Below are 144,179 nucleotides of genomic sequence, written 5' to 3'. Positions count from 1 at the left end.
TTATGCTACCGACCTATCTTTCCTATAAGGTCATTGTTGTGTTTCTTTCTGAAGTTGTTGGCAAAAGTTGTATGTGTGTATCCATGGGAAGTGATACATGATTCTTGCCAGACCAGAGAAGAGAAGCGATATCTGTAGAGTGTAAGTGCAGAAGGTGAAGAGAAGCTAAAGCAGATCTGCATTAGCATTGAGTGTTGTTCTCAGATCATTGTAAAACCTGTTGATCTTTAATCACCTCAATAGTTGGAAAAATACCTTAACAGGGTAGCTCTAACCAGCTTATTGAAAATCCTTTAACAGGGTGACTCAAATTCATTAAGTTCTTTAAATCCTCTAACAAGGTAACCTTTAACAAGGTTTAACCCTTAACTGAGTGATCCCTAGCAGGATCGGTTCCTAGCAGAACATGTAAGAAGTCTTTAACCAGACTAGGTTCCTAACAAAGAGAACTTCTAAAGAGTTCAAAATAGCTTGTGGGTATTCATCCCCACCGTGGTTTTTCCCAATTGGGTTTCCACGTGAAAAAAATCTCTGTGTTATGTGTGATTATTTTCATGTGATGGTTTAAGTGGTCTGTGTCTGATAGTAAATCATACTGAACTAGCTATTGTATTTCTGATGACTTGCTTCCTATTAATTCATAAGGGTGAAATGGAAGTGTAGTACTAGGATTGTATGAGAAGACAAGTGTTAACCGGTTTATGTTCTTCCTAGCTATTCTGGGTTTTGCCGGTTGTACTCTTTTGAGGACCAGTATTATTGTTTGTCTGTCAATGCACAGTGTCTGTTGACTAACCGGTTGAAGGAAAGTTTTCTTGTCTATACTGATTCACCCCCCCCCTCTCCGTACCAATTTGGTACTCACCAATCATCATTAATCTATCAGCCTTCTTGCATGTGTAGGCCCCTATTGTATCAGTAATATTCACTTATTGGGCAGTAAGCGAATATTGTGGGTCACAAATCCCACCAAGGTTTTTCCCACACCAAGTTTCCTTGCTAAAAATATTGTGTTATGGTGTGATTTTTATGTTTTGTTTATTTTTCATTTTTACTGCATTAATTTTGGTTTGTCGGTACACTGTTTTGGAATGCAATTCATTTAATAATCATTTTTACTGCATTAATTCTGGTTTGTCAGTACACTATTTTGGAATGCAATTCATTTAATAAGTTCAAAAATTTAATATATCAGTTAGATACTGATTCACCCCCCCTCTCAATATCTTTGGGAACCCTAACATAGGGTACCAGCCCAAGGGGCACCAACCCCTAATTTACGACACCAACCCAAGGAGCTACAACCCCTAATTTAGGGCACCAACACAAGGACCTACAACCTTGGCACCGAGCTCCAACTCAGTGATATACAATGAATGTACTCATTTACAAAAGTTATAGTCTTGTTACAAAAGAAACTTTGTAACTCTCTAATAAATATCTTCATTGGTTCCTCTATCCAATACTTTGTTGGTTCTTTGCTCACCCTCTCAATGCTGCAACCTTACTCTCTATTACACCTTGCTCTTTGTTGGATGCTTGTCGGTTCAACCTCTTCTTCTTCACTGCCAGTTCTACTGACTATCGATACTACTCTGTACCATTTCTTCTCTCTGGTACACTGTTGCTCTCCAGTAGTATACTTCAATCAGTCAGATGTCCACTGTTTGACAACTGTCAGTTCTCAGCTTACCAGTTCTCTACAATTTGATGAAACTCTTCTCTACCATTTTGGTCACTACTTGTTGCCTTAGTATTGCTGGTTGAACTCTTCAACCTTTCTCTTTTTCACACCCAGTCTCTCCTTTGATACTCATTGAGAACTTGACCTATTTCTTCTCACCCATAGAAACACTCTCATTCAATGACAATACCCTCTCATGTAGCAACAACCCTCATCTATTTTGGCTTGCATATTTATAAACTGGTTTTCTCTCCAAAAGCTAATTCAAATTTTAGGCAGTTAGGGTTTCTTCATTGACCTTGAGGAAAACCAAATCCAATTAGATCTCATTCAATTTGATATCCTTGAATGATCAACAATAACACACCAATCAATCTTGCCAATCACGTGACTTCCAATACATGTTTGCCAAGTTTAGCAAACACAACTTCTTCTTTGGTCTACACATGTCAAGTACCTATGAAGCGATCATGTAGATAGCTTCACTTACCCTGATCAACACATAGATACTTGAACTTGATCATGAAGTCATCCAATTAGATCTCTATCCTTTGATTAGTCTCGAGCCACACTCTTCTATTCCTCGACCCATGAAACATGCTATCGACATAAATGTGGACCTGTCACCATCTACCTCACCACCTGACACTTCACCAACTCAACATGCCGACCTATACATGAATGCCACCTCAACACCATGTTGTATCTATGTCAATGTCCATCACAACAAAAACCTCTGTATTAGCTTGGATAGATTCATTGACCAACTCCATTACTAAGTTCATCTACAGGTTCCCTAACCTTGTTGGTATCTCACACTTTGTCGACTAACCTTCATGTTTGCACTTTGTTGTTCTACCAATGGAACACTTTAAAGGGCCACTAGACATGCCTATCCATAGCATGCTCTTCTTCATTAGGTAGGGGCACATCACTTAGCCTCTTTTCTCTCTTACCATTTCTCATACTTACCAATAGGCACCCTTGATGATATCATGTCTATTGGCAAATGCACACTCAAATGAGAAATTGTAGGTGATTGAAGGTATTGTCATTGATGGCAACCTTCCAATCATGTGATACCAATAGATAGACTCTACATTGACAGACTCTACACTGGCACACAGAACACCGACACTGAAAAGAAGAATACCGACACCCTAACCAACAACAATTTTGTATTAATATATTTTGTAATTAATTGTAAAATATTTTGTAAAGCCGACATGGCGGATTCTAATATGACTCATATATGTATGAGATCATTGTAGATCATCAAAATGAGAATAAGTAGAGGTATGATGTGAAATATGATGTAAAGGTAGTAGACCTAATATGTGAATTCTTAGATAAGGGTTTATGTATGTAGCAAAGCTTAAACCGGTACTGAATCTGGCATAGCAGATGCTAATTTGAAGTAGTACAAGACATTGGATTAGTTTAATCCATTTTTGTAAGTCAATGTGACTTCCTTTGTAATTGAGCTGTGAGATCCTTTGTAATTGAGCAGTGAGCTCTAGGAACTTGGCCTTCCTACATGTGCAGGCCCATATTGTAAGAGTAATATTCCCTTATTGGCCAGTAAGAAAATATTGTGGGTCACAAATCCCACTGAGGTTTTTCCCACACCGGGTTTCCTCGTTAAAACTTTGTGTTATGGTGTGCTTTTCATATTGTGGTTCTTGTTCTTATTTTCTACATTATTTCTGCTTTATCGGTACACAGTCTTAATATGTTTTTAATGTTATAAGTTAAGAAATTCCTATTACCGGTCAGATACTGATTCACCCCCCCCCCCCCCCCCCCCCTTAGTATCTTTGGGAATCCTAACAATTGGTATCAAAGCCTGGTCCTCTATTTTCAAAAGCCTAACAACTTGAGGAAGATCTTGACACTGGCAGAGATGGAAAACTTGACAAAACAATTAGAAACAACTCTTTCAGACTATGATGCAAAAAAGGTGAATTTTTCAAGAGACTCTTCATCTAACTGAAGGAAAATCCTTGAGGGTTTAGCAACATAATGAAATACGTGCTATTATTCCCTCTGTTGATGGTGAGAAGTTGAAATTACTTCTATACCGGCATATGAGTTAAGTTGTGACTTAACCGTTGAGCATTAAATGTGGTAGTTGGAGAAAATAAGATTATAAAGAAAGTATTTTGGCTCATTTTTCATTCACTGAGAATTCAAATCTTTGAGAGCATGAAAATCTCGAGCGAAGGCATTCTTAGCGAAGAAGTGAAGCAGTTCATCAAAGCATCCATCCAAAAGGCAGATTGAGGTATTTATAGATATGGCTTCTTCATCCTCTCCAAAATTTATTGCAAACCCTACTATTATTGAGGTTGTTAAGCACCCTAGAGCCGTATTCAAACTGGTTCTTGAAATTGTGAAGAAAGATGATAGCATAGGTGCATTTTCTCAAATTCCTAAGGGAGTAGTATATGTTGAAGACCCTAGGATGTACATACATTGTCATATAGAGGAATCAGGTGATGATGAGATAAAAAATATGTATAGGACTGTGATTTGTGATGAGTCTAGAAATATCAAGCCAGAACATAAGATAGTGGAAACCCTAGGTTTTACTGAAATCCTTAGTGTCTCAGATTTTCCCAAGGATATTATAAGGATTGTGTTAAGCAGGGTTCATGGTGAATTCTTCTGGTTGGATTCAATCCATAAAATCACAAAGGAAGCCATCAAGGCTATAATAGGGTTACCTTCCACCAGTAGCTGTCTTGATAAAAAAAAGAAGGTCTCAAATGACACAGTGATAAACCTAACCGATGCAACTTTCGACAAAAGGTCTCTAAGGGTAAACGATGTAAATGACATCAATTGCAGATTTATCAGTATGATCTTAGGTTATAAAGCTACACATGCAAATAGGTTGAACTCAATTTCTAGCCTATGCATTAAAAGTGCCTATGATATGGTTAATGATAATGCAAGAATAGATGTATGTGAATGGCTCAAAGATGAATTGATAGACAATCTGGGGAAAATTAAAAGAGATAAGAAAGGAAAATTCAGATTTGGAAATTTTCTTGTTTGTCTAATGTTATACATAACTAAACAAGTACCCAGTATTAGTCCAAAAGATTTTGGTTTTGACATGCTAGTAGGAAAACAACTATTGGATATATTGAGCAACATGGGAGAAAAAAGGGAGAATAACTTAAATGAACATTTTCAAGCATTAAAGGCTCGAATGAAAACCAGAGTAAGACTGTCACAAGCTATTGTGGACAAATATCAGAAAGAAATCTGTTTTGTAATCAAGAAAGATGAAATCTGGATGGAGGCAATTGTCCCTAGAACTATCTGGGTAACTGAAATGGGCTATGAGATAGATGACAACATTATTGAAACTTATGCAAAAGCCCTCCTTGAAGCACCCAAAGAACCTAGTGAGGAAGTTTTTGGAAATGCTAAAACAATAGAAAGTGGAATTTAGTCTAGGAAAAGGGTTAAGAAGGTCGAGGAAATAGTAAGAAAAGGAACCCAACAGGCTAAGGAAATTAAGGAAGATGTTTTGAAGCAAACTGGTATAAGTGAAAGTGAGTTGGAAACACTTCAACCGGAAACTCATCTTTCACCGGTTGGAACTTCTTCTGAGAGTGACATACCAACAGTATTTAAAAGGGTAGAAAGGAAAAGAAAACCCTCACCGGTACCCTCACCTTTACCAAAGAGAACCAGACAAAAACAATAGGCAGTTAGGCCTCCAATAAAGAAAATGACTCCTAAGAAAAAGAAGGTAAAATGGAATATTGCTCCATTGGATAAACTCTTGAGTGAAATCATAGAGGATGGTAAGCTGAAGAAGATCAACAAAATATACAATACACTATCAGTTGATGATAAGGAAAGCATAGAGAACAGTGTAATCTTACACTTAGATATTTATAAGAACTTTTTGATGGAAGTTGTTGATGAAATACCAAATGATCTATATAGGAGATTAGAAGCTAGAAGGCTAGCAATCGTTGAGCTGGACAAGAAAATTAAGATTGAAAAACTACTTTTAGTACATCCAGACAACTCAACTGATGAAATAGATAAACTTATCCGTGAAGAAAACTAGACAATATTCTCTACTGCTCACCGACATGTAGCACTAATGGCAGGAACAGTAAAAGAAGTCTCTGAAGAAACAACTGATGCATGGGATATATTCTTTGTGGAAAAAGAAAAATAGGAAGAACTACTCAAACCAAAGGCTATTAAAGTATATCAAAAGGACATGGATAAAGGAAAAGGTAAGGTAGGTGGTCCTCCAAGCCTTAAAATAACTAATAATGTACCCCCACCTCCTTTAGATACTCCACTGGTAGATACTACTGACAATCAACTAACCACAGAGAGTATGGAGACTCCATTAGAGGATACAAATCATGAGTCTGAAGTTTTGTACACTATGAATATAGATACTCAAGAAGGAAATGTTGTGGTTGACAGAGAAACCACTGAGGGCAAGAGGAAAGATGTGACTACTGAGTCACCGACTGTAGAAGTTGAGATAAGCATTGAAAAACCTACACCTACAGAGCAACTGACAAAGGATACCACTAAGAAACTGGTAGATATAACTAAAAACCATCAGAAGAACTGACTAAGGAAAGTATAGAGGTACAAACTGAGACTACATCTAAGCAACTGATAGTTGAAAGCTCAGAGAAACCTTCTGAGACACAGATAGAGAAATCAAAACCGGTACAGGTTGAAGCACAGGTTCAGATAGAGATAGTGCCACCGGCCCAAACTAAAAAGCCTAAACCTTTGTTTGTAGCAATGTAAACACAGACTAACCTACCAAAGGTCGAATCAAGCAAGGTGATTACCACCACTGGTAGCATGGCTATTGTGAAGGTATTTGGACAAACATCTGGTACATCTATGCTAGAATTTAGACCTACAAATGTAATAGAGGTCTTATTGGATTCAATAAAGAAGATCATAGAATGTAATGAACAAGCCTATAAGGCTATTGATGACACAATTCCCATTCTTAAATTGATAGCACCAAAGTGCATTGTAGATAACAAAGATTCTTTAGGTCAACTAGACACATTGTCTAAGTTCATCACCGGCAACATATTGACTGTTGATCAAATAAATGAGGATACATTTAAAGAGAGAATGATTAAAGAAAAAGAGAAATTCTTTAAGGAAATTGTGAAGAAAAATAAGGAGAAAATGGATACCCTATTACCAAAACTTGGAGAGATAATTTTTGAGTTCAAGAAACTGTATAGAGATTCTTGTAAAACAAACATTCTAACAGAGGATCTTGACAAGGAAATCAGCAAAACACAAGATAAGATAAACAATATTGCCGACAATCTAATAGGTACATCGGATTCATTTTTTGAGATAGAGAAGAGGATTGCAAAGAAAGAAGAGAAAATCAAGTAGTTAGAAAAGGATAAAGTAAAGGACTTAAAATGTAGACTTGGTCCAAAACTAGATTCCCTCATTTCTTTGAGAAAAGAAAAATCTGAGGCTCTAGTTCTCGGACTGAACACATCGGAAGAGAAAATGCACATACTCACTGGTACAATGTAGAGATCTCAAGAGGCAATAAAAGACAACAAAACATTCAGTAATGGTTTAAATTCAATTTTGATAGACATTTTTCATATTGTAACCCACTGGTTACAATAATCCAGGCAGGACTCCACTGACAGTGAATCACAACCTTTGTCATTGATGTCAAAGGGGGAGTAGTGTGATGAGAAAAAAATATGAAAAAAAATGGTCAGAAGGAAGTAGAGATTATCTGCTCAGGGGGAGCACACATTTTTGGACATAGTTTTTTTTAGAAAGATTTTTGGACTTCAGTTTTTGGATACATTCTTGAATTTTTCTCATGAGTGTTGCCATCAATGCCAAAGGCAGAGATTGTTGGAAAATACACACTCCAATGATAAATTGTAGGTGATTAAAGGTATTTTCATTGATGGAAACCTTGCAATCATGTGATACTGGTAGACAGACTCTACACCGACACACAAAACACCGACACCGAAAAGAAGAATACCGACACCCTGGCCGACAACAATTTTGTATTAATATATTTTGTAATTAATTGTAAAATATTTTGTAAAGCTAACATGACAGATTGTAATATGACTCATATATGTATGAGATCATTGTAGATCATCAAAATGAGAAGAAGTAGAGGTATGATGCGAAATATGATGTAAAGGTAGCAGACCTAATATGTGAATTATTGGATAAGGGTTTATGTATGTAGCGGAGCTTAAACCGATACTGAATCTGGCATAGCAGATGCTAATCTGAAGCAGTACAAGACATTGGATTAGTTTAATCCATTTTTGTAAGTCAGTGTGACTTCCTTTGTAATTGAGCAGTGAGCTCTAGGCACTTGGCCTTCCTGCACGTGCAGGCCCCTGTTGTAAGAGTAATATTCCCTTATTGGCCAATAAGTGAATATTGTGGGTCACAAATCTCACCGAGGTTTTTCACACACTGAGTTTCCTCATTAAAACTTTGTGTTCTGGTGTGCTTTTCATGTTGTGGTTCTTGTTCTTATTTGCTACAATATTTCTTCTTTACTGGTACACAATCTTAATATATTTTTCATGTTTATAAGTTAAGAAATTCCTATTACTGGGCAGATACTGATTCACCCCCACTCTCAGTATCTTTAGGAATCCTAACAATGTCATCAACCTTTAGCTGATTTCTTCTGAGGCATCTGCATACCTGTTGCACTCTCTCTCTGTAGCTGATGTTATGCCTTTCTCTATCATCAGTCCAACCATCATCTCAGCCAGTTTGTCAAGGTGACAAAATCATCACTTCTTTACTCGTCCTCTGTCCTAGTAACTCATCATATCTTCCAGGCTGATCTGATACACATCCCCAATTTCATGTACTTGAGGCATCTTAGTGTTTCACCTATTCATTTGGTTTGAGCCTTACCTTCCTTCTACTCTTCTCTCTTATCTTGGTGGACGATGATGCCTTCCATGCATACTAGGAGATAAGCTCCACTTACTGGTGGGAGAAGATCCTTGTCATCTACATCTTGCAATGCACCAGTATGGCTTCCCTATTTGAGAAACATATCTTCAAACAATCACATGTGATCCAATTGGGGCACAATCATTGTTAGTCATATCTCCAAATGGTGACTACATCTTCATCCGGTGGGAGTCTTGTTGTTTCTCATCCACACTGTATATTGGTGACTTGTACATTCTTCTCCTCCAGTGTTGATGTGATTTAGGTAACATGCCCCCTCTTCCTCATAATCAACCAACTAGCATCTTTCTGTATTATAGATGTTATCATTTACTCATTGTAATATCATATTGGTCTCCTTTCCATATCTTCCACACAATTCAAACACTAACTTGTGTATTGGTGACTCCAATGGTCATTGTACTGAATGACATTCTCTCCCTTACTGGTGATCCGCAATACTAGGTGATATCAATTGACATCACATTCGATATGCAACAATGACAGTCCTAGACATACATCTCTTATACCTATAGCCATCCTATACCAGTTGACATCAATGACAATAGAATACCAACAATCTCACCCTTTGGCATTGATGTCAACACATCTAGTATCTGACATACTACATATTCTCTCATCCTTTTTGTGATCCATGGATTCTCACACATGTAGTATGCAGTATACTATAGAATCTTTCTCCCCCTTTGTGTGATCTATGGATTCTCACACATGTAGTATGTAGTATACTATATAATCTTTCCCCCCCTTTGACAACAATGGAAAAGGTCACTGTCAGGGTTTTACTCCTTGTGTCTACCGGGCACTGAGAAATATTTCTCCTCCTTTTTGCTCTACCAGATGCATCTTCTCCTTTGATCATCATACCTTACATCCTCTCAATCTCACAACATTTGATATGGAGGGCTCGATCATAAACTGACACCAATTGAGCATACTAAACTGATACTAATTGGTAAAGCACTCAATTGTTGAAGGATGTGTCAGTGAATAATGCTTACCTACTGGTCAAACTGCATCATCTCCATTTTGATTCCAAATTTCCTTAGAATTAAGTGTGATTGTACTATGAATACAACCAACCAAATCGAAAAGTAGATACCCTTAATCATGAAATTCTCTTGGGTATTCCTATGACAGTTTCCATCATCTGTAGTCAGTGTGATCTACACACCCACAAGTTCAAGTATGCTAGTTCTGCATCATGAGCACTTGAACTCCCCTTGATTCATACATCTCAAGTTCTTATTCCTATCAAGTTCAAAATCGGGGCACCAATATTCACCATATACCGGTTGAGCTATGCAAATGTAATAATCTAATGATCTTTTAGCTCTATTGTATCTACTACAGCCTATGACATGATCCAAAATATACACAATTCCATACAATGTCACTATCATGCTATAAATCAAATTGGTTAGCCCAAATATATGCATGCCTACATGATCAATAACCAAGCCAACATATGCCATTAAGGTCTTTATCAAAACCACCTAAGACATAAACTCCTCATTCCATGCTACCAGGGCTAATGCAATAATCTCTAACCCCATTGTCTTACATGACTTGCAAGTACCTATTAGCATTTATACAAGTAACATCCTACACATACCTATTTCTTGTACCGGTCCAGCATTACTACTAGAGAACCTTCCTATAACTCATGTGATCTTGTGTCAATATGCATCTGATACTTGCAATTAATTTTCCATTCATTGACACATGCAATAGTGATCCATCTTTCATCTGTAGGTGTGTAGCCAAGGCAACCACTACACACACTTATCTTCTCATTTCCTTCTTTCATATCAACAACAACTTGTTCTTCCATTTGTTCTCTTCCACTAAGGGGGTGAATGATAAGATTAGTGTACTACCCCCCATAAGGTCTTGCATAACCTTTAGGCCTTAGGAGATATTACTTGTTCATTGAATGCATACTATCGGTCCATGGTTTCATCTTCTTGCTTCTTCATCCATTCCTAATTAACATCATTCTTCTCCCCATTTTAAGTCTTGGGAGAAGGTCTTACCTTCATTTGTTGAAAGGTTCTTACATTTACGGATCATGCATCATAACCAAAAGTAGTGCTATAGTACCACACAAAATCCATGTCAATCTCATAATTGGGGAACCTTCTAGCATACTGATTAGACCATCTTCTTTTGGTCATGTTGTTGTGACCAACAACCAATACTAGTGGACCTCTTGATCCTACAGAGATATGTCTCCTTTGATTCCATGTAGGTATTTGACCTCCATATGCTCTGTATCCATTTCTCCTTGGAGCATAGTTGCCATATCGGCTTCCATATGATTGCAAGCCCATCTTCCTGCATTCAGACTCTCCATGGCCAAATCCATTGCAGTTATAACAAACCATATTTGCATGACTAGGAGAAGAATTATGCATGTATCTACTCCTTGATAAATTTTGCTCATATGCATGATATCTATGAGGTCCTAGATTATTCCTTCTAGATCCCTTTCTACATTCTTCTTCCCTATGGCCATGACCATTACATGTAAAGCAATATCTTGAGAAGGGAGGTTTATAACTTACATACTTATTCTGCCATGCATGGGGAGATCTTATCGGTCTGGTATTTCCATTTATGCCTCTCTAGGGATGGATCTTGAATTTTCCATGCTCTAGAGCTCTTCCATCAGATCTATTCTTTTCCCATAGTTGCTTTGTCTTGTAGGTGGCAACATTTCCTTTTCCTCTACTGATTAAAGGTCTTCTTTGTTGTCTTCTCATGGTATTGCTACTGGTGAAGCTATCTTATCCCATCTTCCCTTTTCCTTTGGAATCTGTATTGTTCCTTCTTATTGCAACACTGGTCTTCATCCTTGTCTGCTAGTGTTCACCGGTTGTGGTTAGATCAACCTTCTTTCGGGGAGGATTTCTAACTGAGAAGGTTTGTACCTTGTTTTCTCCATTAGAGGAGACAAACATGATGCCATTGTGGGGGACATTCTTGTTGGTGGAGAATTCATCGACACCACTTCCTATTCCTTCAGTGTTCTTGGCATGCTTTTGCTTTTTCAACATTTTGTCCAAGGCATCACTACTGCCATCAAACTTGATTCTTAGCTTGAGATCATCCTGACATTTCTCAAGGTCCATTTGGATAATCTCCATTTCTTCGGCCAGCTACAAATATTCTTTATCTTTTACCTCTAGCTCATATGCTAGATCTTTACACTGACATTCCTTGGTGTCTCCTTGTTGAGTCTTCAACTCTGAGATGCATTTATAAGAAACTTCAAGGCATTTGATCAACCAGTTCTACTCTACAACTGTAGCATTCTTGAATGACTTGTATTCATTTATCATTCAAGCTAAGTTCTTCAATTGCATTTACAAGTTCTCCTTCAAGATCAACTTCTACCTCATCTTCTTCTTCATCTTCACTGTCACTACCAAACACATCTTGCCAGTAGGAGTGATCTACATGATCATTCTCAGATGTATGCTTCTCATCCTCCGATTCTTGAGCCATAAAGAGGGGGCTTCCTTCTTCATCATTGTTGTGTCTTCTTACAAATATGTCTTCATCATCTATAGATACATGATATGCATTTCTCATCCTATCTTCACAAACTGGTTTTGCAGTGGTAGGCTCATTTCCATAGAGCTTCTTCAATCTGTCCCATAGGCTTTTTTCCAATTTGCATTTGTCCACCTATGAGGAAATATCATCTGATAACCTATTAATGTTTGTAGCTTGAGTCGAATGATCATTTAGAATACATATAATATATGTTGATTAATAATAATATATTATTATGTTATATTATTATATTATTATTAATCATATAAAATTTAATATTCAAAATTAATCTATTATATTATTCTAAATTAATAATTGATTGATGAAACATTATAATATTGATTAAATTATTATAATCAAGGGAGAGACATGTCCATTCAAGGACATGCCTCTCCAAAGGAATATATATAATATAATGTTATTCAATTTGAGAAGACATAGAATTCCAAGAATGCAAGTATCAGATTGAATCAGATATATACATTAAAATACATCCAATAAAACCTGGGAAAATCAACATGGTATCAACGTTCAGGCCTGTGAAGTTTAATTTGGAGGTTGGAGAATTCAGTTTTTTTAGAAATTTCAGTCTGAAATATGCCATTGCATGGCCCTTGGTTGGCCTAAAAATGAGGACTATAATATATGGATGGAAAGATCTCTATTTTCGAGTTTTCAAATATGTTTATTTCATCAATTTTTATTCAGTTTTGTGCAAGATATGATGACTTTGGTGCAGGTCACTTGAAACCCTACCTAGGGTTAGTAGTTTTGGGGAAAATGTCATAACTTTTGTTTTAACCATTGGATCTGGCTATAACTTTGAGGAAATGTTTGTAATTAGATTTTATAACATCTCAACAAAGAGATTGTTGGATAAAATTGGTAAATTGCAAAAGTTATTAATGACTGTGTGTGGCATATCAAAATGAAAGTGTTGATCAAAATTATGAAAATGTTCTACATCATTCAAAGTGAATTATGATGAGAGATGATTCATGCGTGATATTTCTTATATGGGCTCACCTTATGAAAGTAAATGTTTTAAACTTAAGATAAGTATTTCATGTTTTATTAAGGCACATGAATTATTGAGTTTGTAATTTATGCTATAATATTGGCTAGTAAAATCTTGTATGCTTCTATCATTGGTATTTCTGTTCGAGATAATTTAGTTTATGAGCTATTTGTAATCTCTCTCTGACATACCTTCATGATGAAAGCACAATAAAATTGAATTAAAGGGAGAAATAAATTGATGCTTATAAACAAATTGATTATTGAGACCAGATTCAGAGGGAGTCTCACATTTCATCAGAAGCAACCTTAGACAAGGAGGTCAGAAGGTTGATATTAGATTCAGAGGGAGTCTAATATTTCATCAGAAGTAACCTTAGACAAGGAGGTCAGATGGTTGATATCAGATTCAGAGGGAGTCTAACATTTCATTAGAAGCAACCTTAGACAAGGAGGTCAGAAGGTTGATATCAGATTCAGAGGGAGTCTAATATTTCATCAGAAGTAACCTTAGACAAGGAGGTCAGATGGTTGATATCAGATTCAGAGGGAGTCTAACATTTCATTAGAAGCAACCTTAGACAAGGAGGTTAGAAGGTTGATATCAGAGGGAGCCACACCATCATGAAAATATGCTTAATGCATTATTCTCTGTGAGAGATAAGTTTGAGGAGCAAGCCCTTGTTAATACACTCTTCTCTGTGAGGGAGAAGTTTGAGGTGAAGGCCCTTGTTCCACCCTTTGGGAGTAGTCATGGTGAACGTCATGATGAGATGAAAACATCACATTGAGCAACTCTGTGATGGGCACTTGTGTTCATACTTCATATGCATTCTCATACATGGGAGTAACCATGATGGATGTCATCATGTTGAGTACCGCGATGAATCGTGTTCCACTCTCTAGGAGTAGCCATGGTGGATGTCATTTCATGACTATATTATTAACAAGGATTCCTCCCTAGCTAAGAGGGAGCATTGATGTTGTAGTGGTCACCCTTGTGAAGAGACAAATGGTGTCATTGAGGACTAACCCCTTGTGAAAGGGTGCCTCCCTCATATATATAGAAGATGCAAACTCATTCTTTGATCCATTCAATTTATGTGAAGAGCAGTTTATATATTAGTTAGAGTAGATCGATCCTCTGAAGAAGGCCAATTAGATTTGCTCTTGTGAAATTTACTTCAAGGAGTGAAGCAACATATTTTGGGCCCATATCTTGCATTATTGCTAGACATATTTGATATATAAAGAAGACATTTTATGCTGGGTACTTCTCCCTCAAGTAGGGGGGTTTTCCCTTGGAGATCAAACTACAAATATTCTGACCAAAAACCTCTTTCAAAGTGAAGGTTGATCACTTCAGAAAAGGTTTAGGTATGATAGAAAGGTAATTTGCTTTGCAATTTGTATTTGCATGTTTAATGTGTAAACTTCTTTGTCATGACAGGACATTTTTGGATTTTATCCCCTAGGTTGATATCTAAGAGGTGACGATCTCTCAAGATAATGAACACTTGTATGGAGACATTATAAGGTGACGATCTTATAATGTCCAAACCAGTTATCATGGTGGATCTCTGGTGAATTATGGATGAAGCCATGATTGTGTTGTGGTAAAACATTCATATGAAATGTTAATGTACATACCACAACTTGGATAAGATGAGAATTTAAATCTTTCTCATATGATTATCCTTAAGTATTGCGTGTTTAGGCAATACTGATATCGCATGCTCAGGTGATATCCTATCATCACAAGATTGACGTGATGGACATTTGTATCATGTGTCTAGGTGATACTTCATATCATGTATTTAGGTGATACTTCATATCATGTATTTAGGTGATATAACATTTGTATAAAATGTTAGTGCACTTATCACAACTAGGATAAGGTGAGAAATTAAGCTTTCTCATATGATTATCCTTAAGTATTGCGTGTAGGCAATACTGATATCACATGCTTAGGTGATATCCTATCAATTGCAAGATTGATGTGATGAACTTCAGGATCACGTGTTTAGGTGATACTACATACCGAATGATTAGATGGTATGATTCTCATGAATGACTAAAATGATCACTATCTATTAAATTATGATGCTTGAATATATTGTCTACATTCATCTTACCTAGCTAAGAGGGAGTGTTAATGCATAATAGCTTCAGTAAGATAAATGATTGAATGAGAGATAAATGAAGTCTCTCATTCAATAATTTATCATATTGATAACTATGATAAAACCATCAAGCAATTGAATCATCCTTGATAGTCATTCTATATTTGCATATGACCAAACTATTGATTAAATCATACTATGCATCTTTCTCATGTTCATCTATCTAATGGATCTTGTATCTAGATGAATATTGATCTAACATAATGATGACTCCGATTAATATATATTATCGGATTTCATTAGATCGGGTTGCATATCGGGTAGTGTTATGTTAGTCACCGATAGTTATTGGTGTGTTAGTCTACACCGATAGTTATCGGTTGTCAAGGCTAACACATCGATAACTATCGGCTGTTAGCATTGACAACAAACAATTGAGGCAATCCACGTAAGAGCTTTTGGATAGAATCGCCGACTAAGGCAATCCATGTGAGAGCTCATGGATAGAATCGCCGACTGAGGAAATCCACGTAAGAGCTTGTGGATAGAATCACCGATTGAGGCAATCCACGTGAGAGCTCATGGATAGAATCACCGACTGAGGCAATCCACACAAGAGCTTGTGGATGGAATCACCGACAAAGGCAATCCACACAAGAGATTGTGAATAGAATCACCGATGGAGGCAAATTCACACCTTGAGACTATGGTCCCCTATGATGAGCATCATATGGTTGATGCAAATTCTCCCAATATCATGAGATGATATTTTTGAGTTAGGGTGAATATCACGTGCCTTGATATTCTTGTTTATACCATACTTCCTGATATCATAGTGAGATAATATTTTTTCTATTCCATAATTAATCTAGACTTAATGCATTTGCATTGATTTTATCTTCCCTAGCTAAGAGGGAGTGTTTTGTGTATCTATGGTGAGGGCCATAAGTGTTGACATGGGAGATCACTACGCATTTTGTCTGATCATCCTCCCTAGCTAAGAGGGAGTGTTAATGTTTGTAGCTTGAGTTGAATGATCATTTAGAATACATAGAATATATGTTGATTAATAATAATATATTATTATGTTATATTATTATATTATTATTAATCATATAAAATTTAATATTCAATATTAATCTATTATATTATTCTAAACTAATAATTGATTGATGAAACATTATAATATTGATTAAATTATTATAATTAAAGGAGAGACATGTCAGTTCAAGGACATGCCTCTCCAAAGGAATATATATAGTATAATGTTATTCAATTTGAGAAGACATAGAATTCCAAGAATGCAAGTATCAGATTGAATCAGATATATACATTAAAATACATCCAATAAAACTTGGGAAAATCAACATAACCCACATAGTATAGACTTTATTGCTACATCATTGCACTAGTTTCTTAATTTTGTATCTAAGTCTGTGGGAGGACTGACTTTACTAGGGCAACCATTAACAACAGACATCCATACATTATACCCTAGAGAGGATAAGTAGACTTCCATTCTACAACTCCAAATGGAATAGTTTGAACCATCAAATACCAGAGTTGGGATTGACACTAAACAAACCATTGTCTCCTTGAGCCAGAATATACCCAAGCTAGAGAAAGCTTATCAATCAGCAACCTAGGATCTGATACCAATTGATAGACACAATGTACCACTGAGAGGGGGTGAATCAGAGGTTCTCAAAATTTTCCCTTTAACTATCCTATGTGAGTATACCGGTTAACTGATCTAACATAGGGCTAACTTACTGATTATATGGGAGACTAACACAAATTTACTCACACATGAAAGGTACATAACATAATACCAACATATATGAGGAAAACCCAAGATGGGAAAAACCTCTGGGAGAAATGTTGTTGGAGTCTACTACTCCAATCCAGCCTCATAGTGAATCTCCGATTACAATGTTTAGGACACCAACCAAAGGAGCACAAACCTTTGATTTAGGGCACCAACCCAAGGAGCACCAACCCCTGATTTAGGGTACCAACCCAAGGAAATACAACCCCTGATTTAGGGAAGCAACCCAAAGAGCTACAACCCCTGCATCGAGCTCCAACTCAGTGATCTATACTGAATATTTTCATTTAAAAAAGTTATAGTCTTATTACAAAAGAAATTTTGTAACTCTTTAACAAATATCTTCACTAGTTCCTCTATCCAATACTCTTCCAGTTCTCTACTCACCCTCTTAATGCTGCAACCTTACTCTCTACTGGATGCTTGCTAGTTTAGCATCTTCTTCTTCACTGCTGGTTCTACTTATTGCCAATACTACTCTCTACTAGTTCTGCTCTCTACTATAATGCTTCTCTCCACTAGTCTACTTCACTCAGTCAGATGTCCACTATTTGATAGCTACCAGTTCTTAGCTTACTGGTTCTCTGCAATTTGGTGCAACTCTTCTCTATCGTTTTGGTCACTACCGGTTGCCTCATAGTTGCTAGTTGAATTCTTCAACCTTGCTCTTTCTCTCACACCTAGTCTCTCCTTTGATACTCATTGAGCACTTGACTGATTTATTCTCACCTATAGTAACACTCTCTTATTCAGCGGCAATACCCTCTCATGTAGCAACAACCCTAATCAATTTTGGCTTGCAAATTTATAAACTGGTTTTCCCGCCAAAATCCAATTCAAATTTTAAGCGGTTATGGTTTCTTCATTGACCCTGAGGCAGACCAAGTACAATCAAATCTCATTCAATCCAATCTCCTTGATTGATGAACAATAACACACCAATCAATCTTGCCAATCACATGACTTCCAATACACGTTTGCCAAGTTTAGCAAACATGACTTCTTCTTCAGTCTGCACATGTTAAGTACCTATGAAGCGATCATGTAGATAGCTTCACTCACCCTGATAAAAACCTAGATACTTGACCTCGATCATGAAGTCATCCAATCAGATCCCTGTCCTCTGATTAGTCTCTGACCACACACTTCTATTCCTCGACCCATGAAACATGCTATCAACATAAATGTGGACCTGTTACCATCTACCTTGCCACCTGACACTTCACCAACTCAACATGCCAACCTATACATGAATGCCACCTCAATACCATGTGGTATATATGTCGATGTCCATCACAACAAAGACCTCTATGTCGGCCTGGATATATTCATTGACCAACTCCATTACAGGGTTCATCTACTGGTTCCCTAACCCTGTTGTTATCTCACACTTTTCCGGCTAACCTTCATGTCTGCACTTTGCTGTTCTACCGGTGGAACACCTTAACCGGTCACCAGACATGCCTATCCATAGCATGCTCTTCTTCATCAGGTAGGGGCACATCACTTAGCCTCTTTTCTCTCTTACTAGTTCTCATACTTACCAGTAGGCACCCTTGATGATATCATGTCATCAACCTTTAGGTGATTTCTTCTGAGGCATTTGCATACCTGTTGCACTCTCTTTGCAGTTGATTTTATGCCTTTCTCTATCAACAATCCAACCATCATCTCAAATGGTTTGTCAAGGTGACAAACTCATCACTTCTTTACTCTTCCTCTGTCCTAGTAACTCATCATATCTTCTAGGTTGATCTGGTACACATCCATGATTTCATGTATGCAAGGCATCTTAGTGTTTCACCTATTCATCTGGTATGAGCCTTCAATCACCTACCTTCTACTCTTCTCTCTTCTGTGCTAATTTATGATGCCTTCCATGCATACTACATTATCATCCAACTAAGTCCAGTCATGTGATGTGAACAACAACTATCAATTACCCATTCATCCTTGTCTTCAATTTTAGTAGCAAGGGCCTTTTCTTTAGGTTTCTTCCCTTCCGGTACCTGATCATCTTCCTTAATAGAAAATATCGTCCATTCCTTTCCATTGTCAAAACCACTAGCAGAATCTTGTGTCGGTTCATCATTAGAATTAGTCACACCTTCCTCATCAACAATATAGCATGATTTGTCTTTGTTCCTCTTGTACTTATGTTTGTTCTAGTAATCAAAATTAGGCTTAAAAGATCTTCTAGCCCTTTCCTCAAATCTTGAATTCCTTTAAGGACATCTAGATGAAAAAAGACCTATCTTATTACATGTAAAACATTTAAAAGGTGATTTTCCTTCATAATTACTTCATGTCGGTCCTTTAGGTACTCTTCTAGAAAATAGGGCTTCAAGTTGCTCAAATTCTTCATCTTATCTCTTCATATCATCCAATTCTTTTGCATACAAAGCTTTCCAATATTGCTTGTCGGTTGATGATGTAGATGCATGAAAAGAGGTTCAAACTTCACAACTCCAAAAGGTCCAAATTCTTCAAGCTCAAAAGCAGATAATTTCCCAACCAAAGTATCTCGATTAATAGTAGTGTTAGCCATAGTTTTCAACCATTAATTGTAGTAGACTTTATCTTATAAGCTAGTGGAAAACCTCTCAAAACTTTAGAAACTATTTCATCTTTGCTCACAATCCACCACAACATTGAATTTCCATAACAATCTCATTAACTCTTTCCATAAAAGTAGTAATCCTTTCATCTTATTCCAAATTCAAATTCTCATATCTCACTCAGTAACCATAAAGTTTTGCAATTTTAACACTAGGGTCACTTTCATTTAGAGTCTCCAATTTTTCTTGTATAGCCTTTGCAGTTGTTTTGTCAATTAGTCCAATTATTTTCTGATCAGAGAGTGCACACAAAAGTGCTTCTCTAGCTCTACAATCACTCTCAATCTCCTTATCTAGGCCTATTGGTCGAGGATTGTCAGAAGCCAGATTATAAGGCATAACCCCAATTTCTATGATATCCCAAATCTCCTTTCCAATATATCTTAGATGAGTCTCCATCCAAATCTTCCATACACTATTATTTGTTCCATCAAGCCTAGGAATTTCTCTTCGGAAAATAGCTGCAGATGTGCATGATGAACTTCAACTGTTAGATGCCATAGAATCTTCCACAACCAATTAAGCTTCTACAGAGAGGACAAGGCTCTGATACCAATTGTTAGACAATTCAAATAACCGGAAGACAACTAAGAGGAGGGGGGTGAATCAGTTGTCAACAAATTATCAGAACCTTAAGTAATTAAAACTTTAATACTGGAACCCAAAAGAATAATACCAGAATGCATAAACCAATTAAGCATAAACAACAATCAAAGAATAAGTACCATCTACATGACACCAAGATTTGTACATGGAAAACCTAGTAAAGGGAAAAACCACAGTGGGAAGCCTATCCATAGTCAGATAATACTTCTACAACAAGTATGTGATTACAATTGAGGGGCCTACACTTGCAAGAAGGCCAACAACCTAGAGCACACTGCTCATCACAAAAGGAGTTTCACAGACTACATAGAAATCTGGACTACAATTTGGAGAAGTGTTTAAACTACAAAGATAACATCTCCTATGCCTAAGTACAATTCCAGCTAATCTCTATATCGGAGGACTAAATCCACTTACATAAAACCAACTTGATCACCAATGATCGACCAAATCCTCTACCTGAATGATAATTACATTATTCGCATAGATAATCTCATAATACCATCACCCATATATGATCTACAATGAGATCTTACATCTATATATACAAACCCTCGACCGCAAATAATAAGGTCAGCCACTATACAATAAAACAATTACATAATTAGAAAATATGTTGGCCAGAGACCAAACAAATAATATTCAGCCCATAAGACATCCCAGAAATGTATCAAGAAGTCCAACCCACACATTACATTAAGTCGGTCCATAACCTAGATAAATTGAGACCCAATTTAGGTCACATACGCTAAAGAAATGATCCCAATCAGCCAAGCCTCAAACACAATCACCATTAGCATCCTGATACTTCACTAGAATCTGCACCAACACCACTTATGCATATCACTAAAGAACTTCAACAATGTGCTTCTAGTGAAACCCTCGCTGGAACAACAAACCAAGCTTGCCAGCATACAGGAAAGCATCCAATCACCAAATCAAGACCAAATGACTGAGCATGAATCAAAGTAGCATGAATAAGCCAATTCCATAAGCTAAACATACTGGAGCATACTGAATCATCATGATCTACTCCAACCAGAAACTAAACAGCCTACTGGGATCAGAAAGATACCGGTAAAGAAACCAAAATAGCCAGTGTTGACATCAATGGCAAAACATCAATGCAACACATAATCAATTCCACCAAATTCCCAACAAACTTGTCATTTTTATCACCTTGCGCTTCATTTCCCCTCATTTTCTAGTACCTAATTGGTCAGCTAGGGCGCTAGCGCCCAGTGCCCCGGTCCTCCCAATGAGGACCTATTTTGAGGTCCCTTAATAGTTATAACATTTTAGTGAGGACCTAGATCTCGTGTTGACTCATGTTGGAAAATTAAGTTTTTTTATTTTATGGGTAGGTATAAAATGAGGTTTGCCCCTCTCATTTTAAACATACACACACATTAATTCAATTCAATATCATGAAATAAAGCATTCAAGTTCAAGTGAGCAAGAAATCAGTCTTCTTTCAAGCATTGGAGTAGAGATAAGGTCAAGATTCTAGCATTGGAGCTGACATTCATGTTCTATGTTATTGAAGACTTCATAGAACCCTAATTCTATGTGGAGACAAACAAAACTTCACAAGGAGGTATATTATCAGTGTTTCAATCATTATTCAACATGTCCTTAGAAATGAGAAAATTTCCATTATTGCAACTCAATCATATTTCATTTCTATTTCATGGTTAATTCAAAAACCAGGGTTTGACCTAAGGCAAAACCCCATTCCCAACCTATTTCCCTTCTCTAGTGCACACATGAATAGGTATAGAGATGTGATCTTCAAAATTGGTTTTATTTATAGTGATGAATTGATCCCCTAATCATGTATGAAAAGTGTGGAGGACCAGAGCAACCACCATCCTAGTCCCGACAAATCAGGAGCTGCTTACAGGAACATATTGAATACATTTAAATTCCTCAAATACTAGTTTGTGGCTTTATCTGATGACTGTAGCTCACTATTAATGCATTTTTACATAAATTCCAACACATTTACTCTAATCTTCATTTTCACAATTCAATTTAAAAGAGGGTAGTCAATTCAAATCCAGTAAATCCAATAGAATTGTTATCTCTTATCCTTGTTGATTTGTGACTAGATCCATTGGGTTTATCCCTCTTTAATGTAATTGGTCTCTAAGTAAAAATTATTTATTTTCATATATCTAATTGTGGAAACCCTAATTTTTCACCATTGTAGTTAGATTAGTTGAGATAAAATTTAGTTTTAGAATTTTTCTGTGTTAAATTTGTAGAATATTGATCCACCCCCCTCAGTATTCCACTCTATTCAACATCCTTGTCCTCAAGCTATTGGATGTGGGCAACAATTATTTCTTCAGAATTAGGATGCAATTCTGAGTGGTTCCTTGAAGTTTTACTAGAAAATTGTTGGAGATAGGTTCTTAGGGCGACATTGTCCTCCAATTTTTTCCTTTGCAAAAGATGGATCTATAGGACTTTATATGTTATTCTCAAATCTATAACCATGTCTTCTGAATCTACCACCTGCACATAGAAGAAGAGAAATTGTGCTTTTGATATGGGTTTGCCTCTAAGGTCAAACTCTAGGTTTGGAATTAACCCTATAATTGAATTGAAATTGAAATATAATTGAAGTGCAAAGTGTGCCTTTGAAAAGATTAGAGGTTATATTTGAACTTAAATACTAAAATTGAAATGTGATACCTTGATGAGTATTTCTTTGAAGTCTTTATGCAAAGGTTGATGTTGTCATGTAGGAATGTCTTCATGGTAACTTGATCTTGGATGCCATCTTGAATACTTGACCTCTCCTCTACTATCTTGATAATAATTGATTACTTGCTCCATTGAATTTGAATAATTGAAGGGAGAGATGTAATATGGATGATGGAATTGTTTCAATTGAGGGGGGAAGTCTTACTTTTATACCTCAACTCATGAAGAGTGTGTGAAATTTTGAAGTAGGTCAACATGAGAAGGGAATTTTTGCCCTATTTTTTTACCATTGGAGGGTCCAAAATTTGGCCCCTTTAAGATATGCAAGGGTTCCATTCTCCAAGGACAAGGATGCCTAGGTTATCCTTGTCTAACCTATTAGGCCTAAACAACAGACCATTAAACTAGATGCTAGGTGAAGATTGAAATTTGAAGCTTTGGTGAGTAGAATCAAACATGGTGAAAGCATGAAAGGCTAGAATGCTAAAGTGAGGCCTAAGTGAGTATGAAATTTTATAGGGATACAATTTATGAGACTATAGAGGTGCATAAATTTCACAATGTTAAACAAAGACAATCATCATTTAGTTATATAACTAAACAATATTTCTCTCCATTTATTACTATTTGTAACATGATTTTACTTTTGATTTAATATTACCTGATTGAATCAAACTACTCCAACAAATTAAAAAACTAATTCAAATTAATTATTCTTAATTAATTAATTTAATTAATTAACTTAAATGATTTTCCTAATACCAAATCAATCTAAATTTAGTTTCGAAAGATTTAATAGTACTCATTAACACATCTTCAACACATAAGATTAACACGCATACATTATTGTAGATGGTTACAAACTTTAATGAAAGTGCTATTAATTTCATTTTTCTATACAATTTTGGTAGCATATATCAATAAAATCTTTGAGATAACTCAGAGTTTAGAAATTTAAAACTCTAGCAAAAGAGATCTTCCACAATGATAAATTGCATTAGCCAAATCTCGGCTATTGTCTCTAACCTTGAAGGAATAATTTTTTCCCCACTAAACTTACAAGAAAGAGAATATCAACTACTCTCCACATAGAACTCCATTCCATTGTACATTTTACTCTTTTAATCCTTAATTAAGAAGGACAAGAACACAACCCTCATTCCCTTGTAATGACAAATCTACGTATAGTACAATAAAAAATATCACTTACAACAAAACATTCAAAGTCAAACCGTCAATTTACAATAATCAATAACAATTAGATCTAAGCATATAAATAAAAAATTATGTAACTAATTGTTTATGGTGAAAATGGATACAACAATATTGAAAGACTAAATGAATGAATTCAACCACAAAACCCTAACCTAACAACAACAAAGATCCACCATAACATATGAAGATTACCTAAGACAATGCAAATCAAATGAAATCATAAAGATTATACCATCACATGTCCAATAGGGTTTGAATCTCCATTCTTCCTATCTCCATTGATCTTGTTTGATATATTTGCTCTCAGATTTTATGTATGCACAAGAGCTCAACAAAGAACGAAAATGTGGTTGCAAGTAGGCTTGATCGCATTTGAAAGTTTGAATGCTAGGAGTAGTCGGGTAGTCAATTGATCGGGGGGGTTGATAATGAAGAAATAATCTCCTTATATAGAAGACACTATAAGAAATGGAGGGATAAGATTAAGAGGTGTAAAAGATAAATGGTCGTCTATGATTAGAGGGTAGGTAGAGGAAATAATAAAATAATGAGAGGGTAGGTAGTGTAGGAATAAAGAGATGAATGACATGTGTCATAGGTAGAAAAGGCTAATGAATTAATTAAATAAATAAAGATTCATTTAATTAATAGGGGAAGTGGGATCAATTAAATAAATAAAAGTATTTATTTAATTTAGGAAAAGGATAATTTAAATAAATAAATGTATTTATTTAAATGAGAAATAAGGCTAGAAGAGGATAAATGAATTAATTAATTAAATAAAGATTCATTTAATTAATAGAAGAATTAGGATAAAATAATTAAATAAATAAAGATATTTATTTAATTAGACATGACAATTTTAGGTGTCTACATTTTGCCCCTCTTTGAGACAATGCAACTTGTTGCATTGTTTCAAAGAAGATAATATAAACTGATACAAAGTTGCCCCAAGATGGGAATGATATGCCCCCTCGAGAGATTGGATGAAAATGTCTGAAAAGATCGCAGACAATCTCTCGATAAGAAAGAAAGGCTAGAATGGATTGATCGAATAGGATAGAGTGACAGAGTCATGGGATAATGAAGGCTGACACGGGAGACTAGGGCTAGGGCTAGGGCTAGGGCTAGGGCAGTCTATAAGATAGACCATGAGGGGAAAACATCCTCATTGTCATCCACACATCCAAGGATCAGAGTGTAGAGAGAGAATAGAGCAGAAATAGTCAGTAGTGATGGCATTAATGCATAGATTTGATCGCGTTTGCCAATTTCAGAGGCCAGCAGATGCAGGAGAGCTAGTAAGTATCGCAAAACCTCTTTGTACTTTGTTGCAATAAATGTTGTCATTAATGCATGCTAGGTAGCGCAATAAATGCATTCTAGAATATGTCAAACAAGGTCAAAAAATGCTGAGGCGCGTCTGTACTGGTGCCAGGCACGTCTAGGTTAGCTAGGCGTGTCTGTGTTTGTGCCAGGCGCGTCTATGCAGGAAAAGGCATCTATGTCAAATGCGAGCACATCTGTGTTGTTTAGGCACATTTGTGCTATGTGGGCATGTCTGTGCAGAGAAGATGCATTTATGTAGTATTCAAGCGCGTTTATGTCTTCTAGGCCAAATCGGCAGTTCTATGATGAACATACATTGATGATTGGATAAGTTGCAGAGAGGATACACTCAAGAAGGTCCTCTAAGGAGGATTAGGATAGCAGATAGGGCTAGGATTGACAATTCTGTGATAGAACATATGTTGCCAATTAGGAAACTACTCAAGAGGATACACTTGAGTAGAGGCCCTAGGATAAGATAGATTGAGGCACTTTGTGATGAACAAGTAGTACCAAGACATAGTACTTTGTGATGAATAGGGAGTACTAATATGAGTAGCACTTTGTGATGAACAGGGAGTGCAATTATGAGAAGCACTTTGTGATGAACAGGGAGTGAAAAACACGTAGTACTTTGTGATGAACAGGGATTACCACTAGGATAAACAACAACACTTTGTGATGAATAGTGAGTGTCACTAGGATAGAGTGCCATATGATAGATATAAGCACTAGGAAAAATAAGCAGCATTTTATGATTAACAGTGAATGCCACTTTTGTTAGGATTTCCACAGATACTGAGAGGGGGGGGTGAATCAGTATCTAACCGGTATATTAAATTTCTTAACTTAAAACATGTAGAACATTTTAGAACTATGTACCGGTAAACAAGAAGTAATGCAATAAATAGAGATAAAAGCAACCACATGAAAAACACACCATAACACAAATATTTAACGAGGAAAACTAGTGTGGGAAAAACCTCGATGGGATTTGTGACCCACAATATTCACTTACTGGCCAATAAGAGAATATTACTGCTACAAGTGGCGCCTGCACATGGAGGAAGGCCAAGTGCCTAGAGCTCACTGCTCAAAAACAGAATGGGAAGTCTCACTGACTTACTAAATGGATTATATAAATCCAGTGTCTTGTACTGCTTTAGAATAGCATCTATAATGCCAGATCCAGTACCGGTTTCTGCTCTGCTTCTTACATAAACCCTTAACCTATAATTTGCATAATAGGCCTGCCTTACGAGTCATTTTACAATGTTGCCAAGTCGGCTTATAAAGATTTTACAATAATAAACAAAATATATTACAACAAAAATCCTGTTGGCCTCTGGGTTGGTATGCTTCCTTTCACTACCTGTGTCGGTGGTCTGAGTGCCAGTGTAGAGTCTGATCTTGCTAGTTCCGGTGGAATGTCTTGCTGGTGGTGTGAGTGCTGGTGTAGAGTCATAGGATTGTAAGGTTGCCATCAATGACAAAACCTTCAATCACCTACAATGTCTCATTCGAGTGTGCATATGCCAACAATCTCCCCCTTTGGTATTGATGGCAACACTCATGAGAAAATTTCAAAAGTGTATCCAAAACTGTAATCCAAAAATTGTTTCCAAAAATGTGTACCAAAAATATATGAGCTCCCCCTGAGTAGATAAGTCTTTTGCTGATTATTTTCTCATACTACCACTCCCCCTTTGGCATCAATGACAAAGGTTGTCAAGGTGTCAATAGAGTTGTAGTTTTCTGTCTCAACCTTGTAACTGGGTGGTTACGATTTGAAAAAGATCCGCCAAAACCAAATTTACGCTTTCCATAAACTTCTTACTGTCTTTTATTACTGCCTTTTTTCTTTGAACTGTACTAGTGAGGTGCTGCATATGCTTTGCCGGTGTTTTTTGTCCTTGTACTAATGCCTCAGATATTTCCTTCCTCAAGGATGCTAGATAGTCCAGTCTTGGACTTAGTCTTAGTCTCAGATTCTTGGCCTTGTTTATTATTCTCTCATTTTCTCTTTCTAACTTAAGTAATTCTTCCTCAAAACCTGTTATATTTTGTTCAAAAACTGATAATGTATCAGGTGAGTTGACAAAATTGTTAGCAAGTTTATTGATTTCATCTTGTACCTTTCTCATTTTCTTATCTATGTCAACTATTAGAAAGTTTGTCTTGCAAATGTCTCTATATAGAGTTTTAAATTCCTTCAATGAGTTGCATAGTTTTGGTAGAAGTGTGTCAAATTCCCTAGTACACTTCTTTATTTGATCCTCAAAGAATTTTTTGTTTTTCAATTTCTAATTTCTCTTTGAATGCATCTTCCTTTATTTGCTCAACTGTCACTATGTTGTCAGTAATATACTTTGACAAAGTGTCAAGTTGACTCAAAGAATCCTTATTATCTATATTGTAGTTTGGAGCTATCATCTTCAAAATTGGGATTGTGTCATCTATAGCTCTATATGCCTGTGAACTACAATATGTTATTCTCTTAATGGAGTCCAAAAGAACTTCAGTTACATTTGCTGATTTGTAACCTACTGAGGAGGAACCAACATTCTAAATTCTACCGGTGGAGGAAGTAACCATGCTTGTAGTGGGTCAGTCTGTGTTTCCATTTCCTTAAGCAAGGGTTTTTGTTTCTATCCTATTGCCGGTGGCATTGTTTCCATATGAACCTGTTCTTGTTCTAGAGCCTATTGCTCAGCTTGTGTCTCTATTTGTGTCTCTGCCTATTGATCTGTTTGTGTGTCTGTTTGTTGATCTGTTTGTTGCCTTGTGTTATCATCTGCTGGTTTTTCTTGTGTGTTATCAGTTTGATCAGTTACCTGCGGCTCACTAGCCATGTCAGTCTTACCGGTTGTGTCTTTATCTACCACAATGTTTACCTTTTGAGTATCAACATCCACTATGAAAAGTACCTTTGAATTAGGATTAGTATCCTCTTGTGATACATCCATACTATCATCTGCCGGTTGGTCTTCAGTTTTTTGTACCGGTAGAGTATCTTGAGGTGGTGGGGGTAAATTGTCGGTTATCTTTAAGCTTGGGGGACCACCAACCTTGCCTTTACCCTTATCTTTGTCCTTTTGATAGACTTTGATAGGCTTGGGGTTCTTGTACTCTTCCTGCTTTTCCTTCTCCATAAGGAATATATCCCATCCATTTTCTGTTTCTTCTGCAATATCATTTACTCTTCCTGCCATTAGTGCAATATGCTGGTGTGCAATAGAGAATACTGATCGGTTGGCCTCTGCAATTAGATCATCTATTTCTTTTGGAGAGTTCACTGGGTAGACAACAAGTAATTTTTCAATTTTGATTTTCTTGTCAAGCTCTACCACAACTTGTCTTCTTTCTTCTAGTCTCTTGAATAATTCATTTGGTAGCTCATCTACCACTTGCATTAAGAACTTCTTATAGATATCTAGGTGTAAAATGACAATATTTTCAACTTGCTCTTTCTCATCTGCTGATAGTGTATCATATAATTTTTCTATGTTCTTGAGTTTTCCTTCTTCTATGATCTCATCTAATAGTCTGTCAATTGGAGCAATATTTAGTTGAGTCCTTTTCTTCTTAGGTGTTAGCTTTTTCTTTGGGGTTGTCTTCTTGATCGGAGACCTCATTGCCTGTTGTTTTTGTCTAGTTCTTCTAGGCAAGGGTGTGGATGTTGGTGAAGGATCCCTTTTCCTTACAAATCTTTTAAATGTTGTTGGCATGTCATTCTCTGAAGAAGTTGCTACCGGTGATAGGTGAGTTTCAGGCTATAATGGTAAGATTTTCTTGAAGTGCCTGAATAATTTCTTGAGCTACCTTTAGATCATCTTCAAGTTTGATATTTTTCAATTTTTCTGTATCAAAATCTGAGAGAGCTGCTTCGAATTGCTTCATCAAATTTTCCATGTCTACTAGTGTCAAGATCTTCCTCAAGCTGTTAGGCTTCTGAAAATAGAGGACCAAGCTTTGATACCAATTAATCATCTCCATAGCATGCCATCCTGATCTGTTAATGCGCTCAAAAGTGCTTCTCTTGCTTTGCAATCATTTTCCTCATCTTTAGTCAAGTTAGGTGATGAATAGTGAGTGTCACTAGGATAGAGTGCCATATGATAGATATAAGCACTAGGAAAAATAAGCAACATTTTGTGATTAACAGTGAATGCCACTTTAACTGACACAACTGATTTGTTTGACTCTAGGAGTACCTACCTATGCTGGAGTCATGGGAGAGATTCCCATCGACTTAGAGCTTACAACCGGAGCTAACATTTGAGGATAGAGCAACTATTAAGGTTATGGGCTTGTAACATATTCTGTATGTGCCTGTGTTTCAAGCAAACATGGGGTTGCTGACTACGCTGGCTGAGAGATGGCACTCAGAGACTTGCAGTTTTCATTTGCCGATGGGTGAGATGACAGTCACCTTAGAGGATATTTATAGGATTCTAAGGATACTGATCAATGGAGAGTTAGTACCCTATAATCGAGATAGATATAGGGATGCACTGAGATGAGTCTTTTAGGATTCAGGACTAGAGATGAGGGCTAGACACGTGGCTTGGGATACCATGACACAAAAAGGATTGGCACTACCAGCGGTGCTGGCAGGAGTGAGGGGAGAGGAGAGGAGGAGGATGAGATACTATCCTTGAGGGAGCTCTACCAGGGATAGGAAGATGAGATCCAGGATCTCGAGTGGGAGAGGGATCATCTATTCAATGCTATATAGAGGCTGAGACAACATTAAGGGCAGGGAGGCAGGCGTCGAGTGGTGGGGTCATGAGTCCTCCACCACCACTAGACAGAGGGGACAAGAGAGATGATCATGGGGCGGGTCCTTCTAGGGCTCAGACTCTATCGAGGCCAGCCAGCTCCTAGGGAGGGAGTTCATCATAGCCTTAGAGGGCTCCCTATGTATCAATTTTGTACCATTTTGTATGATGACACCTTCGGGTGAATGTAGCCATATGATTTTGACATCATTGTATCATGACACTTATGATAGCACTGAACCATAATGTTGTCTAAGTCTGTTGAAAGATTTGATTTGTTGAAGCCCATTGTTGCTATTGTGTGTCATCTGAAACTGATTGAATCCATGAAACTGATACTTTATTGCGAAGAAGATGGAACTTTATTGCGGATTGGTGATGCAAATGCTACTTTATTGTGGATTGTGCACGGATAGACTGAAGAAAGCTGGAAGAAACTATACTCCTCAAAAGATGTGATGCTTTTAGTTCCACACCCATCACTAGACTTAGGATTAGCCTTACCCATAGATAGGATCTGATTTATTATGGATGGAAAGGGGTGAAAAGGGAGGTTTATTATGAATGGCTAACCAATCTTAGGTAGATCAATAACAGGCCATGATGGGAATGGATAAGTTTATTATGGATGGATAGGTTGTGAGTGTGTGAAAAGTGAAAGACAAGATTGAATCCTGAAGGATGAAGGAGCAATGTCTCTACACATGGCGCCGGTGACCCAGTTTTCACCATGGTACTTGCCCAGGGCACCATTGAAGTGGTTTTTACTGTTGGACGAAATGTTTTTGTTTTTCAATTTTTTTTATTTTTTTTGTATTTTTGAATTAGGATACTCTGAAGAGCTATGTGTAAAACTTGCGAAGGTGCATGTTGTTGATAGGATCCTCCAAAGGTTTGCCCTCTGTGGTTGAGAACTGATATGCACCAGATCCATAGGTTGCTGTGATGATGTAAGGACCAAGCCAAGTTGGTTCAAACTTGCCCTTCTTCTCTCTGTCTTGCTGATTTTTAGGATTTTCTCTAGGAACCAAGGCACCCACCTCAAATGTGTGAGGCTTAACCTTATGATTGTAACTGCAACATTCCTTGACTGAATGATGTGTAGTTTGAGCGACTATCTTCCTTGATAAAGGAATTGAAATAGAATTACTAGTATGTGAACTATGTAGGCCCATATGCGTGTCCCCTGAAGAAGTTTGGGCATCCATGATAACAAAGTCCTTCGAGGAAGCTCCATTAAAGGTCCATGATGTATCGCCAGAAGGGAAAGGATGTGTGAAATAAGTGGATGAGTTATGAAGGCTTATGATTGCGAAAAGAAGTGAAAGTAGGATAGCATGATGGAGACTTAGGATCAACAAGTATGCTTTTTGATTTAAAATTGTAGAACTTTTGGCCCCAATTATTTTGATATTAGGGGAGATCAACTCTTGCTCTTTTTCTTTCATGGGATTTTTATCTTTGACCTTGATTTTTTTAGACTCCAATAGATTTTGATTTTGATTTGGACTAAAGGACTTCTCTTTATTTTTGAATTTTAGTTTTTTCTTTTCAAAGTTTGATTTGTGATCCCTAATGAGTAAGGGATTTTGTGATTCTTGTTGATCCAAGTCTAGGAGTGGAGTGAAAATGGAATGAGTAGGTGAAATGGTAAGGCTATGTGATTTCTCAAGAGGGTTGGTGATACACTCAATAGATTCTTTGTTGGAATCACTCTTAGGACTATTGATATCAAGAGTTGCTTGCACCACTAGAGGAGATTTGCATTCAGACTTAGTAGCCACAACACTAGGTGGTTCACACCCAATTCCTTTCAAATTATTTATAAATTGTTCATGTCGACTGAATACCTTAGGAGATAGTGGGAGTTGATCAACATGAAAGATATACTCACTGCATCCCAGGTCTTTAACTTGATCTTTTCTTTGATCTCTGCTTGTTTTGATGTAGAAGCTTTCAATGATTCTGGATCCACATATGTTGATGAAGGAATAGCTTCTCGATTGACTGAGATTGTTATTTCTAATCTAGGTCGCAAATTGTTGTAATAAATGAATGGATTTGGGTTAGCTTTGACGGTCACTGCAACTCCATTGTGTGGAAACTTGACACATTGATGATATGTAGATGGGACTGCGCTCATCTCATGAATCCATGGACATCCTAGCAATATGTTGTATGTGAGATCCAGGTCTAGGACTTGACAAACCACATCTTTTGTAACTGGCCCAACTCCGAGAGGTAAATTGATTGTTCCTTTGGATGAATGTTCTTCATCATCATATGCCTTGATGGTAATTTTGTTTGTAGCATTCACGACTTTATCAGAATATCCCAATTGTTTAATAGTGCTCAATGTACAAATGTTTAGACCTGCTCCTCCATCTATCAGGACTCATTTTATTTGACGTTTGTGTGGGAAGGCTTCAATGTGTAAAGGTGCATTATGTGGTTGACTTACAGAGGCGTCATCAGCTTCTGTGAATGTAAGGGAGTGTGGAACATAAAGGTATCCCACCATGGCTTGAAACTGGTCCACGTTTAGATCAGTAGGGACAAAAGTGTCTCTCAAGATTTTGTCAAGAATGGATTTATGTGCGGGGGATATACGTAAAAGCTCGAGGATGGAGATAAGCGTGGGTGTCTTCCCTAACTATTCTACAAGGTCATACTCAGGTTTGGTTGATGAGGAAGTGGTGTTTTTAGCTGGAGCACCTTGCAAAGTGAATTTACCTTGACAAGTTGTAACATTACATTCAAAGGTAGGTTCGGGAGAAGATCCAATGCATTTTAGGACAATCTTGGGTCTTTGGGAAAAATTCTCAGGTGTTTTGTCCTTGATGATAATGGTAGAGACATAATTATCCATTGAAATGTGATTGATAGTTGAATCATAGTTATAGGATGCTCTGGCATAGTTGGTCTGCTCATCTGTGGCTTTAGCTTTTCCCTTGTCATGTTTTGAAAATGGTTCTTTTAACATCTCATGTTCTTGATTGGATGAGTGTCCTTCAATCTCAATGTCACCTCTATCAATAAGATCTTGTATGATGTTCTTCAATTGATGACAATTTCCTATTTTATGGCCCTTGCTCTTGTGATATTCACAGTATTCATCATCATTACACCAATTTGGTTTAACCTTTGGCTCATATGGAGGCAAATGTGGAATTTTTATTATTTTGTTTGCCACTAGCTTCTTGAAAGCTGAATCAAGTGGTTCTCCCAATGGGGTGTACTTCCTTCGTGATTTTGAAGTTGTTTGAGTATTCACTTGATTGTTTGTAGAGCTTGACCCTGAAAAAATGATTTTGGGTTGTACTATATTGTCATCCACAACACCATCATTGACTGTGTTCTTGTTTTTATTCCAAAATCTTGGCTTGTCTTTTCCTTTAAAGTCCTATTTGTTTTCTTTGAATATTTTGATGATGCCTTGTTCAATTATGACCTTTTCTGTTGCTAAGCCTTTTTCAATGACATCCTTGAAGGTGGACAAACAAGCTTTTCTTAGGTCATAACCAATGTCTTTGTTAACATTCTGAGTGAACATTTCTACCATTTGTTTCTGTGGAATTTCACAAGAGCATCTGTTGGCTAGATTTCTCCATCTTTGTAAAATTGATGAAAAAGATTCTCCATCCTTTTGCTTGGTGTTGCACAAGGTAGTGAGTGATATGTTTGTCTCTATGTTTTATGAGAAATGTTGGATAAACACCTCTGCTAAGTCACCCCATGACTTAACTTTAGGTGGAAGTTGGGAGAATCATTCCATAGCTTGATCTCCTAAGCTTTGTGGGAATAATCTCATCAAATATGTCTCTTCTGATGCTACCTCAATGAAAGCTATGAAAAATTATCTTATATGTGCCTTAGGATCTCCTTTGCCTCTATACTTATCAAACTTAGGTGTCACAAAGTGTGTAGAAAATGGAGGCATTGGAATGCTTTTGTCAAATGGATAGGGACATATGTCTCTCATTGTGTAAGTTGGCTTCGGTGTATTTATGTCCTCCATTTTCTTTTGTAAGTCCTTGATTTGTTGTTCCAAATTGTTCTTAGGTGGAGACGGACTTCTTGGACCATACCCCATGCCTGAACCACCGGTTGGAGGAGGAGCATACTGCATATATGGATGATATTGATCATACACATGTTCATATGGAGGAGGTCTATAATGATGTTGTGTATATGGACCACTTGGTATAGAGTCATGATGAGGAATGGAATATCTATTTTGTCCATGTATAGCATACTCTACAGACATGTCATGAGTTTGTTCTAGTGTGTTGCCCCCAAATTTAACGTGGGGTTTCCTTGTGTCCAAATTTTGATCATGCCTTTGGATATCCAATTGATTTGGTGGAAGGTCCTTAGCATTGGCATGTGATTGAGTATATTTTTCTACATAAGACTTCCATAATGGTCTGCGAAGGTGAGTATCATATGCTTGACCATGTGTATGTGGGACCTCAGGTTTTTGAAACAAAGATGATGGTGAATCAGGCACAAGATGTGGTCCTCTATTGCCTCCACTATTAGGCCTCCTTTGATCCATGTTGAGGTGAGGTTGTTGCAAAGGTCAATTTTCCATTATTTGAGACATGTCAAAGTCATGAGGGATCTTGGCTCCACTTTGTGCCATCACTTTTAAGAAGTATTGTCTATCTCTCCTCATTATTTCCTCAACCAATCTATTGAAATGGGGATCCATAATGGAGTCTTCAACTTCTTCTTAATGTACTAAAATGTTGTCCATATTGTCATTGTGTGTATCATTGTTGTTTGTAGTGTCCATGTTCTCAACATTTGGAATGTTTCTGTAGGCATCCATGCCAGGTAATGTAGTATGATTAGAATTGAAAAAGATATTATTGTCATACTCATAGGAACTCATGTTTGTGGACTCTTGAGCCTCTTTAGCTTCTCTCCTAGATTTTTGGGAACGGGTTTCAACCATGAACTAGGTATTGACCAAGATGTTTGAGACTAGATGAAAATGGAAAGAGTATGGAAGACCTAGAGTTGGATGGAATGTAAATGAATCTGAGGTGTACTTGCAATATCCAAAGTGTAAGACCAAGTATGTATGTAGTAGAGTAGGTGTGGCTTCCAAAGAGATGATAGTTTCTCTCGATGAGGTAAGTTGACCTTGACTCTAAATAAGACCAAATGAGACCCAAAGGTTATAGACCTTGATGAGGGACCACTTAGCAAAATGTTGTTGTATGTAATGTGTTGACAAAGTATGATGAGGACAAGCAAGTGACCCTTTGACTCAAGTTTAAAAAAAATTGAATGTAATGCAATGAGTAAAGCAATGATGGACTTTGTGAGACCCAAAGACAGGTTGAATGCTAGATGAAAACCCAGAGAAATAACTTAGGAAGCTCAAGAATTCTAAAACTAATTGCTCTTGTTTGTTGGACTGTAAATTTTTCCAATTTGTGAAGTTGTTGTTGTGACCAAATCTGAATTTTTGTTTGTTTTTCATGAAAGGAGGACACAATGTTGATGAGGACTCAATGTTTGCAAGTGTTTAGACTCAAAAATGACTCAAAGAAAAGTGTGTTGTTTGATGTAAAAATGTTTTGCATACACTTGAAGACACAATGTTTTGATGTTTGATCTTGAATGTTTGATAGTTCAAAATAAGACAAGCACAATTCTTATGGTTGGCCAAGACAATAGTTGTTGATCCCACATGGGGCTATGCTATTCATAGCAGATACTTAGATGCTTGACCCCACTGGCTCCACCCTCAACACTCACTTCTCGGGGAAGCTAAGCACCAGTCCCCATGAAAACTCCCCATGGTGAACTTTGTATCTCTACTAAGAACCATATGTGTGTGGGTCGCTCCAAAGGTCTGACCTCTTGCCCCAACAACTAGAAGGATTTTGGCTTCTAAAACAAAAAGGTGCTAGTAAGGGCATCTACTCGTGTGGCCGTACATGCGACACTTTCAGCTCTGTAAATACAGAAGGCTCCCAGTTGGTAGGGGTTACGCCCTACAAATGATCAAATAAATTTGATCAAACAGGTTTATGGGCAGACATAGTGTCAGTATGAACTAATCAGCACATGTTATCCATAGTTTTCACCATGAATACAGTTGTTTATAGTGGTTTGGAAGAGGTGGGTTTTCCTCGCTACCACTTGGGTCATTCTCTCCTCACTAGTAGTCCTAATGACTACACGGGAGACAGGCCCTCTAAAGATGAAACAAAAAGAGCATATTGCCCAAGACACAAAGGACACTGGTTCAATTTTAGTGCACCAATTGAAGTGTTTGCTAATCTATGAAAATAAGGCACATAATGAAAGATCAAAAACCCTTGCCAAGGTCCTGCAACAAAGATCTATTAGTAGTTTGGATTGTTTCAAATGATCACCCCTTCCTACAAGCACACAAATTAGGTAAATTTTAGATCCAAAAGACTTTGTGAAATAGGGGCCTTCAACAATGCGTTTTTTTGACCAATTCAAAGATTTGATTCATCACAAAAAAAGACTACCTATAAAATTTCAAGAAATTTTTAGAAATGTAAGAAAATCCAAAAAATTTGCTAATTTTCTCCAAAAATTATTTTTTTATGAAAAATCATAAAAAATTCATATAAAATGCAAAATGGATCCAAAAAATCTGAAATTTTTATTGGACACTCTTAATGACCTTCCAAACCTGCATAAAAAAATTCCTGCAAACTTTCCAAGTAGTTTGTGAGATATGAGCAAAATAATTTAAAACCCTAATTTTGAAAGATCTGATTTTTTAGGAATGATTTTGTATCAAATTTAAAATCACAAAGAACAGATCATGTGTATAATTTAGAGATATTTCCAAAAATGTAAGAAAATCTAAAAAATTTGCTAATTTTCTTTCAAAATTAATTTTTTATGAAAAATCATACAAAATTCATATAAAATGCAAAGTTGATCCAAAAAATCTGAAATTTTTACTGAACACCTCTGATAAGTTTGTCAGATCTGATCAAAATAATGAAAAACCCTAATTTTTAAAGATCCAATTTTTAGGGAAACATTTTGCATCAAAATTAACATCACAAAGAACAAATCATGTGTATACATAAGAGATATTTCCAAAAATATAAGAAAATCTGAAAAATTCGCTAATTTGCTCTCAAAATTAATTTTTTATGAAAAATCATAAAAAAATCGTGGAAAATGCAAATGTGCTCCAAAAATTCTGAATTTTGGATTGAGATCTCTTAATGGTGTCCTCAACCTAAAAACAACATTTGGTGCAAAAATTCTCAGCCGTTTGTGAGATCAGATCAAATCTCTCCAAGATCTTGATTTTGTGTCCAAAACACTAGCTGCACAAGGTTATTCTCCAAATTGTTTTACAAAACAACAATATAGGGTTAGAAAACCTACAAAAAACACATATCTAACAAAAATCCATGTCCCACCAGGTGTGCCAAAATGTTTATGGTGAAATGGATACAACAATATTGAAAGACTAAATGAATTCAACCACAAAACCCTAACCTAGCAACAACAAAGATCCACCATAACATATGAAGATTACCTAAGACAATGCAAATCAAATGAAATCACAAAGATTATACCATCACATGTCCAATAGGGTTTGAATCTTCATTCTTCCTATCTCCATTGATCTTGCTTGATATATTTGCTCTTAGATTTTATGTGTGCACAAGAGCTCAACAAAGAACGGAAATGTGGTTGCAAGTAGGCTTGATCGCATATGAAAGTTCGAATGCTAGGAGTAGTCGGGTAGTCAACTGATCGGGGGGGGGGGGGGGTTGATAATGAAGAAAGCATCTCCTTATATAGAAGATACTATAAGAAATGGAGGGATAAGTTTAAGAGGTGTAAAAGATAAATGGTCGGCTAAGATTAGAGGGTAGGTAGAGGAAATAATAAAATAATGAGAGGGTAGGTAGTGTAGGAATAAAGAGATGAATGACATGTGTCATAGGTAGAAAAGGCTAATGAATTAATTAAATAAATAAAGATTCATTTAATTAATAGAAGAAGTGGGATCAATTAAATAAATAAAAGTATTTATTTAATTTAGGAAAAGGATAATTTAAATAAATAAATGTATTTATTTAAATGAGAAATAAGGCTAGAAGAGGATAAATGAAATAATTAAATAAATAAAGATTCATTTAATTAATAGAAGAATTAGGATAAAATAATTAAATAAATAAAGATATTTATTTAATTAGACATGACAATTTTAGGTGTCTACACTAACAGGTCAATTTTATCAAAAGATTTAGGGTTTTGTGAAGTATACTTCTAACTTTATCTAACTTAAGTGCATGCATAAATGATATATTTTAGAAATGATTGCAAATATGAATTAATTAAATGCATAAAATTTAGATTTGCAAATGCAAATCAGAATTAATGCAAGCACTATGTTAGGTTCACAAAAATGTAATGTTGGAAAATAGGGTTCACAAGTTTATGTATACAAACTAGGAATTAGACCTATTTTCGTAACGATTACATTTGAGAAGAGGAATGAATCCATTTGTTCCAATCACAAATATGAGAAAAGGACTGAGCACAAGGTGGATTCAAGTCTCCTTGATTTAGCTGAAAATGAACTATGAAAAAATGTATATTGAATGTATTATCTAGGGCTAAAGGTTTAAAATTGATGGTAATCAACACGCATAGACATACTTATATCAGATATGCAAACACAAAGTATAGATTTGGAAAGAAGCAAAGAGGAACCTATGTTTGAAATTTGAGCTCAAATGTGCAGGACAATGGTGCTTAGGGAATCCTTGTCCTTAAGTTGTTGGATATGGACAACAGTTATTGTTTCAGAATCAAGATGCAGTTCTGAGTGATTCCTTGAAGTTTTGCTAGAAATTTGTCAGACATAGGTGCTTAGGGTGATTTTGTCCTCCACTTTTTACCTCTGCAAAAGATGGATCTGTAGGTCTCTATATGTTCTTCCCAATTTATAACCATGTCTACCAAATCTGCCATCTACACACAAAAGAAGAGAAATTACGCTACTAATAGGGGTTTGGCTAGGTCAAACCTTGATTTGAAATTAACTCTATAATTGAATTGAAGTGCAAAGTGCACCTTTGAAAAGATCAGAGGCTATATTTGAATTGAAATCCCAAAATTGGAATGTGATACCTCGATTAGTCTTGCTTTGAAGTCTTCAAGCAAAGTTTGATGTTGTCATGTAGGAATGTCTTCATGGTAACTTGATTGTGGATGCCATCTTGAGTACTTGAAATGAGAATACTTGACCTCTCCTTCACTATCTTGATAATACTTGATTAGTTGCTCACTTGAATTGGAATAATTGAGTGGAGAGGCGTAATATGGATGATGGATTTGTCTCAATTGAGGGTGTAAGGCTTTCTTATGTACCTCACCTCATGAAGCATGTGTGAAATTTTGAAGCAGTTCGACATGAGAAGGGAATTATCTCCCATATTTTTTGACTGTTGGAGGGTCCAAAATTGGGCCCCTTTAAGCTACACAAGGACGCCTACAATGCCATTGTCCAAGGAAAAGGGTGCATAGGTTGTCCTTGTCCAACCTATTAGGGCTAAACAAAGGACCATTGAACCAAGTGCTAGGTGAAGATTGAAATCCGAAGTCCGTGTGAGTAGAATGAAACATGGTGAAAGCATGAAAGGCTAGAATGCTAAAGTGAGGCCTAAGTGAGTATGAAATTGTATAAGGATACAATTTACAAACACTACAAAGGAGCATAGATTTCACAATGTTAAACAAAAGGCAATCATCTTTTAGTTATATAACTAAACAATCTTTCTCTACATTTATTACTATTTATAACATGATTATACTTCTAATATAATATTATTTGATCAAATCAATACTATTTCAACAACTCACGTAACTAATTCAAATAAATTAATTTTTAATTACTTAATTTAATTAATAAACCTAAATCATTTTCCTAATACCAAATCAATTTACTAAAAATTGGTTTCCAAAGATTTAATATTACCCATCAACACATCTTCAACACATAATCTACATAATCTTGATTATAACACACATTATTGTAGATGGTTACAAACTTTAATGGAAGTGCTATTGATTTCATTTCGCTATACAATTGTAGCGGCATATATCCATAAAATCTTTGAGATAACTCGGAGTTTAGAAATTTGAAACTCTAGTAAAAGAGAACTTCCAAGATGATAAGTTGCATTAGCCAAATCCTAGCTCGTCTCTAATCTTGGAGGAATAAGTTTTTCCCCACTTAACTTACAAGGAAAAGAATATCAAATACTCTCCACATAAACCTCCATTCCATTGTACAATTTACCCTTTTGACTCTTATTTAACAAGGACAAGAACACAGCTCTCATTCCCCTATAATGGCAGATCTATGTAGGGTACAATAAAACATGTAAGTTACAGCAAAACATTCAAAGCCAAACTCTCAATTAACTAGTGAACTGGGATTTTTGTCCATCCATCCTCATGACCATACCAAGCTCCATGAATGAATTTCATCATCTCAATGCTTTCCCTCTGGTCCCATAATGGTTAGGTTGCTGCTGACTTCTTTGTACCTTCTGGGCATTATTTATTTTCTTTTGCTGCTTAATCTCAGAAACATAAGATTCATCATCATCATCAGAAGATTGATCTTGTTGAAGCAAATCATCATCATATCTGGCACTCTCTAATTTAACAAAATTAACATCTCTGCTCCTCCTTTCCCCTCTCAGCATGTCTGCAACTTCCCTCATGTTAGGCCTGTCCTCTGGTGAATTTTGAGCACATCTGGTTGCTACATAAATAGCTCTTTTGAGCTGTGTCTCTTCAAACTTACCCTGAAGTCTAGGATCCACCAATTCACTGTACCTTTCCTTGTGCACCAATGGAGAAGCCCATTCAATTATCGTTCTCTTGACTCCTCCAGGGAGCTTCTCTATTGGTTTCCTTCCACTTATAATTTCAAGAAGCAAAATACCGAAGCTGTAAACATCACAACTCTCAGAGACCTTACCCCACATGGCATATTCTGGTGCAAGATACCCCAGGGTCCCCTTAACTCTTGTAGTAAGATGACTAACCCCATCAGGGATCAGCTTTGCAAATCCAAAATCTGCAACTTGGGCATCATAATTGGAGTCTAACAGTACATTGCTTGCTTTGATATCTCTATGGATTATATGAGGAGTAGCTTCATGGTGCAGATACCTGATATTCAAGAAATACACATATTCATCAATTATACAGTTTTGAGCCGATTTAAACATGGGCTTCTAAATATTTTCCTTTATACTTGGAACTTTTACCAGTAGATCAATGTAAAAATGTGGTAAAAGCAAAACACTCTATTTATTCTACTCCTAGAATACATCAATGCAAAATCCATGAATACAAAATCCTTTTATTATATTAATGCAAAAATGGCCATTCTTTCCTGCTACCCTACTCTTAAAGGTGATTCAATATATTTCATTAAAATTGCAGAGATTCATAAATCGAATTTTTTATGGAAGATTATCACTTACACAAGGCCTTCAGCAGATCCTAGAGCTATGTTCATTCTTCTTTGCCAGTTCAGTTCAACATCGGCTGCAAGCTGGCCGTGAAGATGTGAAAGCAGACTAAGATTTGGCATGTAGTCATAAACTATGAGACGTTCATCCCCACCTGCACAATATCCCCTAAGCCCCAATAGGTTTTTGTGCCTCACTCTACCCAGAATCTCCACCTCTACAGCAAACTCCATCTCTGCTTTCGAGTTCATTGATTTTAGCTTCTTGACTGCAATCTGCACAGCCGAAAATCAGATTCAGTATTGACTACCAAACTAAACTCTTTATTTGAGGTTCATTCTAAGAGCGAGCAAATACCAGTGCCCAAGGGCCAAGTGCTAAAGTAGTAGTAAGCCTAAACTGATAATGTATATGTATATAACATGTTAATGATATCAGATTTTTATAATTCATAATTTGATTTATTTTTTAGATTTCTGAATTACACTGTGTATTAACTTTTGAATCAATGTTTCGGATCACATTCTTTTTTTCAGATCACAGTATCATTCATCATAGTAATATCAGAAAACTAAGACAGACACAAAATATTAAAAAATCTTGTAGGTACACTGGTCAGACTCCAGATTTGAACTGTAAATTGGAGGCAAAAGGACAGGATACAGGGGAATAGGTCCAATGAAATATAGTTTCTGAAAACTAAAGTCAGTCTTCCTTGGGCAAATGGTTTAGATCCGCCATTATCAACCAAATATTAAAAGCTTTAAATTTTAGATTTGTTTCCATGAATTGAGCACCCTGTGAACTGAGAATGCCTTAATTGCTACGGGTTGTAATAAAATAAAAAAATCTAAATTGGGTCATCAAATATACAAAGATCACACCCACTATTACGTAGAAGTTTTTAACATACCTCTATGATCAACAAGCTTAAGCATTAACAGGGCATACGGTCAACTAGAAATTAAATCACTGGTTTCCGCTTTAGAAGTAAAATGATTAAAACCTGATATTTTGACATTGATTTATCAGCTAGTTACCTGAGAGATCTGGACCAGGATGGATCTACAACAAAATTATTGGTGAATTGACAGGATTCAAATAAATTATATATAAGATGAAATCCACTCATGGGTTGTGGGAATGGATTATTTTTAATGGAGGTTTTATATCATTCTATGCAATAAAGGAGGAGGTTGAAACCTTTTCGATGTTCTCTTCCCCTGAGAGTCAAGACTGAGGTGTCTATTTGAAAAATTGACATAATCCTGATCTCATTTATTATAGTGTTGACATCTTGAACTCGTCAAAACTTGATCTTTAATAGACTCATTCAAACTGATGAATAGACCAAAAACCCATTGACAGAACCAGTTTTCATATTCAATATATCAAGAAGTAAAAGCATGATTTAAAAAAAAATCTATAAATCCAATGTAAAATAATTAATCTTTTTAAACAGCAGTATCTGTTCAATCAAATCACCAAATAATTTGATTGTTATAGAAATACTCTGTGTTCTTCAATGTTACGAAGCTTTACAAAGGGAAGAAATACCTCTAAACCATCGTGTGTCCGGCCCCAGTATACACTGCCAAACCCCCCTTCTCCAAGCTTATTTTCCTCGCTAAAATTAGCAGTGGCAATCTGGAGCTCTTTTAGAGTGAAAATCCTCCATGGCTTTACGCTCCCACTGTATCTTCTGCATCAAAACAAAGATCGGATTGTTTTCTTAAGCCACACAGAGAAAACAAAACCACGTTGAAAAACACAGAGTTATGCCATGGTTGAGATATCTTACAAAGACTTGTCACGCGGTCCTCCACAGCAACATTTGAAGAAAGCCATCGATGTAATGTAATCGATAACTGAATTCAAAAATCTGCTGTCCAATCGTTTTGCTTGAAGAGATATCAAATTATAAGAAAATTCCTTTCAAGCTCTAAATTTTCCTTGCAAGATGTTAAGAACAAAGGTGTTTTGCAATTCGATGATATCAGTAAATCTTCATCATATTCATCATCGCTAAGCTTGTTTGCAATTCAAACCAAGATACCGAACGGAGTTGAGATTGAGGTGGATGTTTATTAAAATTGCAGACCGTCCTCGGCCGGCTGATTAAATAAATAATACTTAGCGGGGTGAGAATAATTCGAAGGGCGTATTTCACGGCGGGCGGGATCGCGAGAGTTTGGAAGCATTATGTTGTCCTTACTTCCATCGCCGATGGCATTAAATAAAATATGCCAATAAAAACACGAGTGTGGAAAAAAAATTGAATAGGTAATGGGTTGAACTTATTGAAGGCCAATTGCAAATTAATATTTTTAAGTTATTTTATTATGAGATTTTCTTTTTAAAGCAAAACAAGAAGTTTATGTTTTTGTTTGTAATGTTGAGATTTATATACTTATATCTATTTTCTCACCTATATCTATTTTGAGTTAATTTTGAGTCTCGTTTGAAAGAATGAATTTATATAATTATATTTTGACAAATGAAAAAATCTTGCATAAAATTAGACTCATTTTTTAAGCTTTGACTTACCTTCATTTATATTTAGGCTTATTTTTCAATCTTTGACTTACTTCATTCATATGCATTCTCATGCATTTGACTTTATCTCATCCATTCTTATACACACTTTTATTCACTTTACATTTATTGTGTTTCTCATATTTGAACATCCATTATCTACACTAGAATTACGTCTTCCTTATCTTAGGTAAATCTAAATCCTAAAAATTCAAGAGTGATCTCAAACTCATGGATTTAAGGAGCTCAAAATAAAAAAATATATTTTTTAAAATTTGTTGAATCCTACCCTTATTATTAGTTCTAGCAAAATCGCCTTATGTTTTGTATGATTATTACTAGCTAGTGGCATTTCAAATCATTCAATGCACATTTATTTATAATCTAGTAATCATACATAAAATATTATGTATTAGAGAGATGAATCATTATAGGAAATAGACTTGGGTAAAAGCAAGTTGGGTCCACATATAGGGAAAGTGTTGGGAAAAAAAAATCCTAACAAGAATGCTTTAGTATCAAAGATTCGTGTCTAAAGTCAAAATGAGTACTAGTTACAGTTCAGGATCTCGACCTGATGATACTTGTTTACAAAATGGATACCCATTTCCTAAAAGTATTTAATTTTTAAAAAATGACTACAAGTTCATTTTTTCTTAGGAGAATCAACAAACATCGACGACAAATAGTTGTTAATATGTGGCGACTGATCATGCAACTACTGTACACTCATTAAAAAAAAATATATTGAAAAAACCCTAAAAAGGTCGACTTTGTATTTTGCCCTAAAAACTACATGTTATAAGCAACTGGAATGTAAAAGATATTATAATGGTGTTGCACTAATTTATTGGATAATAAGAAAAGATCAGATGGTTGTGTTCTGTGGATGTAGCCCATCTTGGGTGAACCATGTTAAATCTCTGTGTTATTTGTGTTGTGCATTTTTTCTTCATCTTTTGCGTATTTGAATCTGCATATAAATTTTAATTTGTATTTACTTTTGATATGCCAAAACCCTAACAATTGGTATCAAACCCATGTATTTTTGTAAATCGGCAGGGACTTTTAGATTTGCGTGGGAGAAATGGAAGAAACCAAATTCAAGGTCAAGAAGGTCAACAGCTAAAATTATTAGTTATGGAAAATGCACATGGAGAATTACCTATATCAAAAGGATCTGTTTGAAGGAAAGACAAAGAAACCCTCCACGATGTCAGATGAAGACTGGGAGATTTTAGATAGAAAATCATTGGGGACCATTCGGTTGTGCCTTGCACCATTTATAGGATTCAATATATCAAAAGAAACAATGATTGAAGCCTTGATGCAAGCATTGACTAAATTGTATGAGAAACCTCAGCTTCGAATAAGGTATTTCTTATGAAGCGTTTGTGTAGATGTCTAAAATTAATTAAATTAAATATTTAATTAATTTAAGCCCTTCTACATAGTTAATTTATTTGATTATGTTTTTCTTTATTCCTCTTAAAATTAATTAAATTAAATTTAATTAATTTTATCACTATATTCCAATTATTAATTTGCCAATAAATTAATTATTTCCCTATTCTTCCAAAGTCATCGAAATCATTATTTCTTCTAATTTCCACTTAGTTAATTAATTCCAATTAATTAACCTAACCAAGGTGATTCCTTTAAATCACTTATTTTAATCCTCATCTAGTAGGTAATTAATTCTTCTATAATCACGTTGATCATTATCCCTCAATTTTATATTCCTCAACTCACTCTCTCCTCATGTCGCATCCTCCTAACTTTCCCACTTGCATTCTAATCCCTCACTAACCCACCTAATCACTCCTCTTAATCTTTTGCACATTCCTAATCACCAAGATTAGGAACAAGTCAACCATTTGCCATAAATAAATTTCCTCTCTCACCTTCAAAACCTTAAATGTACTAACTTTGGTCATGTCATTTGAAGGATTTCAAATCTTTTGTATGTCCCCATTCCTTCTCTTCCCTATAAATTTTTAATTACTTTATAGTTTTATCCTTCGCACACATCCCTTATTTTGGAATTTTAAATTCCTCTCTCCTTTCTCTAAGGAATTTTATATTCCTTTTTTCTTGCCCAATGTAATTGGGAATCTCTTCCCCATGTACCTTGTAAGATGTGGAGACAAGAAATGCCTTTATGAAAAATCTCTCAAACCCCACACCAATTCCTCTCAATCCTCTCCCACCTTCTTTCAATCCCCATCCTCCATTTCAAATAAATCTTGGCCCTTCATTTGGATCTCCTAAAATCTATAAATTGAAGTGTCCTCCTCTCATTTCCACATCCATATTTTGTGTAAGTTTATGGTGTCCACTTGAGCTCTCAAATCACATCCATAACACCCTCATTATGCACAAATCACCCCACACTTAGCCAAATAATCTCATCAATATATCCATCCCACATACCTTTGTTGTGTAGTGGAGAGAAATCCACATCCTTTTGAGGGGCCAATCCAATCAAGTGAGGAAGGGGCACATTCTTCACTTCACCAAAGGCTCATTCCAAGGAACAAAAGGAAGTTTTAGGTATAATCGTTCTTTTTATGCATTTGAATGATTCATTTATATTTTTTTAGTTTATGCACTAACCATTATCACACTCAAAACTTTTCTCTTGGTTCATTTTGGCATACCCAGTGAGATCCATGTCCCTAGAATTTAACAAATTTTGGCTTGTTTTTAGCATTTTTCTTGTATGTCTGCGGAATGACGTGTTTGTCTGCACTTCGGCCTCTCCATGTTTGGTTTTAGCATTTGCGCTTTCACAGGTTGGTGTCTCCATTCAAATTCAAAATTTTCCCACTAACTTTGTCTCGTCGGAATTTATTTCAACATCTTTGTAGTCTAGATTGGTGTCTTTATTTTTATATGCTTTCTCTAATTTTAACTGCATAAAATCCAAAAAAAGCCTTATATAAACTAAAAAATCACCAAAAAAATCAGTTAGTTGTTTTTACTTTTCTTGTATTTAGCTAAATATTTTGAATTATAACATTTAAATCTGTTCTTTTAGGCTAATTAGATGATTTTTTTTAGGAATTGTGCTTCAGCTTTGTAGACGTCAATGTCTGTGCTATAGAATGATGTTTCTTCCTGTCTTCTTTTCTCATCCTCTGTACAATTTTGAATTTTTGAATCTTCTGCTTATAGTTTTTGGCAACAAGCCTACTTCGGCATTTATGGAGTTGTCACCATTTGCGCTTGGTACTTCGATGTCTCCACAGAAATAAAAATCCCATGAAGTTTCAAATTTAAATTTTAAATTTTCTTGCATTTCTCTCAGGTTTTCTATGTCTAGGTCGTAAATCAACGTTTGTGCATACCTTAGCATCTACACAGACATTGGCATTTGTGCTTGTCTTTCAGCATCTTCATTGTAAGAAGACACATTCAATTACTAATTTGCAACATTTTCCCATCTGTCCAAAATTTTAATCAGACTACTAACACTTTTTTACAGCACGTTCCTTGAAGATCACCATTTTTCACTAGCTTAGTTTTTTTTTTTTTGTATCATTAGATTAGAAAATCTTTTATTTGGGGTTAAAAGGAACCTTTATTTTTCATGATTGGTGCACTTGTAGACATGTAGGGTGGACCCACTGTTACACCAAGTATCCTCTCCCCTCGCCTTCGTGGACCTTGGGTGAAGAGAAAGGTGATTGACAACGCCTGATTTTTCCTTTTTTTGTAGAGAATTGCCTCTTGGCGGCCTCATCACTCCAAGGGAGTAGTTCGAAATTGGGACACGTTGGGGATATCATTTGTCTCGACAGGATCTCAAGCAGTTTTTTTGAGCCACTATATAAATATACTAGTTAGGAAACTGAAATGTTGAGTAAATTCAATGTATGTGGAGGCCTTCTTTGCACCAATAAGCTCAACTAAAACCTTAAGTGAATTTATTTGAGGATTCGATGTTGGATCGAAACCCCTCAAAACATTACTAGACACCATGTTTTAATAGCCCAAAATCCCTACATTTCATGGTTTAGGGTGTGTGGATCGTACCTCTTAGATACCCCTCATCTACCTATATTCAAGATGAGATAGGAATCCCTCAGTTAAAAGTTCTTTAGATCTTCAGGGTAAGAGAATCTAGTATGCCCGAGAAGTGAGTGTTGTGGTGGGGGAGCCAGTGCTACCAAAATCTCTATTTGTCCACTTGTTTGAGGTATTCTATTGATATGGGGGCCCCATTGAATGGTTTTGACTTCTACCCTAGGTTGTATGTCTTTCACATGTCTTCATTGTGCAAACTAGTAAATTTTATGCTATCATGCTAATCAAGGTCCTCCTCACTTTCACGCTTATTACAAAGCATTACGTTGGCCAAGTGTTTGTCACTATTTGATTTATCTTGCCAAGAGTAGACATAGTCCAACATTTTTCAAATTTGATTCAACATTTGACCAAATTCACTCATGCACCATAAAATCAAGTCGCTCAAGCATCCCAAAAAGTCCATTTACCATCAAGTCAAGAAGAAGAAGCCTGGCTATAAGCAAATCCTCAAGTACCACAGATTTTTGTACATCAACCACAAGCTCTTGTCATAACATTGTACCTTCTTACATCACTTCCATGATTATCTTCATGGTTACAACAATGAGTTTGATGAGGAGCCTTTGAGAACTTGTGCTTTCAATCAAAGATCATAATTATCCCAAAGCATCAATAGGAGTGGTCACATCCCTTTGTCTAACTTATCTGTACCCAAAATCACTTATTGATTCATCTCCCATCCAAGGTAACCTTTATTGCATTCCCTTTCTTCAATCTATCCTTTCTTTCATAATCATTGTCATCTTTCATCTTTAAGGACTTAGCACATCAATCATCAACCTTAATCCAATCAATCAATCAATTAACCTCCCAATCTAAGGTTAGTGCTTTCCAAAAGTCTAACTTAGACCTTTTATCATTAAGAAAATTCACAATTGGCCTTGTGCTTGAGAAAGAATCTATCTCAAGTAAATTTCTTGATTGATCCTCATCATTTGGGTTGATCAAAACCCTAATCCTTTGCCCTATTTTCTTAGGAACGAAGTCTATTGTAAGAAGAAAAGGCTTGATCTAATCTTAATCTAAGGTCTGAGTTTGGCCTAGCTTGGTTGTTACCTTGCTTTATGGCCTACATGCTATCGATGTCCTAATCCAAGGGCTAAGATATCATCTAATCTAGCTCATCCTAATCCAAGGACTATCCAAATCCAATCCAAATCAAATCAAATCCAATTTTTTTGTCCTTTTCATCATTTCCAATTTATTCCAAAGTCCATTGTTCTCATTTTATCATTGAGGTTACCCGTGCATACTCTTGACTCCCTCATAGAAAGCAAAGATGGCTACCGAGGGTAATGACATGCCTGAGACTAGTCACCTCTTTTATCAAGATCCACAACATGAGGAACAACTCGTTGATAAACCTGAGCATTCCCCACATTTACAATCCTTCATGGACGATCCTTACAATCAAGAGATGATGGAAAGATTTTTTAAAACCAATCTTAATGGGGTTGTAGCTCAACTCATTATTCAAGGGGCATGTTTGCCCCTTGATTTTGATTGATCTATCCTTGACAAGCCATTGAAAGGTGACCTCACAGGCTGCACTGTTCACGATGCTCTTCTTCATCCACCACCTGCGACTTCTATACCTGAAATTCTCTACCTTCGACTTCTATCCCAGTAAGTACTTCTAATCCTCCAAGATCATTTGCACCTCTTCATAATTTCAGAAATTACATCAATGCTAGCTTGCCTCCTATCAACACCATCTCTATGTCACACCCCCCGGTGGCTTTGCAACCTCCCATTTCTTCCTATCAATATATTAGTGGTGGTATCCTATCCATATTCAATCAAGTCCTAGGGTCTAACACGGTTCACTACATCCTTGATGTCCACAATTAGCAACTTAACCTCATGAAGGAAATTCAGGCAATGAAAGATCTTATAAAAAATTTAAAGGATGGGACTAATAAGAGACCTTATACTTTCTAAGAAATGTTTCCTTTTCTGTATGATCGTTCTATTTTAGTTTCTTCGTACCCTCTTGGTTTTGAAATGCCTAAGTTTGAAAAGTACAAGGGAAAATGTGACCTGAGGGACCACATTCATGAGTTCTATATCCTTTGTCAAGAGGTCTCCTACAATGATGTCTACCTTAGAAGAATTTCCCCTAAGAGTCCTAGTGGAGAGTCCCTTTCTTATTTTTTCACCCTACCCCATGGCTCCATCAAATCATTCCTGGACCTTGTAGGGAAGTCTGTATCCCATTATGCATACAACATTGAGAATGTTGTTTCCATGGCAACACAAAGTAGAGGCCCAGAGAAATCTTTGCCAAATTCCTCCAAAGATGGTGACATCTCATTAAAATGATTTCATGAGACATACTAGAGTCATACCAAATTGAAATATTTCAACATAACCTGGTACTTAAAATATCTCTTCCCTTGACTTGTCAATGCTTGGACACATTTGAGAAAATCACTAAGAAAGGTCTAGCCTTAGAGTGAGTCCTCTTAGATGAAGGAAAGTTGAAACCTTATCAAAAGTCTAACCAAGGTTCTTCCTCATATAATAACAAGCCCATATACTGGTCCAAAAACAAAAATATTGTCAATGATGGAGTTATCGATGTCATGCATGTTCAAACTGTGACTGTCCCCTCCAAACCTACCACCACCAATAATCCTTTTAACATTAAATATAATCCTGACAACCAATCCCAGTCTCACAACAATGTCTCCATGTAAGGTCGACCTCCTCATTCCAGTAATTAATCCCAGTGTGAGTACACCCTACTCGTTAAGCCCATCGAGGTCATCTTCAAAAAACTTGTCAAGGTTGGTGCTATTATTTTTCCAATGATTCCCCCTTTTGATGCAAATCAATCAAAACCTCAGTGGTATAATGAGAAATAATATTGTGACCTAATCGACAAGGGTGATGTTGAGGTTGCAACCACTAAACCTCGTAATTCAAATGATAAACTTAAAATGTACTAGGATCACTTTTCCCGACATGGTAAGGACAAAGATTCATCATCTCATGAAGTACATTATAATTACACCAATTATGTCTCCATATTTGACTCCTTGGTATGCCATATAGAGCTCGTTGATACCCACATTAATACCATTACAATCCAAGGAGGTGATGACCCTCTTGCTTCTCATAGACCTAGGGTAACCATTCAAGGTGTCCCTCCACCACAATCATCAAGATGACCCTCCCAAGATAAGGTAGTCATTCAAGATGCCTCACCTTCCGCTTCATATCCCCATAATGACTGTAACGTCACTACCCACAGAGGGAGAGTAACCATTCAGGGAGATCCTATTGGATATTGTTGGTCATTGATGCTGCTAGGATATCTTGTTGTCATTGATGTCAACATATTCTTGTGTATTTCTCCTGTGTGTGCAGATTGGGAAGATCTTATGATTCGGTTTGCAGTGTTAATTTGTCGATCACTGTTTTGCAAAGTTCGGTATTTTCTCAGGTATATTCTGGTGTAATCAGAGCTTGTGCTGAGATTTTGGGATATTGTTTAGGATGGTCTTGTGTATCATCACTTCAGATGGATCATGATTTGGTGCTCTGAAAGTTATCTTTCTTTGTGATAGTTGCTGATTGGTTGTGTTCTTAAGCTTTCAAATGTTGACAGATGAAGATTTGATAAGTGGTCTTGGTGAAGCTATTACTGATGATTCTAACATGATTTCTTGTTTTTCCTAGTTATGTCCTATTTTTTTTTGGTGATCCACATTGATCATTGTGTGAGATTTTAGTGGTTTCTATTAACCATTGATGATTTTCATGTTATGCGGTTATCTTGATGTTGTAGCATGTTGCGGTTGATCTTGGCATGATTTCTAGTGGATTTGTGTATTTTGGAATTTGATTTTGGTCCATGCTATGCTATGAAAATAATTATATTGGTCCGGTGGTCAATCTTTGTATCATGTGATGTAATTTTACAATTGAGGGTTGAGGGTTTAGCCAACCTTGTTAGCAAGGTTGATGAATTGTATATATAGGTGATATATTCATGTAATTTAGGTACCGATGTCGTGTTTGCATTATTAGAGAGTGGTTTATGTGCGAACAAGAGATTTATCCTTTGGTGAAGTGTTGCACAGAGATTGGTGTTGCAGAGCAGACACTTGTGCTTAAAGAGAACTGTAATCAGACATTCGGAGATGTTTTTCTTTCAGTTCATTTCTTCCGGATTGTAGTCCAAATCTTATTGTAAGTTAGTGATAATTATCTAAGGGTTGTAGCCTTCTAGGACATTATATTTGAGTAGTAAGCTCCCGACAGTATGCCTGAATGCATGTGCATTCCCTATTGTAATATTTTCACATACTACTGTAGGGTATCATCTTACTGTAGGTAGGTTCCCATCATAGTTTTTCCCTTAACCGGGTTTTCCACGTCAAAATCTTGGTGTTGTGTTTTGTGCTTTCAATTTTCTTATCTTTCTTAATACTTTTGTTTATCAGATCTATTTTTATACTTAAATTTGTTAATCCAATGAAGACTATTTCACCCCTCCCTCTCAGTCTTCCTTCTTGGTTGCTTCTAACAATTGGTATCAGATCTAGATCCTCTAGTAGAAGATTAACTGCTTGAGGAGATCTGGGATGGAAGCTCAAGGTATTATCTTTAAGAAGGACATTCTGAGGTTTGATGGAAGTGTTGGGATCTAAGAACATTGAGAGGGGGGGGGGGTGAATTAGTGTTCTTCCAGAATGAACATTTTTTAACTTTCTAGACCATGCATATATATACCGGTAAACAAATAAGCATATAACAAGAAGCAATTAAACCATCCACATAAAGGAACACCATAACACACAAAATTTATACATGGAAAACCTCAATAAGGAAAAACCATGGTGGGATTTGTGACCTACAATATCAGTTCACTAGCCATCTGAAAAGATATTACATATAATAGGGGCTTGCATTTGTAGGAAGGCACACTGCCTAGAGCATACTGCTCATCACTAAAGAGCCTCACTAACTACAAGCTTTTTGCCAAAGTAAATTACTGAAAATGAACTCAAGAATGCATCTGCTATGCCAAATAGAGTTCTGGTTCTCGTTCTGCTCTGTACCGGTTCATAAACTCTGAACTGCTACCAGTATCTCTTCTCCTCCAAGAATTCTTTCCAATCTATCTACAAATCATTGCATGATATAACATTCACATACAAAATTATCTTCATACATATATTTCACATTGTATAGTTCTGCTATAATATCCTATATCCACACATATCATATGTCTTTTTTTTATAAATAACCTAGTAGACTGACCTATATACCTATTACAAATGATATGACTTATGTTGGATTATAATACATTTACAAAAATATTCAATGTCGACCTTGACAATAATAATTACAAAATGATTTAAGTAAATCCTCCTTGATGTCGGCTTCCAAAGAAGTATTGATGCCGATGCCGGTGTAGCCCTGAATGCTCCAAACTCGGTATCTGTTGGTATATGCTTCCTAGTCCTGGTTTATGAATTCCATCATATCTTGTTGCCATCAATGACAACAAAATAAATCCAATGAGTGTCAATTGCCAACAATCTCCCCCTTTGGAATTGATGGCAACACTCATGTGAAAAATGGATTCCCTATAGATATGCTCCCCCTGAGTAATACACTCCATTTGAAATATGTTTTCTTGATATTTTTTCACATATGAACATACTCACCCTTTGACATTAATGCCAAATACTGGTGAAAGAATTGAAAGAATAAAAGAATATTGTTATTTTCAATGGAGCTTAGTCATCTTTAGGATTTCTGGGTATGTCTTTTGTAATAACTGAAGATATGTATCCCAGCCAGATTTGAAAGTATCAAAAATAGATGCAAGTCCACTTAGTAAGTGGGCAAGTGTTTCTTTCTCTTGGATATCTATCGGTGTGGGTTTAGCTATCATATCCATGCACTCTTTCTTGTGAACACTCGATGAATCTAGTCTAGGACTTACCAATCCTCTTATATTTCTTACTCTTCTCAAGATTTTATCTCTCTCCTTCTCAAAAGTAAAAGTTTGGATTTCCAAGGATAAAATTTTTCCATCAGCAGATGTGGTTAGTGTAGTCAATCCATCAAAAGAGCTAGCAATTTTAGCCATCTTATCATATAACTCCTTCAATCTTCTATCTACATTAGCTCTAAGACTTTCTATGTTACAAGACACTCTATAGATATTTGTACATTGTTTTAAACAAACCTCAATAGGGATAAGTTTGTCTTCAATTTTCTTCTTCCCTGTTTCTATAAGTTGATCAAAATTTGTTCTTTTTGTTGCTGCGAAATTGTCCAAAGCCTGTCGGTCTTCTATCAGCCTCAGAGATTGAAAATTGTTGGATATGTGCTCTGTTAGATTCTTGAGCCTACCAGAAGGGCTTGCTCCATCTTCAATCTGATAGTCAGGTAAAAATTTGTTCAACATAGATACTGATTGATCAATTAATCCTTTATCTACAGTACCTTCTTTTAGTAATTTCTGAGTAGCCATAATCATTGATTTAGTTGGACTCAACTCAGAGACTGATTTCTTCTCATCTAGAGAAGTGTCAATTGCCAAAACATTTGTCAGGGAATCAGTTTTACCTTCTAGTATGGACTCAGTGACTTTTACCTTATCCATCTCAACCTCTATTGCACTGGTGGCTTCACCACTTGGTGTAGTGTCAGTTACTACCGGTGGAGTATTATCCACAGAATTCCAGTGTCTTGTACATTGCCTTGCTAAAAAATGGTCTATGTCGGTACAAAATATACACTCTCCTTAGCTACCGATTGTGTTTGAGTATCTATAGTTACAGCTAGTTGTGTCAAAACTGGAGTTGAACTATCCAAAATACATTTCCCTTTTGATTTGTCAGGAATGGTGGAAGTTGCTGCCTTTGCAAATTCTTCTTGAGATGTGAGAAAGTTTGGGTTTTTATGAAATAATTTGGTCTATCCCTTACTTGTCTCATTTACCACCTCATTTACTCTCCCCATCATAAGGCTTATCTATCAGGATTTACTACTGAAGATTGTCCTATTTGCAATGTCAATACATTTTTTCATTTTCGCATTATTTACAGTACCACACAATTCCAAAAGTGCAACTTCTTTGATCTCCCTATCCCTCTTGACAATGTCAAGTCTCCTAGCCTCAAGTGTATTATACAAGGATAATGGTATCTCCTTCAAAATTTCAATTAAAGCTTTCTTATAGATGCCTATATACAACAAAATAGCCTCTTCTAATTCATTTTTCTTATTCTCTTCTAAATCTTCATAATACTGATATTTTTTTCAATATTCCATCTTTTGTAATTTCATCAATAAGCTCAGCATAGGTCATTGTGGTCGTACCGGTTCCAATATCATCACTCTTCTTCTTTTTGCTTGAGGTTGTCGGTGTGACTGGTTTCCTCTTTTGCATAGGCTTCCTTTTCAGTGGGGGAGGTGTAGTACACTTAGTTGCCTTTCTAACAAGTCTCCTCCTAGGCTCTGCCTTCTTTTTCTCTACTGATGGATTTACCACATTCCTCCTTTGTACCCTTCTGAAAGCCAAAGGTTCATTATCCTCAGGATCAGTCTAAAGTGATAGGGGAAATGTGAACTTGTGGCTTCTTCACTTCCATAGTACCAACCTTTGCCGGTTTGGCAGCCTGTTTTGATTTGGAACCCAGTTGAGTGTCTATCTTATACATCACATCTTGTACATATGCAAACATCTTTTCTATTTTCTTCTCTCTCCTCTTCCTGTTAAAATTGGTTTTCACTTCAAGAGCCTTCTCTCCTGTTGTACCAAAATGTCCCGTCTTATCATCTAATGGGGCATCTAACAACATCTTTGCATAGAGTTCAAAAATGCTATCATCCACCTCATATCCAAGCTTAGTAATCCAGATTTGCCTAGGTTCAATTGCTTCCATAAGAGATTCATCCATTTTTACCATGAAATAGATATAGTGGAATACTTCTCCACAATGTTATGTGAAATTATCTCCCTTTCCATCATGTTTTCTTGAAAATTATTAAAATACCCCCAAAGTTTCTCATCTCTGTTGGTACCAAGACTGGTGATAGCTTCCTTGATTTGCATACCTAACGGTATGTCATGATCCCAATGCTTCTTCCCAAGACCGGGTAGCTCATTTAGGAAGTAAAGTATTAAACAAACAATCAAGTTTCTATATCTAAAAGTATCTTTCTTGATTCCTTTGATCTTTCCAAGGTTTAACATCAACTCACTCCTCATCTACTTAAATTAATTATACTTCACATTATTCCTCAACATCTGATATGCAACATGAATGAATGAACTAGCAATAGAATTCAATCGGTTGGATTGAGTTACCTTGTAACCTATGATCATGCTTGCAAGCTTTACATTCGTGTTGGTGATTGTGCTTATCCTCATTGATCTGCTATCAGGTGTAGCACCGGTGAGTTTTTTGACCTGTGTGTTGGAAATTTTCTTGCCAGGTTCTTGTTCGACCCTGGGTAAGCCAGTGACAACTTGAATTGCCTCCTTCATGATCATGTAAGGCCTATCTAGCCAAATAAACTTATTTTGAACCCTGCTCAAAACATATCTAATCACCTCATCTTTGAATTTCGGTATGTACAGAATACCGGTTAACCCTAGATCCTCAATTGCTTTGAATTACGATTTGATGGTTCCAGAGTCTCCCAGTATCACGGATTGATACATTCTTTTGATGTCTCTGGTGCCCAAGTCCTCAAGGGTGTAGTGAATGTATGCCATCACATCTTCAACATACATTACGTCATCAAGAACCCTAGAAATTGCTCCCGCAGAGTCTTCCTTTTTAGCAATTTTGGGAACCTCCTTAAATACTGGACTTAACCTATCCTTGACTTCAACAATGGTGGGATTTACAATAAAAGTAGGAGCTGAAGATCCAGATGCCATGTCAAAAAATACCTGAAAGTGAATGCTAGTGGAATATTGATAACTGCTCAAAAGATTTTCACAATGCTTCTGCTCGCTCTTGACTCACCTTTGCTTTTCTCTAAATGCTTGAATGCTTGGTGAGTGAAAATAAATTCACTTACCCTCTTTTATCAGAAAAAAAACCCTAAATTTTTATAATAAATGCTTCACCAACAACCCTACGGATGTTGGTTTCATAGTTATGTGCTAGGTGAACCTTCATCGATGATGAACACAATTCTCCAAATCTCTATCCAGATCTTCTTAGATCTCTTCCGAGGAAATATGCAAAATTTAGCAATGACTTTGCCAACCCCTAAGGATTATGCCTCAGTTACTAGTGGAATTTCTTGTCGATGGAGGAAAACTCTATTCTACCGGTGGAGTTACCGATATAGATCCATCTCCACTTGGTTCTTCATATTTCCTAACCCATTTCTTGGTGTGATCTTGTTGTATTTCATCTACCTTTTGATTTCCTTTCTCATTATCTTTATCATTATTAACCGATTGAGTCTTGTTTCTGCAATACTTAGCAATATGAACTATTTTGTTGCATGCATAACATGTAACATTGTTCTTTTGAATTTCTTTGACATATCTATTATCATTTCTTGACCTACGATGATTAGCAAAATATCCAAACTTTCCACATGCATGACATTTAACATTCATTCTACAATCATCTGATCTATGACCATATTTCTTGCAGTTTGTGTATTGACTGGGAACAGAATTGTAGTTTTGATTTGCTTTATTTCTACATTGTTTAGCCATATGCCCAAATTTATTACAAATAAAACATCTACCATTGAATTTATAAGCATCAAAATGTCTTACCGGTTTCCTCCATTCTGATGAGTTCTGCATATCGATTGTCTAATCTTCATTTGCAGTACCGGAGCATTCACCTTGTACAAATCCTAGTCCTCTAGAATCATCAATCTATCTTTATCTTTTCAATAAGTCATCCAACTATGCAACACTGATCCTAAAATTTTCTTTATACTCACTTACAATAGTCAGATCCTCTCTCAGAGTGGTTACTTGTCTTTCAAGTTCTTTTTCATTGTTCTGAGAGTGTGCCAAATCAGTTCTCAACAAATTATTCTCATGAGTCAATTTGCCACATTCATCAAATTTGTTCTTTAGAGATACAACAAGATTATCTTCCTTCTTCTTTCTATCCTCAATATTTTTTGATGACCTCATAGTCAAATCTTGCATTTCATTCTCCATGAGCATGTTTGCTTGACTTAGTTTCTGACATTGCTCCTTAAGAGCATTTTTCTCCTTATCATTTAGTTGTTGCAGAAGTTTTTTTCTCTTGGCTTGGGAAGATGATAACATTCGTTGTAGGATAAGAATGAATTCATTTGCACAATTCGATTCTTCTTGCAATTTCAAGTTATTCATCCTTTCACCATCATAATCCTCAAGAGCCATCTCAAGTTGCTTCTCCATAGCCATGTTCAAAGATTCTAGTTTTAGGATCTTCCTCAAGCTGTTAAACTTCTTCCGAGGAACCAGGCTCTGATACCAATTGTTGGGTTCCAAGAACACTAAGAGGGGAGGATGAATCAGTGTTTTACCAAAATGAACAATTTTTAACTTTCTAGACCATGCATATATATATCGGTAAACAAATAAGCATATAACAAGAAGCAAATAAACCATCCACATAAATGAACACCATAACACACAAAATTTATACTTGGAAAACCTCAATGAGGAAAAACCACGATGGGATTTGTGACCCACAATATCAGTTCATTGGACATATGAAAAGATATTACATATAATAGGGGCCTGCACTTGCAGGAAGGCACATTTCCTAGAGCATACTGCTCATCACTAAAGAGCCTCACTAACTACAAACTTTCTACCAAAGTAAATTACTGAAAATGAACTCAAGAATGCATCTACTATGCCAAATAGAGTTCCAGTTCTGGTTCTGCTTTGTACCAGTTCATAAACTCTGAACTGCTACCAGTATCTCTTCTCCTCTGAGAATACTTTCTAAGCTATCTACAAATCATTGCATGATATAAAATTCGCATACAAAATCATCTTCATACATATATTTTGCATCATATAGTTCTGCTAGAATGTCCTATATCCACACATATCATACGTCATTTTTTTTAAAAATAACCTAGCAGACTAACCTATATACCTATTACAAATGATATGCCTTATGTCGGCTTACAATACATTTACAAAAATATTCAATGTTAGCCTTGACAATAATAAGTACAAAATTATTTAAGTAAATCCTCCTTGATGTTGGCTTCCAAAGAGGTATTGATGTCAGTGCTAGTGTAGCCTTGAATGCTCCAAAGCTGGTATCTACTGGCATATGCTTCCTAGTGTCAATTTATGAATTTCATCATATCTTATTGCCATAAATGACAACAAAATGAATCCAATGAGTGTCAATTGCCAACAGGAAGTAACTATGCTATATGGAAGAACTAGATGGACATGCACTTGAAATATCTTGGAGAGGATTATTAGAAGATTACAAAGAATGCCTATTTTATTCCTTCGAATGGACCAACTATACTTGATGAGATGAAGGAAGCTGAACATAATATTTGAGAAAAGGAAGCATTGCTTAGTGCCCTGACGGATTCTAAGATGATAAATGTAATGGAAATTCAGACCGCACATGAGATCTGGGAGAAGCTTGTGATCCTGTATGAAGGTGATAAATAGGTGAAAGTTTCTAAGTTGTAGAATTTGAAAGTAAAACATGAGACATTGAAGATGGGAGATGATGATAACATACACTCTTTCATGGCTAAGGTGATTGATCTTGTCCTAGGTATTAGATGTGCTGGTGGAACCATTGAGGAAGATGAAATTGTTGCTAAGGTGATCAGATCCTTGCTTCCTACTTATAAACATAAGGTTGCTGCTATTGATGAGATCCAGAGTGTGACTATAGTGACAAGAGATATACTAGCTGGAAATATTGTTGCATTTGAGTTGAGCGAATTTAGAGAATCACATGGAAAGTATGAGACAATATTTAGCGCATTTGCATCTATATCCGAAGAGAAGAAGTATGATCCTGATGAGTGAAAAATATCTAGATATGAAAAAGAGAGAAGAGAGATGGAAGAGAAAGAAAGAGAGCTAGATGAGCTTGAAGAACTAATTTCCTAGAGATTGCCTAAAGGAGCTGGTAAGTATGATGAAAATTTGCCTTTGAAATGTTTCTATTGTAATAAGATAGGACATTTTTCTTCTAGATGCCTGGAGAGAATGGCTAAGTATGACATGCATGATAATTTTAATAAGCAAGATAAAAATGATAGATATGAAAAGCTTGAGAAGTATGATACGCCCTAGAAGCCTAATCGAAAGTTTAGGAATCAGAAGAACTACTATTATGCTATTCATGAGGGTGTTACAAATGAAGAAATAGAAGGAGATGAAGTTGTGTTTATTGTCATTAAAGAAGATAGACTTGTACCCATTGATTCCACTAGTTGTACTATTTAGGAGAAATCTTTTGCTGCTAAGGTTGAAGAGAAAGATGAATGGGTAATAGACAGTGGTTGTTCACATCATATGATCAGTGATAAAAGAAAATTTATGAGGATGGAAAGGTATTAGGGTGGAATAGTTAGAATTGGAGATGACAAAGCCTGTGTGATCCATGAGAGGGGTTCTATTTCTTTTGATGGTAAGAATAACATTGATGATGTCTTGTATGTTAAAGGTTTGAAGCATAATATTTTGAGTGTTGGATAGATGGTTGATAAAGGTTATCATCTACAATTCAAGGATGGAAAATGAAACATCCTAAATGCCTCTGGTATAGAGATTGCATCTAAAACTACGACTGAAGGTAACATTTTTCATTTGAATGTTGCTGAGAAAATTTGTTTGATTGCTTAGATTGATGAGAGTTGGTTGTGACATAGGAGAATGTGTCATGTGAATTTTGATTCAATGATCAAGATCTGTTCTACAAAAGTTGTTAGAGATCTGCCTAAGATTGCTAAGCCTGCTAATCTAGTATGTAAGGAATGTTAGTTGGGTAAGAAAACAAGGATTTCTTTCAAGAGAAAATAGTATATATCGGATGGACTGCTAGATCTTGTGCATATTGACCTATGTGGAAATACGAATGTTTTTGATTAAGGAAAATCAGGTTTTAAGGGACCCAAAACCTGCTTACATAATGAGGAGATAAGTGAAAGAGAAACTAGAAAGAACAGAACAAAGATAGAAAGGCTGCAAAACAACAATAGAAAAAATAGCTACCAAGGTAAAGAACAACATAAGGCCAGCGAGAAACTGGCAACCTAAAACCAGATTACATATCAAATGAAAATCTTTATAGACTCTTCCGCATCCTTAACCAGCATCATCATTGCATTAGCTGCCTCTTTCAGATATTTGTTTTCTTGCATCTAATGGGTGTCTTTGGTCTTCAACTTTAGCTCACTGGTAGTTTGCCTAGTTCTATGTCTGGAGGAGTGTAGAATAGAACTAGAGGCCGACTCGTCATCAATGATCATCGTATCTTTATTCTACTTATTCTTCTTCTGACAAGAAACCAAAGTGTGCTATACTCAAAGATACCATTGCTAAATAGGAAATAAGGACAATCACAAAATCCTTAACTATCTAAGCAATTCAAACATAAAACCAATGAAATAATGCAATTAAGAAATAGGAATTAAAATCATTTAATAAAACTCCCTATCCCAAGATGGCATATCACTTCCATTGCTCTTCTCCTCTTCGTGGTATGATGGCTCTCAGATATTGCACTGGTAACCTACAAGTGACACAAAGATTCAAAGTTCGTGATTCAGAGTAAAGATCGAGGAGGATTGAAAATGGAGATTGGATGCTCAATTTATAGAAAATTGGAGAAGATTGATTGAAAGGTGGAACAGATTGATCAAGAGGTGTGAACTGAGGTGAGCTCAAATGCAAGTTGATAGTTGAACTGCTGATTGTAGGAGTGAAACTCAATAGATTGAATAGATCAATTGAGTCAACTGATTGAGAAAAAGCTGACTGAAGGAAGAAAAAGGATGATTGGTGGAAATAAAGAAGATGACACAGAGAGCTTAATTTAGAAAAAGCTAACTGAAAGATGGAAATAGAAGTTGAAGAGATAAATGATTTAATTAATTAATTGATTGAATTAATTAATTTAGCATGTGCTTGTATTTAGATTTAGATTATTAATTTAATATTTGCATGAGATATTATTCAAATAATTGAATTTATTAATTCAATTTAGCATTTGAATATATTTAGAGCTTAACTTTGATTTTCAATTTGGTTTTTGAAATCATGCACATGTATTTGAATTTGGAAGAAATTAGAAGAATATGAAATTAAATGAAATTAGAATTTGGGGATTTGGAAGGGGAAGAATTAATTAGTTAATTAAATAATTTAAAGAAACTATTTAATTATGTAGAAATGGAATTTAATTAAATAATAAAGATTATTTAATTTAAAGGAATTAAATCACAATTAATTAAATAATAAATATTTAATTAATATTTAGAAGAGGGTCGAATGATTAGATGATTAGAGATGGAAATTGAATAATTAGTAATTTATTTAAATAATAAAGATTATTTAAATAGGGGAATTAATCATAATTAATTAAATAATAAATATTTAATTAACATTAGAAAATGATTAAAATGATTAAATGATGATAGAAATAGAAGATAGAATAATTAGTAAGATAATAAAGAAATATGAAATTAGAAGAATTTAGAAGAATAAGTTAATTGACTTAATTAAATAATTAAGATTATTTAATCAATTAGAGGAATAATTAGTACATGATCAATGAGACATTTTTAGGTGTCTACACAAAGCATTCATGTTTTGAGAAGACACCTTCAACACCGTCAGACTATTATCAGATCAATTTTTGTAATCCGGTTGTTTATCAGATCATTATCAACCTCTCCCTTTTCTTTGATGATTCTCACCACATCTTCAAGATGCTTAAAACCTCCCTTAATCATATCTTTTTCCGGCTAGTCTGGAATTTCTTCTTCATCCTCTGCCTCACTAGTATCCTCCACAACATCCTCTTTACCTTTAGTGTTGGTATCCTTAATAAAGTTCTCAATTTTATAATCCAGGTCTCTATGTTTATTCTGAATACTGGAGATATTATCAATCACCCTTTTCTGAAAATTGAACATTTCCAAGGTACTATTTTTGGCAGCATTCAGAATGAAATCTGAATTCTCCATAACCGGAGTAGAGCCCACAAACCTAGAGTTTCCCTCCTCCATGTTGTGCTGATAATCATTCCTACTATCTGAGACATAAGGGTTATTCTTCGCTTCTAGCTCTTCAACATCCTCTTTTCTCTACTCATCCCCTTCCTCGCCCTCCACCTCCTTCTCCTGCTCATTCTCTATCTCTTCATCTACCTCCTTCCCCTTTTCCTCCTTAGAATCAACATTCTCTTATGTGTCTTCTTTATCTTCATCACTAACCCTCAATTTCTTATCCAGAGGAAGATTAGAAGAATCTTCATCAGAATCAGAGCCATCATGACCCTCAGAAATGTGGGCATTCTCCACAAAGGGTCTTCCCTATTAGCCCTAGCTTTACCTTTTAAATACTCATAAATTAACAAAATAAGGCCTTCGTGAGAAATGGGGTAGGATTTAGGTTTCTTTGCATGGTCAACCAGGCTATCGTTAAGGGAAGAAGCTAAATAGAAGGGAAACAAAATCTTCGAGCCATGGCGAAAATGGTTAAGGATGACAAAATGGTAATCGTAAACCTACGAAAACCTTCCATCAACCGTAAGGTATTCCATTAAAAATTTCAACATTTTCTACCAGAAAGATTTTACCTGGTGAGGGAGGTAGTAGGACACATTGTCCTTCTTAGTGAGTTGAGCCCTTTCTTCTTAATTTTTAGGGAAATTCTTGGTAGCTTCCACCGAGAACTTACAGTCTCTGTAAAATTTGATGCCTTCCTTCTGCAATCCTGTAACCTCCACCACCAAATCTTCATCTAGCTTCCATGTCTAGCCAAATAGAGTAACTTTATTATTGTTCCATCCCTTGGAAAAACCATGTGACACAGACTTCTTAATCCCATGCACTTTCTCCATGTAATTAGTGAATCCATATCTGTGCAACCTTCGCCATATTTTCCTTCTTCTTTTCCAGTTATCATAGTTGGAAGGCTCATTACGATTAAGATTTCCCCCCATAATGTAATGGCTATTCAAGTCAAAACCCTCAATAGAGCACAAAATAACCAAATGTTGAAGAAACAAGACACTGGAATCAAAAAACAAGGTGATTTTCTTGTTATTCGAATAGTCTTTTAAAACATTCAATATAAACCAACACTTAATATGATTAGGCCCGTCACACCCGTGCTCACTATCACAATTCCTTAAATAGGTAATCAACTGACACTCCACATCACTCCAATATCTATCATTGAGATCCGAACCCAGAAAGGTAATAATGAAATTAACATGTACCATGGACTCTATCAAAAAATAATTTCTCATGGACCATTCTTACATGAAACTTCTCCGATATACTTAATATCCTCCTCTAAAAAGACCCCCTCATTAGCTAATAAATCAACTACCTTGTTACCTTCTCTAAGGGTATGGGTAATAGTCACACTATCATAGGCATCTAACAATTTTTTAGCATTATCAATGATATTATGAATGTTCCAAGAGGGGGAACTAATAACTTTGATAGCCTGAATAATATTGAGAGAGTCCCCTTCCAGCCATATTTTTTTTAAATTAAAACTCTGAGCAAGCTGGAGACATTTTAATATTGCCAGAGCTTCTGCCACATGATGGTTTTTGTTGGTGTAAATAAATATTCATTATGGATATTATTACACTTTACCTAAGTTAACTTAGGATATTGCATCTCTTCGTAGTTTGGATTTGAGACACTTAGGGAAGTGTGCACATAGGGATAGAGCTTGTAGGAGGAATTCCACCTTTTGTGGTCTTATTTTGCTGTTACACTCCACATTCAGTGGGTCATCCACCTCTTGTGGAATATTATATTATTTCCCCTACCTACTCCTAGTATTTCTTACCTACCCTTGTTTCTCATTAAGCCACATGTCATGATTGTGTGCTCGTACATCCATATGGTCTTGCCTATATAAGCAGACCTATATTCATTGTATTGGTCAATCAAGTTGATCATTTTCATATTGATGAGAATACAGTTTGTTCTTGTCATTCTTTTGTCTCTGTTTTAATTCTTTTTCATTGTGACCTTGATCTTGGCAAAATCTCACATGGTATCAGAGCCATTGGGGCTTCATTGATTGGTTTTTGGAGACGTCGTGGAAGGCTTCTATTTTCGGATCTGAGGGACTACATTTTTTGGAGGCATCTTAGAGTGTTTTCAACCTCACCATTGCGTCCAGGAGGCCGTTTCCATAAAAATCGAGTATAAATTCGACTTATTTTAGGATTTTTTTTCGAAAAAAAAAATAAAAAATTCTGAAAAATTATTTTCCAGTTTGAAATTTTTTTTTTTTTAAAATAATTTGAAAATTATTTTTGGGATCCGTACCTTCTACCCAGTCAGTAGCACTCAGTCAGCACCCAGTCAGCACCCAGTCGGTGCCTAGTTAGCACCCAATCGGCACCTAGTCAGCATTTTCTTTGGAAATTTTTAGACCCCTCTCCGTTGAGCAGTTTGGATTTTTGGGTCAACTTTGGAGGCCCATAACTTGTTCAATTTTGCTGCTTTTTGGGTGCAATTTTTTTTGATTTGGGATAATTTTTCATGCTCTTCACAATAGTGTGGTTATGTTCTAGTGTTGGTGCACAATTTTTTTGTAATTTTCAGATTCTCTTAGCTGTACCTATCTAATCCTCAATTCTGCAACTTCAAAAGCCTCGTTTGAGCTCATACGACCTCCTTTTTAGGTGCCTTTTTTTGAAAGTGCATGTTTTTTCATCTAATTTCATAATCTATGATCAGATTTTAGAGATTTTAAGTAGATATTGTACTTTCAGATATTGGTCTTATTTGGCCTATTTGGTACTTGTAAATTGCTTTGATCTTAGTTTAGATCTCTTGCACTATTATTTTGAGTCTCTTTTGGCCCTATTGAGGCAATTGTAAAATTGAAATCAGAAGTCCACTTTGTCATTTTTTGCAAGTGGCCCATTGTACAGGCACTAAGTATAAAGTGCCAAAACATCACTTTTGGGGGGTTCTTTGATTGAGTGAATTTGGGGGGGTGTCTTGTGTGATTGTGCCTCTTGTTCCTTGTGCTCTTTCATTTTTATTGCAATGAGTCCTCATAAATTTCCACCTTTAATTTCACATAATTATGCATCATGGAAAATTAAAGTATGGAGCAAATTAATGGAAAAAGGTCTCACGCATTACATAGATGGAACAATAGCAACACCACCTGATCCTAAGGCTGATCCTAATGCTCAATTAGAATGGCTCACTAATAATTGCATGGCTCTTGGAACTTTGCGCAAGTATGTATTAGATGACCTCATCTTTCATATTGAAAAGTGTACTACAATCAAAGATGCTTGGGATATGTTTTAGAAATTGTATGGTCAAGTTGATGAAATCAGAGGTTATAAGATTGACAATGAGCTCACCAACTTGGATCCCAAGAGTTTTGATACAATCCAAGATTATGTCACCAAAGCAAATGAGCTAAGAGCAAAGCTTAAGGATTGTGGAATTAACAAAAAGGATGCTCAGTTGATATTCAACTTGTTGGACAAGCTTGCACCAGAATATGCAGCATTTGTGTCTAGCTTCCAAACTCATCGTTTGACAATGGGGAGTTCCTATGTTATGCCTTCATTTGATGCTTTCATAGAAATGTTGATATTGGAACAATCTAAGTTGTTGAACATGGGGCTTCTCAAGTCTTCAAAGTCCAAGGCTTTGGTGGCTAATCAAGGGAATCAAGGAAGTCAAGGCAAAGATTCCAACAAGAAGAAGAAGCAATCTATTTCACAGCCACAACAGGAAAAAGGAAAATCATCCTCTCCATCACAAGGCGATTTTTCATCCTCTTCCAAGAAGGGGACACCACCTAAGAAGGATAAGCCAACTTGTGCATATTGCAAGAAGTATGGTCATGATGAGTATCGATGCCACACAAAGCAAGCTGATGAGTTAACTAATCTTCTTAAGAAAAACAACATCAACTTGCCATCTGCCTATACAAAGAAGGATTCATCTCCTTCCTCTTCCTCACAGTCTAAGGGAAAAGGGCAAGCATTTGTGGCTACAACAAGTTCTTCATAGCAATGGATACTTGACTCAGGTGCCTCATATCACATAGGTTCTACAAAGGAGCAGTTTTCTTCATTGGAGCCATCTAAGGTACTTCACATTTACATAGGTGATGATACACAAGTACAGGTTGAAGGGAAAGGTTCAGTTGACATGGATGATGGAACATTTAAGAATGTTCTCTATGTTCCTAACTTGTCTACCAACCTTTTCTCTATCTACCAAATCACTCACTATGGGAATGGGAAAAAGGTTGAGTTTACACTAGATTCAGTTGTGGTAAAGGAACTTGATGATGATGCCTTGGTAGCAGTGGGACAAGTCAATGACAACTCAAGGCTTTATTCATTCTCCCACTTTGTGCCAAATTCACCTTCTAGGGCCTTGCTTACTCATTCAAATTCAGAAAGTAAGCTATGGCATGAGCAGTTTGGTCACCTCAACTACCGCTATCTTTAGCAGCTCAGCACTAAAGACATGGTCACAAGTCTACCTTGAATCAGTTTTTTAGAGGGTGTATGTTCAGGTTGTTCCATGGGCAAGCATCCTGAGGAAAAGTTTGATAAGGGGAAAGCTTGGAGAGCTTTAGAAGTTCTTCAACTTGTTCATAGCGATGTAGCAGGTCCATTTCTAGCACCTTCATTTAGTAAGGCCTGCTATGTCCTCACCTTCATTGATGACTACTCCCGCTTAACTTGGGTCTACTTTCTTATTCATAAGAGTGAAGTATTTGACAGATTTCAGGACTTCAAGACTCATGTGGAGAAGCAATCCAGGAAAGTGGTGAAGATTCTTTGTACAGATAATGGAAGGGAATATGTGAACAAGAGACTTGAGGATTTTTGTACGTCTAAGGGGAGTCATCTTTAGCATTCTATAGCATACACTCCATAGCAAAATGGAGTTGCAGAACGCAAGAATAGAACTCTCAAAGAAATGGCTAGTTGTATGATTCATGCACGTTCTCTTGATCCCTCTTTTTGGGCCGAGGCTATCAGTTGTGCCACACACATCCAGAATCAGGTTCCTCACAAAACTTTGCAAGGTATTACTCCTTTTGAAGCTTGGGCTAGTAGGAAACCGATTGTGAGACATTTCAGAGTCTTTGGGTGTCCAACATGGGTTCGCATACCTCCGCAGAAACGCAAGGCATTGGAACCACAGAGTCGACCTTGCATATTTGTTGGATATCTCGAGGGTGTTAAGGCATATAGATTGATGGATTCTGAGACACATGAGGTGTTCATTGAGAGGAGTGTTCACTTTGAGGAAATCTCTCCTAGCTTAGCCTCTCTACCTCCTCCACCGTACTCCATTATGGATAGTGATGTTAGTGATTTAGATGATGAGACTCCTTCAACTCTGAATCATAGGGTTACACCTCTGTAGGGTCCACTTGCAGTTGAGGAGCCTTGTTCTCTACCTCCACCTAGACCTTGTTGGGCTCGACAGACACTTGAGTCCATGGGTTCTCTTGTTGGGGATCCTTTAGATACACGGAGAACTCGATCATAGCATCAGGATCTTCCACATGCATTCATTGATACCACTTCTGATCCGCAGACATTTCGGTAAGCATCATGGGTTCCTGAGTGGGACCAAGCTAGGGAGGAAGAGTATAGTTCTTTGATGAGGAACAACACATGGGATTTAGTCCATCTCCCTAAGGGGAGAAAGATGGTTTGATGTAAGTGGATCTATCAAACCAAGTTTGTAGCGGATGGTAGTGTCGAAAGGTTTCTCCCAAGTAGTAGGTGTTGACTATACTGAGACCTTTGCACCCATAGCCAAGATGAACTCCATTCACTTGACACTTGCTATTGTTGCAGCTCATGGTTGGGATGTACATTAGATGGATGTGAAGAGTTCTTTTCTTCATGGTGACCTTGATGAGGAGATTTATATGGAGCAGCCATAGGGTTTCATCCAAGATACTTCCTTGGTTTGTAGACTAAGGAAATCTCTCTATGGCCTTAAGTAGGCCCCAAGGGTTTGGTATGCCAAGATGGATTCCTTTCTTCTCTCAGCAGGGTTCACCAGGTGTCATTCTGATCCAAATGTCTATATTTTGTGACAGGATGACTCTCACTTGATACTTGTGCTCTATGTTGATGATTTGATCATTACAGGGAGTACCACATCCATCATTAGCAGGGTCAAATCTTCTTTGCATGACAAATTTGCTATGACTGACTTGGGTCTTTTGCACTACTTTCTTGGGATAGATATTTCACAGTCACCTTCTGGGATTACACTATCACAACCCAAGTATGCTCTTGATCTACTTGCATGCTTTCATATGGCTGATTGTAAGCTTGCACCAACTCCCTTTCTTTTAGGAGTCAAGCTTGAGGTTCAGTGTTCTTCTCCACCAGTTGATGCCACTTTGTATCGTCAGCTTGTGGGTAGTCTCATCTACTTGAACCATACATGCCCTGATATTTCATTTGTAGTTGGCATGGTTTCCCACTTCATGCAGGAACCACATGAGCTTCATTGGAAATCTACCAAATGCATCCTTCATTACATCCAGGGTACACATCACTATGGGATTCACTATGTAGCAGGCACAGAACTTCGTTTGGTTGGTTACACAGACTTCGATTGGGCTGGCAATCTTGATGATCGTAAGTCTACTTCTGGTTACAATTTTCACCATGGTTCAAGCTCCATTTGTTGGCAGAGCAAGAAGAAACATGCTATTGCTCTCTCTTTGACTAAGGCTGAGTATCGAGGTGTTGTTAATGCAGCGACTGAGACCATTTGGCTCTAGCAGATTCTCACAAAGTTTGGGTTCGCCACTCCACGGTTGACAGTTCTACATAATGACAATCAGAGTGCTATTGCAATCTTGAAGAACCCGATCTAGCACCAATGGACCAAACACATCAAGATTCATATGCACTATATCTGAAAGCTCATTCAGGAGCAGGTCATTGATTTGCAGTATTGTCCTACAATGGAGCAAGTTGCTAACATATTCACCAAACCTTTCACTGAGAGTAAGTTCCAGCAGTTGTGAGCTCTCTTGGGGGTGTAGGATGTGTCATTAGGGGGGGTCAGCTGACTTCTCCTTCCTCTCTTATGGGGGGGACTTTTTCCTCTTTGAGGTTTTGTCCATCTTCTTTGAGAGTCTTTTGTACATTCATCTCTCTTTTAGGGGGGAGTTTTTTCCCACTAGGTTTTCTCCCTTTCTCCGTTTGTGAGAGATTGCATTGCATAGTTTTTCTTGCATTTGCATATTGTACATGGGTACCTATCATGGCCTAGTAGCTGGGACCCATCTTGCATTGTTGACTTAAGTCTTCATTCCCCTAAGTTGCACTTAAGGGGGGGTGTTGATGTAAATAAATATTCATTATGGATATTATTACACTTTACTTAAGTTAACTTAGGATAATGCATCTCTTCATAGTTTGGATTTGAGACACTTAGGGAAGTGTGCACATAGGGATAGAGCTTGTAGGAGAAATTCCACCTTTTGTGGTCTTATTTTGCTGTTACACTCCACATTCGGTGGGTCATCCACCTCTTGTGGAATATTATATTATTTCTCCTACCTACTCCTAGTATTTCTTACCTACCCTTGTTTCTCATTGAGCCACATGTCATGATTCTGTGCTTGTACATCCATATGGTCTTTCCTATATAAGCAGGCCTATATTCATTGTATTGGTCAATCCAGTTGATCATTTTCATATTGATGAGAATATAGTTTGTTCTTGTCATTCTTTTTTCTCTATTTTAATACTTTTCATTGTGCCCTTGATCTTGGCAAAATCTCACAGTTTTGAACTCCAAAGGGAGAGGCCATTGCAGCAACACAAAAACCATAAGAATTTCTGATGGCTCCTCCCCGTCCAGCCTTCCCAGGATTACCTTTACCTGCACCATCAAAGTTCACCTTAACCCAATCATAAAAAGAGAACCTCCAAATAACATTGTCTCTCCTTCTCTTCATATCAGATTTACAGACCTTATATGTCAACTTCCATTGAGTAAGGATTCTTTTCTCATTATCAGTCATGTTAAAATAGCTACACTGCGTGTTGTTTTTGTGAATGGTATTGATGTTTTCTTTAATAGCCCTGCAAATATTTTCAAAAACCACATGAGAAGAACACTTAGCCTCCCTAAAAAATTCTATTGTTTCTTTCCTTCCAGATATGCCAACAGGTCATAGGAAGGACAAAGGACCAAAGGATCTTAATGAGAGGAAGTTTTGTAGGGAAGATCCATCGCAAGATGACTTCCTTAAGACTATTATGCATAACCCAGTCAACATTCCATTGCATCCAAACTTTAATCCACATTTCCTAGGTAAAAGAACAATGAATAAACAAATGATCCACAAATTCAGCCTCTTTCTAACATAACTCACACCTATTAGGAAGAATGAATCCTCTTTGAGATAGGTTATCAATGGTAAGAATCTTGTTGTGAGTTGCAAGCCAAAAGACATGTTAAATTTAGGAATGAGGAATCTATTCCAAATTATAGTCCATATTGGGTTGCAGGCCCGAGTAGCAATTTTTTTATAAGCAGAGGCAATAGTAAAATTACCCCTAGGATTTCTCTTCCATGGGAACACATCATTAGAATCTTTGCTAATAGAAAAGGACAACAAATCATGTTGGAGCAATGAAAAATCCAGCATAAACTACATCAAGTCTGACCCATTTATTCTCCTTCCAATAATTGCAAACCATAGAACCATATCTCCTTTTACATTCTTCAATGAATTGGCTATAATCCTGGTTAAAAAGAGGTTCACCTTTAATCCAGACATCCTCCCAAAACCTAATTTTATCACCTTTGCCAAGGACCCATCTAGGTCCAGCTTTAGCAACTTTTATAGATTTGATCATACTATTCCATATAAGAGAACCAACAAGGATATCTTCAGAATAAAGAAGAGAATGAATTCGATGGTTATGTATATATTTATCAAACCACACCCTACTCCAATCTTTCTTAATACCAAAAGCCCTCCAAATATGTTTAGCAAGCAAGGTTTTGTTCAAAGTTTTGAGAGCTTTAATACCTAATCCCCCATTGCTCTTAGGATTAAAGACTTTATCCTAGGCAACCAACGCTATCCTTTTCTTATCTTCTACACCCGACCAAAGAAATCTTTTATGAATTCTTTCTAAAGCTTCAACAAATTTAATCAGTATACTAAACAAGCTTAGAGCATAAACAAGAAGATTCTAAAGAGTAGCTTGAAGAAGTTGAAGCTTACCAGCCTAAGATAGCATAGATCCTTTCCAACCTGCCAATTTTTTGTCGAGTTTATCAATTAAAGAATTCTAGAAAGAGTTTGGAGGACGCAAGCCAAGAGGGAGACCCAAATAAGTAGAGGGGAGTATCTCCACCTTACAACCAATAATATTGGCAATCCTCTACTGCCTCAATAATGGGGTATTGATGAAGTAAATAGCAGATTTCTCCTAATTAACCTGTTGTCCAGTAGCCAAGGAATAAGATCTGATAGCACCTTTGAAGGCAGCAACTTCACTAACAGAAGAATATCCAACAAAATTGTATCATCAACAAACTGTTGATGTGTACATGAGACATTAGTAGAAGAGGGTTGCAACCCTTTGATGATTTTATTCATTTTCAACTTTTGAATTAGTCTGCTCAAACATTCCACCAAACTAGTGAAAAGAATAGGTGAAATAGGGTCTCCTTGCCTAAGACCCCTAGAAGATTTAAAAAATATAGCCGGAGATCCATTAATAAGAATAGAAAAATTTGGAGTAGATATCAATTCTCTAGTAATTTTAATGACCTTCTCATCAAATGTTAGAAGTGTGCAGGGTGATAGATATTTTATCCTGGTAATTGATGATTATTCCAGGATTATGTGGATTGTCTTTTTAAAGGAGAAATCATAAGTGTTGGAAAAATTCAAGATATTCAAAGCTAAGGGTGAGATTGAGTCTAGTTTAAAGGTAAAATGTCCAAGATTTGATAGAGGTGGATAATTATATTCTGGTGAGTTCAATTCATTCTGTGAGAAGCAAGAGATTAGAAGGAAGTTATATGCTCCTAGAACCCCTCAACAAAATGGAGTTTTTAAAAAGAAGAACAAAGCTATCTTGGATGTTGCAAAGACTATTCTAATTGAGAGAAATGTTTCAAAGATCTACTGGAGAGAAGCTATTAGCATTGCTATTTACACATTCAACAAAGCTCACATCAAAGGTGATACCTGTAAGACCCCTTATGAACTATGGTTTGGTAATGTTCCTACTATGAGATATTTCAAAGTATTTGGTAGTAAATGTTATATCAAGAGAGATGAGGATATAGGAAAGTTTGATGCTAGAAGTGATGAAGGAATTTTCTTGGGATATTATATAAAGAGAAAAGCCTACCGATGCTACAATAAGAGTCTGGGAAAGATAGTGGAAGGTGCAAATGTGAAGGTGGATGAGAACTTTAGGAAATATATCAGAGCATGTGGTTATGATGATGGACAACATGTTATTTTATCTCCTATTCAGAGTGAAGAGCCTAAGCAGAATGTTTAGGTAGAGACAGTTAACCCAAATGTTGTTGCCGCCGATGAAGAGGTACAGGAACCTAATAATCAAAACAATCAGAAGACTCTGAGGTATGTAAGACTAAATCATTCTGAAAATCAGATTATTGGTGATAAAAATAAAGGTGTAATTACTAGAAGAAGGTTAGTTGCTAAAGAAGTATGTTTGATTTCTAAAGTTGAACCTAAAGATGTTGTCGAAGATTATAAAGATGAAAGTTGGATGAGAGCTATGGAAGAAGAGTTAGATCAGATTGAAAAGAATAATACATGGGAACTTGTGCTCAGACCTAAGGATAAGAATGTTATTGGTACTAAATGGGTATTCAAAAACAAATTGAATGAAGCTGGTGAAATTGTCAGAAATAAAGAGCTAGATGGGTTTGTAAAGGATATTCTCAAAATGAAGAAATTGATTATGAGGAGACTTTTGTTGTGGTGGTTAGACTTGAAGTTGTTAGACTATTGCTTGCATATGGTGCTTATAAGTATTTAAAGGTATATCAGATGGATGTCAAATCTGCCTTTTTGAATGGTGAGCTAGAGGAAGAAGTCTACATTGAGAAACTTGATGGATTTTCATTGTCAGGTGATGGGGACATGGTATGTAAGTTGAAGAAATCCTTCTACGGATTTAAGAAATCCCCTAGAGCCTGGTATGCTAGATTAGATAAATATTTATTAAAATTGGGGTTTACTAAAGGTGTTGCTGACAGTAATCTATATTTTAAGATAGAAAATGATAACATCCTGATTGTTGAAGTTTTTGTTGATGATATTATCTTTGGACGTGATGATGACTTGAGCATGAAGTTTTTCCGTGATATGTAGAAATAATTTGAGATGTCTATGATTGATGAGATGAAATTTTGCTTAAGTTTGCAGATTTCATAGAGTGGAAAATGTATATTCATATATTAAACTAAGCATGTGAAGGAATTGCTAAAGAAGTTTGGGTTAGATGACTCCAAACTGGTTGGAACTCCTATGGTGACTGGTAGTAAATTATCTAAGAATGATGAATCTTTGAAAGATAATCAAAGTTTGTACAAATATATGGTTGGTGGGCTTCTATATCTTACTCATATTAGGCTGGACATTATGCATGTTGTGTGCATTGCTGCTAGATATCAAGCCGATCTGAAAGAGTGTCATGTCATTGCTATGAAGAGGATATTTAGATACCTGAGGGAATTGTGGATTATGGTCTGTGGTATTTGAGGAATGATGATTTCAAGCTATGTGTCTACACTGATGTTGATTGGTCTAGTGATGTTGATGATTGGAAGAGAACTACCTATGGAGAATTCTTTTTGGGTAAGAAATTAGTTTTATGGGCCATTAAGAAACTAGATTCAATATCCTTATCTACTATTGAAGCTGAGTACATTGTTGCTACTAGTAATTGCACTCAGGTAGCTTGGATGAAGCAAATGTTGAAAGATATCAAAGTTATCTATGATGAGCCTACTATTATATACTATGATAATTCCAGTGCTATTAACATGCAAAGAATTTGGTGCAACATTCAAATACTAAGCATGTGTCAATCAAATGTTATTACTTGAGAGAGCAAGTCAATGAAGAGAAGGTGAAGCTTGAGTATGTATCTACAAAGGAACAAATAGCTTATATTTTCACTAAGCCTTTGCCTACAAATACATTTGTCTATTTGAGAGACAAGCTAGGGGTCTCTACCCCTCCTGATGAGAACTAGATGCATTGAATTGCATCAATTCGATGGAATTCACAGTCTTGTCCTTTTATCTGGATTGGTGAGTTGGTGTTGCTCCTCTGGTGGAGTAGTATGTGTTTAAGGTGGAGAGATTCCTATGATTCCTATTTATGTATTGGGGGAGAGACAATTTGGTTTTTTGTTTTCAGATATTTGGCATTGCTATCAAAGGGGGAGAGAGATCATGTAAAAAACTTCTTTATATGTCTTGATTTTAGGGGGAGTTCGCTAGAGATATCTTCTTTCTTTACATCGATTGTTTTTCACATTCATATGTTGCCATCAATGCCAAAGGGGGAGATTGTTGGATATTGTTGGTTATTGATGTTGCTAGGATATGTTTTTGTCATTGATGTCAACATATTCATGTATATTACTCCAGTGTGTGCATATTGGGAAGATCTTATGATCCGGTTTGCAGTGTTGATTTGTTGATCACTGTTTTGCAGAGTTCGATATTTCCTTCGGTATATCTTGGTGTGATCAGATCTTGTGCTGAGATTTTGGGATATTGTTTGGGATGGTCTTGTGTATCTTCATTTCAGATGGATAATGATTTGGTTCTCCACAAGTTATCTTTCTTCGTGATAGTTGCTGATTGGTTGTGTTCTTGAGCTTTCAGATGTTGACATATGAAGATTTGATAAGTGGTATTGGTGCAGTTGTTACTGATGATTCTAACATGCTTGCTAGTGTTTCCTAGTCATGTCCTATTTGTTTTGGTGATCCACATTGATCTTTGTGTGATATTTTGGTGGTTTCTATGATTTGGTCATTTATTTCGTGATGCACTTTTCTTGATGGTGTAGCGTGTTGCGGTTGATCTTGGGGTATGTGAAGGATCATGGTGTGCCAAAACAAGCCCTTAAGTGGCAATGAAATTTCATAAAATCAGAGTTATGCAACTTGACATGAAAACTTGAATAAGTTGTGAACATTATTTTTAAAATATGTAAGAAGAGAATCTATGGAAAATTGAATGTAGTTTCTAAAACACTAGTTGTTTTTTGGAAAAAAAAATCCTATGTGATGAAAATTTTTAATTTCAATGCAGTGGTACTATAATTTTAGGAAAAAGATAAGAAGTAGGCGTATGTATGACCACCCTAATCACAATCAAATCATAATATATTTTTATAAAATTTATAATATAAGTATTAGACTCATGTCTCGGTGTGACACATATTTTTTTATAAAGTAAATAATTATTTATGAATTTTTTAGTACAACTTTTCAAAAATTAAGAAACTCCTACGTCTGACCACCTTAACTTGGTCACAACCTTATGAAGTTCAATTTTTTTTAATTTTTCCCTATAGTAGATGAAGCATAGGATGTGATGCATGTTTCAGATTCAAAAAATGTTATACTGTTTGAAAGTTATGTGCGTTTTTCAATCAGTCTATCAATCAAGACTTTTGTCAGAATTCAATTAGAAAATAAATAATAATTATTTATTAAAGTCAAAATAAGAAAAGACTTATATTGTTGGAAATTTGAGAATGTCCTTAAAAACCCCTTTTAGTTTTATCAAATTTGCCTATAAAAAAAGTCATCAACCACTAGTGTAAAGTCTGGAAAATCAAGGAATATTGAAAACCACGTTTTTTCAGTTGACTTTCCAGGCTTGTCACTTCCAAGCCAAATCCCAAAACATTCCCGAGCCAAAATTTCAAATTTCAAATTTGTACAACAAAAATTGGATATTCGGTATAATCAGATATCTGTTTTTAATAAGTAAATTCAATAACTAAATTTGTAAATAATTAATCTATTGTTTATTAATATATAATATATTAATATACAATATATTAATTTATAAATAAATTAGTATATGATATTAGGGAGAGGGAGAGGGGGGAGTGGGAGAGAGAGAGAGAGAGAGAGAGAGAGAGAGAGAGAGAGAGAGAGAGAGAGAGAGAGAGATTAGGGGAGAGGGAGAGAGAGGGAAGGATGGGGAGAGAGAGAGGGGAGAGAGAGGGGGAAGGGAAGGAGAGAGATTAGGGTAGAGGGAGGGAGAGGGGAGAGAGAGGGGAGAGAGAGAGAGAGAGAGATTAGGGTAGAGGGAGGGAGAGGGAAGGATGGGGAGAGAGGGGAGAGAGATTAGGGGAGAGAGAGAGAGAGAGAGAGAGAGAGGTGTAGGGCACCTATCACTCCATGATAATTTTGGATTGTTCTTCAGTCTTTTATGCTATCTTGCATGTTGTAATAAATGGACCTACCATTTGGGACTTAGTGAAGTCATGGTTGAGTTGTCCAAGCTTTTGTTGTGTCTAAAATGTGGTCATCCTAGAAAGATGTAATGTTGATGTTGTTCATATGTGCACTAATATAAGAATAGAGTCATCATGTAATAAGGGTGCAAGGTATTATTTTAGGTCTTCTAGAATGCATAGAGGGCCTTTGGAGCCTTGAGTACACTTGAGTGCAAGTTTGCATCCTAAGAACCAAAAGATGTAAAAAGTGCTAAGCAACATTTGCAATATTGCAAAAGTTGCACTTTTTATTGTGGGTGGTGAAGAAGTTGGTTCTAAGAAATTGAATCATAATGTTATAAGACAAAGACAATGTCATTGTACATGTGGGAGGAATTGGAATGCAAAGCAAGTTTTGGTTGTAAGGAAAAATCCTTGTTTTACACCGTTTTCATTATTTTTCTTTATTTTTGTTGTGCTATATAGTCCAGTACGGACTTGTCAGAGGATTGTACTTGAAAGGCATGAAGGATTGGTGAATATACTTTCCAACAAGATAGATTATCAAGTTTGATTGTGTCTGGTTGCAGAGATTCAAACCATTCTCTATGACTAGGTGCAAAACCCTTGTAAGCTAGGATCTAAGTAAGAAATGGCTCTAGCCCAAGCATCCACTGATGGCAGTAGCCGAAATCTAGTAGAATGCTATGTTAGGGTATGAAAATATGTTTAGTGTAGGTGTTTTGATTTTGCAGACCTTTGTGGTGATTTTACAATGATACCCTAGGATCACAGCTAGGAGTTGGTGAGACTAGGACAACAAAAGATGTGCGTTTTTAGAGCACACATGGATTGGTAGAGCCAAAGTTGACACATTATTGGAGACCTCTTGAATACCCTTAAATAATACATGATTAGTTTGTGTAGAGGTTTTAACTAGTGAAGCTTCCTAAGGTCAAGTTTGCAAGTCACCCGAGTAGGCCTAAAACCCTTGAAAATAGGACAGTTCTAGAAATCCCATATGTACAGAGAACCCAGATACCATTTTGTAATATTGTATGTAACTCTGCAAAGGGTACTCATAAATGTAATTTATTTGTGGCCTTGTGTGGGTAGATGTGAAACTAAGCTCTGAAAACCATAATAGGAGGGCTAATTGAATTAGGCTTGTTTGGAGCCCAGTATAGCCAAGGTGACCAAACCATTAGAAGACACCTAAGACACTATGTCAATTAATTTTTCCCTCATGGAACAAGTCTAAGAATTAAGATCCTTTGTAGAGGTTGTTGGAGCACTAGGAAGTTGTGTTAGGGATTGAGGTGGAATCCTCAATAGGAAGTATTGATTGTTAAAGATCAATGGCTATACCTTGGAGGAAAGAAAGAGAGGATTAGTCCTTGGGGTTATAACTAGTAGAACCCTTTCCGAGTACCAAGTACCACGAGATGGGCTTGAGGAGTTAGAGGGTTGGAGAAGAGCAACAAAGACAACTAGGTGATTTGGAGAAACTCCAAGAATCTCTGCATCAGAAGGTATCAGAGCCATTCTTTGAAAAATTGGTGTATGTCAGACTATGAGGAATCAGAAGCAAGTTCAATGCCTCCAAAGGCAATGACTCAAGAAGCCATCTGGCAGATGGTGACAAAGATGCTAGAAGGATTGAAAGATCAGGAAGAAACTAAAGGGACCTGAGATGTTAAGAAGGAGAAGGGGATGGTTAAGATAGAATGGGGAGATCAGACATATGAAGAAGTGGAATATGGGGAGGACCAGACAATAGTAGCAATGCCTCAAGACCAAAAACTATTCTTGGATGTAGTCAAATCCATCTCCAAGGATAATTTGGATGGATTACCCACCTATAGAGGAAATGTCAATGGAGAGGAGTTATTATATTGGATATAAGCATTGAATAATCATTTTGATTATAAGGAGGTACTAGAGGAGAAAAGAGTAAATTAGCCAAGTCAAGATTGAGAGGATCAACCTTGGTTTGGTAGAATATGATGCAAGAAGAAAGAGTACACGTAGGTAAGAAAAAGATAACTTCATGGGAGCGTATGAAGATAAGGATGAAAGCTCAGTTCCTACCAAGGGATTATGAAGTTCAAATTCACAAGAGACTACAAAATTTGAAACAAAGGGAACTAGATGTCAATGCATACACTGAGGAATTCCACAAACTAAGTTTGAGGGTTAGGAAATAGGAGAATAAAGTGGAGAAATTGGAAAGATACATGAATGGTCTTAGGAAAAACATACAAGATGAAATAAGAATCCTCACACCAGACACTGTTCACAAGTGTTTTTCAGTTGACATTAAGAGCAAAGGAAAATATCAAAAGGAGAAGTGAGAAAAATTAGAAGCATAGAGGTGGTAAGAACTTCAGGGGTAGAGGAACCTTTGGCAGAGGAAAAAGTGCTTCAAGAAATGAAGAGCATCAAAACCAAGAAGGAAGTGGGAACTCTCAAAGAGGGACATATAGAGGATCCTTTAGAGGGAGAAGAAAATTTAGAGGCAGGTTTGGAAGCTCAGGGAGAGGAAATATAGTCTTCACTGGTAGCTGTTACCACTACAATCAAGTTGGAAATACCATGAGTAGGTGTCCGAGAAAAGATTCAGGTTCCTCAAGTTCATACATGAGTGAGAGAAGGACTCAGTTATTGCAAGAGGAGGATACTCAAAGTGTGACCTCTCCAATCAGCAAGGCAGGTCCAATGATAGATGGGGAAAATTTGATGATGAGAAGAAAAATGATAAAGATACCCCAAGCTCAAGAGCCACCATAGAGGAAAATTCTATTTAGGACCACTTGTAAGTCACATGGAAAAATTTGTAAGGTGATTGTGGATTCGAGTTCCACAAAGAATATTGTCCCAGTCGAAATGGCGGATAAGCTCAAACTAAAAAGATTGCCTCATCTCACTCCCTATAAGGTATCATAGCTCAACTGGGGTCAACATGTCTTAGTTGATGAATAAGCATGGTTGGACTTTGAAATTGGTGAATACAAAGACAAACTTCTATGCAACATATTGTCTATGGATTCTTGTCATCTTCTTTTGGGCCATCCATGGCAATATTATGTGAAAGCATGTCATGATGGAGAAAATAATAGTTACCTTATCACTAAGAATGGTAGGAATTATCAAATGGATCCATTACCTGATCCAAAGCAGGAAAAAAAAGTAGGGTAAAGTGTTATGTTACTGAGTGGCAAAGAGTTCCTTAAAGTGTTAAAACAAGAAGGTAATCAGGGCTATGCTACAGTGTTAAAGCCTAAAGATTAAGCTAAGGCAGATCCAATGAGTGAAGTGTCTCAAGAAGTGCAATGTTTACTGAAGAAATATGTAGAAGTTATAGGAGATGATATGCCTAATTCTTTGTCTCCAATGAGGGATGTTAATCACCAAATAGATTTGATACTAGGGGCAAATTTGTCTAACAAAGCTGCTTATAAAATGAAACCTAGCCAAAATGAGGAGATTGCCAAACAAGTGAAAGAACTCTTAGATAAAGGGTTTATTAAAAAGAGTTTGAGTCCTTGTGCTATTCCCACTATTCTAGTGCCTAAAAATGGAGGAAAATGGAGGATGTTCATTGACTCAAGACCAATTAATAAGATCACCATAAGATACTAGTTTCCCATGCTGAGGATAGAGGACCTATTGGACAATCTAGGTGGAGCATGCTACTTCACAAAGGTGGACTTGAGGTCTGGTTATCATTAGATAATAATCAGACCTGGTGATGAATGTAAGACAATATTTAGAACTAATTCAGGCCTATATGAGTGGTTGGTGATGCCTTTTGGCCTCACCTATGCACCTAGTATATTTCAAAGGCTCATGAATGAAGTCTTGGTAGATTTTATTAGCAAATTTGTTATTGTGTATCTTGATGACATTTTGGTGTTGAATAGGTCCAAGGAGGAACACCTTCAACATGTGAAGATGGTCTTGAAGAAGTTGAAGGAGGCTCAACTCAAAATCAACCTTGAAAAATGTGAGTTCTTGAAAACAAAGTTAGTTTACCTTGGTTTTGTCATTTCACAAGGTAGTTTAAAGATGGATCCAAGTAAAGTAGAGGCAATAATTCATTGGCCTATACCTAGAAGCATAAGTGATAGAATTTTTCATGGAATGACATATTTTTATAGGAAGTTTATGAGAAACTTTAGTCATGTTTGTGCTCCTATCCTTAACACCATTAAAGGAGGGATTAAATGTCAATTTAAGTGAACAAAGGAAGCCAATAAGGGATTTGAATTGTTGAAATCTAAGATAGCAGAGTTGCCCACCCTTAGATTGCCTGATTTTAGTTAGTTGTTTATAGTAGAGTGTGATGCTAGCCAAAGGGCAATAGGGGCCTTTTTGAGTCAAAAAGGTCATCCTATAGCATTCTCTTAAAAGAAATTGAATCAAGCCAAGAAAAGATACTCCACATATGATTTAGACTTGTATGCCATGGTGCAAGCATTGAAGAAGTGGCATCATTACTTGCTACCCAAAGAGTTTGTAGTTTATACTAACAACCATGCCCTTAGTTTCCTTAATGGGCAAGAGAAATTGAATCCACCTAAAGTGGGTTGAATACTTACAATCCTACACCTTCACTATCAATCACAAAAAGGGCACTACAAACAAGGTAGGTAATGCATTAAGTAGGAGAGTCATGACTATGTAGGAGATAAAATTGCAAACTATGGGATTGACTGAGTTTAAAGACCTCTACAAGGATGATAAAGACTTTGCCGAGATATATGTTGTTTGTTCTGATTTTTCTAACACCTATTTTTTTTCTTATTCAGAGTATATGATACAAGAGGTTTTTTTGTTCAAGGGACACCTTCTTTGCAATCCCCAATGTTCTATGAGACAAAACATTATTCAAGAAAAGCACCAAGGAGGTCTAGGAGGTCATTTTAGCATAGATAAAACTATGGAGCAGGTTAGTAGGTTTTACCATTGGCCCAAGTTGCAATCAATAGTGAGAAGGTTTGTAGAACAATGTTCAATTTTCCAAAGAGAAAAAGGTTCATCAAGTAATGCAGGTCTGTACCAACCTTTGGTAAGACCTCAGAGGCCTTGGGAATGTTTAAGCATGGGTTTTATGTTAGGCTTACCAATAAATCGAAGGGGGTTTGACAATGTGTATGTAGTGGTTGATAGGTTCAACAAGATGACACATTTTATACCTTGCAAAAGCATCAATTATGCCACCTACATCGCATGACTTTTCTTCAAAGAGATAGTTAGAATTCATGGCCTTCCAATCAACATAGTCAGTGATAGGGATGTAAAGTTCTTAAGCCACTTTTGGAGAATACTATAGAGAAAGTTGGGCACAAAATTATGTTTTTTTATCTTCCTACCATCCTCAATCTGATGGTCAAATAGAGGTAGTAAACAGATCCTTGGGTAATATACTAAGATGTCTCACCAAACAGCATGGGCGGACTTGGGATTTGGTAATCGGCTAGGCATAATATGCATACAATGAGTCAGTTAACCAAAGTACAGGTAAAAGTCCCTTTGAAATAGTGTATATTTTTCATCCTAGGGGCATACTAGAGCTTAGGGATCTCAGTTATATGACACACAAGAGTGCACAAGGAGAATTTTGTAGAAGGGATCATAGAAGTTCATGATAAGGTAGGACAGACCTTACAACCAAAGTCCAAGCAACATAAGATGAATGCTGATAAAACAAGAAGGAATGTGCAATTTAAGATTGGATATTTGGTCCTACCATACCTAAGGAAAGAGAGACTTCCAAAAGCACAGCCTAGTAAGCTATTGATGAAGAAGATTGGGCCTTTCAAGATGGTGCATAAATATGGTCAGAATGCATATGAAATTGAACTCCCTCACACCTTGGGTATTTATCCTATCTTTAATGTATGTGATCTCTATCCATACAAAGGAGAATCACAAACACATCAGTTGGACACTTCACCCTAAGGTACTGAAGATTGGGTGAGAGATTTGCCACCAAACCAACCAGTCAAGTTGGAAAGTATCTTGGACACCAAGGTAATAAAGAAGACAAGGAAAGGTGTATACAAGAATTATCTTCTAAAGTGGGTAGGGTTACCTGAATTAGATGCTATGTGGATGTCATAATCAAATATACTTCAGCATGGTGTGGAAATTGCATACCTCTTAACTCAAGGGACTTGAATTCTTTGTCCCAGGGGAGTATGGTGCAGGGCACCTATCACTCCATGCTAATTTTGGTTTTTTCTTTAGTCTTTTATGTTATCTTGCATGTTGTAATAAGTGGACCAACCATTTGGGACTTAATGAAGTCATGGTTGAGTTGTCCAAGCTTTTGTTGTGTTCAGGATGTGGTCATCCTAGAAAGATGTAATGTTGATTTTTTTCACAGGTCCACTACTCTAAGAACATAGTCATCATGTAATAAGGGTGCAAGGTATTGTTTTAGGTCTCATAGAATGCATAGAGGGCCTTTGGAGCCTTTGAGTACACTTGAGTGCAAGTTTGCATCCTAAGAACCAAAAGATGTAAAAAGTGCTAAGCAACATTTGCAATAAATTGCAAAAGTTGCACTTTTTGTTGTGGGTGGTGAAGAAGTTGGTTGTAATAAAATTAATCATGATGTTATAAGCCAAAGACAACATCATTGTACATGTGGAAGGAATTGGAATGCAAAGCAAGTTTTGGTTGTAAGGAAAAAACCTTGTTCTACACTATTTTCATTGTTTTTCTTTGTTTTTATTGTGGTGTACAGTCTAGTATGGACTTGTCAGAGGATTTTACTTGTAGGGAATGAAGGATTGGTGAATCTAATTTCCAAAAAGGTAGATTAGTAAGTTTGATTGTGTCTGGTTGCAAAGATTCAAACCATTCTCTTTGACTAGGTGCAAAACCCTTCTAAGCTAGGGTTTACAAAAAAATGGTTCTAGCCTGAGCATCCACTGATGGTACTGATTGAAATCCACTGGAATTATAGGTTAGGGTCTTTAAATATGTTTAGTGTAGGTGTTCTAGTATTGCAAACCTTTGTGGTGATTTTACAATGACACCCTAGGCTCACAGCTAGGAGTTGGTGAGACTAGAATAGCAGAAGATGTGCGTTTTCAAAGCACACATGGATTGGTAGAGCCAAATTTGACACAAGGTTGGAGACTTATTTTAATTCCCTTATATAATTCCCTTAGATACCATTTTTTAATATTGTATGTAACTCTTAAAAGGGTACTCATAAATGTAATTTATTTGTGGCCTTGTGTGGGTAGATGTGAAACTAAGCCCTAAAAACTGTAATAGGAGGGCTAAATGAATTAGGCTTGTTTGGAGCCCGGTATAGCCAAGGTAACCTGGAAAAGGATTGACGAAGGGTTTAAAGGTGAAAAAACCATTAGAAGACACCCAAGACACCATTTCAATTCATTTTACCCTCATGGAATAGGTCTGAGAATCCTCAATAGGAAGTGTTGATTGTTAAAGATTAGTGGCTATACCTTGGAGACAAGACAAAGAGGATTAGGCCTTGGGGGTCTAACTATCAGAACCCTTACTAAGTACCACTAGATGGGCTTGAGGAGTTAGAGGGTTGGAGAAGAGAAATAAAGACAACTAGCTAATTTGGAGCAACTCCAAGAATCTCTGAATCAGGGAGAGAGATAGAGAGTGGGGTGGGGGGAAGGGAGAGAAAGACATGGGAGAGGGGAGAGAGAGAGAGAGAGAGAGAGAGAGAGAGAGTGAGAGAGTGAGAGAGAGAAAGGGTCATATTGTATCCTGTGACCCATTCGAACACCATATGACCCCTTAGGTGTCAAATTTTTGTAAGAAATATTGGCACTTCTTTTTATATTGTAATAATGGTTCATCTTGCCACCTTATGACACACTATGACCCCTTATGACACCATATGGTGTCCTTAGAGCTCATATCATGTCTTAAGGGGTCATGGGATGCCATATGACCCCTAAGGACAACACATGACCCCTTATGACACCATATTAGGTTGTTATGGATCCTGTGGTGTCCTAAGAGGTCATATTGTGTCTTACGACCCCTTACAACACCAAATTGTGTTGTTCTGGGTCATATTATGTCCTAAGGGATCATATTATGTCATATAACCCCTTTAAGACACTATATGACCCCTTAAGACACAATATGACCCTTTACGACTCTATACGGTGTTGTTATGGGTCATATGACCCCTTATGACACCATATGGTGTTGTTTAGGGGTCATATGGTGTCCTAAGGGGTCATGGGATACCATATGACCCCTAAGGACAATATATGAGCCCTTAGGACACCATATTGGGTTGTTATGGGTCCTACGGTGTCCTAAGGGGTCATATTATGTCTTATGACCCCTTAGGACACCATATAACCCCTTAAGACACCAAATTGTGTTGTTATGGGTCATATTGTGTCATATGACCCCTTTAAGACACCATATGACCCCTTAGGACAAAATATAACTCTTTACAACCATACAATGTTATTTATAGGTCATATGACCCCTTATGACACCATATGGTGTCGGTAGGGGTCATATGGTGCCCCAAGGGATAATGGGATACCATATGACCCCTAAGGACAACATAAGATCCCTTCGGATACCATATTGGGTTGTGATGGGTCTTATGGTGTCCTCAGAGGTCATATTGCGTCCTATGACCCCTTAGGACACCATATGACCCCTTACGACACACAAATTATGTCGTCATGGGTCATATTATGTTGTAAGGGTTCATATTGTGTCATATGACCCCTTGAAGACACCATATGATCCCTTAGGACATAATATGACCCTTTATGATACTATACTGTGTCATTATGGGGCATATGACCCCTTATGACACCATACGGTGGTTTTAGGGGTCATATGGTGTCCTAAGGGGTCATGGGATACCATATGACCCCTAAGGACAACATATGAGCCCTTAGGACACCATATTGGGTTGTTATGGGTCCTATGGTGTCCTAAGGGGTCATATTGTGTCTTACGACCCCTTAGGACACCATATAACCCCTTAAGACATCAAATTGTGTCGTTATGGGTCATATTATTTTATATGACCCCTTTAAGACACCATATGACCCCTTAGGACACAATATAACCCTTTACGACTATACAATGTTATTTATAGGTCATATGACCCCTTATGACACCATATGGTGTCGATAGGGGTCATATGGTGTCCCAAGGGATAATGGGACACCATATGACCCCTAAGGACAACATAAGATCCCTTCGGATACCATATTGGGTCATGATGGGTCTTATGGTGTCCTCAGGGGTCATATTATGTCCTACAGCCCCTTAGGACACCATATGACCCCTTACGACATGAAATTGTGTTGTCATGGGTCATATTATGTCGTAAGGGTTCATATTGTGTCATATGACCCCTTGAAGACACTATATTCTCCCTTAGGACATAATATGACCTTTTATGATTCTATATGGTGTTGTTATGGGGCTTATGACCCCTTATGACACCATGTGGTGTCATTAGGGGTCATATGATGTCCTAAGGGGTCATGGGAAACCATATGACCCCTAAGGACAACATATGACCACTTAAGACACCATTTTGGGTCATTATGGGTCCTATGGTGTCCTAAAGGGTCATATTGTATCCTACAACCACTTAAGACACCATATGACCCCTTACGACATCACATTATGTCATTATGGGTCATATTGTGTGCTGAAGGGTCATATTGTGTCATATGACAACTTTAAGAAACCATATGACCCCTTAGGACACAATATGACCTTTACAACTTTATATGCTATCGTTATGGGTCATATAACCCCTTAAGACACCATATGGTGTCGTTAGGGGTCATATGGTGTCCTAAGGGGTCATGGGACACCATATGACCCCTAAGGACAACATCTGACCCCTTATAACACTATATTGGGTCATTATTGGTCCTATGGTGTCTTAAGGGGTCATATTGTATCCTACAACCCCTTAGGATACCACATAACCCCTTGCAACACCAAATTGTGTCATTATGGGTCATATTGTGTCTTAAGGGATCATATTATGTCACCTGACCCCTTCAAGACACCATATGACCCCTTAGGGCACAATATGACCCTTTACGACTCTATAAGGTGTTGTTATGGGTTATATGACCCCTTATGAAACCATATGGTGTCATTAGGGGTCATATGGTGTCCTAAGGGGTCATGGGACACCATATGACCCCTAAGCACAATATATGACCCCTTATGACACCATATTGGGTCGTTATGGGTCCTATGGTGTCCTAAGGGGTCATATTATGTCCTACAACCCTATAGGACACCATATAACCCCTTAAGATATTAAATTGTGTCGTTATGGGTCATATTATGTCCTAAGGGATCATATTGTGTCATATGACCCCTTTAAGACACCATATGACCCCTTAGGACACAATGTGACCATTTACGACTATATACTCTGTCGTTATGGGTCATATGACCCCTTATGAAACCATATAGTGTTGTTAGGGGTCATATGGTGTCCTAAGGGGTTATGGGACACCATATGACCCCTAAGGATAACACAAGACCCCTTATGACACCATATTGGGTCATTATGGGTCCTTATGACACCATATGTCCTAAGGGATCATATTGTGTCATATGACCCCTTTAAGACACCATATGACCCCTTAGGACACAATATGATTGTTTACGACTCTATACTCTATCATTATGGGTCATATGACCCCTTATGACAACATATAGTGTCGTTAGGGGTCATATGGTGTCCTAAAGGGTTATGGGACACCCTACAACCTCTTAGGACAACATATGACCCCTTATGACAACAAATTGTGTCATTATGGGTCATATTATGTCATATTACCCCTTTAAGACACCATATGACCCCTTACAACACAATATGACCCTTTACAACTCTATAAGGTGTTGTTATGGGTTAGATGACCCCTTATGATACCATATGGTGTCGTTAGAGGTCATATTCTATCCTATGACCCCTTAGGACACCATATAACCCCTTACGACACCAAATTATATTGTTATGGGTTATATTGTGTTCAAAGGGGTCATATTGTGTCATATAAGCCCTTTAAGATACCATATGACTCCTTAGGACACAATATGACCCTTAATGACTCTATATGGTGTCGTTATGGGTCATTGTTGGCATTCTACACTCTTATGAGAATAGTGGTGTTGTCATTGATGGAAACCATCTGGAAACCTTTTAGCACTCATCTGGTAAAGTCACCAATAGTTACCAGCACCGGCATAGGCATCTACATACACTGGCAGACACTTCACCGACAGTGGCAACAATGCATACTAGTACCCTAGCCAATAGGGAATAAACTTTTGTTTATTGTATTTAAATATAATTATCTTTTGTAAAGCCGACATGGCATATTGTAACAGACTCATATAGATGTATGAGATCTTATAGGTCATTTTGTGTATTAAGGTAATATGCATGGAGATAATATATGGATGATATTTTGTATAAGGAAATATATTTGACAACAAAGGTTTTGGTTATAGAATGAGCTTAAATCGGTACTGAACTTGGCATAGTTGATGCTGATTTGAAGTAGTACATTGTATTGGATTTCATAATCCACTTTTGTAGTCAGTGTGACTCTTATTGAGTAGTGAGCTCTAGGAAGTTGGCCTTCCTGCATGTGCAGGCCCCCAATTGTAAGTAATATTTATTTATTGGCCAGTGATTGAATATTGTGGGTCATAAATCCCATTGAGGTTTTTCCCACACTAGGTTTCCTCGTTAAACATCTTGTGTTATGGTGTGTTTTCTATGCTACCTTTATTGTTCCTGTTTATTGCATTAATTCTTATTTACTGGTACACTATTTTGGGATGCAAAGTTCTTAATAAATCTAAATATTCTGCTACCCAATTAGATACTGATTCAACCCCCCCTCTCAGTATCTTTGGAACTATCATTAATCTCCTAACTATCATATGACCATTTATGACACTATATGGTATCGTTAGGGGTCATATGGTGTCCTAAGGGGTCATTGGACACTATATGATGCCTAAGGACAATATATGACCCCTAATGACACCATATTGGGTCGTTATGGGTCCTATGGTGTCCTAAGGGGTCACATTATGTCCTATGACCCCTTTGGACACCATATAACCCCTTAAGACACTAAATTGTGTCGTTATGGGTCATATTGTGTCTTATGACCCCTTTAAGACACCATATGACCCCTTAGGACAAAATATGACCCTTTACAACTCTATACAATGTTGTTATGAGTCATATGACCCCTTATAACACCATATGGTGTCGCTAGGGGTCATATGGTGTCCTAAGGGGTCATGGGACACCATATGACCCCTAAGGACAACATATGACCCTTTATGACACCATATTGGGTTGTTATGGGTCCTATGCTGTCTTAAGGGGTCATATTTTGTCCTACAACCCCTTAGAACACCATAGTCTCTCTCTCTCTCTCTCTTTCTCTCCCATAATCCCTCTCTCTCTCTCTCCCCTTTCCCCTAATCTCTATTGGTATTTTGGTATGGTTTTGTCATTGATGTCAACACCTACTAAAAATCTAGCACTTTGGAGATCCAACAACATTCACTAGCAAGCAAGTGACTTTTGCACAATCATTGGTATATGGCACACCGGCAGGATATAATGATCACCGACACTTGGAATAGCATGGAAAACACTTGGTAATGTCGAAGACATTGTTTGGACATCTTATCTTGGAGAAGTGTTTATTAGTATATTCATATTTGCATATTTGTTGTTACCGGCAAATAGGTCCAGGGTTACATCAACAGGTTTATCTTTTCCAGATCAGCACGACATGCTATGAAGATGATTAATTATTGTTGTAAATGCATTAAGCCGACATGTTGAATCAGTTATTACATCGGATATTGTATTGTTTGTAAAATTATTTTATTGTAATATCTTGTAGAGCCGACCTTCTAAAATTGGTCTTAGGTTATGGTATAAATGTAAGGTCTTAATTGTAAGATCGAATGTGGAATGCGAAATAGATTTGAGGGAAGCTATATGCGAGATTAAGTAGAGCTATACACGTAGACATCATTTGAAGGTGAAGCTAGGTTTTTGTGAAAGCATATCAGAACTACACTGGTACTGAATCAAGCATATGAAGATGCTACTTTGAGAAATACATTCCTATTGGATTTAACCATCCAATTGTAGTCAGTGTGACTCCCATTTGTGATTGAGCAGTGATCTCTAGACGCTTTGCCTTTTTGCATGTGCAGACGCCATTTATGTACACTTACTATCTGCAGTAGTATCATCTGATTGTGGGTAAGGTTTCCCACCATGGTTTTTCCCCTTACAAGGTTTCCACATACAAATATTGGTGTTATGTGTTGTGGATGACTTTATCTTTTTGTTTCATGCATTATTCTTTGCCGGTATTACATTTATCTGTTAAAATTATCCATTGGTATAACAGACTGGTTCACCGGTATTAAGTAATAATTTGGTTAAGTTGTTTTGGCTAAAATAATATTAGTCAACTGATTCACCCCCCCCACCCTCTCAGTTGCCTCTGGGACCTAACAATTGGTATCAAAGCTTAGTCCTCTTTTGCAAAAGTTTAACAACTTGAGGAGATCCAATGTCTACTAACTATTTCAGGAAGGACAGTCCTAAACTTGATGGAACCAACTATGGCATATGAAAGATCAGAATGGAGACACATCTGAATTGCATTGGAAAGGACATTTGGGATGTTACAAAGAATGGTTATACTGCTACTACTTCCAGTCGGCCTAATTCACCTAACTTGACAAAAGATGAAGAAAATGATTGCAAAGCAAGAGAAGCACTTTTGAGCACATTGACAGATCAACAAATCATGGGATTATCAGATAGATCAACTGCTAAAGCTATTTGGGATCATTTGGAAACACTAAATGAAGGATATTCCATAGTCAAAATTGCAAAACTTGAAAGCTTCTGGGTCAGGTATGAAAATCTGAAAATGGAAGAAGATGAAAGGATTTCTGCTTTTATGGAAAGAGTCAATGAAATTGTTTTGGGTATTAAGTGTTGTGGAGGCACCTTAAGTGAAGATGAAATTGTTTGAAAAGTTTTAAGAGGATTGCCACTGGCATATAAAATGAAGGTTACTGCTATAAATGAGTTAAGAACAATGCCTAATACATCAGTAACTAGGGATACATTGATTGAAAAACTTCCAGCCTTTGAAATTGAGGAATTTGGTCCTGTTGCTACTATAAAGACAAATTTAGCCTTCAAAGCACCAACATCATCTGCATCATCATTTGTTGAAAAATCTGATTGGAAAGCCTTTTATGCAAGAGAACTTGAGGAAAGCATGAAAGAAAATGAATAACTTGAAGAGCTTGAAGCACTACTTGCATGAAAAATGCCTAAAGGTCCAGTTGGAAGTAAGTATGAAGGTAAAGCACCCTTTAAATGTTTTAACTACAATAAGATTGGTCATATGGCTTCAAGATGCCCTGATAGACATGCTAGACTAAGAGAAGAAGCTAGAAGAACATACAAGCCTAAACCTGAATATCAGAGATACAAATTTAAGAAGAATAAAGACAAATCTTGTTATGTTGCTGATGAAGGAGTGACTGATGATTCTAATGAAGATTCGACAGACAATGGATGGGTTTTTGTTGCTATAATAGAAGATCAACCGACACCTATAGTCCAACTGGTAGAGTAGGCCTTGGAAGCTAAAATTGAAGTAAAGGATGAATGGATCATTGATTCTGGATGCTCACATCATATGACAGGAGATAAAGGTAAATTCTTGAACTTTCAAGAATATAATGGTGGCTTAGTAAGATTTGGAGATGACAAAGCTTGTCAAATCAAAGGTAAGGGTTCAATATCTCTTGATGGTAAGCATAATACTGACAATGTCTACTATGTTGAAGTTTTAAAACATAATCTTTTAAGTGTTGGTCAATTAGTTGAGAAAGGATTTCAGTTACAATTCAAAAATGGAAAATGCAAAATCATGAATAGAACTAGTTTAGAAATTGCAACCGGTAATCATACTAGAGGTAATATCTTTCATTTGAATAACAATGAAAAGACATGCTTGATTGCACACATTGATGAAAGCTAGTTATGGCATAAGAGACTCTGTCATGTAAACTTTGATTGCATGGTAAAAATCAGTACTACTAAGGTAGTTAGAGATTTACCTAAAATTGTCAAACCTCACAATATAGTATGTAAGGAATATCAATTTGGAAAACAAGTTAGAGATAGTTTCAAAAGTATTCCAGAAAAATCCAATAATGCTCTTGATTTAATTGATACTAATTTATGTGGTCTAGCTAGAACTAAAACCTTACAAGGTGATAGATATTTCATGCTAATCATTGACGACTATTCTAGAATGTGTTGGGTTACTTTTCTCAAAGAGAAATTAGAAGCACTTAGAAAGTTTAAATTGTTCAAAGCAATGGTTGAAAATGAAACCAGTAAGAAAATCAAATGTTTAAGATCAGATCAAGGAGGTGAATTTACATCTAAGGAATTTAATGCATTTTGTGAAGTGAATGGAATCAAAAGACAGCTATCAACACCTTAGACACCACAATAGAATGGAGTTGTTGAAAGAAAAAATAGAACCATCTTGGATGCAGCTAGAAGTGTGTTATCAAAAGCAAATCTACCACATGTATATTGGAGAGAGGCAGTAAGTACAACAGTCTATACATTCATCAAAGTTCACATCAAAGGTGAAACCGGTAAGACCCCTCATGAATTATGGTTTGGTAAATTACTCCTACTCTTAAATATTTCAGAATATTTAGAAGCAAATGTTACATTAGAAGTGATGAGTAAATTGGGAAATTTGATCCTAGAAGTGATGAAGGAATATTTCTTGGTTATTCATCTAAGAGTAAAGCATATAGATATTTTAACAAGAGATTGTAGAAAATTGTTGAGAGTACAAATGTAAAGATTGATGAACAATTTAGAGGAACTTCAAGGTATATAGATTCTGAACCGACAACAGAAATTCTAACAAATGAACCTACATCAAATCCACCGGTACAAAGTGAAGATCCAGTTACACCGATATCATCTGAAATTCCACCATGACTGAGGAACAACAACAAACAAAGACACCCCGGTATGTAAGATTGAATCATTCTCAAAATCAGATAATTGGAAACAAGTACAAAGGAGTTATGACAAGAGGAAGATTGGCAAATGAAGAGGTATTTCTTATTTCTCAAATTGAACCATCATCAATTAATGAGGCATTTGAAGATAAGTATTGGACTAAAGCTATGGAAGAAGAATTAGAACAAATTGAGAAAAATAACACTTGGACATTAGTTCCCTAGCCTAAAGATAAAAATGTAATTGGAACAAAATGGGTATTGAGAAACAAACTTAATGAAGATACTAAAGTTATCAGAAATAAAGCAAGACTAGTGTGTAAGGGATATTCTCAAAAGGAAGGAGTTGACTATAATGAAACCTTTGCACTGGTAGCTAGAATTGAGGCAGTTAGATTATTTTTGGCCTTTGCAACACACAAGAACTACAAAGTATATCAAATGGATATTAAATGTGTATTTCTGAATGGAGATCTTGAAGAGGAAGTTTACATTGAACAACCTAATGGATTTTCTTTGATAGATGACAAAAATATGCTTTGCAGGTTAAGGAAAGCTTTGTATGGATTGAAGCAAGCTCCAAGAGCTTGGTATGCAATACTAGATAAGTATCTTTTGAAGATTGGTTTTTCTAAAGGTAATGCTGACAGAAACTTATACTATAAAGTGACTAATGATGACATCTTGGCTATAGAAGTTTTTGTTGATGACATAGTCTTTGGAGGAGAAAATGGATTGTGTAAATACTTTTCTATTAAAATGCAGTAAGAATTTGAAATGTCTATGATTGGTGAAATAAGATTCTTTTTAGGATTGTAGATATCTCAGACTGATAAAGGTATATTCTTGAGTCAATCAAAATACTTAAAAGAGTTACTTAAGAAATTTGGGATGGAAAACTCTAAACCGGTAAGCACACCTATGACTACAAATGACAAACTAGGGATGAATCTACACCTATTAATCCAATAAGGTACAAATCTATGATAAGAGGTTTACTGTATTTAACACAAACAAGACCTAATATTAAGAATGCAGTATGTATTGTTTCAAGATTTCAGAGTAATTCTAGAGAAAATCATGAATCAACAGTAAAAAGGATTTTCTGGTACTTACAAGGCACTACAAATCTTGGATTATGGTATCCTAGAGATGAAAAATTTGACCTATGTGCATACACAGATGCAATTTGGGCAGGAGATATTGATGATAGAAAAAGCATCACCAGCGGAGCATTTTTTCTTGGAAGTAGATTAGTTTCTTGGTTGACTAAGAAATAGAGTTGTACATCTTTATCAACAGCAGAATCAGAATATGTTGTAGCAGCAACTAACTATACACAAGTACTATGGCTTAAACAAATGTTGAAATATTTAAAGGTAAAATGCAAGGAACCTATAACTATCTATTGTGACAACACAACAACAATTGATATATCTAAGAATCCGGTATTACATTCTAAAACAAAACATGTTTCAATCAAACTAAATTTTCTAAGGGAGATGTTGAAGCAAAAGAAATAAAACTGGTTTATGTGAATACTAAAGAACAACTTGCAGATATTTTCACTAAACCTTTGCCTAAGGAGACTTTTGAATATCTTAGAGAATAGCTTGGGGTCATACCCCCACTAGTAGATACTTAGAGAGCTGATACTTGTCATCAACCGATAGAATTCACAAAGAAATCTCTTACTCCGGCTTTGTTAAGGAAGCTACTTCACAGGGGGAGTAGTTGGTATATTGGTATTGATTGGTATTTTGCATATGAACTTGGTTTTGTTGTAACTTTGGCATTTGATGTCAAAGGGGGAGTGATATATATGGAAAAACACATTATCTTTTAGAGATTAGTATGGTACACAAGGGAACTCATGTTACTCTTAGGGGGAGAGATTGTTGACTTTTATTGTTACTTTGGTGTGGCATTTCTATTTTGGCACTTTGATGGTTTTTCCATCTTGTGTTGCCATCAAAGCCAAAGGGGGAGATTATTGGTATTTTGGTATGGTTTTGTCATTGATGTCAACACCTACTAAAAATCTAGCACTTTGGAGATCCAACAACATTCACCGGCAAGCAAGTGACTTTTGCATAGTCACTGGTATATGGAACATTGGCAGGATATAATGATCACTGACACTTGGAATAGCATGGAAAACACTTGGTAATGTCGAAGACATTGTTTGGACATCTTGTCTTGGAGAAGTTTTTATTAGCATATTCATATTTGCATATTTGCTGTTACCGGCAAATAGGTCCAGGGTTACACCGACAGGTTTATCTTTTCCAAAACAGCACGACATGTTATGGAGATGATTAATTATTGTTGTAAATGCATTAAGCCAGCTTGTTGAATCGGTTATTACATCAGATATTGTATTGTTTATAAAATGATTTTATTGTAATATCTTGTAGAGCTAACCTACTAAAATTGGTCTTAGGTTATGGTATAAATGTAAGGTCTTAATTATAAGATTGAATGTGGAATGCAAAATAGATTTGAGGGAAGGTATATGCAAGATTAAGTAGAGCTATACACGCAGACATCATTTGAAGGTGAAGCTAGGTTTTTATGAAAGTATATCAGAACTACACTAGTACTGAATCAAGCATATGAAGATGCTACTTTAAGCAGTACATTACTATTGGATTTAACCATCCAATTGTAGTTAGTGTGACTCTCATTTGTGATTGAGCAGTGAGCTCTAGGTGCTTGGCCTTTTTGCATGTGCAGATCCCATTTATGTACACTTACTATCTGCAATAGTATCATCTAATTGTGGGTAAGGTTTCCCACCGTGTTTTTTCCCCTTACATGGTTTCCATGTACAAATATTGGTGTTATGTGTTGTGGATGACTTTGTGTTTTTTTTTCATGCATTATTCTTTGCTGGTATTACATTTATCTGTTAAAATTATCCACTGGTATAACAGACTAGTTCACTGGTATTAAGTAATAATTTGGTTAAGTTGTTTTGGCTAAAATAATATTAGTCAACTGATTCACCCCCCCCTCTCAGTTGCCTCCGGGACCTAACAATCTCTCTCCCTCCCCCCTAATCTCTTTCCCCCTCCCCCCTCTCTCCCCTAATCTCTCTCTTTGTCCCCTCTCACCCAAATTATCTCTCCCCCTACCCCCCCTCCCATCTCTCTGTCTCTGTCTCTGTCTATCTATCTGTCTGTTTGTCTCTCTCTCTCTCTCTCTCTCTCTCCATCTCCCCTAATCTTTATCTCTTTCCCCCTTTCCCCTAATATCTCTCTCTCTCTCTCTCTCCCCCCCCCTCTCTCTCTCTCTCTAAAATATGAGTACTAAAATTGGATATCAGATTTTATCAGATATCTGATTTCTGCCACTCCGATTAATGTGGCAACAGTAAAAAAAAAGCGGCAACGGGAATATTTTTTGTGACCAAAAATTTATATATTAAAATCAGATATTCGATATAATAGGATATTTGATTTTTGTAAATAAAAAAGAGCCTTGTGGGCCATTTTGTGGATTCCAGTGGACCACATTCTTCACATTCTATTTTCTATCAACAATCATGAGTTTTTAGATAGGTTGAGACAAATTGTTCTTTTGAGAGATTCTTAAATTTATATCTTACATCGTCAATCATTTAGGAGCATCTTTGTGGAGGTAAATGGGGAGTAGTAGTCATCGGTAGGCTAAACACAAAAGAAAACTTTAAAGTGACCAAATTGAAGTGCATAGAGAAAGAGATAGAGAAGGTCATAGGAGGAGAAGACAAGGTATGTTAAATATTGCTAATGTTACTTCAAGTGAAGAGGAAATTGAATTTGAAAATGTTGAACAAGTTATTGAAAATGAAAATTTAGATTTTGAAAGTGAAAATGTTGAACATGTAAGTGAAAATGTTGAACGTGTTGAAAGTGATAATGAAAATGCTCAACTTGATGTGAGAATGGAAAGTAAAAATTTGGGAGTTGACAATGAAGGTGTCCATAATTTTAGTGTAAATATGAAATTTTTTGACATTGGAGGTGAAAATGTAGAAAATTTTGACATAGGAGGTGAACATATGGAAAATTTTGATATTGGAGGTGAAAATGTAGAAAACTTTGACATTGAAGGTGGAATTGCTCAACCAAGTGAACAATATGTAACACCTAATTACTTCAGAAATGAAGACCCTCTCATGGATGAAAGAGAAATGCCAAATCCAAAACCTTCAAGAACCCCAAAATGGTTACTTGAAATTGATGAGAACATTATTGAGAATCCTGAAGGCAAGAGGTCAACAAGAACCATTCGATTGTGGGCTACACAACTATTCAACCAAAATTTTAAAAATAAGAGATTGACCAAGAAATGCCAACTTTTTGTTCAATTGCTAAAGATGATAAATATGAGACCATTGCTAAAAAAATTGAAGATTCACATGAACAAGAAGATGGAGAGAAATTCTATTATTGCCAAAAATCTATTTGATGCTCTCAATTCTATTGGAAAGAATACCAAGGAAAGAGATAAGAGAGTCACTCGAAGAGTGATTACAACTTCTTTAGTAAGCTATCAATTGAGGAAGGCTTGTCAAATGATATAAACTTGTATTGATTTGAACATAAACCATAAAAAATTGGATAAAGAACTTGCATGAAGACAAAGTCTTGACGATCCACTTCAACATGATACATGGCTTTTGGTGGGAGGCTTCCATGTGTTGATAGAATGTTGACTGACTATGTGAAGGAGGAGATTCAACAATTTTGGCTCTCTAATTCTAGAGTATCACCCAATGTAAAGGACATTTTGAAATTAAGAATCAGCAACCGAGACCACACACCACATCCCAAACATTTCTTGGAATCAAGCCAAACAATGTACATTTTTTTTTGTGAAGTACATCCAACTTTGCAAATATCACAAATGACCTTTGAATCTTTGAAGCCATTTTATTGTGTGCCTCTTTGTTGGCATTATAACAAACAAAAAGAAGGTTGGCATTCCAATTACAATGAGAGATTGTTGACATTCCAATAAGGATATTGAGAAGGTTGTTGATGATTATGGATATAACTGATTAAAGATGTTTTATTATCTTGATATTATTATTTTGTCATTGATGTCAAGAAATTGATTTTCTAATTCAGTATGATGTTGCCATATCTTAAGAAGTATGATTTGATGAGTATAAAGATGTTGGTAAAAGACACAAAAAGAATATGATGAATAAGGGGATAAGTTATTCAATGGGCAACTATTACCAAGTTAGACAAAGATGAGATCATGATGTTTAGATTGTTTTGATATCCTACATATGCTATTGTTTGAAAGGTTAATACTATACTATGTTACCGAGCAAAGAACCTAGTTGGTAAACCCTAAGGAACCTAGTCGGTAAACCCTAAGGTTATCGCTATCAGTTAATGAAGGCAGAATGTCTACCGAGTGAAGTTTAGTATTTATCGAGTTACAACCGAGCTATAACAGAATGCATTAAATGTTTACATGTGATATTTAATGAAGGAAGCTAATGAGCTGGAGTGAATTAAATGATTGGTAAGCCATGTATGAAGATTGTTAAAGAATCTATGGTAAAGAAAGATCGGCAGGAAGATCTATAGCTCAAATTGAACCGCAATACCCTAACACAAGTTCCAAGGTGAAAATGCAAGTTCCAAGGTGGGGTAAAACATTTTCAGATCGAAGGATACATTGAACTTGGACAAGATTGAAGATCTGATGGCTATGATTGATCATGGGAAATGTGATCAAGAAGATTAAGTGGTTGGAAGATTGTTTATAAATAGGAAACTGTTGATAAACAATGTATGTGGGCAAGTGTATGGAGCACAAAAGCTTGAAGACCTGTTTTGATAATAGAGTATATAGCCCAGCAGAGGAACAAAATAAGTCCTATGAATTGATTGTATTGAGCAAATAAGAATCTGCTTCAACATTTTTAGATGTGAAGTTGCAGACATATTTTTATTACTGTTATTTTGAGAAGTAGCAAAAAATCTCTTAACTGAGTGGACTTAACAGTCTTATTTGTAAAATCCTCTAGCAAGGTGACATTCTTATTGAGTGTTTGAAATCCTTTAACAAGGTCACTTCTAACAAAGTGAAGATCCTAATAGATCTGAGGGAAATCCCTTAACCGGTTCACATCTAGCAATGTGTTTGTAATCTTTAACATGATTTGCTTTTAACCAAGCATACTCTAGAAGAGTATATTTCTTAGTGGGTCCAAAATCCCGCAGTGGTTTTTCCCTATTTGGGTTTCCATGTTAAATTTGGTGTTATGAGGTTTATATTGTTCATATGCTTTTGAGTTTGCATGTTTGACAGTTTTGGTTATATGACTGACATATATGTTACCGAGGTTGAATTTGATATTTTTATGGATGATTAAGTTTGTATGATTCACCCCCCCTCTCATCTTGTTGGCTATTGAATCTATACTTACATTAAGTATCAGGACTATCATTTGGTATCAGAGCTTTGGACTCTGGAAGAAAAGTTTAAAGGCACTTGAGTTAAAGATCCAAAGATGTATAAGAGGGATGCATCAAAGCTGAATAAGTCAAGTTTCTCTACATGACAGAAAAGGATGAAGTTGGATCTATCAGGAATTCAAGAATATGTTGTCTATTATCTGGAGAATTATTTCATCACACCGAGCACCTATCCATTGACAATGGAAGAGATAAAGGCAAAGCAAGAACATATTCAAGCAATGATTGAAATAACATCTGCATTGACCGACTCAGAGTTTAATGATCTAGAAGGATGTACTGATGCAAAGGCAATGTGGACTAATCTCATATCTATATATGGAGGAGATGAACATGTTCAAAGAGCAAAAGTGGATAGTTTAAGAGGACAACTTGAATCTATGAGGATGAATGAAGGTGAGAACATAACCCAGTATAGTACAAGACTAAAGGAGATTGTAAATCAAATCAAAGGAGTAGGAGGAACTATTGAAGAAAAGGATGTAACAAGTAAGTTGTTAAGAACCCTTCTACCTGCTTATGGAATTTGAGTCTCTGCAATCAATGAATTGAGGTCTGTACCCAATATGCCAGTTTCTTTAGATGCTACTATTGGTAAGCTACATGCATTTGAGTTAAGTAACTTTGATAATAGTGGGTCATCAGTAAATAAAGTTGAATCTGCATTCAGTTCTTTTCATATTGATGAAACTGATGATTACAATGATAGAAAGTATAAGTACTCTGAAGGGAATCACAGTGGAGCAAGTGAAAGATTTCACAAAAACATGGAGGAGGTACACAAACTGTATGAGGAAATCAGAAAGCAAGAAGAGTTTGAGGCACTATTAGCCAGAAGGCTACCAAGAGGAAAAGGTAAGTATAAAGGAAAACTACCTTTAAAATGTTTCAATTGTGATAAGATAAGACATATGGCTTCTAATTGTCCTAACAAAGAATCTAGTGAAAAGAGAGATTACCAAGATGACAGACAGAAAGATAATCATTACAGAGGACACCGAGACTTCAGGAGAAGAGATAAAAAGACATGCCTAATAGCTGATGAGGAATCTAATGATGATAAATTAGATGAAACTGATACAGAGGAAGTTATTTATGTGGATATTAAAAATGGATCAGATGAAGAAAGGTATGAAGAAAAAGCTTTAATATCTCATATAAATACTAATGATTCTTGGATCATAGATAGTGGTTTCTCACATCACATGATAGGTGATAAACACAAGTTTATTAAATTAGATGATTATGATGGAGGCTATGTAAGATTTGGTAATGATGCACCATGTCTGGTAAGAGGTAAAGGATCCATAACACTTCTTGACAATGCTAAATGTAATGATGTTTATTGGGTTGAAGGTTTGAAATACAATTTGTTGAGTGTAGCACAACTAAACAACATAGGTTACCGAATAGAGTTTGAAAAAGGAATTGTCAAAGTTCATGACAAGCATGGAAAATTAGCTGCTACCAGGACACAAACAAGAGGTAATACATTTCATCTTGACTCAACTCGGAATAAATGTCTATATGCAAGAATAGATGATACCTGGTTATGGCATAAAAGGTTTTGTCATGTTAATTTTGATAATCTGATCAAAATAAGTAAGAAGCACTGAGTAAGAGGTCTACCGAGTCTTGAAAAAACTGAGAATGCTATGTGCTGAGGATGCTAGATGCGTAAGATGACAAGATCAAAATTTACAAGTAAGTCCTACACTTCTAAGGGAATTTTAGATCTTGTGCATACTGATCTTTGTGGTCCTATTAAAGTTCAGAGTTATTATGGTGATAAATATTTCATATTATTTGTGGATGATTACTCAAGGATGATGTCAGTAATGTTTTTAAAAGAAAAATCAGAAGCTTTTCAAATGTTTAAATGGTACAAGGTTAGAGTTGAAAATGAAACAGGAAGAGTTCAACTTATTTTGCAATGATCATGGTATAAAAAGAAAAGTCTCTGCACCGAGAACTCCACAACAGAATGGGATAGCTGAGAGAAGGAACAGATCTATTGTGGATTGTGCTAGAACCTTGATGATTGAAAAGAAAGTTCCACAAACATTTTGGAGAGAAGCAATAAGCATAGCTATTTACACCTTGAACCAAGTTCAATTGAAGAAAGGTACTTTGAAGACACCATATGAGATCTGGTATGACAAGAAACCTAATGTAAGTTATTTTAAATTCTTTGGGAGTAGATGCTATGTTCATAAAGATGATAGAAATGGCAAGTTTGATCAGAAAAGTGAAGAAGGAATGTTTCTAGGTTATTCTTCTAGAAGCAAATCATTTAAATGTCTAATCAAATCATCTAACAAAATAGTAGAAAGTGCAAATGTGAAAATTGATGAATTTGCAGAAAGAAATGATGAAGGAAACTCCAAAGAACCAGAAGATTATGAAGGATTTGTCTATGTGCAATCGAGAAGTCCTACCGAGATAATTATTGAAGAAAATGAAGAAAATATCCAGTTATCGAGTGATGAAGAAGATCATATAGAGCCTACCAAGCCTGTATTAGCCAAGTATGTCAGAAGACATCATGCACCAAGTCAGATTATAGGAGATAAGGATGATCCAGTGATGACAAGGAACAAACTGAGACAAAACACATGTTTGATATTTGAATTTAAACTGAGAATAGTGAAAGAGGCATTTAACAGTGAAGATTGGATATATGCTATGATAGAAGAGATTGATCAAATCAAGAAGAATGACACATGGACACTGGTCCCAAGACCGAAGGACAAAAATGTAATCAGTACAAAGTGGATCTTCAGAAACAAGCTAAATGAAAAGGTTGAGGTCATTTGGAATAAAGCAAGACTAGTTTGCAAAGGTTATGCCCAAGAAGAAGGAATTGATTATGGTGAGACTTTTGCACTTGTGGCAAGACTTGAAGGAGTAAGAACATTGTTGGCATATGCTACTTACAAGAACTTCAAGGTATATCAAATGGATGTCAAATCTGCATTTCTGAATGGTATATTAGAAGAAGAAGTTTTCATTGAACAACCTGAAGGATTTGTTGAAGGAGAAAATAATGATCAGGTATGTAAATTGAACAAAGCTTTATATGGTCTAAAACAAGCACCTAGAGCATGGTATGAGAGATTGCACTCATATTTGATCAAAATTGGCTTTATAAGAACAAGTGAAAACAACAATATTTACATGAAGAATAATGAAAATGGAATACTGATCTTAGCCATATTTGTTGATGATATTATCTTTAGTGGAAATGACTCTCTATGCAAGAACTTTGGAAATGAAATGAATAAAGAATTTGAGATGTCATTAATCGGTGAGATAAAATATTTTATAGGTCTGTAGATACTGCAAATGAAAGATGAGATTTTCATTACCCAAACCAAGTACATAAAGGAAATCTTGAAGAAATTTGGAATGGAGGATTCAAAACCAATAAGTACACTGGTAAACGTAACTAAAGAAATGCAATGATCAGATCCAAAGACATCAAATCAATACTAACAAAACCAAGAGTTTAAAATATGATAGGGAATAGTGTGAGCTGTCCTGAAATAAAATATTTTATTTTTAATTTCAAATAAAACATAATTACTCAGCCATTTAATGTTATTAATAAGTGTTTAATTTATGAAAGAGATAAATGGTTGGCCACAAGTACATGAGTTAGTAAATGCACACAAATAAGTGAATTTGATATTCAAAACTATCTACAATGAATTCAATTCTTGTCCATTAGTCATTCATGTTTGCAATAAGCATCTTTCTTTGTTTTTCTTAATATTTATTCATAGTTATGTGCATATTTCACAGTCTATAATTAGGATATCAATTGCTATGGCTAAACACTAGCATGATGTTTGTGTTGTGGTATAGATGCGTGGAAACATAATTATGGGATTGTTATATTATAGAGATCATAAATCTAGATATCACATATTAGTTCTAGCTCTTCTTGGATTGATTCTAAAGTTGACATACAGTCATAAAGCCATTATTAGCAGATCTATCCATTTCTAGTAAAGACAATTGAGAAAGTCATTTTGATATTGAGAGTTTCTTATCTGTTTACCTATTGATCATTATTAAGCCATAATATTTAGGTCTATTTATCTCTCTTGCAAAACCTCTGTAAGTGTCCTAGATTGTCCCTACTACTCACTCTTCAATGAAATAGTGGAGTTCTAAAGATTTGTTGTACATGATGGTGTTGAACGTATCAACAAGGCTATCATGTAAGGCATGTTCAAGCTTCCACTTGTACAACTTACAACAAATGATTTGTTGATAGAAGAAATTCTTGAAATAGGAATACAATTGAAAGACAAGTAAGTACATACAAACCTCCCCAGTTGAAAGTAAAATTTGTGTATAAAAAGAATACATTGAATCCCAATCCATCAACACAATAGAGATACCGATGGAGACTTAATTGGATGTATCATGTCACACCAAAGTTGTTAGAGTATGCTAAGCTAGTACATAATGTTTCCTAAAGTGTCATTAGTATTTTACCTAGATCATTATCTACCAAAACTAACTATAGTAATCCTTTTGAGGATTCATTTCATGGTGCCAGATCTTCATTTAGTTCCAATTCTTGTTGGAGAAAAGAATAGTTATTTCTTGAGGTAGATGAATATCACATCAACAAAGGACAAGACCCTTTCTAGAATATAACAAATTCTACTCCAACAAAAGATCATGGGGGTTTCACTAGAGATATTGAATAAGAGATAGACTTCTACTGCTACATTAAAAGCATTGGCATGTTCTTCATTTATTGATGTAAACTCTCTGTGATGCTACCACAACCAACAAAGGTGTAAAAAGTTGTTTGCAATGCATGGATTTTTAGGATTGTCCTCTGAGAAAATAGAATTAAAGTATGGAAGTAGGATATGCCAGCTCCTAAGGGAATCTTGATGAAAAATAACTATAAAATATTGGGGCAAGCTTATATACAAAAACTCATGCTTCCTGATGGGTTTATGTACAGAAATAAGCATGAATTAAGTGGTAAAGGGGCTTTTGGAAACAAGAGGGATAGAGAGGCAGTGGAAGTGAAAACTTCTGGTGTTGTGTCTGCTCCATCTCAAAATGGGAATGGTGAAGGTGTTGTAAGAGGAGCTAAGAAGGGTGTTGGAAGAAGTGGGGGTGTTTACATTCCCCCATTTAAGCTGGCTCAAATGATGAAAGATGTGGAAGACAAGAGTAGTGTGGAATACCAACGCATGACATGGGATGCCCTTCAGAAGAGTATCAATAGGTTAGTAAACAAGGTAAATGCATCTAACATCAAGAACATCATTCTAGAGTTGTTTGCAGATAATCTCAACCATGGGAGGGGTCTATTTTGTAGGTCTTGTATGAAATCCCAATTGGCATCTCCTGGATTTACATATGTTTTTGTTGTGTTGGTTGTTGTGGTAAATACAAAATTTCCTAAAGTTGGCAATCTGCTTTTGCAAAGAATTATTTTGTAGCTTAAGAGGGCATACAAATGCAATGACAAGCACATGTTGATAGCAGTAGCCAAATTCATAGCTCATTTAGTGAATCAACAAGTTGCACATGAGATCATTGCCTTGGAACTTCTCACCCTTTTACTAGAGAACCCCACAGATGACAATGTAGAGGTTGCTGTTGGGTTCGTGAAAGAATATGGTTCTTTGTTGCAAGACCTTTCACCCAAAGGTCTCTATGGGATTTTTGATAGATTTAGGGGTATTCTCCATGAGGGGGAAATTGACATGTGTTTATTTCCCTTCAAGCGTTCTTCCTTGAATTCTAATGCCATTTCATAGTGGATTCATCTTTTGCAGGAGGAGATGCACATGAGGATGTGCTAGAGGTGACTACTATTGATAAGATACCATCATTTCCTGGATCTTCTCGTATTGCTAGTACAGGAACATTGCAGGCCACATTGGTGGTGAGCGACGAAGAAATGCATCCCTTAAAGATACAAAAGGTTCCAGTTACTTTAAAATTATTATTATATATATTCTAATTGTAATTTACTTTATGATCACTCATTTTGGACTAATGATCCCATGAATTTTTTGTAGGCAATGATATTTTCTATAAACATCCTAGTGACATTACATTGGAGATATTTGGGCCCACCATACGTAGAAGGTGGTACATCGTATGTTTACTAATCCTTATCCACTTTTGATTTCATATCATTGCTAGAAAATTTTTCCTTTGATCCATTTCTTGAAGTATAATAAATGTAGATTCAGTTCATTTCTGAATCTAACAGGTTTGTTTTTGCTTTAAAAGGTGGAATGACCAAGAAAAAATGTTAAAAGATGAATTGACAAACCAAATGGTTGAGTGGTTTGGAATTGACACCTTTGACAAAACCAAGCTCCTTGAAAAAGCTGGCACAAATCTAAAGTATGTGAGGGACCAATACAGGACCCATTTGGAGAGGAACCTAAAGCATGAGTGTCCTCCCATGATTCCAGAGAGGGAGTGGAAGGACCTAATTTTGGATGCCAAGGAGAGAATTGAAAGGAAAAAACAAGGTACGGGATACTATTAAGAATGTAATTATGTACTAATTAATTACTCTTTATATTTATATAATCTAACATATTTCAAAAATTTTATAGACTGAGTGACACATCAAATGCAACCAAGGCAAGGCAAGAAAAGCATGGGCAACACAAACTCGGCTCTGGTGGTTACATGAAACTTGCTGCATGAATTGTAAGTATCTCATATAAACAAAATATTGCATCAAAATATTAATAAATTGCAAATGTTTTTTTTTATGCAAAATTCACGATACCAAGCAAAAATGCAGGGCTCTGAATTCAATAGAGCGCCCACAGAAGATGACAAGAGAATTGCCTACCAGCAAGGCTATTCAGCTGTGGCTGATCGGCTATGAGAATTGAGTGGGCATACACAACATTCAAGTGCATTCATCACATAGGTAAATATGGTAAATGGAAGTTGTTTCAAATTGAATACTTTACCAATAATTTAATTGATATTGAGTTCCAACATAAAGTGACTATATTTGTTTTAAATAAGCAAACAATGATAACAATGTGCATGTCATTGGAATGCAGCCTACGAATTGTGAAACACCACCTACACATGAAGGTCTGGATGTGCATCCCAGTATTTGAGGTATTCATTTTCTATTCAAATTTATTTATTTATCTATTAATACAAGTATATATATCTTAATTTGTAATTAGAGTAGTAATTAATGTAATCTTTGTTGTTAATATTTTAGAGCATGTAGTCAGTGGTGAGCAAGTGGAGCATGATCTGGGCACACAACCTCAAGAACATGATGTTCCCCACTCGGGTAAAGAGGACCACTATTATTGCTTTAAACAAATATAATTGCAATTGATGTTCAATATTAATGTAACCTTTAGTATTTCAACTCCAGATGATCTAGAGGGTGTTCAACATGTTGAGGTTGAGGCTACATAAAATGATGTGGCCCCATTAGGTAAAGAGCACGACAATTATGTTCTATAAATTAATGAAATACTTGTAACAATAATAATTATTTTTTTTGAATTTAACCCATTTCTTTGTTATTGCAGAGGACCCCCCTTCGCTTTAGTGTCCTCGTCTTGAATATAGGACTAGGCATACATTGAGATCATGAGCAATTGGTGAAACATCTGCAGAGGGGGGAAATGATGAAGAAACTGATGTTCCACTTAGTCTTTTCATAGCTTCAAAGAAAAAACAAAGAAAGAAATGATTGTAATCTAACTAATTTGATAATGACTAATTTTTATGTGTTAGTGAATGTAATTATGTGCTAATTAATGGTTATGGATGATATGTGTTAATTAATATTGATGAGTGTTGCGTGTTAATTAATGTTAATCAATGTTATGTGATAATGAACGTTATGTGATATTAATGAATGAATGCTATATTTTATTAATGGTAGAAATAATTAACGAATGAATGTTATAAGATGTTAACGGGGAATTTAAAGTGATGTTAAGGGCCGGGAGGGGGGAGGGGCCAAATGAGCTTCCACCTTCACGTGGTTGGCCCTATTAAGTAGAGAATATTAAATTATTCTCGAAACCAAGCGAAGCTCAATAAGGTAACACACTTTTCAATATTTCATTATGTTGCATAGTTAATCTTATTGAATAATGTATATTGAATCTTAATTGCATGGTGCAAGTGGAGCCAAAATGAACAACAACACCATAATTTGCTGGGTATAATGAGCTCCCATATTGTCTTGTCTGTACATGAACAATATGAGTTGCTTCTAGTGTTGATATCCAAGGTAGGACTACAAAAGTTATGAATATGCCTCATCCTTGTAAATTTTTTTATTACTTGTAAGTAATGAATATGCCTCATCCTTGTAAGTTTTTTTATTACTTGTAAGTCATGAATATTGCTCTTTAGTTGATTAAAATTAAATGAAAATCTTTAATGAATACACAAAACTATATACATATGTAGGCGCACCATGGTTGAGATGGTCCAACTCCCTAGTCTCACTCTACAACTAAGCTCATGCCATATCTAAATCAAAGACATCTCAAATACATGGTTGGTGGAAAGTTGGAAAATGCCATTTTCATACATAAGAAAAACATACACAATTGGGCAAAATCACCAAGAGAATGGTAAAAAGTGTGTTTGAGATTGTATCATGGATGCAAAAAATCTCTTCATTAATCCTTGACAAATGATTGCTATAATACTTGTTTAGACTTCTCGTGTCATTTGTTGCACTTCTTCACTATTTTGGACTGAGTTTCAACTATGAATTTGCCTTGACTTATGACTATACCTAGCTTTGTCCTATCTTTGTAAGCTTCCTCTTTGAATTGTGGTTGTAGCTTTGATAATACCTTTTTAATGTTGCACTATTTGTAAGGAGGACTACTCCTAATGCATGTTGCAAATTGTGTTCTAGTGATTGAGACTAACCTAATGCATCTCAGAATGGCATAAATTGCTAGGATGGAGATATAGCAGATGAGTTCAAGATTGTTGTTGTAGAAATTATTCGATTTCTATGCTTGAAATTTATGTATATACACTATTCATAGTCTACTCTATATTTCCTACTCAGCTACTCCTATTGCTTTAAAATGAAATGTGAACTGATTAAATGTATTCTATAGATGACCAGTGCCTTTCTTCGCTGTTTGGGCTACAGAGTCTTTATATTTCTTTAGGACTTATTGTGTAAACTTATGAGACAATTTTTAAACCCACCACCTCTCGATGAGTCTGTCAGTTACATTATTACCAAGTGCTGTGGCTTTTCGGCATATAACTAATAACCAACATTTTTTGTTCAACAAATTGGAAGATAAAAAAATAGAGTATTGTCATCTCCTCATCGATACCTATCTAGTATCCATTGGTCCCTTTTTATGTCGAACAAACCTTGGGCTTCGGTGACTTCCTTTAGTTTTCCATCGAAATGCTTTTTCCATCGATATCACTATGGTCCTTCGATGAATGGGTCTATTGTCTCACCGAAGCCCCTTTTATCCTCTCTTTCTCATCTTCCACCAATAAAGTTGTATCGATGAAACCTTGTGTATTAGAGACATGCCTTTTAGTCTCCTCAAAACTCATATTCTCATCAAAATCTTTTTGTTGTTTGCCAGGTTTCATGTCGAAGAGACTTTGGACTTTGGTGACTTCTTTTGTCCTCCCATCGAAACTCATATCCTTATCGATATCATTCATCGATGTATTTTCTTCTATTTTATCGATATCACTTTTTCGATGAGAATTATTCTTTTGGTGAATCTTCTTTATCTTGCATCGATGATATTGTTTCTTCGAAAGCCTTTTCTCATTGGTGGGGGCCACCTCTACTTTCTTCAATACCTTTTGTTGGTGGGACCTGTTGTGTGAGGCCTCACCTCAACTCAGTCTGACATTTCAGTGGTTTTTATATTGAGACTATTATGGATACTTTATTTTGATGCATTTTGGAATTTAGAACTTATATGATTTCAGGATTTGGATAACATTGCTATATATTGATGATTTATTTATATGCTTTATGAGATAGAACACTACATGATTTTTGAATAAGATGAAATTGTGGTGATAAAGGTCATTATTGAATTTGCAATACTTTACTATGATAATAGAATTATGATGTATGTTTAAGTTTATGAGAATTAGGATGAATTGCTTCTGTGAAATTGCTTGGATAAAAGATGTATTTAATTTGTTCAGATGTAAATTGTACGCAAGTGATGACGTGTATTATTATTCCTATGAATTATATTATATGTGGATATTTGAAAGTTACTAATGTGTAAATTGAGATGCGCAGGAAGTTATCCATGTAACCATGGAAATATTATGGAGAACCAAACCTAGACCTATGTATGTTCATAAGCCAGGGTTTGTCTATTTGGAGAGACAACACCCCGTTTGTGTTGTATTTTATTCGTAATAGTATATGATGCATGTGTGTTAAGTGTTATTTAATTGATTTGTGTAAAATCCACAAGAGACGATTTCATGTATTAAATTGTAAAAGTGTTTTCTTTGTGTCACTTGACACGTGTGGATTTAAGTTTGAATTTTTATTTTTGTCTCTTGGTGGGAAAGTGTTCAACTATAGCTTTTTCAATTAATGTAACGTGATGTCATAAATACCTTGGGTAAAGAATCTTTGGGGTGGTCAACATAGGTTTGACCCGAAAGTAAACTTCAGAGGGGTTTAAAAAGGGTTAAATGAACACCTAGGGGTAATTTAATAGGGTTTCCTAGAGCCCATAAGGTATGCCTAAAGGTTATGGGTAATTTAAGGCAAGTTTCTACTCCCAAGTGACCTTTTAGACACCCTAAATATTGACTTTTCTAAGTTGTGCGAAAATTGAAATTAGAAGATTGAACCTAGTTGTAAACTTTCCTTTTTGAATGAGAGTTCCCTTTCCCATTCTATCTTACCTTCCTCTTTAGTTTTTAGAAACTTGTGAGAACTCTCACAATGGGCTTCTTAAGCAAGAATTAGAAAATTTGTGGGTAATCACCCACTCTCCATTTTTGGAGATAAGAGAAATTTTTGAAAAGAATAGAATAGATTTGGAATAGAGAATTTTGGCTAAGGGTAGAAGGAGAAGAACCATGGATTTGGGTAGCTTATCCTCAACAAAACTAACCTACCTTTGGGCAGATTAAGGTTGGTTGTATTCTTTTTAAAATGGCTTCTTTTTGCATGTGTTTGAAAGTATGTTGGTTTAAAAGCTTTGCTTCCTTGTATGTCCTTTTGGGAATTTCATTTGGTATTTTGTACTATGTTTTATGTGTGTTTTGGGAGTCATCAAGACCTCTTACTCTTGGGAGAGAGGAGGATCTTGTGGGTGGTAGAAGTGACAACCCTCGAGTGAGAGACTCTCGTTATGAGAGCGATCACAAGGGATTTTTGTGTGACCCTTGCTGCATGGCCTGTTTGTGCAATGGGGGTCATGAGGAGGGAAATAAGGCTAGAATGCCTTGGGGGGCATAAGGAATAAGGGGTTGCAATTCTTGATGTATTTGGTGTGCCATGAGGTGGCTACATGTTTTCCATACTTGCAGTTCTCCTCAGGGTATTGGTCCACTACCACCCTTAAAAAGGTCATCACCAAAGTGTGGTGCAGTGTAGCCAGGATGGGAGTGTGTTTGAATTTGTGTGCATTCTGTCCCCTTGTGTTTGCATGTTTGTTTCCCATCTAGGGCTTGGTTCTCTGAGTTCGGGGTTGGCTACCAGTTAGCCTAGGCTAGGAGGTGAGCACTCCATGGTCATAGTTTTGATTTACATTATAGGGTTGTCAGAAGAAAAGAGTAGGACAAGTGGAAGGTTGCAGGAGTTATTGGTTGCAGGAAATTTATTTGTAAATGTAATTTTTATTTAAAAAAAAAAAAGGGGGGTCCTCACTTATTGGAAATGAGAGATCCATTGTATAGTGATAAAAGTGTTATCTTGAAATACGTTTTCTCAAAAAAAAAAGAGAAGTTGTATTATTTTAGTATGCTATCTATTGCATAAAGGAATTGTGCATTTATAAATTTAGAAGTTTTTTTTTCCAAAGTTCAAAATGTTATATCTGATGTGTTTTTTTTATTTAATTGCAAAGCAAGAAAGTTATTTAATTCTTATGCATTCTAAAAAAAATAAAGAAAAGGAGAAATAATGAGATTAGTGTTGCATGAATATTATAGGCTACATATAAATCATTTAAATTCTATTTTCTGTAAATGCACTTTAGGACATAATAGTTTCTGGAAAATTATCTTTTCATTTATTTCAGAAATTAGTATCTAGATAGATAGTTTACCTAGTAAATGTAAAATTTTAACTTGTTAAATTTGCTTTGTGAAATTTACTATGATCAGTCAGTTACTTTATGCCCAGGATAATCCAAATCTATCTTTTTATTAATTGCTGTGGATTTTTGCAAAATCTGTAAATCTATTTATTTCAAAAATGATAATCGCAATTCTAATATAGTCTTTATTAAATAAAATTTAGGTTATTTAGTTGCTGGTAAAACTATTAAATCTAGTCATGTATATAGCAGAAGGTAGAAATAAAATACCTGTATAATTATTGCTTAGGAAAAAAATATACCTAGGTTACTATAAATGAATTAGGAAAGTATTAATCCATTTTTTTTTATATATATCTAAAATCAGAATAATGATCACCCAAAAGATAATGTATTTATGCCTGCATGTGTATAAAAATGCTATATATATATATATATATATATATATATATATATATATATATATATATATATATATATATATATATATATATATATATATATATATATATATATATATATATATATATATATATATATATATATATATATATATATATATATATATATATATATATATATATATGTATTTACATTTAAATATATATATATATATATGTATTTATATATATATGTATTTATATATATATAAAAATACATATATATATATATATTTAAATGTAAATACATATATAAATACATATATATATATATTTAAATGTAAATACATATATATATATATACATATATATATATGTATATATATATGTATATATAAAATATATAATTATATTTAAAAAATAAATAAATAACAATTTAAATTTTGTTTCAAATATAATTTTTTTTTTTTTTTTAAATATAATTTTTTTTGTTGGGCTTGGCCCCTGCGGATTACCCCGCAGGGCGGCCCTTTTTCATAGTGGGCGCAGGCTCCCCAGTGGCGGCCGCAACTGCCACTGTGGGCCGCAACCCACAGTTGAAGGCCTTGGCCTCCACTGTGGGCGGCGACCCATAGCGACGGTGCCACCATCTTTGTGGGGAGCAAGCCCCCCCATCGGCCACCTCTGCCATTTTCGGCCGCCCCTTCCACATTTAGCCGCCTCTACCATTTTCGCCGCCACCCGAACTGCGTCCCGCCTCCGCCATGGCCGCCGCCCAGGGGTCATAAATTTGGCCCTATTAATAAGGAAAGGGGTAATAAATAAAAATATATGTATAAAACCCTAGCTCGGATAGGGCTAGGGTAATGATGTTAGATTTAATAAAAAAAATTTAACCTTAGGAGTATTTTATAATGCAAACCTATAACTAGGGTTTGCATGGTTTGGTCTAAATAAATTTAGAAAGAAAATAATACATGGTTTAAATATTAGTTTTCAATATATGTGTTTATATAAATAATTGTAATTATTTATATACACATATATGTAATTAAGAAATAGAAAGTGGTAGTTAAGGAAAATAAGAATTTCTATAAGATTAAATATTTATTTAATGGAGATTATTTTTGGAATAAATAAAAGCAAGTGGGCTTAATCATACCTTAGTTAAATTAATTTGAGCACATCTTAAGTACGGATTAAATTGATTTGAATAGAGGGAGTAAATTTTAGTTTAAAATTTTAAGTAGTAATAAATGACTTAATTAAATAGTTGAAATATTTTAATTTAAGCAGAATATTATTAATTTTCAATGTATTAAATTAACGTTGGGGAAACTAAATTTCGTGGCAACATTACTTATCTAAAGGGGCTAAAATGGAGAATGGAATAATTTTATTTAATTATGACTATTGGAAACTTATAGTACCCTTGTCAAGCGATTCATATCTTTGGATTTAATTTAATCTAATAGAATAAGTTGAAGAGATAAGATAATAATTAATTTGGTATTATTCTTTTGATTTGAATAATTATTTGTTTACTTGTGTTAATGGAATAAAGTAAACTCTAAACTTAGTTAAAACATAACATGTAGGATATTTCAAATTAGTCAAATTGATGTTCTAAGTTATGGTTTTTTTTAAAAAAATTATCCCGTTCTTGCCCTAAATTTTGGGCATGACATGTTGTTCTCAAATTCTGATCCCCTTCTTATCCCCTTTGATGAGAAAGAATAACTCTGTATGTGAATGGAGAAATCAAGGAACAAGAACCTTAGAGAAACATATGACAAGGTTTTAATAACCTTCCACACTTTGAACTTATCCAAAGTTCAGGCGGGTATACCTTATGTGAATACTTTCACACTTTTAAACAAAATCCACAGTAACCATTGTCCAAAAACCAGTGGATCTTATTGCCTTAAACAAAAAACTAAAAAAATATAGGAAAACTTAGACTTATTTTTCAGTGTTGATTCTAAATTATTTTTCAGTGTTGATCCTCAAGAGATTTAGAAAAGAAAACACTAATAGATACTAGTGCCTTATCTAGGCTACAGAGTCATCTATTTTAAACAAGAACTTTAGAATTAAAAATATCCATACATCTCAATCACTTTGGCTTCTACCAACTCCATACATGCCTAAAATGTATAAGAATCCTCCCTTGTTATACTAAACTGTGTTCATCAAATTCAAAGTTCCCAACAAATAACCTACTGATAAAGATATTTCTCGTGTATTTAATTCCCCTCGTCAAGAAGAAAGCTAAGAAACATATCTATAAAGATTGCATTACAATCCCTGTTTAATTGAAATCACCCTAAATTACACAAATCAAACCAGTAAAATATTTGAAAGCATACCAAAAGACAACACAAATTTTAGGCTCAAAGTTAATGGTCTGTATATTTATATTCAATTTGTAAAATCTTACAAAACTTAGATAGTTTTCTATGAAACACTAGAAAAAACGCAGATAAATTTTTGCAGAGTTTCTTTACAAATTCTTGTGATCATTTTTCCTTTATCCTGGTATCCATTTATAACATTATGGATGCATACAAGCTTCAAACATCCCTAAGGAAAATTAGTTACAACCATAGCTTCTTTCAAGAAGCAGTTACAAGTCTTTTTCTATCTCAATGACCTTTTCGGTTGGTAACTCTTCTGCAACATCTTCTAACTATCCCGAAGCATCTTCCAATTGTTCTGGAGCATCTTCCTCTTGCACCGCATACCTTTTGGTCCACTCTTGGAACACATCATCAGTAGGCCATGAGTAGCCAACAATCTTTTTCTCTAACTTAAGTAACCTTTTCCAAGAGTTTCTTATTTTCCTCACCTCTGATTCCAAAAAACCGTAATGTGATTTTATCTTTTCTATCTCCTCAATTGTTTTAACAAATAGAGAGGTGTCATATTTGTTAACAATTTCATTTAACCTCAAAAACAAATTATCTCCCAGCTCATCAAGCCATACCTATTTGTCCTTCAACTGATTTTGGCTGACAAAACCCCTTAGAAATAATTCAAGTTTATGCTCAGTATATTCTTTCCTGTACAAGTTAGCTTTCCTCTCTACATTGGCTCTTCCTTCTGCTAACTTGGTCAAACCTTTTACCAACTCACATGTGGATTTGATAGTAACATCAGATCCTACTTCATCATAGGATGCACACATAAGTTCTAAATCCACTTCTCTTGGCATCCACTTATTCAAAATAGGCTCTCCTCATTTAACTCACACAGAGTGTCTAAAATTATTTTCATATTAGTGTGCACAGTGGGGGCCTCTACTGTATCAACAAAACTCAAAATGGTGGCCTTTAACTTCTCTTTATACTTGCAAACAAGGCTTGAGCCTGTTTCATTTTTTCCAACTCATGTTGAAAAGTCTCAGCTGGTTGAAAACCAGAAGGCATAGGAGAAGGGGGGAATTCTATAATAGGACTGGTAGGTGGAGGTCTTGTTGGAGAAGAGGAGATCTCCAGGTTAGAGGACTCACCTCCTTGGTGTTGTCCTACCAACTGACTTTGAAGTCTAGAAATAATAGTATCCATGTTGGCTACCTCCTTTTTGGCTTCACTATAAGCCTTTAAAATTGTCTCCAACTTGACTTGGAGATAAGCTTTTTCCTTTACTTCTTTCTCTGCTACTGCCACATTAAACTTTGTAGTTTCTAAGACTGTATTGGCAGCTTCTACCACCCCTGTATCATGGACTCTTTTTACTATTATACCTCCTAGAAGATTAGATCCTGAGGTATCTTTCCTTCTTCTACTTTGATCCCTCTTGAGGGACCACATGACCAGAGAAGCATTATCTTTGCTAAATGTCACTCCCTTCATTGGCTTGGTTTCTTTTCTAACTACTTCAAGAACCAATGCATCTGCTATATCCCATTCAGGGAGGATTAGAACACCAGCCTTTGGCACCATCTCTCTTCCAGGTTTAGGAGTGATAGCTTTGAATTCAGCCATCATTTCTTGTTTAACCTCTTCTTCCCTTGAATTTGTATCTTTGTGAGGCTGCTCACTCATTCTCTTTTCACATCTATCCTTGAATTGTTTAATGTTTTGTTTCCATACAAATTGCATGAAAGCCCCTGTTGTGACAAAATTGTTGTCAGCTAGAAACTCTTCACTAGCTTGTTTGACAGTGAGGTCTAATTCCTTTCCTTTTAGCTCACCATCAGTTATATTCATTTTAGCACTAGGTGGCTCTTCTGACATTCCCTCTTGGGTCTCATCATAGATGTATGCAATTTCACCAAGACTCCCTAATTGTAGCAATTATTCGGCCACTACTTGCTCATCTCCTATGTGAATAGGGGATTGAGATGGAGAGTATTGAGGCTCATTAGTTTCAACTTCCTTCCCTACTTTTTGCCTTTAAGGGGAATCTTGAATATGAATGACATCTTCAATGGCCCTTTTTCCTCTTGAAGTGGAAGGCACTGGCATCATCATAGTATATTTAGATTTTTTATGCATCATATAATTACCAAGTGGGATAGCCTTAGAAAAGGTAGGCTTAGCTAAGACCAATTTAGCCCGATCAGGATCATTTTGCATTATAGCCTCCCTTTTTTCTTTTAGGGTTTGCATTAGGTCTTCAAAATAAAGAATTAAGAATTTAAACTTCTCTTCAAAAGGGGTAAAACTAGAAAGAGGGTCATAGCTAGAATCAAATTGATGAATAAAATTAAGTCCTCTTTTGTATGCAACCCACTTCTCCTTTCTTAATTCCTACTCGTCTAAGATGAATTAATTTCTAATTAAATCTTCAGGAAATTGAAATTGGTGAGGCCTACTTTTACATACTGCCCTCTTTCTGAACATGCCATTAAAGAAATCCCCAGGGTCTGTACACCTTGAAACTGCAGTTGACAACATATATGGCTTAAAGAATTCTTCAAAGTATTTCCAGCCACCTTTGGTAATTACAAAATGATGGGCCATGGTAATAGTTGGGAAAATGGTCCCTTTACCCCTATTGGTCAGCTCGGCCTCTTGTACTCCTCCAATCTGTCTCAACACTTTTGCAATCCCTATCTTCAATGGGACCTGATAGGGCAGTAGATAGGGGGTTCCTCTTAAGCCATATACTCATAAAAATAGTAGAAATAGGGTACAAATACATGTCTCCCCAGTTGTGAATAATCTTGATATCTTCTGCAAACTCTTTAGGCCTAAGGAATTCCAAAAGAGCCTTAGGAATCCTAGGGTTTTTTGCACATAAAAGAACTCTAATCTTAGATGCAAAGCATCTATCAAACTTCAGAAAACTAGCATCCTCTCTATCCCAAGATAGAACAGTGCTCCAAAGTTGCACAGGCATCTCCTCTTTATCTTTAACCTTGACCAAATCTATATCTTTTGCAAAATAATTAGCACCTTTGAACAAAAACATGTGCATTAACAAGGAGTATCATCCAAATGGCCTATCCACCTTACCATTTTTAATCCCTACAAGCCCTGCATGAATAGCATCAGTGAGGTATGGGGAAAAATCAAATGTTATTGCCAGGGAAGGGTTTAGAATTTGGGTAATCATCAGCATATAATGGGTTGGCATATGTTTCTCAGCATCTTCTCCAAAGATCTGACACAGTGTCCAATACATACCCTTAGCTCTTAAAGTAAACAAATTCAGGGAAAATGGTTCCATTGTATTGGGGCCTATAACTGTTAACCCTCCTATTTTAACAAAGAATCCTCTCAATGGGCCACTCCTAAGATGATCTCTTTATGCATTGTAGACTTGAGCTAATGCTTCAAAATCAATAGGCTCGAGATAATTTGAAGCTTCACTAAGCTTGAAAACATTTCTAAACTCATCATCTTTGATTTCAACTAGGGCTGATACCTTTATATTTTTGATACATCTGGCAGTAGGGTCATAATTCTATGCGATCAGGGTAAACAAATCTACATCCATGAACACACCAGGGACCACAAGCTTCCCCAGATCCAATTCCCAGATGCTATTCAAAGGGGCAGGGGCATGTCTTTGACCAAAACCAACTTTAAAAAGACTTAGACCTGATATCCCTATTTCAGGGTCCCTTAACCAATTTCCTTTGTCATACAGGCCATCCCCAATTTTCAAACAAGGGTTTTTTGGTACTAACTCTTTGGCCCTAGCCCCGACATTAGTTGACATGGTTAACTGCTCTAGAAAGTCATCACAGATGTTTCTGTCCTGATAGTTCACCTTTCTTGTTAATTCTCATCTGGGTACCATTTTGAAAGTATGCAACTATGCCAATTATCAATCAAAGCAGTTCTTTAATAGAACAAAACCACAATTCAACAATTTTCAAGCAACGGGTAAGTAAAGAACAAGAAAACCTGATTTCGGCTTGAAGAATTCTTCTCTACACCAACTTTCTCTGCAATAACTTCTTTGAAATGATACCTTCATTCAATTGATGCGAGAGTATATACAAAAATTGGGCTTCTTAACTGCGACCTTAACACCACATGCTTTGGCCATCCCTTTAGAATTGAATTCATGAAAGAATTCAAAAATTTGGCTCCAACAGGTCAAAACTATCTTGAGTATTTTTTCTTTTCGCTCTTTCGCTATTTCGTAGAGAATAAAACCCTTGCATGTTCATCTAGCGAAGTCACGCCAACCGTCTGATCAGATAGAACTTGCATTGCTTTTACCTTTTGACTTTTCCTCATCTGGCAACGGGCTAAAATTCCTTTCGCTATTTCATGAATGGTAACCATCGTGCACTTTAACCCAACAAAACCATGCTAGCCATCTGATCAGATAGAACTTGATCAGTCTTTGTCATGTCCTAACCTGATAGTTTACCTGACTAACCACGCACCAAGTGGTTAAGGCTAATAGTCTTCATTGTTTCGCGATCGGTAACTGTCCTGCTCCTTCAGGCTGTGAAATAGCGCCCACCATTGGATCCTCCTTGAGATACCCTCTCTTTAACAACTTTAATCCAGTAGATATGGGCCCTCTAATTTAGTGCTATCCACCCTAGCATTCGATCTCCTAAGAAACTGATGTGGCAACTTCTTACTTGCCAAAAAACTTCCATGGGATCCACTTCTAAACTGCCACCTATGCCTGACAGGTCACCTCTTCATTGGTGGTATGATTCAATCTATCTGTTGGGCCCACCACCTGGTCACCAAGTTTATTCTTTGATTTACTTAACCTTGAGGCCACGTGTGACTTTCTAATTTGCCACCTAAACCACCTGGACTGCTAACTAGACTGCCATGTCATTTCGCTACTTTGCGAAGGCTAAATCTCGAGCACCTTTTGGCCATGAATCAACGCAAGCCATTGATCATTCTCTAAACCAACCACTCTTTACTCTTTGGAAAACCATCCTAATTCTGGGAGCCGCCACTTTTCGCTATTTCATGGAGGGTAAAAATCAATCATCTTCATCCCACGAAACCATGTGATCCATCTGATCAAAAGAGAAATGATCGGTCTTTAACTTTAGCTTTACTACTGCGTGGACCCACTTCCCTTTTCGCCATTTTGCGATAGGTAACTCGCAATCATATTCATCCCATGAAATAATGTAGGCTGTTAGATCTCAGGGACTTGTACTACTTTTATTTCTTCTATTGACCACCTCGCCCAGGCCTACCATCTTTTCATTGCTTCGCAATAGGTAAACCATGAGCATCTCCTGGCTACGAATCAATGTGGGCCATTGGATCAACAAAGAGTTGCATGACATTTACAAGGCCCGATGAACATTAGAAAAAAGGCAAAGTAAAAGGCATATAAAATTTAAAATATTTAAGGGACCTCATCGAAACATATCTGATATCCATCGGGTCTTATGTCGAAGAAACATTAGTAAGAGTTGTCTCCTCATCGAAACATATCTGATATCCATCAGGTCTTATGTCAAAGAAACCTTGGGCTTCGTTGTCCTCCTTTATTTTTCCATCAAAATACTTCTTTCATCGATATCACTATGCCCCATCGATGAATGAGTCTATTATCTTACCAAAGCTTTTCTTTATTTTCCCTTATCGTTCTTTACCGATAAATTTACATCAGCAAAACCACACATATCGAGAACATGCCTTTTAACCTCCTCGAAACCTATATCCTCATTGATATCTTTTATCGATATAGCTTCCTTTTGTCTGATTGATATTATTTTTTTGATGAAAATGCTCCTTTCGGTGGGTCCTTTTTATGTTGCACCAATAGTATTATTTTCTCAAGAACTTTTCCTGTCAATGAAGACCCTCTCTGCTTGCTTTAATATCTTTTATCGATGAAGTTATTATCTTCGGTGAGTCCTTTCTGGAATTCATCAGTGTTTCCTTCCTTTAATGGCTCTTTTATATCGATGAGACATCACTGGGTCTCATCGATCCGAATTCAAAAGGTATCAATGAGACCCAGTGATGTCTCATCAATATAAAAGAGCCATCAAAGGAAGGAAATGCCGACATCGATAATAATAATTATTTTTTGATAAAATTATCATCGTCAGAATTACGACGACTACCAAGCTTTCGACTGATGATGTAATCAGTGGACATACAACATCGACACAGTCCATTGGATTGTCTTATTTTTTATGGGTATGGCATCGTCGACCAATCCGATGCCATGTTTTCAACGGTTGATTTTGTCGGAACTCCGACAAAAATTCATCGCAAATCCAACAAACGACCGTCTAAAATCAGCTCTGAATATACTAGTGAGGGATGACATTGGTAGGGTATGATCCTGAGCGTTCGCCCAAGTGGGGGGGGGGGGGGAAATAGGAGAATGCATAGGGTAATAATTCCTAACTGGAGATGTCAAAACCGATGGTTCGTTATCATGACAAGCATAGTAAGAAATTGGCCACACAACAAAATTCGATTGAATGAGACTGACAAATTTTTTGCCGACTGAAAAAATGCTGCCCTAATAAAACTATAGGGAAACTTGAAAAAAAGAGATAGGATTTTGTAGGAGCCCCTCTCATGGCTTTGTAGGTTCAAATGGATCATTCATAGGTGCCATGGATTCTGAGTTAGGGCCCGTCAAAGTTTGACAATTTTTAGCACTTAGGGTGCTCAAGAAAGGACGTCGGTAGGGTACGACCCCAAGCATTCGACCAAGTGGGGGGGAAAAAAGAGGAGTATGCATAGGATAATAATGCCTAACTAGACATGTCAGAACTGACGGTTTGTTATTATGACAAGAAGAACAAGAAATTGGCCACGCTACAACATTCGATTGAATTAGACTGACGATTTTTTTGCCAACTCAAAAAATGTTGTCCTAATAAAATAGTAGGGAAGATTAAAAAAAAAAGATAGGATTTTTGAGGGACCCCTCTCATGGCCCTGTAGGTTCACACAGATTGTTTGCAAGTGCCATGGATTCAAAGTTAGGGCCCGTCAAAGTTTGACAATTTTTAGCACTTAGGGTGCTCAAGGGATGACGTTGCTAGGGTATGACCCTGAGTGTTTGACCGAGTTGGGGGGGGGGGGGGAGGAAATAGGAGTATGCATAGGGTAATAATGCCTAACTAGACATGTCATAATCAATGGTTTGTTATCATGACGATCAGAATGAGAAATTGGCCATGCAACAACATTCGATTGAATGAGACTGATGATTTTTTTGCCAACTGAAAAAAATGCTGCCCTAATAAAACCGTAGGAAAAATTGGAAAACCGAGATAGGATTTTGTAGGGACCCCTCTCATGGCATAATAGGTTAAAACAAATCATTCACAGGTGCCATGGATTTCGAGTTAGGGCCTGTCAAAGTTTGACAATTTTAAGCACTTAGGGTGCTCAAGGGACGACACTAGCAGGGTATGAACCTGAGCGTTCAACCGAGGGGGGGGGAATAGGAGCATGCATAGGGTAATAATGAATTTTATTATTCATTAAATAAATTTTATTGTATTTTTCATTAAATGAATTATATTGTAATTGTCATTAAATGAATTGTATTGTTCATTAAATGAATTGTATTGTTCATTATACTAACAACACTTATGATGAAATGAAATGAATTGCATTGTGTAGACACCTAAAATTGTCATGTCTAATTAAATAAATATTTTATTTATTTAATTACCTAAGCCTAATTCTTCTATTAATTAAATAAATTTTTATTTATTTAATTAATTCATTTATCCTCTTCTAGCCTTATTTCTCATTTAAATAAATACATTTATTTATTTAAATTATCACTTTCCTAAATTAAATAAATATTTTTATTTATTTAATTATGTTATTCTTCTATTAATTAAATAAATCTTTATTTATTTAATTAATTCATTATCTTTTTCTACACATGACACATGTCATTCATCTCTTAATTCCTACACTACCTACCCCTTTCATTATTTTATTATTTCCTTTACCTACCCTCTAATCCTAGCCGACCTCTCTTTTTACACCTCTCAATCTTAACCCTCCATTTCTTATTGTGTCTTCTATATAAGGAGATGCTTCCTTCATTGTCAAACCCTAATGACTAATGACTAATCTTGAAGACTTGGCTACACTATGATCCTACTTGCAACCACATTTCGTTCTTTGTTGAGCTCTTGTGCATACAAAAATCTGAGAGCAAATATATGAAGCAAGATCAATGGAGATAGGAAGAATGGAGATCAAAACCCTATTGGACATGTGATGGTATAATCTTTGTGATTTTGAGTTATTCGCATTGTCTTAGGTAATCTTCATATGTTATGGTGGATCTTTGTTCATTGTTAGGCTAGGGTTTAGTGGTTGGATTCATTTAGCCTTTCAATATTGTTATTATTGTTATCCTTTTTCACCATATACATTTTGGCATGCCCGATGGGACTCTTGTCCCTTTGCATTTAACATTTTTGTTGTAGATTTTGCATTTTTGAAGTTGCAGATCGGACAATTTTCGTCGACATTTTAGGTTTTTCCGCGTCTATGAGCGTTCGGATTGCGTTTTTGTGTTTCAGAAGCGTCTGCAATATCGTGAATCGCGTCTGTGTTTTTGTCAGAATTTATTTTGCAGGTTTTTGGAGCCACGTCTATGAATTGAAAACGCGTCTGTGTCAAATCTTCCCGCGTCTGTGTCCGGAAAAAATGTCTGCGTTCTGTGAGCGCGTCTGTGCATCACAGAACCGCGTCTATTTCATACAGACGCGTTTGTGTCAGGTATAACTGCGTCTGTGCTTTCTGTTTTGCAATTTTCAAATTTTTCTTTGATTCGGGTTTTCGGATTTTATACTTAGGGTTTCAGATCTGGTTTATTTTCGGCTAACCCTTGCAGATCTAGCTAACTAAGTTTATGTAGCTTGCTTTGGAGGCAAAAACGTTTTTGTTGAAGGCCCCTTTTTCACAAAGTCTTTTGGGTTTTCTAAAATTTACCTAACTTGTGTTCTTGCAGGAAGGGGTTATCATTTGAAACAACCCAAACTACTAACAATTTTGTTGCAGGGCCTTTGCTAGGGTTTTGTAATTTTGTTGTGTGCCTTGTTTTCATAGATTAGCAAACACTTCCATTGGTGCACTAAAATTGAATCATTGTCTTTTTTGTCTTGAGCAATAGGCTCTTTTTGTTTAAATCTTTAGAGGGCCTGTCTTCTCGTGTGGTCATTAGGACTACTAGTGAGAAGAGAACGACCCAAGTGGTAGCGAGGAAAACCCACCCCATCCGAACCACTATAATCAAATGTATTCATGGTGAAAACTATGAATAACGTGTGCTGATTAGTTCATACCGACACTATGTCTCCCCATAAACCCATTTGATCAAATTTATTTGATCATTTGTAGGGCGTAACCCCTACCGACTGGGAGCCTTCTGTATTTACAGAGCTGAAAGTGCCACATGTATGGCCACACGAGCGGATGCCCTTACTAGCACCTTTTTGTTTTAGAAGCCCAAATCCTTCTAGTTGTTGAGGCAGGAGGTCGGACCTCTGGTAGCGGCCCACACACATACGGTTCTTAGTAGAGATACAAAGTTCGCCATGGGGAGTTTTCATGGGGACTGATGCTTGGCTGACCTGAGAAGTGAGTGCCGAGGGTGGAGCCAGTGAGGTCAAGCATCTAAGTATCCGCTCTGAATAGCGTAGCCTCGGGGGTAAAACCCTATGTGGGATCAACAACTATTGTCTTGGCCAGCCCTAAGATTTGTGCTTGTCTTATGCTAAACACTCAAACATTCAAGACTAAACAACAGAACATTGTGTCTTTTGTGTCTTCAAGTGTATGCAAAACTTTTTTACATCAAACAACACACTTTTGGAGTCTAGACAGTTTGCAAACATTGAGTCATCAACATTGTGTCCTCTTGTCACGAAAAATAGTCAAACAGTCGGATTTGGTCACAGCAAAAACAACTTCACAGATTGGAAAAATTGCACAAAGTTTACATAAATGTGTCTGTGTCTGTTTTTACCACATCTGTGTCATCTAAGCGCGTCTATGACAAACAGAATAGCGTCTGTGTCTTTAACAGCGTCTGTGTCAAACAGAGACACGTCTGTGTCTGGGAATCACGTCTGTGAAGGGCAGAATAGCGTTTGTGTCTGTAACAGCGTCTGTGTCAAACAGAGACACGTCTGTGTCTGGGATTCGCGTCTGTGAAGTATATAGAAGCGTCTGTGTCTAGGATTGAAAATTGCACAGTCCAATAAACAAAAGAAATCAGTTTCGGAATACTTGAGCTTCCTAGGTTGTCTCTTCAGGTTTCATCTAGCATTCAACCTGTCCTAAGGTCTCATACAGTCCATCATTGCTTTACATCTCATCTTACATTCATACTTGTCTAAAAACTTGAGTCAAAAAGGTCACTTGCTTGTCCTTACTATACTCTTTCAACACACTACATACAACTACACTTTGCTAAGTGGTCCCTCATCAAGGTTTCTTACCTTTGGGTCTCATTTGGTCTTACTTAGAGTTAAGGTCAGCTTACCTCATCAAGAGAAATGATCCTCTCTTTGGAAGTCACACCTACTCTACTACTTACATACTTGGTCTTACACTTTGGACATTGCAAGTACACCTCAAGATTCATTTACATTCCATACAACTCTTGGTCTTCCATACTCTTTTCACTTTTCATCTAGTCTCTCACATCTTGGTCAAACACCTAGTCCATGGTTGAAACCTGCCTTCAAAAATCTAGGAGAATAGCTAAGGAAGCTCAAGAGTCCGCAAAACATGAGTTCTTATGAGTATGACAATGATTTATTCTACAATCCTGAGCACACTACATTACTAGACATGAATGTTTATAGAAACAATCCAAATGTGGAAAGCGCAAATACTATAAACAACAATGCTACACACAATGACAATGTTGACAACTCTTCAATACTATCAGCAGACATAGAAGAATCCATAATGAATCCTCATTTCAATAGATTGGTTGAAGAGATAATGAGGAAAGATCGTCAGTACTTTTTACACATGATGGCACAAAGTGGAGCTAAAATACCGCATGATTTTGACTTATCTCAACTTATGGAAAGTCGACCCTCACAACAAACTCAACCCAACATGGATCAAAGGAGACCAAATAGTGGAGGAAATAGAGGACCGAATAATATGATGCCTGAGTCACCATCAGTTTTGCTTCAAAAACCAGCAATCCCACATACACAAGCTCAAACATATGATACTTACACTCAAAGACCATCATGGAGGCCTTATGCAGACAAATATGCACAATTACATGCTCAAGGTATGGATCAATCAAAACAAGTGGATACTCAAAGACATCCTCAAAATTTTGACACAAGGAGACCTCATGTCAAAACTGGGGGCAACACAATAGAAAATGAAATGCCTATTGAGTATGGTATATATGCACAAAATAGATATGGGGTCCCTCAAGATGAAGTTATGCCAAGTGCTCCATATATGCCGCAACAATATAGACCTCCATATGGACATGTCTACGATCAGTATCATCCATACATGCAACAAGCTCCTCCTCAAATGGGTGTTTCAAACATGGGGTATGCTACAAGAAATCAATCTCCTCCCAAGAATAATTTGGAACAACAAATTAGAGATCTACAAAAGAAGATGGAGGACATGAGTACATCAAAACCAACATACACTATGAGAGATATATGTCCTTATCCCTTTGATAAGAGCATTCCAATGCCCCCATTTCCTGCACACTTTGTGATGCCAAAATTTGACAAATATAGAGGGAGAGGAGACCCCAAGGCACACATAAGACAATTCTTCACAGCCTGCATTGAGGTAGCGGCAGAAGAAACATACTTGATGAGGTTGTTTCCACAAAGCTTAGGTGATCAAGCTATGGAATGGTTTTCTCAATTACCTCCCGGTATTAAGTCATGGGGTGACTTGGCAGAGGCATTCATTCAGCATTTCTCCTACAACATAGAAACAGATGTCTCAGTTACTACCTTGTGCAATACTAAACAAAAGGAAGGAGAATCTTTTGCAACATTTTTGCAAAGATGGAGAAACTTAGCTAGCAGATGCTCTTGCGAAATCCCGCAGAAACAAATGGTGGAAATGTTCACACAAAATGTTAACAAGGCTATTGGCTATGATCTCAGAAAAGCTTGTTTATCTACATTCAAGGATGTTATTGAAAAGGGACTAGCAATAGAAAAGGTCTTAATTGAACAAGGAGTTATCAAGATATTTAAAGAAAACAAAGATGACTTTAAAGGAAAAGACAAGCCAAGATTTTGGAATAAGAATAAGAATACAGTTAATGATGGTGTTGTTGATGCCAATACGATGCGACCCAAATTCATCTTTTCAGAATCAAGTTCTACAAACAATCAAGTGAATACTCAAACAACTTCTAGACCATGAAGGAAGTACACTCCATTGGGAGAACCACTTGAATCAGTCTTTAAAAAGCTAGTGGCAAGCAAAGTGATCACAGTTCCAGATTTTCCTCCATATGAACCAAAGGTCAAACCAAATTGGTGGAATGATGATGAGTATTGTGAGTTTCATAAGAGCAAGGGTCACAAGACAGGTAATTGCCATCGATTGAAGAACATTGTGCAAGATCTCATTGATAGAGGCGACATTGAGATTGAGGGGCATTCATCTAATCAAGAGCATGAGATGTTTAAGGAACCGTTCCCAAAACACGACAAAGGAAAAGGAAAAGTCACAGATGATCAAGCCAATTACACTAGAGCACCTTACAATTATGATTATACTATCAATCACATCTCGATGGACAATCATATTTCTACTATTACTATCAAGAATAAAAATCCTGAGAATCCTTCTCAGAGACCCAAGATTGTCCTAAAGGGTGTGGGATCTTCCTTCAAGTCTACTTTTGAATGTCATGTTACAACTCGTCGAGGTAAGATTATGTTGCCAGGTGCCTCAACTAAGAATACCAATTCTTTATCAATCAAGCCTGAGTATGACCTTGTAGAACAGTTAGGGAAGACACCCGCGCTCATCTCCATTCTTGAGCTTCTACGCATATCCCCTACTCATAAAGCTATCCTTGACAAAATCTTGAGAGACACTGCCGTCCCTACTGATCTGAATGTGGACCAGTTCCAAGCCACGGTGGGATACCTATCCGTTCCACACTCCCTCACATTCACAGAAGCTGATGACGCCTCCATAAGTCAGCCACATAATGCACCTTTACACGTTGAAGCCTTTATACATAAACATCGAATAAAGTGAGTCCTGATAGATGGAGGAGCAGGTCTAAACATTTGTACTTTGAGCACCATTAGACAATTGGGATATTCTGACAAAGCTGTGAATTCTACAAACCAAATCACCATCAAGGCCTATGATGATGAAGAGCGTTCATCCAAGGGCACAGTTACCTTACCACTAAGAATTGGGCCAGTCACAAAGGATGTGGTTTGTCAAGTCCTAGATCTAGATCTCACATATAACATATTGCTAGGACGTCCTTGGATTCATGAAATGAGGGCAGTCCCATCGACATACCATCAATGCATTAAGTTTCCTCATAATGGAGTCGAGGTAATGGTCAACGGTGATCCAAATCCATTCATATATTGCAATAACTTGAGATCACATACTGAGACTATAATTCCCAGTAATCGTGAGGCTACTCCTTCTTCGACGTACATTGATCCTGAGTCATTAAAACCCTCGACATCCAAACAAGGTGAACTTAGAAGCAAGTTTCAAGACAAAGGCATGGGAGAATACACTTTGAATCAGACAATGTTTTTACGACAAGTCATGAGTTCTCCAAAAGAATATGGGAGACCACATCCTAACAAGCAAATCTCCATCATGATACTCAAATGGGATCCTACTACCTTTAAAGATGGGGTGAACTAGAAGAGGAAAATTTATACAAAATGCTCTACAAAGATGTTGAAGAGGACACACAAGATCAGATTATTATACCCTGTGAGAACTATGGCAAAGGCTTCAAAATTCTACAAAGATTTGGGTATGATGGAAAAAGCCCTCTCGGGTTACGCAAAGAAGGCGTCATGGAGCCCTTACAACCTGAGTTAACTACAAGAAGGGAACGCTCAAAGGGACTTGGTTTTCTGAATTCCAAGATACACAATAAAAGAACAAAAGAGGCATTGCGAATCAAAGTTGCCGAAATTCAACAAGAGGACTACTATTCCACAGATTCTAATGAGTGGGAATGGGGTTCAGACAAATCCTCCAGTGACTACGAGCTCACCGAGACATTCAGAGAGCCAGATGAACCCACAAAGGAGGAGGAGTTTTATAACAAATTCAGAGTTGGTCAAGAAACAACCCATGAGGAGTCTACACAGTCCTTGTCTTGAGGTTCTAGGTTGAAATCACATAGGATGAGAACACCTGTTCCGGAATGCGCTACTAGTAACGATAATTTGGATTCGCTCGCGATCGAAACTGATGAGGAGAGTGCCATCGATGACCTCGACGATTGTCTTGACATACCTGAATATAACCACATCTTCACTCTTCGCCCTACAAACTCTGAAAACACTAAAGAACTTCCCCTTGTTCACCCCCAACTCATTGACTGGGATCATGAAGGACCAGCACAATTTGATACATTTCAAAATGACGAAGCTATTATCGACTATCTTGGCATACGAGATGATCTTCCCCCTGGAGACCACAAAGCAGGATACACCATAGAACTCAACAACATGGCATATTTTGGTGAGGGTGTCGGGCCTTCTAGTCGCAAAAATGTGAAAATAAGAACAAATCAAGGGTCTTATGGCGAAAACCACACTGTGGCGCTATCTGACTCCAAAAAAGTAAAAAGAAAGGACGTATCTGAGGGCGAAAACCTCTCCGAGGCACCCGAAGATGGAAGGCTCGACATTCTCCCAGCATCATATGAGGAAAAATCATCCATGTTGGTAGAGGAGACTATAAAGACAAACATTGGTACGGAAGAGGTTCCACACAACATATTCTTGGCTCAATCCTTGACAGAGTCTGAGAGGGCAAAATTCATAAGCTTCTTCAAGGAATGACAAATCAACTTTGCATGGTCATACGCTGATATGCCTGGATTAGATCCGGATTTGGTAATGCATCATTTGACAGTCAAACTGGGGACAAAGCCAGTGAAACAGAAATTAAGGAAAATGCACCCGCAAGTGGCATTACTAGTCAAGGCAGAGCTGGAAAAATTATTGGATGTCGGTTTCATACGCCCAATTGATTATCCCGAATGGATCTCCAATCTAGTACCTATCAGTAAACCAGATCGCAACATAAGGATATGTACAGATTTTAGAGACATCAACAAAGCTTGTCCGAAAGATGACTTCCCATTACCAAACATTGACTTGATTGTTGATCTCACAGCAGGTCATGAAATGCTATCTTTAATGGACGGATTTTCTGGATATAATCAAATCAGGATTGCGCCTGAAGATCAACATAAAACATCATTCACTTGTCCATGGGGAACCTTCTGTTGGAATGTCATGCCTTTTGGGCTGAAAAATGCAGGCGCTACTTATCAAAGAGTGATGACCACTATTTTTCATGATCTCATGCACATAACAGTGGAAGATTATGTTGATGATCTCTTGGGAAAATCAATAGATAGAGATACACACTTGGACATACTTTCAGTTGTCTTTGATCGGCTGGAAAAATACAAAGTAAGATTAAATCCAAAGAAATGTGTCTTTGGAGTAACCTCAGGGAAGCTCCTAGGATTCATTGTGTCTAAAAGAGGAATCGAGGCCGATCCGGCAAAAGTCAAGGCTATCTTGGACATGCTGCCACCGAGGAATATCAGTCAACTTTGATCTTTACAAGGGAGACTCCAATCCATACGAAGATTCATAGCACAACTTGCAGATAAGTGTAATCCTTTCCAGCACCTGCTACACAAAAACATCAAGTTCAAATGGGATGAGAACTATCAACAGACTTTTCAGGCGCTCAAAGACTATCTTTTGAACCCACCAGTTTTGATGCCACCAATTCCAGATCAACCTTTGTTACTCTACATATCAGCTACTCCAACGGCATTGGGGGCACTCTTAGCACAACAAATACTTGACGGCAAGGAAAAAGCAGTATACTATATCAGTCGCACACTGGTGGGATATGAGCTAAATTACACACCAATAGAGCGTGCCTATCTCGCTGTGGTCTTTGCTTCACTAAAATTATGCCATTATATGCTCACTCACAAGACTAAGTTGATTTCCAGAATTGATCCACTAAAATATCTTCTCAACAGAGCTACACTTACTGGGCGGCTGGCCAAGTGGGTAATGATTCTGAGTGAATTTGACATCAAGTACGTAGACAGAAAAGCAATAAAAGGACAAGCAATTGCAGATCAATTGGTAGATGCTCCCATGATAGATGATGTTCCTATACAGTCAGAATTTCTAGATGAAGCAATTTTAACAAAATCACATGTGAAGCCATGGCAACTATACTTTGATGGCTCATACACACAGCATGGAGCAGGAGCGGGTATTCTCTTTATAACTCCCCAAGGCGATTCTATACCAAAGTCATACCGCTTATCATTTCCTTGCACCAACAATATAGCGAAATATGAGGCATTAACAACTGGATTAAGAATTGCAGTTCAATGGAAGATCCAAGAACTTCGCATTTTTGGGGATTCTCAACTGGTCATCCGTCAAGCAACTAATGATTACCAAACAAAAGATGAAAAATTAATGCCTTACAAACAAATGGTGGATGATTTGAAACAAGATTTCACAAAGATAGATTTTGAGCAGATACCGAGAGAGCAGAATCGTGCTGCAGATGCCATGGCTACAATCGCTTCACTAATTGACCTGCCTCAAAATGAAACCTGCTATGAGTTCCTGGTAGACAACCTGTTGGTTCCTTCATACGAGATCACTCCTACTGAAATGATATGCGTTGTCGGTCCCGAATCCTAGTTATATGGCTCCATATTCACATACCTTCGCAACAATACCCTACCTCCTGATCTATCAAACAACCAACGCCGCACCTTCATTCGTCAATCCTCTCGATATGTCATTCTAGCTGATATCCTATACTAACGAGGTCTAGATGGCACTCTTCTTAGATGTTTAGAAAGCGACGAAGCTCAGATTGCGTTACGTGAAGTGCATGAAGGGATATGTGGTCCGCATACTAGTGGTCCTACCTTGGCCAAGAAACTCATCAGGACTGGATATTACTGGCCCAATATGGAAAAAGACTCATATTAGTTTGTCAAGAAATGTAAGCAATGTCAAATTCATGGAGACCTCATACATGCGCCGGCACAAGAACTACAACCACTTGCGTCTCCTTGGCCCTTTTGTCAGTGGGGATTTGATCTCATAGGCAAGATTCACCCTCCTTCTTCTAATGGTCATAAATTCATCATCATAGCCACAGAGTATTTTACAAAATGGATTGAATCCGTGCCTCTCACACAAGTCACTGGAAAACAAATTGCTACCTTCATCCTTAATTATATCATTTGCCGATATGGTATTCCTAAGTCCATTATTACTGATAACGGGCGTCCCTTCAAAAATCAGGATGTTCGTGAACTCTGTGACCGCTTCCATATTTCCCATCGTTTCTCCACACCATATTACCCCCAAGGTAATGGCCAAGCTGAGGCGTCTAATAAAACAATTCTTAAAATCCTCAAAAAGACAGTCGACGACGCTGGCCGTAACTGGCATATCCAACTCAATCCTGCACTTTGGGCCTACCGCACAAGTGTCCGCACACCTACAGGAGCTACACCCTACTCACTTGTCTACGGCGCTGAAGCCATCTTGCCTATTGAGGTCGAGTTACCTTCTTTACGGGTCTCTTTGCGAAACATCATCAACGATGAAGACTACAGGGTCTCTCGCTTACAAGAACTAGAACTGCTGGATGAACGGAGACAAACTGCTTTTAATCATCTTAAGGCTTACCAACAGCGAATGAGTCGCAGCTACAATCACAAAGTCAAGCCTCGCACATTTGAGGTAGGTGACTTAGTCCTCAGAGAAAACCCCAAGAATCAGCAAGACAGAGATAAGAAGGGCAAGTTCGAACCAAACTGGCTTGGTCCTTACATCATTACAATAGCCTATGGATCTGGGGCATATCAGCTCTCTACTACAGAAGGTGAACCTTTGGAGGATCCTATCAACAGCATGCACCTTCGCAGGTTCTACACATAGCTCATCGGAATATCCTAATTCAAAAATACAAAAAAAATTTAAAAAAATTCAAAAATACAAAAAAATTATAAAACAAAAAAATCGTTACTTGGTGAAAACCTAGCAAACAGGCACCTTGTGACACAAAAAACATTGAAAAAATTGAAAAATCAAAAAACGTAAAGAGAAATAATTTCGTCCAACGGTGAAAACCACTTCGGTGGCACCCTAGGCAAGTACCATGGTGAAAACTGGGTTCCCAGCGCCATGCGTAGAGACATTGCTCCTCCCTCCTTTAGGATTCACTTTCATCCTTTCACTTCGCACACACTCACAATCTATTCATCCATAATAAAATTACCCAGTCCTATCATGGCTTGTTATTGATCTACCCAAGATTAGTTAGCCATTCATAATAAATCTCCCTTTTCACATCCCTTTCCATCCATAACAAATCAGATCCTATCTGTGGCTAAGGCAAAATCCTACGTCTAGTGATGGGTGTGGAACTGAGAACATCACATGTTTCAAGGAGTAAAGTTTCTTCCAGCTTTCTTCAGTCTATCTGCGCACAATCCGCAATAAAGCAACATTTGCATCACAGATCCGCAATAAAGTTTCATCTTCTCCGCAATAAAGTATCAGTTTCATGGATTCAGTCAGTTTCAGATGAGACACAGCAGCAACAATGGGCTTCAACAAATCAAATCTTTCAACAGACTCAGACAACATATGGTTCAGTGCTATCTATCCCTTTTGTGAAAGTGAACATTGTGACTACAATCAAACATGACTTATACAAGTGACAAGAGACACTAAACTTGAGGACTACAGTGGATGTTGGTGTCGAGTCTTGGTTTTCTTTTGATTTCATCTTTTGGTGACATGTCTTTTAGCTTTTCCAGGATGTCTTTGACTAGAGATTCTATCTCCAGGATGTCTTTGACTAGAAAGGCGAGGATGGGGTATCGTCACCTATTTTTGTTTGCTGTCTGTAGATTGTCTTTTAGTAATGCTATGACTTGTCCAAGGATATGAGGACACTGTGAGTCTAGTATGAACTGGGGCATTCCTTGTTTGTGACTATCTTATCTCCATGCAAACAGGTACAATGACTTTCTGGGTCGAACATATGCCTCGATTGTCATAACCTACTTGCCATAATAAAGCTCAATGATGATAATGCACAAGAAGCTCTTTCATGTTCATATCTTCTGTCTTCCATCCCCCTTTCTTGATTGACTTCCATCGTCCTTCTCGAGTCCGCGTAGCCCGCTATCACATAACTAAGTATAATGACACACCAAAAACATTTGCATTTCATATAGTTACACCTGCATCACCACATATAAGCATTTCAGATATCACAATTGCATCACATCCTGCATACAACACATGTTAGCACATCTCACATTTTCATCAGGTAAATAATCATTTGCATTATCATATTCATTTGCATTACATACATTCACATTTGCATCATGCATCACATCTAAAACATAAAAGAACAAAAATATTGCATTCCATCATATAAGCATCACATAAGAACATTTCATCACATAAGGTACACATGCATATAGCTGCTGCAAAAATGAATCATATCTCATATATAATCAAAGGTGTCATGATACAATGATGTCAAAAGAATCATATGGCTACAAAATCACCCGCAGGTGTCTACAATACAAAAATGGTACATATACTGATACAAAGGGGAGCCCTCTATGGCTATGATGAACTCCCTCCCTTAGAGCCGCCTGGCCTCGACGGACACTGAGCTGTAGAAGGACCCACTCCAGGATCACCCTGCCTATCTGGTGGTGGTGGAGGACCCATGACCCCACCACTAGATGCCTGCCTCCTCTGACTCCCTCCCGTAGCCGTCACTGTCCGTGATGGTCTATGGAAGCTCCTCGCCCGCTGATCCGCTGGCACTGCACCATAGTACAGGTCTCTCCAGTAGCCAATCTCCTCTCCGGCTCGCAGCACATATGCGTAGCCTGCCCCTACATCCTCTGCCGCCTGCCTCCCTGCCCTCAGAGCTATCTCAGCCTCAGTATATCGCTAAATGGCCTGATCCCTCTCTCGCTCTATATCTCAGAGCCTGATCTTGAGGCGATCCCTCTCCCGCTCCAACTCCTGGATCTCGTCTGCCTGGCCCTGGCAGATCTCTCTCAGCTCTAACAACTCATCCTCCTCAGGATCTCCACCCTCAGCCTCTGCCTGTGGCTCTCCCTCTGCAGGTGCTTGTATCTGTGCCTCCCTCTGTACCTGTCTGGGTGCCTGAACCGATGCCTATCTCTGTACATGTCTGGGTGCCTGCACCTATCTCTGTACCTGTGCCTGTACTGGCACCTGTCTCTGCACCTGTCCCTGCCTCTGTCCCTGTGCTGCTGGTACCTGCAAGGGCAATCCACCTCGCCCCCTCACTACCTGGGCTGGTCCCTCCTGTCCTCCCTCCCTCCGAGGTGCCACTCTCCTCTCTCCCACTACTCCCCTTCGCCTCCATCGGCCCCTACCTCCATCCCCTCCATCATCATCATCATCATCCCCTCCAACCTCCCCCTCCAGCAGCTCTCCCGGATCTGTCAACCGCAGAAATGGATGCTCTACCCAATATGCAGCGTACTCTGCATCCATACCTGCATCCTCAACCTCTGGCCACATATCCCAGGGTAATGTCATCATCTCTATCAGCTGTGTGATGGCTTGATCATACGATAATAATGGCCCGAACTGTGCCTGATCCCTGACTGTACGGGCATACATACCCGAGCCTCGCGGCATCCTCTAGAACTAGCCGAACTGTCTACCTACCCTGTCAACCAGCTATCTCTCCAAAATGTAGGGCGTCTGCCCAATCAGATATCTGCTCCTGAATGTATACGACAGCTCCATTGCATCATCCTCCCACTCGTCGCACCCCAGGTATGGCCTCCAGATGACTGTGTCAATATCATCTATAACATGCCTCCAGTGCTCCAGCCGGCCAATCTGAGGCTGTGACGTAATCATATCATAGAGGTGTACAAAGCTCCGTCCATGCCCTCTACCTCTGAAGTGAATCAGCCATGTGATAGGAAGGTGCTCATATGCCCACACCTGTAGGAGTGTCACTCCATAGCCCAGTCCCACTGATCCGTGATAAACGAACTGATGCAGCTCATAGTATAAATGTGCCAAGACACATGGCCCCCATGCATATCTGGTGTGCTCAGTCACCAATGTCTCCAGTGCTCCTCCCCAGCCCACTGCCAATCCCCGTGTCGCCCTGTCCGGACACAGGAAACCACTGATAACTTCTCCAATCACAGCTGGCAAAACTAGTCCTGTCGCGGTCATGGTATCCCATGCCACGTGCCCTGCTCTCATCTCTAGCCCGGGATCCTGGAACACCCATCTCACCGCCTCCCTGTCTCCATCACAATCGTATGGGATCAACTCTCCATCGATCGGTATCCGCAGAATCAGGTATACATCCTCGAGGGTCACTGTCATCTCCCCCATCGATAAGTGAAACGTGCAAGTCTTGGAGTGCCATCTCTCCGCCAGCGTAGTCAGCAAACCCATGTTTGCCCGAAACTCAGGCACATACAGTACATGTCTGAGGCCCATCTCCTCAATAGCTGCTCTGTCCTGAAATGACAACTCTGGTCGTAGTCTCTGTGTAGACGGGAATCTCTCCCGTGACTCCAACATAGGCAGATACTCCTGCAGTCAAACAATCAATCATGTCAGTTATCGTGGCATTCACTGTTTATCACAAAATGCTACTTGCTATCTAAATGCATATGGTTATCTATCCTAGTGACACTCACTGTTCATCACAAAGTGTTGCTATCTATCCCAGTAGTGCTCCCTATTCATCACAAAGTACTACGTGTGTGACATTCCCTGTTCATCACAAAGTGTTACTCACATTCGCACTCCCTGTTCATCACAAAGTGCTGCCTATCCTGGTACTCCCTGTTCATCACAAAGTGCCTTGATCTATCCTAGTCTTCCTAGAGGACCTGTTTGAGTGTATCCTCTCAGCAGCTTATCCAATCGACAGCGTATGTTCATCACAGAACTGCCGATTTGACCTAGAAGACTAAAACCATGCATTCTGACACATAAACGTGCTTTAAACTCATAAACGCGCTTCTAGACTGCACAAACGCGCTTCTGTGACACAGACGCGCTTTCTGAACGCAAACGTGCTTACATTATGCACAAACGCGCCTATGGAACCTAAACGCGACTTCATGACACAAATGCCTCTACAATATCTAAACGTGCCCGCAATCAATGCAAACGCGGTCCCAGGCATAGACGTGCCTGGAACCGACACAGACGCGCCTGTTGGACACAGACGCGCCTGTTGGACACAGACGCGCCTGGCACTAACACAGACGCGGTTGCGCATTTTTGCATCTTTCTGTACCCTATTCCTAAGCGCATTTATTGCTACCTACTGAGCATTAATGACAAAAATTGAAATGCGTGAAAGTACGAGGAGGTTTCATGGTACTTACCAGCTCTCCTGCCTCTGTTGGCCTCTGAAATCGGCGAACGCGGTCGAATCTGTGAACGAAGGCCATCGCTGCTGACTGCTGCTGCTCTTTTCTCGCTCTGCACTGTGATCTTGTAAGGGTGTGGATGACAATGAGGATGTCTTTTGCCCGGGGTCTATCTTATAGCCTATCCTAACCCTCGCCTTCATTTCCCGAGTCAGTATTCTTCATCCTGTGACTTTGTCACTTTATTCGGTCAATCCCTGCTAGTCTCTCTTTCTTATTAAGAGATTGTCTGCAATCTTTTCAGACATTTTCATCCAATCTCTTGAGGGGGCATATTATTCCCATCTTGGGGCAACTCTGTATCAGTTCATCTTATCTTCTTTGAAACAACGCGACAAGCCACATTGTCTCAAAGAAGGGCAAAATGTAGACACCTAAAATTGTCATGTCTAATTAAATAAATATTTTATTTATTTAATTACCTAAGCCTAATTCTTCTATTAATTAAATAAATTTTTATTTATTTAATTAATTCATTTATCCTCTTCTAGCCTTATTTCTCATTTAAATAAATACATTTATTTATTTAAATTATCCCTTTCCTAAATTAAATAAATATTTTTATTTATTTAATTATCTTATTCTTCTATTAATTAAATAAATCTTTATTTATTTAATTAATTCATTATCTTTTTCTACACATGACACATGTCATTCATCTCTTAATTCCTACACTACCTACCCCTTTCATTATTTTATTATTTCCTTTACCTACCCTCTAATCCCAGCCGACCTCTCTTTTTACACCTCTGAATCTTAACCCTCCATTTCTTATTGTGTCTTCTATATAAGGAGATGCTTCCTTCATTGTCAAACCCTAATGACTAATGACTAATCTTGAAGACTTGGCTACACTACGATCCTACTTGCAACCACATTCCATTCTTTGTTGAGCTCTTGTGCATACAAAAATCTGAGAGCAAATATATCAAGCAAGATCAATGGAGATAGGAAGAATGGAGATCAAAACCCTATTGGACATGTGATGGTATAATATTTGTGATTTTGAGTTATTCGCATTGTCTTAGGTAATCTTCATATGTTATGGTGGATCTTTGTTCATTGTTAGGCTAGGGTTTAGTGGTTGGATTCATTTAGCCTTTCAATATTGTTATTATTGTTATCCTTTTTCACCATATACACATTGTTCATTAAATAACCATTTTTAATTATTGTATTAAAGATTAAAGTTTAAAATGATAACACCATGCACACATGAGCAACAATTTATATGATCAAATATCAACTTCTATATATATGAAAAATGTCAAATGATTACAAGTGTATGTCCATACACAAATATGACATAAACACCAACTCAAACAAAATGTATGTCTATATACGTGAATGTATGTCCATATATAAAATATACATGCCAACTAGACATGTAAGCATCCCAAAACTATATATAACATCCTAAGCTATAGATGGATCATCAAAATTGATCCTCTTCGCTGCACTGCTCAGCTTTGAAGGATCTTGCACAAGAAAAAACAAAACATGATTAAGATTACTTATTGTAGACACATAAATTTGTCCACTTAATTAAATTAATATTTAGTATTTATTTGATTATTTAACCATCAATCAATAATTAATTAATTCATCTTAACCCTCTTCTCCTATTAATTAAATAAATTATTCAATTTATTGATTTAATTCACTTAACCAAATTCAAACCATTAATTAAATAAATAAATCATATTTGTTTAATTAAATCTTCTCTCACATTTAAATAAATAAATATTTATTAAAAACCTCCAAAATCGCATCCCTCACATTTAAATAAATTAACATTTATTTAAATCACGTTTATCCTCCACCCACTTGCATTTTCCTACAAATGCAAGTTGCACAACTATTTTAAATAAATAAATAATTTATTTAAAATCCTATTTATCCTCACCCACTTGAAACCTTTAATGGTTTCCCTTAAAGTCTTCAAATTTAATGGCTTCCTTCTAGAGTCTTCTCAAGCCTTTAATGGTTTCCCTTAAAGTCTTCAAACTCAATGGCTTCCTTCTAGAGTCTTCTTAAGCCTTTAATGGTTTCCCTTAAAGTCTTCAAACTTAATGGCTTCTTTCTAGAGTCTTCTTAAGCCTTTAATGGTTTCCCTCCAATTCTTCAAGCATTTAATGCTTTATCTTCCTTTTTCTCATGTAAATAAATTAAGATTTATTTAAATAAAATAAAAAATTCGCATTCACATTTAAATAAATTAATATTTATTTAAATATCTATTCAAATGCAAATTACACCATTTAATTGAAATAAATGATTTTACTTCAATTGAAAATCCCAAAATTCCCACCACTTGCATGCCTAAATCCTTTCTAGATTCTTCTAACTCCTTCTAATTATCCTAATCCTATCCTAATCATTGTTACATTCCTAAATAAAAGGAAGTCACTTCTCAAAAACCTCCAAATTATTCAATAACCATTACAGGCTTTATGTCTTCAAATGGTTAACCTCTAAACTCTTCCAAACCATTAAAGGCTCTTACATAACCATTTATGGTTAACTCACCTTTTACCTTTGGTTAGAGACTTTCCTCTAACTTAACCATCCTTTTGACTCATGGGTCTCTTCAAATCATTTATTTCTTTGACTAAGGTAACCATTTAACCCTTGCACATTCATTTATCCCTTGGATAAAAGAAATATCCATTAACCTAACCCTAACCCAACCCCCTAGGGTAACCATCATGTCCCCTTAAGCATTTAATGCTCCTTATCTCTCCTCTCAAGCCTCCTCATGGTGACACTTGTCAACATTGGATTGGGTTGAAAGTCTCACATGGATTGAATATCTTTCAATCCTAACCCTTGCAAAGATTGCTCAATCTTAATCCTTCATTTCCCCATTTCTTCTATAAATAGAACCCTTATCCTCAATCAAAGGAGAAAGCATTAGAGTATTGTTGCTATACTGGTATTAGCATAGAGCTTTTTCATAGCATCATTATCTACACTTGCATAGCATTTGTTTATCACATTCAACCATCTTGAATCTCCATATGACATCCATGGCTAGTGCTAAAAGCTGAGAGCTACACTCATTTGGGACTTGGAGAGGGGAGAAACAAGGGAGAAGCATCAAAAGGCATCATGAAAGCATCTTAGGGAGGCTCTTCTCTTTTCTTTTGTTTTGTTAAAATTCTTTCATGCTTTTTGAAATATCTTTTGATATGTTTGGAATGATTTTTAGTTCTTTGTTTTAGTTTTATGGTTGAAACTAACTTATTAACATTGAACTTTGTTGTTTCCTTGTCCCCATTTCCATGAAATCAGTTATACTATATAACTCACATTCGAAAAGTTAACATAAAAATGAACTATAATTGAACTATTCTTGTTTACTTCATCTCCACATTTTCTCTTTGGCTTTGGAGGACTCTTTATGTATGTCTTTGATAGAGGAGGTATGTTCTCAATATTTTCATACACAACCTACATATGTTCATAAACATGACATTGATACAAGTTAGCATAAAATTGTCACTGATAATAACAAATTATATTTACTAAACACAAAATAAAATAAACACACATTTACTTGAGGCATCTCTTCTTCTTCAGGTATAGTGGGTGTTGTCAACAAGGATGTGAAGTAAAGAATTTTTTGTACATATACACAACAAGTATATGAAACTATCAATCTATGTCTAGACGTGTATAATCATTATAAGTTATTTAAACTATTCATTCAATCATATTTGCATTCAATTACCTTTCTCTTGTCTCCAACTACACCATCGGATCCTAAATCACACAGCCCCAAACTCGTGCTACTTGTGTGATGGACTTGAAAATTATTTAGAGGGGGGGTGAATAAGTGACACCAAAAATAAAACTACTTCAAACATTAACTGATAGATGAACTTAACAAAACATTTAAACACAATGCATGTAATCCAAAATGATATAACATCTATAATAAGTAAAACATCCACCATAACACAAGTGTTTGTACGTGGAAAACCCAAATAGGTAAAAACCACGGTGAGATGGAACTCACAAGTTAACTATCTGCACTAATAGATAACTAACTGGTTAGGGTCTACAAATTTCTCTGCTAGGAGTGAAGCTTGTTAGAGATCCCAAAGCCTGATTAGAAGCTTATACCCTATGAAAGGTAGTACCCTATTAAGAGTAACCTCGATGGAGGATTTCTGAATCCAAACTAATGGACCACCCTGCTAGAGGATTTGTACAAAGAAGCTTGTTAGAGCTTACCCAATTAGGGGATTTGAATTATGCTATGATTGTTAGAAAACAATAGGATTAGTTTGATTTGTCTGAGTAGAACAATGCTTTCTTGATCAGATCCTTCTAGGCATATTCAACACTTCTCTTTTGCATACTCTGCAACTTAACTCTTTTGACACTCGCACACAACATATCACTTTCACTCATATGAAATAATTCATTGTGACATCAATATATAGACATTAAGATTTCATGTCGGCCCAAAGAAATCATAACACAATTTCCTAGGTGCAGTGTATCTAGTGAAGTGATCATAACTCATCACAAAAATATCGCCAAAATTTGTCAGTGGGATAAATTATCATGATTTGTGATAACTCATCATAGAATAAATGAATACCGATTGGAACAATCAATACCAGTTAGAGTTAAATATATGAACCGTTATCCTTGAATCTCCTGATATAATCTTCGCTTGATCTTCATGTTGTTGTCGATTAATGTGTGTCCACTGGTTGTCTTCTATGCATATACCAGTTGTCACAAAGTACTGGTTAGAGATAAACCTCTTAGTATAACATTTAGCATACCGATTGTAGTATAAACAAATTGAAGTTATACCGGTAGACAATATAAACATATGTGTGCGTATGTGTTTCATCAATTACAACATATGATGAATATATTACAATCATCATCAAGCCAACATTGTGCCCTACAAGAGTAAAATAAGATATACATGTAAGTTACTACATAATCTAATTAATACCAATATAAATGATGAGCATGTATGTACAATAAAATACAAACAACTAGGTGCAATAATATATGTACCGTAAAGCTATCAAGGCCAAATGAAATGATCATCAAGGTTCTCTCCTAGATCTATGTCAACTCCTCCTTTGTCATCAACTGTTAAATAGACCATGTAAATAAAAAATAGTACTTAATATTATCTAGATTAAAAATATTCATTTAAAATATAGAATGAACTGTGAAAATACAAATCTTACCACTACATCATCAATGCACGATGAAAGTGCCTCCTTGCCTCTAGTATGCAAGGACTCTCTAGGGTATCCTCCAATCTCTGTAAAAACATCTGGTGCATCGTGC

The 144,179-nt window shown here is 36.6% G+C and overlaps 1 protein-coding gene across 1 annotated transcript; it reads right to left on the bottom strand.

Moving 5' to 3' along the window:
* Positions 1-41,017: 41,017 nt before the first annotated feature.
* Positions 41,018-114,357, bottom strand: LOC131030200 (PTI1-like tyrosine-protein kinase At3g15890). Its single transcript, XM_059211478.1, has 4 exons — positions 114,182-114,357; positions 43,574-43,718; positions 42,029-42,291; positions 41,018-41,711 (listed from the first exon to the last, which is right to left on the bottom strand). The coding sequence occupies exons 1-4, from the start codon at positions 114,355-114,357 to the stop codon at positions 41,018-41,020; spliced, it is 1,278 nt and encodes a 425-aa protein (XP_059067461.1).
* Positions 114,358-144,179: the final 29,822 nt, after the last annotated feature.

The sequence above is a fragment of the Cryptomeria japonica genome, chromosome 9 (assembly GCF_030272615.1).
Source record: "Cryptomeria japonica chromosome 9, Sugi_1.0, whole genome shotgun sequence".
NCBI classification, from domain to species: domain Eukaryota; kingdom Viridiplantae; phylum Streptophyta; class Pinopsida; order Cupressales; family Cupressaceae; genus Cryptomeria; species Cryptomeria japonica.
This window is presented reverse-complemented; position numbering and strand designations above follow the sequence as displayed.

What these genes read in the sequence shown, in the direction of transcription:
- LOC131030200 (XM_059211478.1), bottom strand. Translation starts at nt 114,357, where the DNA reads ATGGCAGAGGTGGCCGATGGGGGGGCTTGCTCCCCACAAAGATGGTGG. An exon ending in AAAAAGGGCCGCCCTGCGGG is followed by an intron (nt 43,719 to 114,181) that starts GTAATCCGCAGG and finishes GTTTTGATGCAG; the next exon opens with AAGATACAGTGGGAGCGTAA. An exon ending in GGACACACGATGGTTTAGAG is followed by an intron (nt 42,292 to 43,573) that starts GTATTTCTTCCC and finishes TCGGCTGTGCAG; the next exon opens with ATTGCAGTCAAGAAGCTAAA.